At 39.3% G+C, this 126623-nt stretch overlaps 4 protein-coding genes across 12 annotated transcripts; 1 reads left to right on the top strand and 3 right to left on the bottom strand.

Moving 5' to 3' along the window:
- Positions 1–44588: 44588 nt before the first annotated feature.
- LOC135640435 (AT-hook motif nuclear-localized protein 27-like) lies at positions 44589–46651 on the bottom strand. Its single transcript, XM_065154862.1, has one exon. The coding sequence runs from the start codon at positions 45969–45971 to the stop codon at positions 45081–45083; it is 891 nt and encodes a 296-aa protein (XP_065010934.1). The 5' UTR covers positions 45972–46651; the 3' UTR covers positions 44589–45080.
- Positions 46652–56768: 10117 nt separating this feature from the next.
- On the bottom strand, positions 56769–61731 carry LOC135641785 (3-hydroxy-3-methylglutaryl-coenzyme A reductase 3-like). The gene is made up of 4 exons (XM_065157494.1): positions 60652–61731; positions 59652–59833; positions 58332–58678; positions 56769–57324 (listed from the first exon to the last, which is right to left on the bottom strand). Exons 1-4 carry the CDS (start codon positions 61605–61607, stop codon positions 57082–57084), a joined length of 1728 nt encoding a protein of 575 aa, XP_065013566.1. The 5' UTR covers positions 61608–61731; the 3' UTR covers positions 56769–57081.
- Positions 61732–69527: 7796 nt separating this feature from the next.
- Positions 69528–79822, top strand: LOC135581536 (uncharacterized). 4 transcript variants are annotated; one of them, XM_065157428.1, is made up of 8 exons: positions 69528–70179; positions 70342–70468; positions 72914–73091; positions 74468–74504; positions 74643–74880; positions 75444–75582; positions 75666–75760; positions 79305–79822. In XM_065157428.1, exons 1-6 carry the CDS (start codon positions 69940–69942, stop codon positions 75554–75556), a joined length of 933 nt encoding a protein of 310 aa, XP_065013500.1. In that variant the 5' UTR covers positions 69528–69939; the 3' UTR covers positions 75557–75582; positions 75666–75760; positions 79305–79822. The 4 variants fall into 4 exon arrangements, with proteins under 4 accessions (XP_065013500.1, XP_065013501.1, XP_065013502.1 ...); XM_065157429.1 differs by having other exon boundaries at positions 69539–70179; positions 75459–75582; XM_065157430.1 differs by having other exon boundaries at positions 69546–70179; positions 72962–73091.
- Positions 79823–80396: 574 nt separating this feature from the next.
- LOC103973858 (cation-chloride cotransporter 1) lies at positions 80397–108413 on the bottom strand. Of its 6 annotated transcripts, XM_009388526.3 has the most exons (14): positions 108212–108413; positions 106327–106501; positions 104584–104733; positions 104132–104210; positions 95526–95617; positions 92552–92666; positions 91932–92032; positions 89446–89507; positions 86679–86930; positions 86399–86513; positions 85928–86122; positions 84609–85009; positions 82579–82740; positions 80397–81605 (listed from the first exon to the last, which is right to left on the bottom strand). In XM_009388526.3, the coding sequence occupies exons 2-14, from the start codon at positions 106467–106469 to the stop codon at positions 80515–80517; spliced, it is 2958 nt and encodes a 985-aa protein (XP_009386801.1). In that variant the 5' UTR covers positions 106470–106501; positions 108212–108413; the 3' UTR covers positions 80397–80514. The 6 variants fall into 6 exon arrangements, with proteins under 6 accessions (XP_009386801.1, XP_009386802.1, XP_065012242.1 ...); XM_009388527.3 differs by lacking the exon at positions 86679–86930; XM_065156170.1 differs by lacking the exons at positions 106327–106501; positions 108212–108413 and having other exon boundaries at positions 104132–104202; positions 104584–104621.
- Between the last annotated feature and the right edge of the window lie 18210 nt (positions 108414–126623).

The following is a 126623-nucleotide window of genomic DNA, read 5'->3' as shown; positions in this document are numbered from 1 at the left end:
AGTTCATTGATACTAAACATCAACTAGCTGATATCTTTACAAAACCTCTAAGTGAAGAACAATTTGATTTCATTCGAAGAGAATTAGGAATGTTGATGTGTCCGAATACTTAAACTAGTTAATATTATTTTTCGGACTATATTGAATGATCAAATCACTTGATTGCCATGTTTCCATCTGCAACAAAATCTTGTCCGAATGCATCTTATTTATTCGAATGCTATACACCAAATTTTCTCGTACACTTTCATGAAAAATAAGTTTCTGAAATAAATTTGATGAAGTGATTCATGTGTATGTATTCCATCCTGCAAAATCTTTACATTGACAATGGATTATAACAAAAAGGGGAAGAAGTATTTAAAGCAATCTATGTAAAATTCCTCTATAAGCTTGCTATTATTATTTTCCTGGTATCATAATTACTATGCTTTTTGTTGATGACAAATGGGGAGATATATGAATTGATACACACTGCCATGATTAGAAATACTATGAGTGATGCTATAAACACTGCTATGATTATGCCATCCTTGCATCACCAAGAGATATATGAACATGTGCTAAAGTTTGCATTATGCCCTAAGTTGATATCTTATCATGTGAAGAAAATGCAAAACTTGCTAATGTGTGCATCATGTAATAGTGCTTCACAGCTTTATATGATAATGTTCAAACTACATGATGAATAGTTACAAACACAATCATACAAACTTGATGATGTATGTCAAGCCTTGACATCATCTTTGAAGAGATACATCATGATGAGTATCATGATGGGAGTATTGATAAGTTTAACTGATCTAACTTATCAATACGTCACTTGAATTCTTAGGTCTTGAATTCAAGGTTGACTTATCTCAACTATGGCATATAGACAGGGGGAGTTAAGGGTAACTCCATTATCAATTGATTGTCATCATCAAAAAGGGGGAGATTGTTGAATCTCGGATATTGATGATGAAATCAATTGTCATTTGTTGTCTAATCTATGTGTTGAGATAAGTGTGCAGGATTAACTACGATAAAAGTTAGACAAGCAGCAGGAGTTGCGCCGGAGTCAAGTTCATGATCACGTTGGGAGTTCGAGAGTTCGACGGAAGTTCGGACGGTCGTCGGAGGTTTTGCGAGAACAGATCCGAGAAGTCCAGAAGCTTGCCAAGCGAAGCTCGTCGGAACTTGCCAAGTGGATCGTCGCAAAGTCCAGGAGTTTGCCAGAAGTCCGCAGGAGCATCACCGAGGGTTCATCGGATGATCGACGGAAGTTCGCCGGAAACTCGCCGGAAGGAGCGATTGACGCACTGAAGCAAAACTGCAGAAATTGTCTTAGATCTAATCGTAGTTAGCACGTTGATTAAGTTGGAAAATGGGAGGTGATCCCATTAGCTTAATCTTGGGGCAATTGGGCCCCTGAAAGACTGAAATTGGGCCGAATGGAGCTAACCATTCGGACCCAGATTGCACCAGGAGGTGCAACCGCCTAGGCCAGGAGGTGGCACCGCCTGGGCTAAGCCTCCCAGCGAGACTGGGCGGTGCAACCTCCCCAGCCGGGAGGTGGCACTGCCTGAGCTCAGTCTTCGAGCAAGACTGGGCGGTGCAACCTCCCTGATAGAGAGGTGGCACCGCCTGAGCTCAGTCTTCGAGCAAGACTGGGCGGTGCAACCTCCCTGACAGAGAGGTGGCACCGCCTGAGCTTAGTCTTCGAGCTCTGCCAGGCGGTGCAACCTCTCAAGTCAAGAGGTGCAACCGCCTGATCCCGGAATTCCGGGATTTGATCGTTTTGAGCTCCAAATTTGAATTGGGTTGGGGCCTATAAATACCCCACCCATTCAGCACTGAAAAGATACAGACCAACACCGAAATCTTGATCTTTTCTGTGATTCTAAGAGCTCAAAAGTGTTGTAAAGCCTTTAAGTCTCCTCCTTCTGTTCTTCAAGTTTTTGAGTTGTAAAGTGAGGAGAGAAAGGTCTGTAAAGGTTGTCTCCTGAGCCTGTCAAAAGGAGAGAAACTGTAAAAGGGCAGTTGGCCTTCGCCTATTGAAGGAAGGCCTCTAGTTGACGTCGGTGACCTCGTCGGTGGAGGAAGCCAAAAGTGGAGTAGGTCAAGACTGACCGAACCTCTAAATCTCTGGTTTGCATTTATTTTGAGCACTTTATCATTACTGCAAATCTCCTTCATAACTACTGCTCTCTGCGCTTTTACGAACAAGTTCTAAGTGCTGTTCTTTCCGAATCTGCATTCAGACGCAAATCGGTGTTTTCGTACATTACAGTTTACGTTTACGTTTTAATTCTGCAAAACTGTCTTCTACGCCTTCACGAACAAGTTTTTAAGTGCTAATCTGTCTGAATCTGCTTTCAGACGTAAACCAGCGTTTTCGTACGATATTTACATCGCAGTTTACGTTTACGCCTTGATTCTGCAAAACTGTCTTCTGCGCTTTTATGAGTTTCTAAAGTTCAGATCCCTTTGAAACTGCGTCTAGACGTAAAATTACGTTTAGACGTAAAACTGCTCAAACTGTGTAAAGATGTTTTAGACGTAAACTGAGTTTAGACGTAAATCTGCGTTTAGACGTAAAACTACGTTTAGACGTAAAACTGCGTTTAGACATAAATCTGAGTTTAGACGTAAATCTGCGTTTAGACGTAAAACTGCGTTTAGACGTAAATCTGCGTTTAGACGTAAAACTGCATTTAGACGTAAATCTGCGTTTAGACGTAAACTGCGCTTAGACGCAATCTGCGCTTAGACGCAAACTGTGTTTAGACGCAATCTGCGCTTAGACGCAAACTGCACTTAGATACAAACTGAGAATTAGCTTTTGCATCATAATAGTTTTTATTGAACGAACGCAGCTTTTGGTTTTAATCGCTGTAAGATTTTCGCTGCACTAATTCACCCCCCCCCCCCTCTTAGTGCTCTCGATCCTAACACTACGGACGTACTAGGCCACTACGCCGTAGTCCCCAGACGATACAGGGTAATCCAATCCATTGGACCTGTTTGTCCTCAGTTACCGTGTACCTATAGTCCCTCATCCATCTAATATCCCATAGACCGTATATCGAGCATGGTGCTGTCAGACCCATACGGTTTCTACTCGAGTCTCGCTCTAATCGGATTCTCCCGGAGAACTCTTTCTCTCTCAACCCGAATGACCCTGGCCAGGGATTTGTCTGAGCAAGAACACATAGGATATTCCTCTCATGACGCCGAGAGTGGATGATCCTCTATTGACACTCAATAGCCCTCGTAAGGTCGACTACCACTCCCAATGACCAGCTGTACTAGATCTGGGGACAGCCAAACCTATAAGTCTGGTATCAAAGAGTGGAGCACTCATACAGGACATCCTTGGTGTCTCAAGTCTAAGGACCAGATACACCACTAGGACTACGGAATCGCTGTCTGACAATAAGGCATCATCAACCATCCAGCATTCCGTAAGCGGATCAATCAGTGAACTCATTCTCCAATGAGCACCTGTACTGTATCCCTAGTGTCCCTACAGGAGCAGCTATGAGACCAGCTGCATCCATCATATGGACGGGTATACAGCACACCAGTCTATCCGGTTATCATGATGTCCCTCTCGAGTAACCTATGACCGGGATTATTTAGGATATGTGTTTAAAGGTGAATCGATCTCATTATCGTGATCTCATCACGATCCGATTCCTATTGCACAAATCCAAGGACATCACAATATATATATATGCATTTATGCAATAGTTATAAAATGATATACGCCAAAATATAATAAGCAAAAAGATTATGTATCAAGTCACACGTGCCATCACTCACGTGATTGGCTTGCTGGGCACCTATGACTAGCATTCTCCATGAAGGACTTAGGGGAAGCATCCTATATCTTGGGGATTAGAATCTATAGAGATAGATCCAAGAGGATGCTTGGCTTGTCCCAGTCCAAGTACATAGAAACCATTGTCAAAAGGTTTGGCATGGAAAATTCAAAGAGAGGTCTCATACCGATGAGACATGGGATATCGCTTTCTACGAGTATGTCCCCAAAGACTCCTGAAGAAAGGGCGAACATGGATATGATACCTTATGCCTCAGCAATAGGGTCTATCATATATGCCATGCTATGTACTAGGCCTGATATAGCGCATGCTCTGAGTGTCACGAGCAGGTATTAGGCGAATCCAGGCTTGGAGCACTGGAAAGCAGTAAAGTGTATCCTTAAGTACTTGAGAAGGACTAAGGATCTTTTACTAGTATATAGAGGTAATAGCCTTAAGGTTGAAGGCTACACGGACTCAAGTTTTCAGTCTGATGTCGATGATAGCAAGTCAAATTCAGGGTATATGTACACCTTAAATGGAGAAGCAGTGTGCTAGAAGAGTTCCAAGCAAGATACTACTGTTGACTCGACCACAGAGGTGGAGTACATTGCTGCATCAGATGTAGCAAAGGAGGGAGTCTGGGTGAAGAAGTTCATCACAGATTTGGGAGTCATGCCGGGTAGCGAGGAGCTGATCTCCTTATATTGCGACAACAATGGGGCGATTGCTTAAGCGAAGGAACCCAGGTCTCATCAGAAATCTAAGCATGTTCTGAGGAGGTTCCACCTTATCAGAGAGATCGTAACCCGAGGAGATGTAGCAGTGGAAAGAGTTCCATCCGAAGATAACATTGTAGATCCACTGACAAAGTCGTTGTCTCAGATTGTCTTTGAGCGTCATAAGAGTCTGATGGGGATCAGACACATAGGTGATTGGCTTTAGGTCAAGTGGGAGATTGCTAGTCATAGGTGTCCAGTAAGCCAATCACGTGAGTGATGGCACGTGTGACTTGATACAGAATCTTTTTTGCTTATTATATTTTAGCATATATCACTTTATAACTATTGTATATATGCACATGTATATTGTGATGTCCTTGGATTTGTGTAATGAGAATCGGATCGTGATGAGATCACGAAAATGAGATTGATTCATCTTTAAACACATATCCTAAATAATCCCGATCATAGGTTACTCGAGAGGGACATCGTGATAACCAGACAGACTTGTGTGCTGTATACCCGTCCATATGATGGATGCAGCTGGTCTCATAGGTGCTCATGTAGCGACACTAGGGATACAGTATAGGTGCTCATTGGAGAATGAGTTCATCGATTAATCCGCTTACGGAATGCTAGATGGTTGATGATGCCTTATTGTCAGACAGGGATTCCGTAGTCCTAGTGGTATATCTAGTCCTTAGACTTGAGACACCAAGGATGTCCTGTATGAGTGCTCCACTCTTTGATACCAGACTTATAGGTTTGGCTGTCCAAGATCTAGTACAGTTGGTCATTGGGAGTGGTAGTCGACCTTATAAGGGCTATTGAGTGTCGATAGAGGATCATCCACTCTCGGCGTCATGAGAGGAATATCTCATGTGTTCTTGCTCAGACAAATCCCTGGCCATGGTCATTCGGGTTGAGAGAGAAAGAGTTCTTCGGGAGAATCCGATTAGAGCGAGACTCGAGTAGAAACCGTATAGGTCTGACAGCACCATGCTTGATATACGGTCTCTGGGATATTAGATGGATGAGGAACTATAGGTATACGATAACTGAGGATAGATAGGTCCAATGGATTGGATTCTCCTATATTGTCTAGGGACTACGGCGTAGTGGCCTAGTATGTCCGTAGTCGATGAGTCGAGTGAATTATTACAGAGATAATAATTCACTGAGTTAGAAGGAGTTCTGACAGGTATGACTCACGGCCAGCTCAATATTGGGCCTAGAGGGTCACACACATATGGTAGGCATTACGATGAGTAGAGGTTCGAATATGAGATATCCGACAGAGCCCTTGTCTTATTGGATATCCAATAAGCCCCTGAATTATTGGATCCCATGGACGAGATTCAATAAGAGCTCATGAGAGATTATTGGATAGAGATCCACTAATCTAAAAAGGCTTGGGTTATTGGATGCAGATCCAATACCCACTAGAGGATGATCCATTAGGGTTTAACAGGGGACCTCTATAAATAGGAGGGATTCGGAGCCTTATAGGCTAGAGCCTTTGCTTGCCTCTCCTATTCTCCTTCCCTTCTCCACCTTAGAGCAGGGTTGGAGTTTTGAGGAGCGTCGTCGCAGCCTTGCTGTGTGGATCACCGTTAGAGAGGAGGACGCTTGACCTCCTTCACCCTCTCCTAAAGATCTGCAAGGAAACAGGGATATACGATCTCCCTAGGTAACACAATCTACTCTATACGCAGTTTTTCAGTTTCGCAGATTTTGTGCACCAATCTTCGCACGACGATGAACATCTCTTTGGGAATCGGAGATTTTGTTTTCTTGTTCTTCCGCTGCGCATGTGATGTCGCCCCCAAAATTTCCCAACACCAAGTGTTCACCAACACTAGAGGAGGAACCTTCATGTTGTTTTATATAAACTTCTTCCTCTAGATCTCCATTAAGAAATATTATTTTCACATCCATTTGTTGCAACTCAAGGTCAAAATGAGTAACTAATATCTAAATGATACGAAGAGAATCTTTCTTAGATATAGGAGAAAACGTCTCCGTATAATCGATTCCCTCTTTTTGAGTAAATCCCTTTGCAACAAGTCTTGCCTTGTATCTCTCAATATTGCCTAACAAATCTTTCTTAGTTTTAAAGACTCACTTGCAACCAATAGCCTTTGCTTCATTAGGTAACTTTATAATATCCCAAACTTCATTGCTCATCATAGAATTCATCTCTTCTTTTATGGCATCATGCCACAAATTTGATTCATTGCAACTAATGGCTTGTGAAAAGGTTTCTGGATCATTTTTTGCTCCAATATTATAGTCAGATTCTTATAGATATACAACATAATCACTAGGAATTGCTGATCTTTTATTTCTAGTAGATCTTCTTAATATTATACCAATGTTTCTCTAAGGAACTTGTAGTTCAACTAGTTGTTCAGAAGCTTGTTGTAATTCCTGAACTGCTTGATCTATTAGAATTTTGTCAGCAACATGTGGAATTTCAATGATTGGTTGTTCAACACCAGTTTATCCTTGAGGAGTGCTATGAACTATAACCAATCTATCATTTGATGTAGAAAGTTGAGATTTTATATGATCATGTGCACAAACTATGTTCCTAAAATGATCGCTCCCACTAATCATGTCATTCTTAAGAAATTTAGCATTTCTTGATTCGACAATCCTAGTTGTGTGATATAGACAATAGAACCTATAACCTTTGGACTTTTCGACATATGCAATTAAATACCCACTAATAGTCCTCGAGTCCAATTTCTTCTCTTATGGATTATATATCCTGATCTCAAACGGACATCCTCAAATGTGCATATGTCGCAAACTCGATTTCCAACCTTTCTATAATTCAAATAGTGTATTTTGGATAGCCTTAGTTGGAACTCAGTTTAATATATACGCAGCCGTTTTTAGTGCTTCAATCCACAAGAACTTATGAAGATTGGAGTTGCTAAGCATACTCCGCACCATGTCTAATTCGGTTTTTTCTTTCTGTAACACCATTCTGGTTTGGAGAACCAGGCATAGTGTATTAGGCAACAATCCCATGTTCTTAAAGAAACTTAGCAAAAGGACTAGGTGCTTGTCTATTTTTAGTATATCTACCATAATATTCTCTACCTCTGATCTCATAATTTTAATTTGCTTACTACATTAGTTCTTAACTTCAGCCTTAAAGACTTTGAAAGTATTTAATGCTTCATTTTTGTTATGAAGCAAATAGATATACATATATCATAAGTAATCATCTATAAAGGAGATTGTTAGAACCCTTGCAGATTCTAAACTTAGGGTTGATCTCTTTAGGGGATCGGCCTCCTTGGAACTCTATAGGGGTTCCTCCCTCCAAGTTGCTGCTCAAAGGCTGCAGAAAAGATTCATCTATTGCTTATAAAAAGAGGTGGAATACATGACTATTTATAGGGCTTCTAAACCCTAAGTCCTAATAGGACTCTTACTTAAGACTCCTACTTCTAACCAACTCCTAATATGACTCCTAATCAAGACTCCTACTTCTAACCAACTCCTAATAGGACTCCTACTCAAGACTCCTATTCCTTTACAACTCCTTATTCTTCTCTAAGAAATAACCTCCTAACCCTAGCCGGCCACTTCACCTCTTTAATAGGGGTCGGCTTAGGTAGGTTTTACATGAATGTCCCTCTCAATTACGACTCTCCTAGCTAGAGTCCTAATAAACCCGCCCTCTTCAAATCAGCCTTGTCCTCGAGGCTGACGATTCATGAATTTTGGGAATTTGATCTTCAAGTCATCATAGTTCTCCCAAGTGGCATCTTTTGTTAGTAGGTTTACCCACTGTATTAGCAATTTAGTAGTGGATCGTCGTCGTCGAGTCACGATCCGTCGATCAATAATGACACTTGGCTTAGTCTGAAGTTCTCTTTGGGTAGTCATATTTGGTGGGTGGATTTGGGCTGACTCCAAGCACCTATTTACAACTTCCGTCTGGCCGTCGGTTTGTGGGTGATATGCCATACTCCTTTTCAATTTAGTACCCTGCATATGGAATAACTTTGTCCAAAATCTGCTCGTGAAGATGCAAGTAGAATTTATCATAAGCACAATGCGTCTCTTATAGTGTAATTCTTTTGAGTCCCAATTGTAATGAGCCATGGGGCTTGGTGCTTCCTCCAATTTTTTTATAATCTTACTAGTCTCTGAATCTTCCTGCCATTCCATCTTAATATCCTTAAGGAAGTCGCTGGTCGGAAGTGAAACGGTCGAAACTTCAACTTGATCGGGTAGCTGCGAAAGAGCATCTGCAAGAACATTCTCTTTCCCCTTTTTGTAAGTTATTTCATAATCAAATCCAAGAAGTTTTGTTACCCATTTTTTTCGCTCAAGGGATGATATCTTTCGCTCCAAAAAGTACTTAAGGCTTTTATGGTCGGTTTTAATTTGAAATCGTCGACCAATCAAGTAGGGTCTCCACCTCGTTGCTGCGCGCACAATGGCGAGCATCTCCTTATTGTATGTTGACTTATTTTGATGGGAGGGAGATAATGCCTTGCTAGTGTATATGAGTGGTCGACCATCTTGTATGAGAATGGCTCCAATTCTGACTCCAGATGCGTCGGCCTCAATAATGAAGGGTCGGTTGAAATCTGGTAGTGTTAGCACCGGCGTCGTCGTCATGGCTACCTTAAGTTTGTTGAAGGCAGCGGAGGCTCTGTCCGACCATTGGAAGACATCTTTTTTCAGTAAGGAAGTAAGTGGTGCACTGATCTCTCCATAATTTTTCACGAACTTGCAGTAGTAGCCTTTTAAACCCCGAAAGCCATGTATCAATTTTATGTTCCTCGGGGTCAGCCAGTTTTGCATTGCTCCAATTTTGAAGGGGTCTACTGCCACACCTTCCTCTGATATGATATACCCAAGATATTCCACCTTCTTTTGAAGAAAGCAAAAATTCATAGTGGTTGTTGTGTGTTCAAAAGGTGGTTTTTGGTATGTCTTCTTCGCATACTCATATTTGATGATACCCGGATCGAAGATCCAGCTTTGTGAAGATTTGTGCTCCTTTTCATCTAGCAACTCATCTACTACTGGTATAGGGTATTTATCCTTGATGGTTATGCCATTGAGAGCTCGGTAATCAACACATAATCGCCATATTTTGTCCTTCTTTCGTATGAGGAGCACCGGTGAAGAGTAGGGGCTGCAACATGGCCGAATAACTCCTGTTTCGAGCATCTCTTTTACAATCCTTTCTATTTCATCCTTCTGGAGATGTGGATACTGATATGGCTGAGCATTTGCTGGAGATTTGCCTGAAAGAATCGTTATACAATGATCATGCCGACGGGTAAGAGGTAGGTTGCGCGGTTCGTCAAATATATCTGAAAATTCAGCAAGAAAAGGAAGTAGATTTGGATCTTCAAATTTTGTTAGCTCTCCTTTAGTTTGCTGCTCAAGTTGTACCAAAAAGCTGCTGCATGCTTTATGCAAAACCTTCTCCATTTGTTGTGTGCAAATCATTGTTATGTCGCCCCCACATTTCCCGTTCAGTATCACCTGTTTCTCCTTACTGTAAAATTTCATAATTAGTTGCATAAAATTCTAAGAAATATCACCTAATGTCATCAACCATTTAATTCTGAGCATGGCCTCATGATCATCAAGAGGGAGAAGGAAGAAATATGCAATTATCTCTTGGTAAGGCCTCATGATCAGCAACAGTTTCACTTGCAGGCGCCTACGATCATACTTCAAAATCCATCCATCGGCGACCTTAACGTCAAACCTGTTGCAATTCTTGATAGGTAAGGCCATCTGGATAGTAACCTTACTCTTTAGAAAGTTATTAGTACTACCCATGTCGATGAGAACAGTGATCGGTTGTTGTTTGAGAAGGCCTCCAACTTTCATCGTTTGCGGGTTTGAGCAGCCGGCTAGTGTATGTACCGTAACTTCGGTCGATTGTGGCTCTTCTTCTGCATCTTCTTCTTTATATTCAATGCTCTCTTCTGGATGTTCAATGACCTCTTCTTCTATTGGTTCAATCATAAGAAGTCTCCCTTTACTACAGCGATGCTCACGGCTCCACGGCTCGTCACAATGCCAACATAACCCCTTCGCATATCGCTCCCGAAGCTCTTCTCTTATTAACCTCTTTGGTGTAGGGACTTGGTCGATAGTAGGGGGGGCTGAGGGCTTCAATATTACTGGTTGAGGAGCGACCCTAGTCCTATGAGCTTCATGGTTCAATTGCTCCTCTTGATGTCATGCGAAAGAGATGGCTGCCATAAGCGTATATGGTTGTCGCGCTTTAACTTCTCCTCGGATCTCCAGCTTAAAGCCCTCAATGAAGGTCCTCAATAGCTGTTTTTGAGACCAATCATGAGTTTGATTAGATAACCTTTCAAACCTGGTTTGGTACTCCTGAATGGTAGAGGTTTGTCGGATCTTTGCTAGTTGTCCGTCAATATTCTCGTAATCGGTTGGTTTGAAGCGGATCAGCACTCCTTCTTTGAATTGTTACCATGAAAGGACTCCATAAGTATGTTCAAACTAGTCAAACCACTGTATAGCATCCCCTTCAAGATGTATAGCTGCAATTTTCACCATAGATGCATCCACGGTTTTATGGTACCGAAAATGTCGCTCCGCGCGCGAGATCCAACCAATCGGGTCTCCTTCTTCCCATCTAGGGAAATCCACTCTCATGCAAGGATAGTTGGGGTTGGTCATAGAGCTTCCCCTCTCTTGGAAGTCATATCTTTGGGCTTGGTGCGATTGGGCAAAGCTCTCTCCTTGATGTGATTTCTTCGGGCTTAGTGGTCGGCCCAATCTGAGTTCGGTAAAGAGCGTCTGAAACTTATCCTCCATTCGCGCCTCAAAGGCTTCGAATTTAGCATTGATTACCTCCTCAGATGCCATAGTATATGCTGCCAAATCTGTGATGTTAAGATCTCTCTTTTATTGTCGGGTTAAAGGCATGTATTGGTTGAGAGAGGTGATGGTCGAAAGGGTTGGTAGATCGGTGGATGTCGGCTACGGTTTAGGCTTGTTTTGTGGCTATTTTGGGTGCAGTTTGAGGGTGTGGTTTGGTGGAGTTTTAGGGCTGTAGATGAAAGTTTTGGATCTGTGGTAGATGGTAGCAAAGGTTTGATAGAAATAAGTGGAAGTTTGTTAGGACTCTAGCTTGGAGAGTCCTAATTGAGAGGGACATTCATGTAAAACTATTAGGACTCTAGCTACGAGAGTCCTAATTGAGAGGGACATTCTGTTAGGACTCTAGCTAGGAGAGTCCTAATTGAGAGGGGCATTCATGTATGAGGTGTTTTCTTAAAGAAGAATTAGGAGTTGTAAGGGAATAGGAGTCTTGACTAGGAGTCCTATTAGGAGTTGGTTAGAAGTAAGAGTCTTAAGTAGGAGTTTTATTAGGAGTTAGGGTTTAGAAGCCCTATAAATAGCCATGTATTCCTTCTCTTTTCATAAGCAATAGATGAATCTTTTCTGTAGCCTTTGAGCAGCAACTTGGAGGGAGGAACCCCTATAGAGTTCCAAGGAGATCGATCCCCTAAAGATATCAACCCCAAGTTTAGAATCTGCAAGGGTTCTAACACCTGGTATCAGAGCAGCGTTCTTGGCATCTCGCTGCCCTTCCACAGCTATCCATCAATCCTCCACAACCGCCCAAAGCAATTCCCACAATTACTTAAGAGATCGTTGCCAAATTCCGCCGTCATCTCCACCACCACGGATCATCCTTTGATCTCCCCGTGAATTGCAACAGGTTCTGGTTTTCTACCTTACTGCTGCTGCAATTTAGTTATCCTTATTTGAAAATCCCAGAAAAAATTATTCCTATATTGCTGCATAAACTTTTCGTCATAAAGTTTTCATCTCTAGACGAAATATACATTGCAGAATTCCAACCGTATAGCACCGTCTGTTTGATCTTGCTACTGTGTTTTTTCTATCCAAATCTCTACGAAATTTTTATGACATCTTTGAAATTTCCTAACAGCAGATTTCCTTTGGTTTTAACAAAAAATTCTCAATATAAACCATTGATATTTTACGTCTAATCTGCTATACTTGAAAATCTGCACTGTAAAATTTCAGCCGCATAGCACTGTTTGTTTGATCTTGATACTACGTTGTTTCAATCAAAATCTCTACGAAATTTTTATAATAGCTTTGACACTTCCTAACAGTAGATTTCCCTTTGGTTTCATCAAAAAATTCTCAATACAAACTACTGATCTTTTACGTCCAATCTGCTGTACCTAAAAATCTATGCTGCAGAAAATTTCAGTCGCATATTGTTGCCTTAACCCATCTATTTGCAATCTTTTTTGAATGAAATTTCTTATACACTTCATAGATTATCTTGGCTTCCATCTAAGATTGATCTATTTAGAAATTCATCTCTAAAAACGATTTTGTGTTGCTGCAAATTTTCGTCGTAAACCGCTGAAATTTTTCGATGAGAATTCTACTATCGCAACTTACACCAATTTTCTTGCTGTTATACTGCCGAAATTCTCTTGATTAAATTAGACATCCTTGCTGTCATATAAACTATGATTTTGCTATCAATTCCCTCCTCAATTCTCTCAAGTTTTTGGTAGAAATTACATCGAGGAACCATTGTTTCTTCGACGACAATTCTACTCTTACAAGACAACACATACTTGCTGCAACTTCCACTGATTTCTATCAAACCTTTGCTGCCATCTACCACAGATCCAAAACTTTCATCCACAGCCCAACCCCACTAAACCATACCCTCAAACTGCACCCAAAACCGCCACAAAACAAGCCTAAATCGTAGCCTACATCCACCGATCCACCAACCCTTTCGACCATCACTTCTCTCAACCTATACATGCCTTTAACCTGACAACAAAAGAGAGATCTTAACATCATAGATTTGGAGGCATATACTATGGCATCTAAGGAGGCAATCAATGCTAAATTTGAAGCCTTGGAGGCGCGAATGGAGGATAAGATTCGGACGCTCTTTACCGAACTCAGATTGGGCCGACCATTAAGCTCAAAAAAATCATATCAAGGAGAGAGCTTTGCTCAATCGCACCAGGCCTGAAGAGATGAGTTCCAAGGGAGGGGAGGCTCTATAACTGACCCCAACTATCCATGCATGAGGGTAAATTTTCCTAGATGGGAAGAAGTAGACCTGATTGGTTGGATCTCGCGTGCGGAGCGATATTTTCGGTACCACAAAATCGCAAACGCATCTATGGTGAAAATTACAGCTATACATCTTGAAGGGGATGCCATACAGTGGTTTGATTGGTTTGAACACACTTATGGAGTCCTTTCATGGCGACAATTCAAAGAAGGACTATTGATCCGCTTCAGACCAACGGATTACGAGAATACTGACGAACAACTAGCAAAGATCCGACAAACCTCCACCATTCAGGAGTACCAAACCAGATTTGAAAGGTTATCTAATCAAACTCGTGATTGGTCTCAAAAACAGCTATTGAGGACCTTCGTTGAGGGCTTGAAGCTGGAGATCCGAGGAGAAGTTAAAGCGCGACAACCGTATACGCTTATGGCAGCCATCTCTTTCGCACGACATCAAGAGGAGCAATTGAACCATGAAGCTCGGAGGACTAGGGTCGCTCCTCAACTAGTAATATTGAAGCCCTCAGCCCCCCCTACTATTGACCAAGTCCCTACACCAAAAAGGTTAACAAGAGAAGAGCTTCGGGAGCAATATGCGAAGGGGTTATGTTGGCATTGTGACGAGCCGTGGAGCCGTGAGCATTGCTGTAGTAAAGGGGGACTTCTTATTATTGAACCGATAGAAGAAGAGGTCATTAAACATCCAGAAGAGAGCCTTGAACATGAAGAAGAAGATGCAGAAGAAGAGCCACAACCGACCGAAGTTACGGTACATACACTAGCTGGCTACTCAAACCCGCAAACGATGAAAGTCGGAGGCCTTCTCAAACAATAACCGATCACTGTTCTCATCGACACGGGCAGCACTAATAACTTCCTAAATAGTAAGGTTGCTGTCCATATGAACTTACCTATTGAGAATTGCAGCAGGTTTGTCGTTAAGGTCGCCAACGGATGGATTTTGAAGTGTGATCATAGGTGCCCGCAGGTGAAACTGTTGCTGCAGGACCAAGAGATAATTGCATATTTCTTCCTCCTCCCTCTTGATGATCATGAGGCCATACTCAGAATTAAATGGTTGATGACATTAGGTGATATTTCTTGGAATTTTATGCAACTATTTATAAAATTTTACAGTAAGGAGAAACAGGTGATACTGCATGGGAAACGTGAGGGCGACGTAACGATGATTTGCACACAACAAGTGGAGAAGGTTTTGCATAAAGTATGCAGGGGCTTTTTGGTACAACTTGAGCAGCAAATTAAAGGAGAGCTAATAGAATTTGAAGATCCAAACCTATTTTCTTTGCTTACTGAATTTTCAGATATATTTGATGAGCTGCACAACCTACCTCTTACTCGTCGGCATGATCATTGTATAATGATTTTTCCAGTCAAATCTCCAGCAAATACTCAGCCATATCGGTATCCACATCTCTAGAAGGATGAAATAGAAAGGATTTTAAAAGAGATGCTTGAAACAGGAGTTATTCGGCCAAGTTACAACCTCTACTTTTCACCGGTGCTACTTGTACGCAAGAAGGACGGAACATGGCGAATATGCGTTGATTATCGAGCTCTCAATGGCATAACCATCAAGAACAAATACCTTATTCCAATAGCAGATGAATTGCTAGATGAAAGTGATAGAACCCTTGCAGATTCTAAACTTGGGGTTGATCTCTTTAGGGGATCGGCCTCCTTGGAACTCTATAGGGGTTCCTCCCTCCAAGTTGCTGCTCAAAGGCTACAGAAAAGATTCATCTATTGCTTATGAAAAGAGAAGGAATACATGGTTATTTATAGGGCTTCTAAACCCTAACTCCTAATAGGACTCCTACTTAGGACTCTTACTTCTAACCAACTCCTAATATGACTCATACTCAAGACTCCTATTCCCTTACAACTCCTCATTCTTCTCTAAGAAAAAATCTCCTAACAGAATGTCCCTCTCAATTAGGACTCTCCTAGTTAGAGTCCTAACAGAGTGTCCCTCTCAATTAGGACTCTCCTAGCTAGAGTCCTAACAGAATATCCCTCTCAATTAGGACTCTCCTAGCTAGAGTCCTAACAGACCCGCCCTCTTCAAATCAGCCTTGTCCTCAAGGCTGAGATTCCATGAACTCAGGGAACCGGGTCTTCAGCTCCTCATATGGTTCCCATGTGGCGTCTTCAAGTGGTAGATTATTCCAATGCACTAGTACTTCAGTAGAGGGATGTCGGCGACGCATCACGATCCTGCGATCGAGGATGGCCTGTGATTGGGCTTGAATAACTCCATCCTCAGTTGTGTTGGGCAGTTGGATCTGGGGTGACTCGTGTTCTCCCAACTTGGGCTTTAGGCATGATACGTGGAAGACAGGGTGAATTTTGGCATCTTCAGGTAATTTAAGTCTGTATGCCACGGCTCCAATACGCTCTGTGATCTGATAGGGCCCATAAAAACGTGGGGATAGCTTCATGGAGGCTCGAGTGTTGATAGAGAGTTGTTTGTACGGTTGTAGGCGAAGATAAACCCAATCTCCCACTGAAAATTCTCTTTCACTTCGTCGTGTGTCGGCTTGCTGCTTCATTCTGGCTTGAGCGGTAGAGAGATTATCTTTTAACAGTTGTAAGAGTTTGTCCCTATCAATCAATTCTTGGTCAACCTGATCTACCTTGGCCGAGCCAATTACATACTTTGGAATCACAGGTGCTGGTCGACCATACAATGCTTCATAAGGGGCACATTTTGTAGATGAATGATATGTAGTATTATACCACCATTCGGCCCAAGGAAGCCATTTCGCCCACTCTTTTGGTCGGTCGCTAGCGAAACACCGGAGGTACGTCTCTAAGCACCTATTTACCACCTCTGTTTGGCCGTCAGTTTGTGGATGATATGCTGTGCTCATCTTGAGTTTGGTGCCTTGTAACTGAAATAACTCGGTCCAAAATTTACTAGTGAAGATCCTGTCACGATCACTTACGATGGACCTTGGCATCCCATGCAGTTTAACAATATTTTCTATGAAAATCTGAGCAATACTAGCAGCAGTGTAGGGATTTCTCACAGCACAAAAATGAGCATATTTCGTAAGTCGATCAACCACCACGAGAATCGTGCTTTTACCTTTGGAAGATGGCAGCCCTTCAATGAAGTCCATGGAGATGTCAGTCCACACTGAGTCTGGTATGGGTAGTGGTTGTAGCTTCCCTGGATTTGCCACAGTTTCACCCTTGTGCTGTTGACATACATCACATTGTGCCACATATTCAGCAATAATTTTTTTCATCCCTCTCCAATAAAAATTTTGCTTCACTCTTTTGTAGGTTCTTAGGAATCCAGAGTGCCCTGCTGAAGGTATAGAGTGCATTTCATGCAAGATGATTGCGATGCAAGGGGAGTCAGGTATAAGCACAATGCGACCTTTGTAGCGTAAATTCCTCGAATCCCAAGTGTAGTGGGCTATTGCACTTGGATCCTCCTCCAATTTTTTTATGATCTTACTGATCTCTGGATCCTTCTTCCATTCTTCCCTAATGTCCTCGAGGAGACCGGTGGTAGGAAGGGAGATGGCTGAAACCTTAGCTTGTTCAGGTAGCCGTGAGAGTGCATCTGCAACAACGTTTTCTTTCCCCTTTTTGTAAATAATTTCATAATCAAATCCAAGAAGTTTGGTTACCCATTTTTGCTGCTCAGGGGATGATATCTTTTGCTCCAAAAAGTACTTGAGGCTTTTATGGTCAGTTTTAATTTGAAATCGCCGGCCGATCAGGTAGGGTCTCCACCTCGTTACTGCGTGTACAATGGCAAGCATCTCCTTATCATATACTGACATATTTTGATGGGAGGGAGATAATGCCTTGCTAGTGTATGCGAGTGGTCGACCATTTTGCATGAGAACAGCTCCAATTCCGACTCCAGATGCGTCGGCCTCAATGATGAAGGGTATATTGAAATCTGGTAGCGCAAGCACCGGCGTCGTTGTCATGGCTGCTTTAAGTTTGTCGAAGGCAGCAGAGGCTTTGTCCGACCATTGGAAAGCATCTTTTTTCAGTAAAGAAGTGAGTGGTGCACTGATCTTCCCATAGTCCTTAACAAATTTTCGGTAGTAACCCGTTAGTCCAAGGAACCCCCGCAGTAATTTCACGTTTGTAGGTTTCGGCCAGCCTTGCATTGCCTCAATTTTTGTTGGGTCTACCGCCACTCCTTCTTCTGATATTATATGCCCAAGGTACTCTACTTTTTGCTGGAGAAAGCTGCACTTTGGTTGCTTAACAAAAAGAGTATTCTCCCGAAGGATCGTCAAAACAATCCGTAAATGCTGAAAGTGAGTCTCGAGAGAAGGGCTGTAAACGAGAATATCATCGAAAAATACCAGCACAAATTTACGAAGAAAGCTCCGAAATATATCATTCATGAGACTTTGAAAGGTTGAAGGAGCATTAGTGAGTCCAAAAGGCATTACCAAGAATTCATAATGGCCATCATGTGTGCGAAATGCAGTTTTTGGAATGTCATCGTTACATACCCGAATTTGGTGGTAACCGGATCGGAGGTCCAACTTCGTGAAGACTCGAGCTCCTTTCAATTCATCAAGAAGTTCATCCACCACTGGTATTGGGTATTTGTCCTTGACGGTGATGCCATTTAAAGCTCGGTAGTCGATGCACATCCGCCAAGTTCCGTCCTTCTTGCGTACAAGTAGCACCGGTGAGGAATAGGGGCTGCAACTTGGCCGAATCACCCCTGTTTCAAGCATCTCCTTTACGATCTTTTCAATTTCATCTTTCTGGAGGTGAGGATATCGGTACGGTCGAGTGTTCGCTGGTGGCTTGCCCGGAAGGATTGGAATTCGATGGTCATGTTGCCGAGAAGGAGGAAGACCGCGCGGTTCAGCAAATATGTCGGCAAATTCAGTAAGCAATTGGGCAAGATTTTGATCTTCAATTTCTATTTTCTTCCCCTCTGGTTGCTGCTGGAGGTGCATCAAAAAGCCACCATTTACCTTGTGTAAAACTTTCTCCATTCGTTGGGTCGAAACAGTGGTAACGTTGCTTCCGCGCTTCCCGCGTAGGATGATCTGTTTGCCCTTACAGTAGAATTTCATAATTAATTTAGAAAAGTTCCAAGAGACATCACCTAGTGTAGTCAGCCATTCTATACCAAGCACTGCCTCATAGTCATCGATTGGTAGGAGGAAGAAATCGGTGATAATTTCTTGGTCTTGTAGTAATAGTTTCACCTGCGGGCATCTTTGGTCGCACTTTAGGATTCTGCCGTCGGCAACCTTTACATCGAACATGCTGCAACCTTCAATATGCAGTGCCATCCGAGCAGCAACCTTACTATTCAGGAAGTTATTAGTGCTACCCGTGTCGATGAGAACAGTGATCGGCTGTTGTTTGAGAAGGCCTCCAACTTTCATCGTTTGCGGATTTGAGTAACCGGCTAGTGCATGTACCATAATGTCGGTCGGCTGTGACTCTTCTTCCATATCTTCTTCTTCATGTTCAAGGCTCTCTTCTAAATGTTCAAAGACCTCTTCTTCTACTGGTTCAATCATAATAAGTCTACCTTTTTTACAGCGATGCTCGCGGCTCCACGGCTCGTCGCAATGCCAACATAACCCCTTCGCAGATCGCTCCCGAAGTTCTTCTCTTGTTAACCTTTTCGGTGCAGGGACTCGGTTGATAGTAGGGGGGGCTGAGGGCTTTAGTATTGTAGGTTGTGGAGTGATCCTAGTCCTCCGGGCTTCATGGTTCAATCGCTTTTCTTGAAGTCGTGCGAAAGAGATGGCTGCCATAAGCGTGTATGGTTGTCGTGCCTTAACTTCTCCCCGGATCTCCGGCTTTAAACCCTCAATAAAAGTACCCAATAACTGTTTTTCAAACCAATCACGAGTTTGATTAGATAACCTTTCAAACCTGGTTTGGTACTCCTGAATGGTGGAGGTTTGTCGGATCTTTGCTAGTTGTCCGTCAATGTTCTCGTAATAAGTTGGTCCGAAGCGGATCAGTAGTCCTTCTTTGAATTGTCGCCATGAAAGGGCTCCATAAGTGTGTTCAAACCAGTCAAACCATTGTATGGCATCCCCTTCAAGATGTATAGCTGCAATTTCCACCATGGATGCATCTGCAGTTTTATGGTACCGAAAATATCGCTCCGCGCGCGAGATCCAACCAATTGGGTCTCCTTCTTCCCATCTAGGGAAGTCCACTCTCATGCGCGAATAGTTGGGGTCGGTCATAGAACCTCCCCTCTCTTGGAAGTCATCTCTTTGGGCATGATTTGATTGATTAGAGCTCTCTCCTTGATGTGATTTCTTCGGGCTTGGTGGTCGGCCCAAACTGAATTCGGTAAGGAGAGTCCGAATCTTATCCTCCATTCGTGCCTCAAAGGCTTCAAATTTAGCATTGATTGCGTCCTCAGATGCCATAGTATATGACTCCAAATCTGTGATGTTAAGATTTCTCTTTTGTTGACGGGTTAAAGGCATGTATAGGTTTGATAGAAATCAGTGAAAGTTTGCTGCAGAATTGTGTTGTCTTGTAAGAGCAGAATTAACGTCGAAGAAACAGCGGTTTCTCGATGAAATCTCCACAAAAAATTTGAGAGATTTGAGGAGGGAATTGACAGCAATATCTCAGTTTATATGACAGCAAGGATGTCCAATTTAATCAAGAAAATTTCGGCAGTAACAGCAAGAAAATTGGTGTAAGTTGCGATAGCAGAATTCTCGTCGAAAAATTTCAGCAACTTACGATGAAATTTGCAGCAATATAGGAACGAATTTTTTTTTTTTTTTTTTTTTGGATTTTCGAATATGGATAACTAAATTGCAGCAGCAGTAAGGTAGGAAACCAGAACCTGTTGCAATTCACAGGGAGATCAAAGGATGATCTGCGGTGGTGGAGATGATGGGGGAATTTGGCAATGATCTCTTAAGCAATTATGGGAATTGCTTTGGGCGATTGTCGAGGGTTGATGGATGGCAGTGGAAGGGCAGCGAGATGCCAAGAACGCTGCTCTGATACCAGGTGATAGAACCCTTGCAGATTCTAAACTTGGGGTTGATCTCTTTAGGGGATCGGCCTCCTTGGAACTCTATAGCGGTTCCTCCCTCCAAGTTGCTGCTCAAAGGCTGCAGAAAAGATTCATCTATTGCTTATGAAAAGAGAAGGAATACATGGTTATTTATAGGGCTTCTAAACCCTAACTCCTAATAGGACTCTTACTTCTAACCAACTCCTAATATGACTCATACTCAAGACTCCTATTCCCTTACAACTCCTCATTCTTCTCTAAGAAAAAATCTCCTAACAGAATGTCCCTCTCAATTAGGACTCTCCTAGTTAGAGTCCTAACAGAGTGTCCCTCTCAATTAGGACTCTCCTAGCTAGAGTCCTAACAGAATATCCCTCTCAATTAGGACTCTCCTAGCTAGAGTCCTAACAGAAAGGGAGCACAAATCTTCACAAAGTTGGACCTTCGATCCGGGTATTATCAAATACGAGTGTATGAAGAAGTTATACCGAAAATCGCCTTTCGAACACACAACGGCCACTACGAATTTTTACTTTCTTCAACTAAAGGTGAAATATCTTGGGCATATCATATCAGAGGAAGGTGTGACAGTGGACCCTTTCAAAATTGGAGCAATGCAAAACTGGCTGACCCCGAGGAACATAAAATTGCTGCATGGCTTTCTGGGTTTAACAGGCTACTACTGCAAGTTCATGAAAAACTATGGAGAGATCAGTGCACCACTTACTTCCTTACTAAAAAAATATGTCTTCCAATGGTCGGACAGAGCCTCCGCTGCCTTCGACAAACTTAAGGCAGCCATGACGACGACGCCAGTGCTAGCGCTACTAGATTTCAACCGACCCTTCATCATTAAGGCTGATGCATCTGGAGACAGAATGGGAGACATTCTTATGCAAGATGGTCGACCACTCACATACATTAGCAAGACATTGTCTCCCCCCTATCAAAACATATTAACATATGATAAGGAGATGCTTGCCATTGTGCACGCAGCAACGAGGTGGAGATCGTACTTGATCAGGCGATACTTTCAAATCAAGACCGACCATAAAAGCCTAAAATATCTCTTAGAGTAGAAGATATCTTCCCCTGAGCAGCAAAAATGGGTAACAAAACTTCTTGGATTTAATTATGAAATAACTTACAAAATGTGGAAAGAGAATGTTGTTGCAGATGCGCTTTCGCAACTACCTGAGCAAGCTGAATTTTCGGTCGTTTTACTTCAAACCAGCGACTTCCTTGAGGATATTAAGATGGAATGGTAGGAAGATTCGGAGACCAATAAGATCAAAAAAAAAAAATTAGAGGAAGCACCAAGCTCCGTGGCTCATTACAATCGGGACTCAAAAGAATTATGCTATAAGGGACGCATTGTGCTTGTGATAAATACTACTTGCATCTTCAAGAGCAGATTTTGGATAAGGTTATTCCATATGCAGGGTACTAAATTGAAATGGAGTACGATATATCACCCACAAACCAACAGCCAGACGGAAGTTTTAAATAGGTACTTGGAGACAGCCCAAAGCCACCCACCAAATATTGTTGAATCTCGTATTTTGATGATGAAACCACTTGATATATGTTTATGATTTAATCTGTGTTTTGAGTAACGCAGGATACTTCGATCAAGATGAGACAATTAAAGCAGGAAAATCATGTTGTGCTGGAGGAACATGTCAGAAGATTGGACGTCGGTCCGGTGGATCGGTCGACGTATCAACAGAAGGCTTCGGGTCGTGGACTCGGGCATCGTACTAAGAAGAGCGGGTATTGTGCCAAGGATATCAGAGTTGCGGAGTCAACTAGCCGATTGGGCAATAGGCTGCAGGAGAGGACGATGCGCCGAAGAATCGGACGAAGCGTCGAGGGACCAATGACATACCGGACAACTTGGTTAATTGCTTAGGCTTAATTGTCTCGATCGAAGTGTTTGTTTTCATTGTGCAGGATTAACTTGATAGAACCCTTGCAGATTCTAAACTTGGGGTTGATCTCTTTAGGGGATCGGCCTCCTTGGAACTCTATAGGGGTCCCTCCCTCCAAGTTGCTGCTCAAAGGCTGCAGAAAAGATTCATCTATTGCTTAAGAAAAGAGAAGGAATACATAGCTATTTATAGGGCTTCTAAACCCTAACTCCTAATAGGACTCCTACTTAAGACTCTTACTTCTAACCAACTCCTAATATGACTCATACTCAAGACTCCTATTCCCTTACAACTCCTAATTCTTCTATAAGAAAAACCTCCTAACAGAATGTCTCTCTCTCAATTAGGACTCTCCTAGTTAGAGTCCTAACAGAGTGTCTCTCTCAATTAGGACTCTCCTAGTTAGAGTCCAAACAGAGTGTCCCTCTCAATTAGGACTCTCCTAGCTAGAGTCCTAACAGAATGTCCCTCTCAATTAGGACTCTCCTAGCTAGAGTCCTAACAGACCCGCCCTCTTCAAATCAGCCTTGTCCTCAAGGCTGAGATTCCATGAACTCAGGGAACCGAGTCTTCAGCTCCTCATATGGTTCCCATGTGGCGTCTTCAAGTGGTAGATTATTCCAGTGCACTAGTACTTCAGTAGAGGGATGTCGGCGACGCATCACGATCCTGCGATCGAGGATGGCCTGTGGTTGGGCTTGAATAACTCCAACCTCAGTTGTATTGGGCAGTTGGATCTGGGGTGACTCGTGTTCTCCCAATTTGGGCTTTAGGCATGATACGTGGAAGACAGGGTGAATTTTGGCATCCTCAGGTAATTTAAGTCTGTATGCCACGGCTCCAATACGCTCTGTGATCTGATATGGCCCATAAAAACGTGGGGATAGCTTCATGGAGGCTCGAGTGTTGATAGAGAGTTGCTTGTATGGTTGTAGGCGAAGATAAACCCAATCTCCCACTGAAAATTCTCTTTCACTTCGTCGTGTGTCGGCTTGCTGCTTCATTCTGGCTTGAGCGGTAGAGAGATTATCTTTTAACAATTGTAAGAGTTTGTCCCTATCAATTAATTCTTGATCAACCTGATCTACCTTGGCCGAGCCAATTACATACTTTGGAATCACAGGTGCTGGTCGACCATACAATGCTTCATAAGGGGCACATTTTGTAGATGAATGATATGTAGTATTATACCACCATTCGGCCCAGGGAAGCCATTTTGCCCACTCTTTTGGTCGGTCGCTAGCGAAACACCGGAGGTACGTCTCTAAGCACCTATTTACCACCTCTGTTTGGCCGTCAGTTTGTGGATGATATGCTGTGCTCATCTTGAGTTTGGTGCCTTGTAACTGAAATAACTCGGTCCAAAATTTACTAGTGAAGATCCTATCACGATCACTTACGATGGACCTTGGCATCCCATGCAGTTTAACAATATTTTCTATGAAAATCTGGGCAATACTAGCAGTAGTGTAGGGATTTCTCACAGCACAAAAATGAGCATATTTCGTAAGTCGATCAACCACCACGAGAATCGTGCTTTTACCTTTGGAAGATGGCAGCCCTTCAATGAAGTCCATGGAGATGTCAGTCCACACTGAGTCTGGTATGGGTAGTGGTTGTAGCTTCCCTGGATTTGCCACAGTTTCACCCTTGTTCTGTTGACATACATCACATTGTGCCACATATTCAGCAATAATTTTTTTCATCCCTCTCCAATAAAAATTTTGCTTCACTCTTTTGTAGGTTCTTAGGAATCCAGAGTGTCCTGCTGAAGGTATAGAGTGCATTTCATGCAAGATGATTGCGATGCAAGGGGAGTCAGGTATAAGCACAATGCGACCTTTGTAGCGTAAATCCCTCGAATCCCAGGTGTAGTGGGCTATTGCAGTTGGATCCTCCTCCAATTTTTTTATGATCTTGTTGATCTCTGGATCCTTCTTCCATTCTTCCCTAATGTCCTCGAGGAGACTGGTGGTAGGAAGGGAGATGGCTGAAACCTTAGCTTGTTCAGGAAGCCGTGAGAGTGCATCTGCAACAACGTTTTCTTTCCCCTTTTTGTAAATAATTTCATAATCAAATCCAAGAAGTTTGGTTACCCATTTTTGCTGCTCAGGGGATGATATCTTTTGCTCCAAAAAGTACTTGAGGCTTTTATGGTCAGTTTTAATTTGAAATCGTCGGCCGATCAAGTAGGGTCTCCACCTCGTTACTGCGTGTACAATGGCAAGCATCTCCTTATCATATACTGACATGTTTTGATGGGAGGGAGATAATGCCTTGCTAGTGTATGCGAGTGGTCGACCATTTTGCATGAGAACGGCTCCAATTCCGACTCCAGATGCGTCGGCCTCAATGATGAAGGGTCTATTGAAATCTGGTAGCGCAAGCACCGGCGTCGTTGTCATGGCTGCTTTAAGTTTGTCGAAAGCAGCAGAGGCTTTGTCCGACCATTGGAAAGCATCTTTTTTCAGTAAAGAAGTGAGTGGTGCACTGATCTTCCCATAGTCCTTAACAAATTTTCGGTAGTAGCCCGTTAGTCCAAGGAACCCCCGTAGTAATTTCACGTTTGTAGGTTTCGGCCAGCCTTGCATTGCCTCAATTTTTGTTGGGTCTACCGCCACTCCTTCTTCTGATATTATATGCCCAAGGTACTCTACTTTTTGCTGGAGAAAGCTGCACTTTGGTTGCTTAACAAAAAGAGTATTCTCCCGAAGGATCGTCAAAACAATCCGTAAATGCTGAAAGTGAGTCTCAAGAGAAGGGCTGTAAACGAGAATATCATCGAAAAATACCAGCACAAATTTACGAAGAAAGCTCTGAAATATATCATTCATGAGACTTTGAAAGGTTGAAGGAGCATTAGTGAGTCCAAAAGGCATTACCAAGAATTCATAATGGCCATCATGTGTGCGAAATGCGGTTTTTGGAATGTCATCATCACATACCCGAATTTGGTGGTAACCGGACCGGAGGTCCAACTTCGTGAAGACTCGAGCTCCTTTCAATTCATCAAGAAGTTCATCCACCACTGGTATTGGGTATTTGTCCTTGACGGTGATGCCATTTAAAGCTCGGTAGTCGATGCACATCCGCCAAGTTCCGTCCTTCTTGCGTACAAGTAGCACCGGTGAGGAATAGGGGCTGCAACTTGGCCGAATCACCCCTGTTTCAAGCATCTCCTTTACGATCTTTTCAATTTCATCTTTCTGGAGGTGAGGATATCGATACGGTCGAGTGTTCGCTGGTGGCTTGCCCGGAAGGATTGGAATTCGATGGTCATGTTGCCGAGAAGGAGGAAGACCGCGCGGTTCAGCAAATATGTCGGCAAATTCAGTAAGCAATTGGGCAAGATTTTCATCTTCAATTTCTATTTTCTTCCCCTCTGGTTGCTGCTGGAGGTGCATCAAAAAGGCACCATTTACCTTGTGTAAAACTTTCTCCATTCGTTGGGTCGAAACAGTGGTAACGTTGCTTCCGCGCTTCCCGCGTAGGATGATCTGTTTGCCCTTACAGTAGAATTTCATAATTAATTTAGAAAAGTTCCAAGAGACATCACCTAGTGTAGTCAGCCATTCGATACCAAGCACTGCCTCATAGTCATCGATTGGTAGGAGGAAGAAATCGGTGATAATTTCTTGGTCTTGCAGTAATAGTTTCACCTGCGGGCATCTTTGGTCGCACTTTAGGATTCTGCCGTCGGCAACCTTTACATCGAACTTGCTGCAACCTTCAATATGCAGTGCCATCCGAGCAGCAACCTTACTATTCAGGAAGTTATTAGTGCTACCCGTGTCGATGAGAACAGTGATCGGCTGTTGTTTGAGAAGGCCTCCAACTTTCATCGTTTGCGGATTTGAGTAGCCAGCTAGTGCGTGTACCGTAATGTCGGTCGGCTGTGGCTCTTCTTCCATATCTTCTTCTTCATGTTCAAGGCTCTCTTCTAGATATTCAATGGCCTCTTCTTCTACTGGTTCAATCATAAGAAGTCTACCTTTTTTACAGCGATGCTCACGGCTCCACGGCTCATCGCAGTGCCAACATAACCCCTTCGCAGATCGCTCCCGAAGTTCTTCTCTTGTTAACCTTTTCGGTGCAGGGACTCGGTTGATAGTAGGGGGGGCTGAGGGCTTTAGTATTGTAGGTCGTGGAGTGATCCTTGTCCTCCGGGCTTCATGGTTCAATCGCTCCTCTTGAAGTCGTGCGAAAGAGATGGCTGCCATAAGCGTGTATGGTTGTTGCGCCTTAACTTCTCCCCGGATCTCCGGCTTTAAGCCCTCAATAAAAGTCCCCAATAACTGTTTTTCAGACCAATCACGAGTTTGATTAGATAACCTTTCAAACCTGGTTTGGTACTCCTGAATGGTGGAGGTTTGTCGGATCTTTGCTAGTTGTCCGTCAATGTTCTCGTAATAAGTTGGTCCGAAGCGGATCAGTAGTCCTTCTTTGAATTGTCGCCATGAAAGGGCTCCATAAGTGTGTTCAAACCAGTCAAACCATTGTATGGCATCCCCTTCAAGATGTATAGCTGCAATTTCTACCATGGATGCATCCGCAGTTTTATGGTACCGAAAATATCGCTCCGCGCGTGAGATCCAACCAATTGGGTCTCCTTCTTCCCATCTAGGGAAGTCCACTCTCATGCGCGAATAGTTGGGGTCGGTCATAGAACCTCCCCTCTCTTGGAAGTCATCTCTTTGGGCATGATTTGATTGATTAGAGCTCTCTCCTTGATGTGATTTCTTCGGGCTTGGTGGTCGGCCCAAACTGAATTCGGTAAGGAGAGTCCGAATCTTATCCTCCATTCGTGCCTCAAAGGCTTCAAACTTAGAATTGATTGCGTCCTCAGATGCCATAGTATATGACTCCAAATCTGTGATGTTAAGATCTCTCTTTTGTTGACGGGTTAAAGGCATGTATAGGTTTGATAGAAATCAGTGAAAGTTTGCTGCAGAATTTTGTTGTCTTGTAAGAGCAGAATTAACGTCGAAGAAACAGCGGTTTCTCGACGAAATCTCTACAAAAATTTGAGAGATTTGAGGAGGGAATTGACAGCAATATCTCAGTTTATATGACAGCAAGGATGTCTAATTTAATCAAGAAAAATTCAGCAGTAACAGCAAGAAAATTGGTGTAAGTTGCGATAGCAGAATTCTCGTCGAAAAATTTCAGCAACTTACGATGAAATTTGCAGCAATATAGGAACAAAATTTTTTTTTTTTTTTGGATTTTCGAATATGGATAACTAAATTGCAGCAGCAGTAAGGTAGGAAACCAGAACCTGTTGCAATTCAGGGGGAGATCAAAGGATGATCTGCGGTGGTGGAGATGACGGTGGAATTTGGCGAAGATCTTTTAAGCAATTGTGGGAATTGCTTTGGGTGGTTGTGGAGGGTTGATGGATGGCTGTGGAAGGGCAGCGAGATGCCAAGAACGCTGCTCTGATACCAAGTGATAGAACCCTTGCAGATTCTAAACTTGGGGTTGATCTCTTTAGGGGATCGGCCTCCTTGGAACTCTATAGGGGTCCCTCCCTCCAAGTTGCTGCTCAAAGGCTGCAGAAAAGATTCATCTATTGCTTAAGAAAAGAGAAGGAATACATGGCTATTTATAGGGCTTCTAAACCCTAACTCCTAATAGGACTCCTACTTAAGACTCTTACTTCTAACCAACTCCTAATATGACTCATACTCAAGACTCCTATTCCCTTACAACTCCTAATTCTTCTATAAGAAAAACCTCCTAACAGAATGTCTCTCTCTCAATTAGGACTCTCCTAGTTAGAGTCCTAACAGAGTGTCTCTCTCAATTAGGACTCTCCTAGTTAGAGTCCAAACAGAGTGTCCCTCTCAATTAGGACTCTCCTAGCTAGAGTCCTAACAGAATGTCCCTCTCAATTAGGACTCTCCTAGCTAGAGTCCTAACATAACTACGATGGAAGAAAGACATGCAGCAGGAGTTGCGCCGGAGTCAAGACTATGATCACGTTGGGAGTTCGAGAGTTTGACGGAAGTTCGGACGATCGTCAGAGGTTTTGCGGGAACAAATCCAAGAAGTCGAGAAGCTTGCCAAAGAAGCTCGTCGGAACTCACCAAGATCAAATCGTGAAGTCTAGGAGCTTGCCGGGAGTCCGCAGAATGGTTTCCGAGAGTTTATTGGAAGACCGCCGGAAGTTCACCGGAAGCTCACCGGAAGAAGTCTTGACTTGCGGACTTTGTAATAGCTTAAGAAATGTCTTTAAATTTGTAGTTAGCAAGTTAATTAGGGTTAGGATTAGGTGTTAATCTTATAACCCAGTTAGGGTCCAATTGGGCCCGAATTCGGACTAGTTTGGGCCAAGTTTGGAGCCCAACCAGTGATCTGAAATAGTGCCAAGAGGTGCAACCGCCTAGGCCAGGAGGTAGCACCGCCTGGGCTAAGTCTCCCAACGAGACTGGGCAGTGCAACCACCCCAGCCAGGAGGTGGCACCGCCTGGGCTCAGTCTCCAAGTGAGACTAGGCGGTGCAACCTCTCCTGACAGGAGGTGGCACCGCCTGAGCTCAGTCTTCGAGCTCTGCCAAGCGGTGCAACCGCTCCAGTCAGGAGGTACAACCGCCTGAGCTCGGTCTTTGAGCTCTGGCATAGAGGTGCAACCGCCCCTGACAAAGGTGGCACCGCCCAGAGGCTCAGTCTTCGAGCTCTGCCAGGCGGTGCAACTGCCCCAGTCAGGAGGTACAACCGCCTGATCCCGGAATTCCGGGAATTGACAGTTTTGAGCTCCAAATTTGAACTAGGTTGGGGCCTATAAATATCCCACCCATTCAGCACTGAAAGAAAAAGAACTTACCCGAAATCTTGATCTTTTTCAGTGATTTTTAGAGCTCAAAATTGTTGTAAAGGCCAAAAGTTCTCCTCCCTTTTTTCTTCCAAGTTCTGAGTTGTAAAGAGAGGAGAGAAATTTCTGTAAGGGTTGTCTCCTAAGCCCGTCAAAAGGAGTGAAACTGTAAAAGGGTGGTTGGCCTTCGCCTATTGAAGGAAGGCCTCTAGTTGACGTCGGTGACCTTGTCGGTGGAGGAAGCCAAAAGTGGAGTAGGTCAAGTTTGACCAAACCACTCTAAATCTCGGTTTGCATTTACTTTGAGCATTTTATCTTTACTGCAAACCTCCTTAATAGCTTACTGCCCTCTGCGCTCTTAACGAACGAGTTTCTAAGTTCAGAGCTTTCCGAATCTGCGTTTAGACGTAAATCGACTTTTTCGTACGAGCATCATATTTCAGTTTACGTTTACGTTTAGACTTCAATCATAACTGCAAACTGCCTTCTGCGCATTTATAAAACATATCTCAAAGTTTAGTATCTTCAGAATTGGCATTTAGACGTAAACTGGTTTTATCGTACGAACATCGCATTTCAGTTTGCGCTTGCATTCTGATTTCCATCATAAACTGCAAACTGCCTTCATAGATCTACGTTAACGTCATCTCGCTTAATTTTAAGTTAAAGTAATCTTAGAATCGGCTTTTACATCGAAATCGTTTTTATCGAACGAACGCAGCTTTCGAAGTTTTAATCGTCGAAAGATTTTCGCTGCACTAATTCACCCCCCCCCCCCCCCCCCCCCCCCTCTTAGTGCTCTTGATCCTAACAAATATGACTGCCCAAAGAGAACTCCAAACCCAGCCAAGTGCCATTATTGATCGACGGATCGTGACTCAACAACGATGACCCACTAATGAAGTGCTAATACAGTGGGCGAACCTACCAATAGAAGATGCCACTTGGGAGAACTATGACGACTTGAAGATCAAATTCCCAGAATTCACGAATCATCAGCCTCGAGGACAAGGCTGATTTGAATCGGACGGGTCTGTTAGGACTCTAGCTTGGAGAGTCCTAATTGAGAGGGACATTCATGTAAAACTATTAGGACTCTAGCTAGGAGAGTCCTAATTGAGAGGGACATTCTGTTAGGACTCTAGCTAGGAGAGTCCTAATTGAGAGGGGCATTCATGTAGGAGGTATTTTCTTAGAGAAGAATTAGGAGTTGTAAGGGAATAGGAGTCTTGACTAGGAGTCCTATTAGGAGTTGGTTAGAAGTAAGAGTCTTAAGTAGGAGTCCTATTAGGAGTTAGGGTTTAGAAGCCCTATAAATAGCCATGTATTCCTTCTCTTTTCATAAGCAATAGATGAATCTTTTCTGCAGCCTTTGAGCAGCAACTTGGAGGGAGGAACCCCTATAGAGTTTCAAGGAGGCCGATCCCCTAAAGAGATCAACCCCAAGTTTAGAATCTGCAAGGGTTCTAACAAAGTTGCAGCAAGTATGTGTTGTCTTGTAAGAGTAGAATTGTCGTCGAAGAAACAATGGTTCCTCGATGTAATTTCTACCAAAAACTTGAGAGAATTGAGGAGGGAATTGATAGCAAAATCATAGTTTATATGACAGCAAGGATGTCTAATTTAATCAAGAGAATTTCGGCAGTATAACAGCAAGAAAATTGGTGCAAGTTGCGATAGTAGAATTCTCATCGAAAAATTTCAGCGGTTTACGACGAAAATTTGCAGCAACACAAAATCGTTTTTAGAGATGAATTTCTAAATAGATCAATCTTAGATGGAAGCCAAGATAATCTATGAAGTGTATAAGAAATTTCATTCAAAAAAGATTGCAAATAGATGGGTTAAGGCAACAATATGTGACTGAAATTTTCTGCAGCATAGATTTTTAGGTACAGCAGATTGGACGTAAAAGATCAGTAGTTTGTATTGAGAATTTTTTGATGAAACCAAAGGGAAATCTACTGTTAGGAAGTGTCAAAGCTATTATAAAAATTTCGTAGAGATTTTGATTGAAACAACGTAGTATCAAGATCAAACAAACAGTGCTATGCGGCTGAAATTTTACAGTGCAGATTTTCAAGTATAGCAGATTAGACGTAAAATATCAATGGTTTATATTGAGAATTTTTTAACATAACCAAAGGAAATCTGCTGTTAGGAAATGTCAAAGATGTCATAAAAATTTCGTAGAGATTTGGATAGAAAAAACATAGTAGCAAGATCAAACAGACGGTGCTATACGGTTGGAATTCTGCAATGTATCTTTCGTCGTAGAGATGAAAACTTTATGACGAAAAGTTTATGCAGCAATATAGGAATAATTTTTTTGGGATTTTCAAATAAGGATAACTAAATTACAGCAGCAGTAAGGTAGAAAATCAGAACCTGTTGCAATTCACGGGGAGATCAAAGGATGATCCGTGGTGGTGGAGATGACGGCGGAATTTGGCAATGATCTCTTAAGCAATTGTGGGAATTGCTTTGGGCGGTTATGGAGGGTTGATGGATGGCTGTGGAAGGGCAGCGAGACGCCAAAAACGCTGCTCTGATAACAGGTGTTAGAACCCTTGCAGATTCTAAACTTGGGGTTGATCTCTTTAGGGGATCGGCCTCCTTGGAACTCTATAGGGGTTCCTCCCTCCAAGTTGCTGCTCAAAAGCTGCAGAAAAGATTCATCTATTGCTTATGAAAAGAGGTGGAATACATGACTATTTATAGGGCTTCTAAACCCTAACTCCTAATAGGACTCTTACTTAAGACTCCTACTTCTAACCAACTCCTAATAGGACTCCTAATCAAGACTCCTACTTCTAACCAACTCCTAATAGGACTCCTACTCAGGACTCCTATTCCTTTACAACTCCTTATTCTTCCTTAAGAAATAACCTCCTAACCTTAGCCGGCCGCTTCACCTCTTTAATAGGGGTCGGCTTAGGTAGGTTTTACATGAACGTCCCTCTCAATTAGGACTCTCCTAGCTAGAGTCCTAACATAGATGAAGTATTTATGACCATGTGTGTCCATGTCTAAACAATATATATCAATATGTATGATCTCTAATATGCCTGAATTTCTATTGGCACCCTTTTTGGACTTATTGGTCTGCTTTTCCTTAATACAGTTCACACAAGTCTTAAAATTAGTAAAATCAAGAGTACTAAGTACTCCATCATTAACTAATCTCTTAATTCTCCCTATGGAGATATGTCCTAATCTCCGATGCCATAATATAGAGGACTCCTCATTAATATTTCACCTTTTAGTGCTAGCGTGAAAATACATTGAACTTTGAGTATCATCATTTTGTAATAAAATACGATAAAGACTATCAGACAAAATACCTTTCCCAACACAATCAGATTTATATAATAAATGAAATGATGGGTCTTTAAAATTAAAGGAATACCTAAATGGTACGTGTCTAGAAACAAAAATTAAGTTTTGTGATAAACTTGGTACATAAAAGGTCCTTTATAATTTTAAAACAAAACCACTACTTAAAGTTAAAATACATGTTCCAATTGCCTCTATATGTGAGCCCATCTTATTTCCTGATAAGATGCTTTGCTCACTTCCCACTAGCTTCCTTAGGTTTTGCATGCCCTACAAAGAGTTTGCAATATGGATTGTTGATCCAGAGTCAATCCACCATGTGTTAATATTAACATTAACCATATTAGATTCATAGCATACAAACAAGGTTGGTTTACCTTTTTTTTCAAGCTATTGTTAGAATTTCGTACGTTCCATCTTCATGTGTCCCTTCCTTTTACAAAAGAAACACTTTGCTTCTTTCTTGATATTAGCTTGGGGTGATATTTTACCTTTTCACTACTGATGAGCATTCTAATTGGCTTGATTTTTATCAGTTTTATTTTTCCCGCGAGTGGTTACCACTAATGCACTCTCACCTAGTTCCATCACTAGCCTCTCTTCTTCTTGAACACACATGGTCAATAATTCATTGATTAATTATTTATTTTTATGCGTATTGTATGAAATCTTAAAAGGCCCGTATTGATGTGGAAGGGTGATCAGAATATAGTGCACTAGGAAAGATTCTAACATATTAACCTCGAGTTTCTTAAGTTGAGCTGCAATATCTCACATTTGTATTATATGCTCATGCACACCATTTATGTTGGTGAGTCTAAGGGATGAAATTTTCATTATTATGGTACTTGCTAATGCCTTTTCCGAAGTGACGAATTGCTCATTGATAGCTTATAGCAAGTCTCGGACTTTTTCATGTTGGTCAACAGAACCATATATGCAAGCAGTTATCTTAGTTTTGATAAACATCAATTGGAGTACTGGTATTAGTGATTATACGTGGTTCGTCTTTCCTAATAGCATAATCAATATCCATCCATCCTAAATGGAGGAGAACCCTCTCTTTCCATATTTTATAGTTATCACCCCTAAGTTCGAGAATTTCACATTGAATATCAGAGAAATTAACAGTTTGAGAAACTACATAAAATCAAACATGCGTATGTCAAAATTTGAAACTTAATAGTTTAAATTGCATGTTTTACCAATGTGAAACAGTCAAAAAAATATGAATCTCATGACATAAAAATTGCTTGTGAGCTAAATTCTTAATTCAAATATATTCAAATAGTCTTTATGATAAAACTATCAAATTATATTCTAATTTATAATCCCTATAGGTAAATTATGAAAATAATCTGATCTTTTATCCTGATTAATTATATTGAATATAATAAAAGATTATGTGGGATAATAATTATTATATTAAATATAATTAGTCACATTACTTATGTGATCCTTACTTTAACTTTATATATGTTAGGATCAAGAGCACTAAGAGGGGGGGGGGTGAATTAGTGCAGCGGAAATTTTTCAGCGATTAAAACCGAAAGCTGCGTTCGTTTGACAAAAAACGATTTCAATGTAAAAGCCGATTCTAAGATTACTTAAGATTAAGCGAGATGACGTTAAAGTAAATCTACAAAGCCAGTTTCCAGCTTATGATGAAAATCAGAATGCAAGCGCAAATTGAAATGCGACGTTCGTACGATAAAACCAGTTTACATCTAAATGACAATTTTGAAGATACTGAACTTTGAGATATGTTTTATACATGCGCAGAAGGCAGTTTGCAGTTATGATTGAAATCAAGACGTAAACGTAAACTGAAATGTAATGATCGTACAAAAAAGCCGATTTACGTCTAAACGCAGATTCAGAAAGTTCTGAACTTAGAAATTCGTTCGTAAAAGCACAGAAGGTAGTAGCTATTTAGGAGGTTTGCAGTAAAGTTAAAAATGCTCAAAGTAAATGCAAACCGAGATTTAGAGTGGTTCGGTCAATCTTGACCTACTCCACTTTTGGCTTCCTCCACCGACGAGGTCACCAACGTCAACTAGAGGCCTTCCTTCAATAGGCGAAGGCCAACCACTCTTTTACAGTTTCACTCCTTTTGACGAGCTTAGGAGACAACCCTTACAGAAATTTTCTCTCCTCTCTTTACAACTCAAAACTTTGAAGAACAGAGGGAGGAGAACTTTTGGCCTTTACAACAATTTTGAGCTCTAAGAATCACAGAAAGATATCAAGATTTCGAGTGTAGGTTACTACCTTTTAGTGCTGAATGGGTGGGGTATTTATAGGCCCCAACCCAGTTCAAATTTGGAGCTCAAAACTGTCAATTCCCGGAATTCCGGAATCAGGCGGTTGCACCTCCTGACTGGGGCGGTTGCACCGCCTGGCAGAGCTCAAAGACTGAGCCTCTGGGCGGTGCCACCTCTGTCAGGGGCGGTTGCACCTCTCTGCTAGAGCTCGAAGACCGAGCTTAGGCGGTTGCACCTCCTGACTGGGGCGGTTGCACCACCTGCCAGAGCTCGAAGACCGAGCTCAGGCGGTGCTACCTCCTGTCAGGAGAGGTTGCACCGCCTAGTCTCACTTGGAGACTGAGCCCAGGCGGTTGCACCTCCTGGCTGGGGCGGTTGCACCGCCCAGTCTCCCTGGGAGACTTAGCCCAAGCAGTGCTACCTCCTGGCTTGGGCGATTGCACCTCCCACAGCAATCAGGGTCCGAATGGGTAGATCCATTCAGCCCAATTTGAGTTTTTCAGGGGCCCAATTGCCCCAAGATTAAGCTAATGGGATCACCTCCCATTACCAACTTAATCATTGTGCTAACTACGATAAATCCTAAGACAATTTCTGCAGCTTGCTCTAGTGCGTCAATCGCTTCTTCCGGCGAGTTTCCGGTGAACTTCCGTCGATCATCTGATGAACCCTCGGTGATTCTCCTACGGACTTCCGGCAAACTCCTGGACTTGCGACGATCCACTTGGTGAGTTCCGACGAACTTCTTTGGCAAGCTTATGGACTTCTCGGATTTGTTCCCGCAGAACCTCCGACGACTGTCCGAACTTCCGTCGAGCTCTCGAACTCCCAACGTATTGTCATGACTCCGGCGCAACTCCTGCTGCATGTCTTACTTTCATCGTAGTTAATCCTGCACACTTATCTCAACATATAGGTTAGACAACAAATGACAATTGACTTCATCATTAAAATCCGAGATTCAACAATATATAATTTTAATTAATTAAAAATACTGTGACTAATTTCTAATTAATTAAGATTATATGAACTATTAGATATTTTAGACATATAAAATGGACTCACAAGCATATATAACCAAATATGCATAAGCATTTTACTAACTTCATGTATTTAAAAGTTATATTCTCATGATTTGCAACATGAAATATATCAAAAAGTTTCAAAAATAAACCAAAATAAAGTCATATTCATGGGATAAAAATAAAAACTTTTTCATATCAACGCAGAGGTCAAAGGGCTCTGATATCAAATGTTAGAAATGTTTTATACCAAAATATGTTTCTAAATCATTATAATAGAAACACAATAAAACTAATGCGGAAACGAAATAGTATACCTCCAACCATTGTTGTCAAGAATTTCAGCAACAATTTCTTCTTGATAATTTCTTCTTGAACTTTGGCACTTCTCGGCTCAGAACTCTCGCTTTAGATGGTGTAGGAAATTCTTTTGACTTCAAAGAGATGTTGAGCCCGAGGACCAAAATCCTCGTTTATATAGATGTTCTCTCGTAAGAACATTTATTATCATTAACTTATAACGGTCAAGAATTAATTCAAATTTATAATATTTAAACCATAACGAAGAATTTTAATGATATTAAATATTTAATAATAATGATTCATTTAGAATGAAAAATCAAAATATTTAAACCACAATGAATGATGAAATTGATTATGAACTTAATGAGAATGATTACATTATTATTAAATAAAATATTTAATAATAACGGTTACAAATAATATATATATTATCTTAAAACTGTTCATATATAAGAAAATAAGATAGCACAACACTAATTTCACATCAATTAGGGAGTTTGAGAAACAAGATATTATAATAACACTCGAGCCTTCTCTTTTCGAGGCACCGACGTTTTGTTGAGGAGTTGTTCATTGGACTTATTATTACACTATATACTTAATTCGCTCAACACGGTTTGTAAACCATATGAAGAATTATACAATCAATCTTTTCTCAACAAGATTTTACCCATAACTTAATCAACTCAATTGTGATATGATTTGACGGACTATCAAACTCAAAACAAATTAGTCCAAAAGTGACATATTTAACACGCCCAGTTTGATTACTAGTCACCAAGCCCAACTTAAAATTGAATTGCGCTGTGTTGGGCCAGGTCAAATCCAAGTCAACCCATGTCCAAGGTTAGTGGAATTGTTATCTGACCCATATAACAAAAGTGTGGGTAGTTCCATTATTCTTTACTAGTGTGCAATGGAAAAGGATTCGTAATCACTTCCTTAGATTATACAATCAAAGTAACTTCCTTCTGTGATTAATTAGCATGATGTTGATGATAAATCATACAACCACAATGACATTCTTTTAGTCCTTGGTCTGATTTTAAATGAGTGGCAATTATATTTTTGGAGAGATTTTAATATTTCAGTCAAGTTTTTGATTCTTTGTGTTATGAATAATTCCCGCACTATCGATCACAATGTAAGTTAGTGATTCTAGCAGGTTGAGTCCTTTTTCTCGGGGATGAACTGTTAATACTAGTTCTACATTTTGTCTTTCCTCAACGGTTAATATTTGTCCGCTAAATAAGAGGATAGAGGTATATAGTCAGTCAAGCAACGTAGAAGTCCTTTACATGCAAAATAGATATTTCTTTCTTGATTCCATTATCTCTATTACCAAAATACTATTGGTCATACGTGGGCTTCGACAAATTGGATCGTTTGAGTCCAATTCAAAGAAATTAAAGAGAGAGAGAGAGAAAGGGCAAAATGTGTGACGGCAGCGTGCGTGCGTAGGTGTGCATGTAGCGTGCGGCCGCATGCAGAAAAAAAAAAGGAGAGAGAAAGATTAGGTTTCTGAGTTTTCTATTTGACGATCGGTGGTCAAACGTTGCCAGTTTCGGCCCAAATTTTATGTGGAGAATCCTTACAACAAACTCTACAATCCTAATGGTGTTGATCTACAGTTTACCCTCTCTAAGGTACTTTCCTACTATATCTACTCTGTGAGACATAGAATTCTCTTTTGAGGAGATCCATCCTATATGATGATATGCTAGAGTCAAGATCTATGTTCTTGATGTTATTCTGATCCTCTAGTTATTCTAGAGAAGACCTACTATAAACCTATTATCATTATTATTGATAGTGGAAGTTTGAAGTGGACTACGGTCCCGTGGTTTTTCTCACATTGGATTTTTCACGTTAAAAGATTTGGTCTCACTGTGTGATTGAAGTTTTGCTCTATTATTTATGCTGTGCTAGTTGATATTTTCATTTGGATATCAAGTTGGTATTTTGATGAGGAACCCATTTTGATACACAAAGAGGGAAAAGAATATTTCGCTTTAATAGGTTTTTCCCAATAAGTGGTATCAGAGCAGTAGGTTATTTGGTGCTAGTTTTCTTGTGTGATTGAAATGGAGCAGTCGGATGGTATGATTAAATTGAACTCATCAAATTATTCAACTTGGAGGCGTATGATGGAAGATTTACTTTATTGCAAAGATTTGTATAAGCCTATCAAGGTTAAAGATAAACATTCTACTATGGACGATGAAGAATGGGAAGTTCAACATAGAAAAGCTATTGCCTATATTAGAAGATGGATGGATATAAACTTGCATGAGCATATTTCAAATGAAACCAGAGCTGATGTTATTTGGCAAAGGTTAGAAAACCTCTTTGCGAAAAAGATAGTGGGAAATAAAATTTCTCTCCTTAGAAGGCTTGTAAATTTGAAGTATAAAGATGGTGGTAACATTGTTGAGCACATAAGCCTATTTCAAAGTCTTACAAATAAGTTGGTTGCTATGAAAATGAATATAGATGATAAGATGCAGGGATTATTACTTCTCAGCTCTTTACCAGAAAGTTGGGAAACATATGTGGTGACAATTTGTAACTCCACGCCAGAGGGGACTCTAACTATAGATATGGTTAAAGACAGTTTGCTAAATGAAGATGCTAGAAGGAAAGAACAGGGTGAATATTCTTCTGGGGCATTTGTTACTGAAAAACAAGAAAGACGTGGAAGAAGTCAGAAATCCATATGGTTATAGAGGAAGATCCAAGTCTAGAAGAGATATTAAATATTTTCACTGTAATAGGCCAGGTCACATGAAGAAAGAGTGTAGGTTTTGGAAGCAAGAACAGAATGAAATGAAGAAAAATGAGAAAGAGACCAATACAGTTGCTGCTGAAGGTAATATCACTATTGTCTGTGGTGAAGGTTGTGTTAGTCTTGTAGCTCAGGACAGTAATTGGGTAATTGACTCTGGTGCTTCATTTCATGTTACTTCTCATGGTGATTTCTTTAGATCTTACACTGTTGGTGACTTTGGTAATGTCAGAATGGGAAATAGTGGTACATCTAAGATTGTGGATATTGAAGATATTTGCTTGGAGACCAGTATTGGGAGCAAATTGATACTCAAAGATATAAGACATGTTCCAGATATTTGTCTTAACTTGATATCTGCAAGTAGACTTGATGATGAGGGCTTTGCACACTATTTTGGTGAAAGCAAATGGAAACTCACTAAAGGTTCTCTGATTATGGCAAGAGGAAAGAAACTAAACTCTTTTTATGTCATGGAAGCTAAGCTACACAAAGGAGAGATTAATGCAATTCAAAAAGGTGAAAGTATAGATCTTTGGCATAAGAGGCTTAAACATATAAGCGAGAAGAGACTTCAAACTCTTGTTAGAAAGCAGTTCTTACTAGAGTTGCAAGGTACATCTCTTAAATCTTGTGATCATTGCTTAGTTGGAAAAATAAATAGAGTTATATTTCAGACATATCCATCATCTAGAAGATCAGATGTTATTGATTTAGTTCATACTGATGTTTGTACTATGTAAACTAGAACTCTTGGAGGTGCTCTTTATTTTGTTACTTTTATTGATGATCATTCTAGAAAAGTGTGGGCTTTTACTTTGAAATCTAAAGACCAGGTACTCGATGTTTTCAAGGAGTTTCATGTCAGTGTTGAAAGAGAAACTGGCAGAAAACTAAAATGTGTTCGATCAGATAATGGTAGCGAGTACAGGGGTCCTTTTGAGAATTATTGTAGGTTCCATGGTATCAAGCTTGAGAAAACAGTTCCTAAACTCCTCAACAGAACGGTGTGGCAGAAAGGATGAACAGAACCATTGAAGAAAGGATTAGGTGTATGCTTTCCCACGCCAAGTTATCAAAGTCATTTTGGGGGGAGGCTATGAGAACTACAATTGATCTGATAAATCTTTCTCCATCAGTTCCTCTAAAAGGTGATGTTCCAGAGAGAGTATGGAGAGGAAAAGATATATCTTATAATCACTTAAGAGTCTTTGGGTGTAAAGCATTTGTTCATATTCCCAAAGATGAGAGGTCCAAGCTTAATAATAAGGCAAAAGCATGTATCTTCTTGGGATATGGTCATGAAGAGTTTGGGTACAGATTATGGGATCCAGTGAACAAGAAGATTATTAGAAGCAGAGATGTTATGTTTCTTGAAGACCAATTGTTTGATGATGGTGATAATATTGAGAAGCCAGATACCTCTATTTATACTCCTTGGAGTTTGGGTCCAGTTCCTTCACCTGTAGTTCATGATGATCATGGGGGAGATGAACAAGATGATTGTGGTGAGAATACCAGTGATGATACACCTACAGTTGATGATACTGAACCAACTGAACAAGCACCTCCACCACCAGTTGAGATTCCACTGAGAAGATCCACTAGAGAGCGACAACAATCTACCAGATACTCTCCACATGAGTATGTTATGCTTACTGACGGGGGAGAGCCAGAAACTTACCAAGAAGCTATTCTACATAAGAATAAGAATGAGTAGGTTAAAGCCATGCAAGAAGAGATGAGATCCTTGCTTGAGAACCACACCTATAACTTAGTAAAATTGCCTAAAGAGAAGAAAGCTCTCAAGAATAAGTGGGTCTACAAATTGAAGACTGAAAACAATAGCTCACAACAAAGATACAAGGTATGACTAGTTGTGAAAGGATTCAGTCAGAAGAAAGGTATTGACTTTGAAGAAATATTTTCTCCAGTTGTAAAAATGTCCTCTATCCGAGTTGTTCTTGGTTTAGCTGCCCGCTTGAATTTAGAAGTTGAGCAACTTGATGTGAAAACAGCATTTCTTCATGGTGACTTAGAAGAAGAAATTTACATGGAGCAACCAGAAGGTTTCAAAGTCAAGGGAAAAGAAAATATGGTGTGTAAGCTTAGGAAAAGCTTATATGGACTCAAACAGGCACCTAGACAATGGTATAAGAAGTTTGATTCCTTTATGAAGAGCCAAGGGTATGATAGAACCACATTTGATCATTGTGTGTTTATGAAGAAATTTTCAGATGATAATTTTATTAGTTTACTGCTATATGTTGATGATATGCTGATTATTGGCCATGATGTTGGAAAAATTGGAAAGCTTAAAAGAGAGCTAAGTAAGTATTTTGCCATAAAAGACTTGGGATCGGTGAAACAAATACTTGGCATGAAGATTCTTCGTGATAGGAAGAAAAGGAAGATTTGGCTATCTTAGGAGACGTATATTGAAAAAGTTCTTGAAAGATTCAACATGAGTAAAGCCAAAGCAGTTTGTTCTCCACTTGCAGGTCATTTCAAGCTTAGTTTGAAACAATGTCCTACAAGTGAGAAAGAAAAAGAAGAAATGTCTAGAGTGCTTTACTCATCTGCAGTAGGCAGTTTGATGTATGCTATAGTTTGTACTAGGCCAGATATAGCTCATGCAGTTGGAGTTGTCAGTCGATTTCTCTCTAATCCTGGAAAGGAACATTGGACAATAGTGAAATGAATATTAAGATATCTAAGAGGTACTTCCAGATTATGTTTATGTTTTGGCAGTGATGAACTTGTGTTAGAAGGTTACACAAATGCAGACATGGCAGGTGATACTGATTCCAAGAAGTCCACTTCGGGATTCTTGATGACATTTGCAGGAGGAACAGTCTCTTGGCAGTCTAAGTTACAGAAGTGTGTTGCTCTATCAACCACAGAAGCAGAATACATAGTAATTACTGAAGCCTGCAAGGAAGCTTTATGGATGAAAAAGTTTCTACAGGAATTGGGCTTGAAACAGGAAGGATATACTGTTTACTATGACAGTCAGAGCGCTATTCACCTCTTCAAGAATTCAACATACCATTCTAGATCCAAGCATATTGATGCGAGATATTACTGGATTCGTGATGTGCTTGAGTTGAAAAAATTACAGTTGGAAAAAATGCATACTAATGAGAATGGATCAGATATGTTGACAAAGTCTTTGCCTAAAGAGAAGCTTGAAGCATGTAGGCGAAGAGCGGGCTTGGTACAGCCCACCATATGAGCTGGAGGGGGAGAATTGTTGGGTCCAGCCCATATGTGGGCTTTGACAAATTGGGTCGTTTGAGCCCAAATCAAAGAAATTAAAGAGAGAGAGAGAGAGAGAGAGAGAGAGAGAGAGAAAGGGAAAAATGTGTGATGGTAGCGTGCATAGGTGTCCGTGTAGCGTGCGGCGGCGTGCAAAGAAAAGAGGAGAGAGAAATAGAGAGAGAAATAGAGAGAGAAAGATTAGGTTTTTGAGTTTTCTGTTTGACGATCGGTGGCCAAACGTTATCAGTTTCGGTCCAAATTTTATGTGGAGAATCCTTGCAGCAAACTCTACAAGTTTACCCTCTCTAAGGTATTTTTCTACTATATCCACTCTGTGAGACCTAGAATTCTCTTTTGAAGAGATCTATTTTATATGATGATATGCTAGAGCCAAGATCTATGTTCTTGATGTTATTCTGATCCTCTAGTTATTCTAGAGAAGACTTACTGTAAACCTGTTATCATTATTATTGATAGTGGAAGTTTGAGATGGACTACGGTCCCGTGATTTTTTTCACATTGGGTTTTTCACGTTAAAAGATTTGGTCTCACTGTGTGATTGAAGTTTTGCTCTATTATTTATGTTGTGCTGGTTGATATTTTCATTTGGATATCAAGTTGATATTCTGATGAAGAACCCATTTTGATACACAAAGAGAGAAAAAAATATTCCACTTTAACAGATTTTTCTCAACAAATACTTTTAACCATTATATGGTAGAAAATTTTAACTGTTTCCGAACAAGTAGAAAAGACGATTTGTTTCCGGAAAGCCCTTGTTCTATAGTAGTATAAATATTTTTTTTTTTTCTGGTATCAAAATAGGCATTATGTCATTCACACAGTATGAATTCAAATTTGCTAGCATGCATTAATGACACGTTCCTGATGCAAACCAGTTCTTGTTGCTCATTTTGTCAGCCCTATACCAAACTACACAACGTCAGTATCATAGTCCATTGATTATGAACCATTGTTCAGAATTTTGTTTAAAAACTAGTATTTGATATTTCAAGTTTGGATCTGTTCTCAATGCAGCATTTTTAAACTTTAGGCCTCAGAAAGCTAGTGTTCTACATACAAGGCATGGACCCTTTTTATATTCTATAGCCTATTGGCTTGCAGATAATCTGGCTTGTTCTTCTAGAAGAACACCTAGATTCGATCTCAGGAGCTTAAACACCCAATCAAAAGATAGTTTTCATGGGTAGCAGAGGATGTATACATACTGAACTTTAATAGCCCCTCTTATATGCAATTAACATTTAAGTGCCCACAATCTGCCATCCGTTCTAATACCATCAGAAAAGTTCTGATTGGGTGATCAATAATCTCAAGAGCATTAGGAAACAGCTAAATTGATGTTAGATTATAACGTACATAAAGGTAATAAGTTGTCGACAACAATGAGCAGGAAGATCTCAAAGCAAACACTTGTAGGTGCAAAAGCCTCTCAAACTAGAAAATCCACGAGAGAGAGAGAGAGAGAGAGAGTGTGTGTGTGTGTGTGTGTCCCCATGCATGCATGGCGGACGCTAGCAAACAAGAGGTGTACATGAAGAGTTATCACATGAACTTAGAGGAGTAATTGTTCGGCCAGCAAAGCCTATGACTCTTTAATGCAACTGTGTCAGCAGACAGCTCCACAATGAAGAAAACACGACCACAGTGGAGCATATACCATATTTTTCCTTCGAGTTCATGGAACCAATAAGAACTATGATGGAAGTACACTTCGTAAACAGGAGTTACCACATGTAAATAGGTAGTCTGTCAAGGTAACTATGGTGTTTGTCTTTAGTCAATTTCAGACCTACTCATCCTTGAGACTACCAAAAAGAATACCATATGTTTTTTAAGTGATGGTAAAGATGAAAGCAGATGATGGGTATCTGTCAGCCTGCAATCAACATTTCGATGGAGTTTGTCTTTCATGCACAACGACAACACTGCATCACCATCTCTCTCTCTCTCTCTCTCTCTCTCTCTCTCTTCATCAAGGCCCTCTCTGGTCTCTCCTATCGCATTGACCAGTAACTGGAAACAGTCCAGGGTTTAACATCTGTCTGCTTAGTGTGTACTAGTTAACTGGCAAATCAAGAGAGCACAAAAGGATGTCCACATGCATGTAAAGCGTGGTCCAGTGCTTGGGAGCTGAGCCTCTTCTTCAAGACTTCCATGGTCGCATGATGTAAACACCACTGAATCGGTACTTGAGAATGCAATGCTGATGCACTTATGGTACACATTGGAGTCATTGTGTTATGGAAGACAGGAAATCTCTGCAACTCAATATCAGAATACAGTTGCTGCATATCTCATAACATTGGACGAAGGAAGAGACAAGATGTGAAAACAAGAGAGACAAGATAACGAGTCACGAGACTGGAAATAGCATGCAGGCATGGATTTCAAATCCACTCACCTTGGAAACCTCTGTGCCTTCTCATTGTCTTCAACTTCTCTGTGATATTATCTTCTTCTTCTCCATTGCCATCATGCATCTGATAGTTTGATATTTCTGTGTCTCAATATCTCATCTATTTTTGAGACAGCAGAAGAGATGCAATGACTTCATCTATTTAGCATTTCCATTTCTCCAGCCAAACATAGATCAACAAGAAGAGTCAATCTTCTTTCTCTGACACCGATGGATATGAATCGGCAGAACAATGAAGTCTCAGCTATGAAGGATTAGAAAGGTGGCCTAATCCCACCACCACCCCATCCAAAAGCATCGCTTGGGAACTGGTAACTCCCCATGTTACCACTCAAGTTATAGAAGGGAACACCGCCGGCGCCGCTAGCACTACCGCCGTCTCCGCCGCCTCCGCCGCCTCCGGAAACGCCCGAAGACTGCGACACTGCCGGCTGCTGGCTCTGCGCGGCAGCTGCTTCCTCCTCCTCGCCTTCCAGTGGCAGCCGCTCGTATACCGCATTGGCGAAGGACGCCACCATCAGCATCACCGGACCCGTCGCCACCAGCGGCCCCGCCACGCTGCCTCCCATCACCTGCCCCTGGCCTCCGGCCAAGAACACCGACAACCCGCTGGCGCCAGGAGGCGCCGGCGGCGGGAGGACGGTCCCCGTCAGCGACAGAATCTCGAACCGGCCCCTGAGCGTGGCCACCATGCTCCCCGGCGGCGACGCCCCGGGCTGGCGGAGGGCCACGTTGGTTACCGCGCCGGTGCCGCTGAGGACGGAGACCCCCCGCCCCCGTCGCCGAGAGTACTCGGATACGCACTCGAAGACGTCCGCCCCGCTGGCGACCTCGATCACGTGGGAGCGGAGGGCGTTGGGGCTGTCGCGCGTGACTATGATCGGGGGCTTCGGTTTGTTCTTGGAGCCCGGGGGACGGCCGCGGGGGCGGCGGACAGGGCCCCCGGAAGTGCCCGCCGGGGAGGAGTCAGACGGATGATCGCTGCCGCCACGGTCGGAGGAAAGCTTGGGGCTTTCCTCCGTGGAGGGCTCGGATTCCTGCGGCGGGATTTGGGTCGACGGCTGCGGCGGGCGAAGGAGGTGGTGGAGGTAGCGCGAAGAACTTCCATCGCCGCCGCTTGCACTTCCGGATTCCATCCCGGCCATCGCTGACACATCTACTCTCTCCCACCACTTGTTTGCCAGCTTCTCTTCTCCGCTCTTCTTCACCTCGCTCTCAAAGATTCTCTTCTCTTGCTTTTGAATTCAAAGCTTTAACCTTTTGTCCCTCAAACCAACTCCAAAGATGAGATTTTTCTTCTTCTTCTTCCTTCTTGGATAGACTCCAGGGTGTTTCAGTGCGCTTTACACCGATTAAATCGCTTACAGTAATATTCAGAAACAAAAAACAACTCAGATTCGTACTTCAAAAGAGTCGAGAATTAACCGAGATGAGTTTAATCTCCAGGACCATCAGCAGAGGCCTTCTCTCTTAATTGCACCACTGACCGAGCTATATAACAAACGATCTCTTTTTCCCACAAGACAGATCTCATCTCCAGCGGAAAAATCAATACATCGAGGTAGATCTAGTCCAGCAAAGCCAGGAAATCACCCAAGAGCCAGCGGCTCCTTTCTCCGATCCTTCAAGAACAAACATAAGCCACGAAGAATTCTTTGCAGCAGAACGCATGATGCTGGATCTGCGTTACTGTCCTCCTCCTCAGACAGAAAGGTGGTCTCAGAGCTGAGTTTTGGATGGAGGAAGGTGGGTTCTGAGAGAAGGAAAAGATGGTGGGGTTGTGCACAAAATGTCTGGAAAGCAGATGAAATGGCTTCGAAGAGAGAGAGAGAGAGAGAGAGAGAGAGAGAGTTTACTCACATAGTAACTGTCTATTATATGGACTTAGCCATAAGAGAGAGAGAGAGAGAGAGAGAGAGAGAGTTTTCTCACATAGTAACTATCTATTACATGGACTTAGCCATAACTTCTATAGTGCCTGTAAAAGCATGCATACGGTATACTTAGAGAGAGAGAGAGAGAGAGAGTTTTCTCACATAGTAACTGTCTATTATATGGACTTAGCCATAACTTCTATAGTGCCTGTAAAGCATGCATACAGTATCATTAGAGAGAGAGAGAGAGTTTTCTCACATAGTAACTATCTATTATATGGACTTAGCCATAACTTCTATAGTGCCTGTAAAAGCATGCATACAGTATAATTATATAGGTTAGCCAGTACCTGTATCCTACGATGTCAAGTCAAAAGAACAGATTGAAGGTTGAAGGTGCAATAATCCCAGGGTGCAACAAGGTCATTGTTCTTTTACGGTTTGGCTTCCCATATAGATTTGGGTTGGGTTTGTCTGGCTTCATCTGCTCCTTTTGACCAATCATGCTGGCTACTTTGGCCCCCTGCAATATCAGGGAAATATAGCCCCATCTGCTGCGTCATTGAGAGGAAAAGAAGTACCGACTCATGCAGACTCCAAAATGGAATTCTCAAGCTTGGGACCATGTAGTGGTTGAGACTATTAGTGCCTTTGACCCACAGCAGATAAGCGTATGAACTCAGAGCGGGCTCCCTTGTGATCTCTGCATGAAAGAACCAGATTTAACCTTGTAACTTTGCCCACTTACATGCAGCAGCAGTACTACGTGCAGAAGAAATCAAACCCACAAAAGAAGTTGGTCCTTCTTTTCCTTGTCTATGAAACTTGCATCACTGAGGAAGGTGAACTCGCCGAGGAGGAAGAAGATGACCGGGAGACAACTGCGGGGTCAAGATGGACGGGGCACGTGCAGTCAGCGGGTCTAAGGGTGGCGCTCCCAGGCGATACAGCTGTCCGACACGTGGAGGTCGGTCGGGCATTGGAACTTGGTCAACCTTATCTGTTGCAGTGTGTCGCCTGCGTCTGCGTGCCAACGGCAGAACCTCCACCTTGGGGGTGCCCATTAATTGGCTGAGACCGGGGCCCCGGTCTGTGGCCCCACCATCTCCAGCCTGGAGCCAGTTCATTCACCATGGTGCTTTATATGCTAAATTACCAGATTTACCCCTATAAATATATATGTGTATTAATATTACATGTATTTATGTGTATCGCTGTCAAAATTTTGAAATTTATGTGTGTAAATATAAAACTTCGGTTCATATAATATATTTAAATTAACTATTATTAATTATAATTATATTAAAATTAAAATAAATAAATACCTTATTATCTGATCAATTATTTGTTCTTTCATGTTTTTTTAATATTTTTATGTTAAAGTATTTAAAAAATAAAACTGTCATATGGAAGTATGCCCACTTGGGATATTCAACAAATTGCAACTTAGTTTTATTTTTAATTTTTTTGTCTATTTTGATATATTCCTTAATTTTAGGGTTCATGGGCACCTAAATTTTTATAGGACCCATGGTCTCTTTTATGTTTATTGTCGATCAATCATAGACCTCTATACCTTCGATTTTTATAGCACGGGTTATCTTAAATATAATAAATATTTTTTTATAATAAATATTTTTGAAGGATATATTAATATTAAATTTAAATTATAAATATCGTTATCAACTGACTAGAATTAACCGTAATATGTATTTTAATGTGGATGGGGGTATATATGGTCAGCTAATAGATCAAACATAAACAAACAGATCAGGTCAGAGAAGATGCATGCTTTGTCTTAGGTTTCTTCAATCACACAATAGACTCTGTGAAATATAAGTAAGCACAGTAGTACTTGGATATAGTGTCGATGTACGCTTGTGGATGGAACTATTTTGTGTGGTTTCAGATGCTCTCGTTGCTAGATTTGGTTTTAGCTTCAGAATTGAACTTAATGTATTGTATGCATATAAAATGAGAGATTCCTAGTCTAGTTAATATAGTATTATTGTGCAAGTGATAGACAATCTTCTAATTAAAAAAAGAAGAAAAAAAAAAAAAGGTTTCTCACTTAATCCTAATCCTCAATTTATATAATCTAATTTTTAATATTAGAGAATGATTTGATGGGGCATATCTCTTCGAAAGACTCATTTCGCACTTCATCCGAGTCTCAAGTTCACAAATATATTCTAATTTGAACATAAAGATTCCATCCGATGCCATCTCTATTTGCATCGAAAAAATCTTTATTTTGACAATCATTTTGAACCACATTTGTTCCATTTATCCACCTCAATCTATCTCAACATCACATTGTTGTTAGGACTACAAGATTTTCTTGTCGAAGAACTAACTGCAGTAGGACAGATCGAAGAACTCGAACACGCCAAGTAAGTGGAGACTTTAACTTGAAGAGATGGCCATTCCAACCCCTGTGTGTCACATCAACTATTCACTCTGACAACCACCGTGCACACCTGCTACTGAGTTAGCCCAACTCCCAGTTGATATATCCATCCATCTTCACACCAAGTTAATTCTGAGCTCGACTTCTTCGGCAAACCAACCACCTGTTCGACGAAATTACCCGACGCCGTCATGTTGCTGCTCTTCGACTCTCTATGGCGATCGGTGTCGCGACGCAGGTTGACGCAGCTCCAGCACCCACATAAACGACTAATGATCTCATGGACCGAAAGCGTGGGAGCAGATTGGCTTCTTATAATAAATAATTCTCGGCGAGCGGCGCTTTGTCTTTTGTCGGAATCCATGTGCGTGCGTGCGTGCGTGCCAATCGCCCGCCCCATGTCCTGCTCCTCGATCCAACCACACCATCCCACATCTCCACAACTTTAACCCGATGCTTTTTGATCATTGCTTAAGCAAACCCGATCTGAGCTTTGTTTACGAGCTCGAAATGATAGCACATGAGCTGATGTGGGGCTGGTGGAACTCTTTCTCGTGCCCAGACAAACAGTTATGTGGAAGGAGACGTGAGTTGGCCTTCATTTCTCTTTAAATAGAAAAATCGGGGATCCCGGCTACCTGGCGCGAGCCGATTCGGCGGACGCTGCGGCTGGCAGGGGTGGACTGGGTCGGCAAGCACCCACCACGGGGGGGTGATCATGAAATCCGATCGTGATAAGGTCACCCCACCTTGATGAGATTGAGGAGACCGCCTACAAGAAAACCTGCTTCCACGAGTCTGAGTCTGATCTTGAAAACCAGGGGAGGAGCTGAATCGTGATGTGTGAGGTGGAAGGATAGGTAGGTTTCGAGCTTATCGCTTATCCCATGCTGTCTTCACCCACCTCGCCGGTGGAAAGTGATGGTCGTCATTGGTTTGATCCCTGATGATGGGCAATGATACAATGTCTGGGATTTGGATACTTGGGTTTGTTCCACAGTTAACCACACTCGGAAAAAAAAAAAAAAAAAGGAGGAGAAACCACATATGTTATTAGCACACGCTGGATTTGGATACTTGTTTGTTCTACCAGTTAACCACACTCGAAAAAGGAGGAGAAACCACATCTGAATGAACATATGTTATTAGGTCTGAATGGTTTTCACAATCATCACTGGTGCCTACTGTGGAAGAAACAGATGGATAACAAGATGATCACGAGATGTAATGCAATCCCCAGAACTGAAGGCCCCCAGCTATGCACTTGGGCGATTTATTTAGTAAGGCCAACTGTTACGAAAAGAAAGACGATGGAAATAACCAGTTTCACCAACTTGGCAGCTTTAGAATCAGTTTAAAAGTAATCATGTTGTGGAAATCCTGCATCCTTTTGGATGAACACCAATCAAAATAGCAATCAGTAGAGCAAGAGGCTAAACTCATAGCAGCAGATGTAAGCAGAAACTTCACGGGTTTTATCCAATGTGGGGCTCTGCACCACATGTAGCAGCAGATGAGTAGGGACAATTTGCACAAATGAGTACAAAAGAAGGGTTGGCCTGTGACTGTATTTGGTATGTTTTCTTTTCCGGAAAAGATGTTCTAGGATTTGACAGGCATATAAGCATCTCCATCAACGGAGGAGACACATCCATCAACAGAGATCCACAGAGCATGAGATAGAAATCGAGATGCCTCACGAGCAGAAATGCACACATGAAAAGGGAAGAACACCGAGAGGGGTGTTTAATGACTACCAAGAAGTTTCCCTTTATTTCTTGACACAACAACATATATTTTATGAATCTATATGGAGATACTTGTGCAACAATTTTTGTGCCGCTTACCACAAAATAACTTTAAGCTAAGCAAGAAGCAGTCTCCAGAATGTCCTCTTCAAGAAACTATCAGATCTAATTGTCGTCAAACAGGAGCATATACTCTCTAACTAGAAATAAGCAAGTCTGCGGATGAATCGGTTGTCAGATTTCGTGGTTTCCTTTCTCTTGTCATATATCAGACCAGTTTCCTGAGGGTTTCCTTCTTTCAACATAGCGGTGAGGATCTGAAGCTGCGGCTAAAGCAGCCCTTTCCTGAAGCACCAGAAGAGTAAAAACTTTTATTAAAGAAGCAATTAGACTGACACATTCATGCCCATACGGCATGGCCATATAACTTGCAAAACAGATATAGATGCTTTAGACAGGATACCATGCATTAGAAAAGCTAAGATGCCATAATAAAATAAACAAAAGCTTATAACAAAATGTCCTAAACCCATACCCACGTTTTAATTGCTGTGTTGGACTGGTACAAAAAGCAAAAAAACGAAAAATGTTTTCAAGGCAAATAAATATTAGTTAAAGGACATGGATCAAAGATGCAATCATTTTAAGATTATTGTTCCTGGGAGGCACTTGTGAATTTTGACATTGTTACATCTTAGTTGTCTTCTAATATCTGTGAAAACCAGACATCCTCAGAAAAGATCAATTGATAACTTCATTAATTGGAAAGAACCAGGACCACTCAGATAAGCATGTAAATTTGTATATATATATATATATATGTATATATGTATATATATATATATATATATATATATATATGTATGTATGTATATATATTTGTATATATATATATATGTATATATATATATATATATTTGTATATATATATATATATTTAATCATACTATTATGGGGTTGACATATAAATAAATGCAAGCAGAATCAGTGGAAGCAAACATGCCTACACCAGCTAGTCATTTTTTATTATAAAGATAAGAGCATAGTCATCTATTGAGAATTTGCATCAAGCTTCTGCTCACCGAAATCAACTTATTTTGGAAAACCAATTTCTATATGGAGGTCCTATTATGGTGACATGAAAGCATTATCAACATGGAAAAAAAAAAAAAGTAAAGCTTCAGGTTAGGTCAGATTATCCATAGAGTATTCGGTGTATAATTCTAGAGCCTTGGAGAATCAACTCATCTGAGTTAGGAGTGTATATACTAATATGATGTAGCCACCTACGACCAACCTGGCAATGTTACCACTGCTGCAGGATCCTGAAGATCGACATGCTGCCTCTGGAACAAAAGTGTATATGTGATGATGATTAACTCATAGAGGTTGATTCTAGCAAAGGAAAATAGAGATCTGTGGGTTGCCATTCAAATGCAAGAATGTGCAAAAGAAACTTTTAGATAGGCCCGCCACCACCCAGAGGAAGTCTGTCAAGGTGCCCGCCACCACCCACGAGGCTAGGTTGGCTCCGCCTCGGAGGCCGCCCGTCGCGTTCCCTACGAACGTTCTCAGGTTCCCCAGCCTTCTTCGCCAGCTCGCCATCTCCTCTTCCACATATCTCAAGAATGTGCAAAAGAAACTTTTAGATAGGCATGATATCTGAAGTTAAACCCAAAATATTTTTGAAATAAACAATTTATGATGAACTAAGCCTGATAATTAATTTGTAAGAAGCAGACTTTCTCTTCGTAGCAAGAATATTTTGTTCTTGAAATTTGGAACCATAGGGATTAGAAATACTTGAAGTGCAGCTCCTGTAACATGCGGACGAAGATATAATTTAAATATGTAGTCAAAGAATTCCAAAAGTAGAATCTTTGACATATTAGTGGTACCATTCAACAGGAACCGGAAAGCAAAGGAGACAGCTGACAAATCTAGTGGGTTAACTAATATTGTGACATATGAAATGTGTGACCAAATCACTCTCAAATGAGAGAAAAATTCAACGGATGAGAAATCATCTGCGCTTAGTGAACCGAGGTCATAATAATTGAGGACAGATAGGTCCAATGGATTGGATTCCCTTGTATCGTATGGGGACTACGGCGTAGTGGCCTAGTACGTCCGTAGTCGATGAATCGAGTGAATTATTACAGAGATAATAATTCATTGAGTTAGAAGGAGTTCTGACAGGTATGACTCACGGCCAGCTCGATATTGGGTCTAGAGGGTCACACACATATGGTAGGCATTGCAATGAGTAGAGGTTCGGATATGAGATATCTGATAGAGCCCTTGTCTTATTGGATATCTAATAAGCCCCTGAATTATTGGATCCCATGGACGGGATCCAATAAGAGCCCATGAGAGATTATTGGATAGAGATCTACTAATCTAAAAGGCTTGGGTTATTGGATGCAGATTTAATACCCACTAGGTGAGGATCCATTAGGGTTTAATAGGAGACCTCTATAAATAGGAGAGATTCAGAGCCTCAAAGGCTAGAGCCTTTGCTTGCCTCTCCTATTCTCCTTCCCCTCTCCACCTTAGAACAGGCCTGGAGTTTTGAGGAGCGTCATCGCAGCCCTGCTGTGTGAATCACCGCTAGAGAGGAGGACGCTTGACCTCCTTCACCCTCTCCCAAGGATCTGCAAGGAAATAGGGATATATGATCTCCCTAGGTAACGTAATATATTCTATACGTAGTTTTTCCAGTTTCACGGATTTTACGTATCAATTTTCGCATGGCGACGAACATCTCTTTGGGAATCGGGGATTTTGTTTTTCTTGTTCTTCCGCTGCGCATCTGATGTCGCCCCCAAGATTTCCCAACAAAATGTTGAGTTATAAATTTCTGTCAGTGATCTGAAATTTCTTGGAGGGGTTTCATATGAGGAATCAGAATTTGAACTGCTATTGGGTGAGGTTGACGATGAACTTATTGGAGCAGGATCTGTCACTTGATTCTGCGGAGTGTCTAGTTCTACTGGAATCTGCATTTGTGTTCCACCTTTATTGGTCTCCCAATTCCAATTTGCCCTTTCATCAAACATAATATTTTTGTTAATAATAACTTTGCCACTAATAGGGTTATATAATCGATATGCTTTCGATTATAAGGAATAACTAATTAAAATATATTTTTCAGATTTTTCATCAAGCTTATGATGATTTTGTGAATTCACCAAAGCATAAGCAACACAACCAAAAATTCTTAGATATCTAACACTTGGTTTCATACCATACCAAGCCTCAAAAGGAGTTCGATTCATAACAACCTTTGTTGGTGAAATATTCAACAAATAAACTACTGTTGTAATTGCTTCTGCCCAAAATTGATTTGAAAGATATTTTCCTTTAAGCAAACTTCTTGCCATTTCAATGACAGTTCGATTCTTACCAGCTACACCATTTTGCTCCGGTGTATATGGTGTTGTCAATTCTCTGTGAATATCATTTTCTTCACAAAAAGAATTAAACTCATTAGATAAAAATTCACCACCTCTATTTGTCTGAAGTGTTTTTATATATCTACCACTTTGTCTTTCTACAAGTGCCTTGAATATTCAAAAATTATCAAATGTTTCATATTTCAATTTCAAAAAATATACCCATCTCATGCGACTATAATCATCAGTAAACAATAAAAAATATTGACTACCACCAAATGATTTTTTATTTATAGGTCCACATAAGTTAGCATGAATTAATTCAAGACAATTAGATGTTCTCCATGCTTTTCCAATAGAAAATGATTTTTTACTTTGTTTGCCATAAATACATCCTTCACATACATCAAGTGTATTAATCTTGGGCAATACGAAAACCATTCATTTTTGACTTAACAACCTTAAACCTTTAATGTTAAGGTGTTTATATCTTAAATGTCATAAACTAGACTCATTCTTTTAAGTTACGGCAAGTGCATACCTCTCAATATTTGACACATCAAGTGAAAATATCTTGTTTTACATCATGCAAATATTTACTATAATCAAACCAGATTTTTTATCTTTAATAGTGCATGAACCATCATCAAATATTATTGAATATCCAGCATCTATCAATTGTCCAATACTCAATGATAAAATAGGAACAAAAAAAACATTATCAACAAATTATGTGATAAAATAGGAACAAAATATTGATTTTATGCCTGACATATGATTAGAACATCCATTATCTAAAAACTAAATATCATTTGAGATATCATGAACTTATGAATGAGTCATAAACAACTTACTATTTTCTTCATTTTCCTCCATATAGCTTGCTTGCTTTTCTCTTTTCTAGCAATCTACCTTCATTTAACCAAACTTTTTACAGTAGTGACATTTAATTTCACTCTTGTAATTTTTTTTATCATAATTTGATTGCCCTTATTCATCATGCCCATCAAAGTGTCCTCTTCCTCTTCCATTTCCTCTACCACGAAATTCTCCTCTGCCACGTCCTCTTCCTGCTGATTTTTTGTCTTCTTTTGAAGTAGAAGACTCCCCTTTAACCTGAAATGTTTTTTCTTCAAATGACCTGTTCAACCTTACTTCATGTGCTTGCAAGAAAACCATTAGTTCATCAAATGAATATGTAGATAAATCTTTTGACTCCTCAATTGCGGCAACAACATGATCAAATTTCGGAGTTAAACTTCTCAAAACTTTTGCAACAATTATATGATCAGAAAGATGTTCACCATAAGATTTCATTTGACTAACAATTTCAGTCACTCGAGAAAGAAAATCTTGTACCGATTCATTGCTTTTCATGAACAAAATTTCAAACTCATGACGGAGGGTTTGAAGTTTTATCGTAATCACCCTTGATGAGCCTTGAAATTCATTTTGAAGTATCAACCAAGCTTGCTTTGAGGTTGTCGCTGCTACAATTCTTGAGAAGATCGTCTCATGTACAGCTTGTTGAATGAAGAACAATGCATTTGAGTCCTTCTTTCTATTCTCCCTCAGCCTGATTTCGTCATCTGGATCCGCATATCCATTCTCTATCCTTTGAGTCCTTTCTATTCTTCCTCAGCCTGATTTTGTCATCTGGATCCACTTATCCATTCTCTATTAAGTCCCAAAGATCTTGAGACTTGAATAGAGTCTTTATCTTAATACTTCAAAATTCATAGCTTTTGCCCAAGAAGATTGGGATAAGGAGTTGAGACATGTAATTGTCATTAAAAGTCATAATGCCCAGTTCAGATTGAAACTAGGCTCTGATACCACAAATGTTGGGGATGAAGGAGCAAGAAAAAAACAGAATAATACGAGTAAAAAGAATCCTTTTGACTTAAGAAAACTGATGTAGTAGGAGGATTGACAAGAACACTTATAAGATACCAAATGCACACACTCTCTATATTCCTTACTTCATGAACTACGGTCCTATTTAATCATATAACTATTAGATCATGATAACTATCTAGATAGATAACTATGAATCAAATCTCAATAAGAATTTCAATAAGAATTCGAAATTCTATTTAGTCAAGATTGCACTACCATTTAGGATTAGTGAGAAGCTTCCAATATAATATAGAATCAAAGATCATATGGTCTCTGCTAATATTCACTTATGAGGAAGCCACACTAGATATATTGGAATAAGATTATAGATGACATGCTACATATACTTGAATCAATAAGACCTGTCTTGAATCACATAAGACTTGGCTATGTCAAGATGAAATGAAGGATAGTTTTGTTCATTTTCTGAGAACAGGTAAGAGATATAATAACCATGGAACTTTAATTTGATGGAAACCACATATCAAATTTAACAAAAAAGAAAAAAACAAAAGAATCAAGTGATCATTAAGTAATAAAACTTAAGTTTATCATCTCCACATATGTATCATATTTGATAGCAACAATTGGAAATTTTTTTTGTTGAGATTAGACCTTGAAATAATGATAATTATATCAGAGTTAAATACTGTGTTTAGAAACCTTTCCGAGTTCTCACATTATCCAACACAAATAAAAATTACATGCATGACAGAATTGTTAATAAGAAAATGGTACAGCAAAGGGAGTCACTTGAATGCAACAGTAGCCTGCAAAGGCCATCCTAAGGAACAGCTTAGAAGAAATGGAAGAACCCACAAAAACCAAGAGATAACATCCGATAGCTTCTTTTCATCAGATTTTTTTCTTTGCTGTTGTTTCCTTTAAAAACCTTTGTTCATCCTTAGAAAAGCCATTCTAGAAGAATTTCAGCAGGCAGCCTTGGAGAAATCTTTGCTGGATCTGTTGTACTTCATATGACTCATCACAAGTTGGCCAGCTGCAAGAGCTGAGAGGAGAGACAGCTCCCCAGCCAGAACTGCACCGGCCACGACAGTGGCGAGGCGTCTGGCATTTGCACCAGGAGACTCCAAGCTTGCACCCTTCACACCAAGTAGGTCCAAGCAGGCAGCCTGGGAAGCAAGTTGAGTCCCACCTCCAACTGTGCCAACCTGTATAAAAAAGAAAACAGTATGAACTTCTCGTTCACATGATACCAGCTAACCTCTGGATATACCCGTACATTTGAATTAGGTCATTTAACAATGATCACAGAAGAAAGATGAGAAACATGTCTGCAAGATGACGAGTGGTTGTTTGAAAAATGACAAGCAGGACCACACATCAGCTCTACAGCTCATCATGTAAATCAAATTAAGGAAATATGTGGAGTATTTGTTTGAGAACATGGTCTATTGAGTCGTCTTGTGGTCTTATTAATACAGAACCTATCTCCTCATTGCTATAATACATAAATTAAGAAAGAATGATTCCTACAAGCCTGTGGGATTCATATGGCCATCAAAATACCAGAATGGCCTATTAAAGACTTGTCTTAGCAAATTTATGTTTAAAGTTCCATTGTATACAAAGCTAACTGATTGGGGCTACATTGATCTCGCAAGTACCCAAATCTCTGGTAATCAATATGCCTGACAGCCACCTAATAGACAAAATTAAGATGTGAATAGAAGTTTAAGCCAATCTTAAACAACTTGACCAATTAATTTAGTCACTGTAAAGAAAAAGAAAAGGACTCAAAATAAAAGTTAAGAGAGAGAACATGGATCAAGACACAGATCAAAAGTCTATACCCACAACATAAAAAGTGATTATCATAATAGTTTAGCTATGAGAGAGTAAAATATGTAACATAAATCAAGGTAAGCAATTTCGTACCGTACCGGAGTTTCAACGTTCGTTCGGTACGGTACGAAACTGTATACCGAGCAGTATATCGTTCGGTGTATATATATATATATATATATATATAAAGGCGACGTCGCCTTTTCCTTCTCCCACGCAGGGCCACGTGGCGACGTCGCATCGCCTCGTATATATATATATATATATATATATATATATATATATATATATCATGGTGTATGAATAAACAGAAGCGATGTTAAACAAGATAAATCTGCTTAATAAACCAATGAGATTGATATGTCAATATTACCTCAATGGATGGCATGGTCACAGAGATGTGAAGATCCTTTCCATCATTCACAGCTTCCATCATGGTGATACAGTGTGAACTCTCCACATTCTGAGCTGGATCTTGGCCAGTGGCTATGTAGATGGCAGACACAACGTTGCTAGCTTGAGCATTGAAGCCCCCAAGAGATCCAGCTATGGCTGAGCCAGCAAGGTTCTTGATCGTGTTGAGTTCCACTAATGCAGGTATATTGGTCTTCAAAACCTTCCTTACCACCTCCTCCTTGATGATTGCCTCACAGACCACCGATTTACCCCGTCCTTCAATCCAATTCACTGCAGCAGGCTTCTTGTCCGAGCAAAAATTACCTGATCAGTGCCAAGAGAAGCATTACAAAACACAAAGTTTAATATCTCCTACTAAGCAGACAAGCAAGTTCAATTGACACAGGTGAACTAGTCCTCTCTTAACCCAATTTTGCATCAACCATAATTGCTTGAAGTGAATGATACAAACATTGGTAGCTACATGGTTTGGCTTCTCTTAAATCACACCAACATATTTATAATCATGCAGAGTGTTCATGAATGTGCTGGTAATGGCTATTCATGTGACATTCATGGAAGTTACCAAGAAACGAAATGGGACCGACAGGGACCCAAGTCCATCATCGACCGGCTAGACTAGGCAGCATGTCATTTGTGTACATGTTACATGTACATTTTACTCTAATGGTTAGACATGCCACAACCATTCAAAAAAATATTTTTGATCTCAATATGTCAAAGATAGTCCACCATTGAATGACTGATTTTTATATGTTATAAAAAGTCTACTATGGAAAGGTTGATCCCAGTATGACAAATATTCTACCATGGAAAGATCGTGTAAGAATTAAATCCTTGTAATAACTAGCTGAAAGTCGATAGCTAAATTCCAAAGCATGAACCCAACATTTAATTAAGCAGATATGCGATAGTACAATGGCCAATTTTGCAAATGAAGCATTGATCGGCCACATGAGAGTTAGCATCTACTCAGTGGAAGTTCTTGGTAAGGAATGGACATCAACAAACAGAAATGATGGAGACTTCCAATTCACAGCAGAAAAATAACAAAAAAATGGCAACATTTCACAAGGAAACAAGAATCTCAATGGTCAATTCCCAAAAAAAAGGGAAAAAAACAACAGATTAAATGTCTAACAAGTACTTCACTTATGGTTCATCTCATGAACTAAGAACCAGTATAGGGATCTTCATTCATTGATAAATCTATTAGTATTAAATAGGCAAGCTCAAAAGCAATTTCGTTAATCTTAGGCAGTGGCAAAAGTCTTACCTGAGATGCTGATGACGTCCATGTCCTCAAAGTCATTCTGCAGGTAGTCCAAGACATTTTGCACACCTTTGGAGACCATGTTCATCCCCATTGCATCTCCTGTGCTGCAACTGAATCTCATATAGAGGTTCCTCCCAGCGAGGGCACAGTGGATTCCTTGTAACCTGCCAAATCTGCTAGACCTGCAGAAAATTTTACGTTTTAAGTAGATGTGATTTCCATATACTACAAAAACATGCGTCAGTCAAAAACAACACTGTTAAGGAAGTCCAATAACAACTCTGACCATAGTAGGGAAATGGTGAATTTTTTCCCTTGAAACATGACTATCAAAAACATTGAATGCAGAAAAATAACAAAAGCATGGAACATAAAAGAATTGCAACATAAAAAAAGCAAGCGGTTAACAAACACCATGATATGATTGTAACAGAACAAAAGCTCCGCATTTTTTCCCCCACAAGGACTAAAATCCACAACAAGCTCATCGTCGGACTGGCAAAAATAACAATCAGCCGTATTAAACAGAACCGAAATGAACACTTGCAAGTAGGAAAATGGTGAATTTTTTTCCTTGAAACATGACTTTCAAAAACAATGAATGCAGAAAGATAACACAAGCATGGAACAGAAAAGAGTTGCAACACCAAAAATGCAAGAGGTTAACAAACACCATGATATGATTGTTACAGAACAAAAGCTCCTCTTCTTTTTTGTCCCCCCACAAGGACTAAAATCTACAACAAGCGCATCGCCAGACTGGCAAAATAACAATCAACCATATTAAACAGAACCAAAATGAACACTTCCAAGGCCAAAGCTAACTTTTCCATGGATTAGGGAGCTGCAAAAGTAACCGCAAAGCAATATTTAACTTTAACCAAATCAATCTACGGCCATTTGATATAAACGAGATCCTAATGCAGAACAATATTCTCGATACCTTAATCACCATTTCCCCCTCTACAACTAAAACTAGAAAGCGACTAAGAACGAGTACCTGTTGAACACCAAGGCGATGGTCTCGAAGTTGTTGGGATCCTCCAAAAAGGCCTTGAGATCAGCGGCCCTCCTTGCCGTCGGGAGTCTCACGGCAGGTGCCCTAGTCATGCCGTCCCTCAGCACCACGCTCGTGGCCCCTCCGGATTCTGCGATTGCCTTGCAACCCCTGTTGGTGCTGGCCACCAGGCATCCCTCTGTGGTCGCCATCGGCACATGGTATTCCCTTCCGTCAAGTACCAAAGGCCCCGCGATCCCCACCGGCAGTTGAACATACCCCACCGGGAGCTCGCAGCACTGTCCCAAGATCGACGCGTAGTCCAAACCATCGAGCGGCAACCCCTCCAAAGTCCTTCCGGTGATCCTCCTGAGGGCCTCCCGACGGATCCCCGCGGCCCTCCTGCAATCGCCGAGCCTGGACTCGAGGACATAAGATGGGATCTTCCCGGAGACCACGGAGGAGACAATATCCTCGTCATCGGCAGTGATCTCCAGGTTCCTCTGAGAGGAGATGGTTCCATCCGTGGAGAGAAGTGGGCAAATGGGGGCAGGAGAGGGGGCAGAATCGGGGGCGGCGCCGGAGAGGAGGAAGTCGTCCTCCTCGTCGTGGGAGGAGACGATGGACTGGACGAAGGCGATGCCAAAGAAGCTGAGGAGGTAGATGAGGGAGGCGATGAGGCCGACGATGGCGAGGATCTCGGAGAGGCCGAGGAGGTGGAGCGGGGTGGAGCATCGGACCTTCTCGCGCCAACGGCGCATGAGGAAAACGAGAGAGCCGACGAAGAGGGCGGAGAAGAGGAGGTTGGTGTGCCGGATAGGGAGGGGGAGGGCGTCCGACGCCTGGAGCCGGGGGACGGCGGGGGACGAGGAGGGGGGGCGACAGGCTCCTCCGTCGCGAAAGGGGGAGGGGGCGACGACAGAGGGGGGCCGCGATGGTAGCCTCCGGCGGACTTCCATTCTCTCCGGCGACGATGAGTGGGGAGGAGGCGCGAGAGGAGAGGAGAGGAGAGAAGAGCACTGCACCTCGCTCGCACCTTGGAGGAGGAGAAACAATAGCTGGAGCGGGCTGATGCGATCACCAAACGGCAAAGTTGTCTCTTACCATTATTACAATTTTAAATTAAATTAGAAAAAATTAAAAATAATTATAAAAAAAGAAAAAAGTATGTAGCACGAAATTTGGCAAACACGTTGCCTTCACAGTTAAACAGAAGCTTGACGGTCAAAGGTCATTTATCTATTTATTTGAAGACTTCAAATTTATATTATGGATAATCAGAACTTGGAATAAACAACGATCCGAACAAGTCTCGATTTATTGTGTCGTTGGTTGAACCCATAAATCAATTAGTCCAACCGTGGATTTAATATATTTTACATGTATTATATTAAAAAAAAATTATTATAAGAATAATTTTATTAAGCATGACAAAGAGTAATTTCTGATAATCCACATTATTATTACACCATATATGATATTATTGAAAAATAAAAATACATGACAGGCAAATGGTTGGAACGATATATTTCTGTCGACATCCCAAAGATTATAATTCATGTGTGGTTTACCACACATCCCATTTTAACTGCTATATTGCAAGGTTTATTATTGTTTTTTCCTCTTTCAATTTACAAATTATGAGATTTTGAAGAACAACTAACTTTTGTGTGAAAAATAAATAAATACAGATTTTTAGGCCATCTCAAAAATCGCTGGTGCAAAAACATTCTATATTATTGAGAATTGTAGTAAGCTATCACATCAAAAGTATGAAGACAATTGTCAGAATGAAAACACCAAATTTGACAACGTGAAAAATGATATTTTGATTGGCTAAAAGGATTTCGGACAACATTATTGGATTCAAACGCATTTTCAGCATTGAATTGACTCGAATTTCATTGTTATCTAAATAGATAAATATTACTTTCAAAGTCTTTTATGTAAGACAAAGCTCTCTTTTATCGATCTTGCACGTATTTTTTTGATCCATCCATATCAATCATCAGCATGTTTTAGCTTTTTAAAAAGTCATGCATTCCATTACAGTTATTGGTGGACAATTAAATCAGATCTTTATATATATATATATATATATATATATATATATATATATATATATATATATATATATATATTTATATATATATATATATTTATATATATGGTAAAGGACTGACTCACATGCATTGGGCCAATCCATCCATTTTATTATGCCACATAGATAGCGATATTCTTACGAGTGACACTCAATTCAAACTTGAACACAGGGCATGCATTAAAAGCGACACTCCAACCATACAAGGTTGCCAATTTGCCCTCTTCTTCTTCTTCTTCTTTCTTAGAGTTAGGTTTTGTCCACTAGTGTCACCTTTGGTTGCTTGTTGAGACTCAGATGAGAGAGATTGACGGGTTTGCAAGGTAAAAACCAGGAATTTTTTCTCAAACATCATTTTCTTGAGATAGGTTTTCAGATTGGTCATTTTGTTGATGTAATTAATCTCAAGATACTATTTTCTTAAATTATAGAATACCTTTCCGACCTGAGTAGATGAGATAATTAACTTATTCTTATCTCCACAGCTTAACACTAATAAGGAGATTGATTGAAGAAGTTGTTAAGAATTAAACAAAGAAGATAGAAAGATAGAAATCGTAGAAGAAACTATGAAATGTATGAGATGTAATTGCATAGTTCATTTAGATAGTAAGCTCTTGATAGCTATTTATACACATTCATGGAGGATTTTTCTCAACTGCTTATAGATTTCCTTAACTACCTTGAGGAAATCTTATCTGCTTATCATGCCCCTGCCTCCGCAAGATTGAGCTTCCATCAAGGATGTCGATCTTGGACCGATAAGATGAAAATAATTTGTGGGCGAGAGGCTTTGTTAGTAAGTCTGCTAGTTGATCAGCTATATGTACATGAGAAACACGGAGTTGATGTCTGACAACTTGATCTCGCACGAAGTGGAAGTCGATGGTAATGTGTTTCATACGGGAATGAAACACTGGATTGGCACATAAGTAGGTAGCTCCAATATTATCACAATATACTATAGGAATAACCATAGAGTTGACATTGAGTTCCTTAAGCAGATTTGTGACTCAATTGAGTTCAGCAGCGATGGTGGCGATGGCACGGTATTTAGTTTCAGTTGTAGATCGTGCAACCGTCTTTTGTTTTTTAGAACTCCAACTGATTGGAGTAGCTCCAAGAAAGACAATGTACCCTGATGTAGATGTTCTATCATCAAAGTTCCCTGCCCAATCAGCATCAGCAAAGGTATGGAGATGGAGTGAAGTATTTTTGCGAAGAAAAATGTCATGATTAAGAGTCCCTTTAAGATACCGCAAAATTTGTTTGACCGCAGACCGATGCGTAATAGATGGTCGATGCATGAATTGCGATAATTTATTGACGGCAAATGAGATATCTAGCCGGGTGAGAGCTAAGTACTATAAGGAGCCAAGGACTTGTCGATATTGAGTCGAATCTGTAGTAAGACTTTCATCACATAATTTAAGTGATTCACTGGTAGAGAGAGGAGTTGTAACTTCTTTCGCATCCTACATATTTGTCTTTAATAATAAATCTTGAATATACTTTCTTTATGATAGGAAGAGACATGAAGATGTAAATGTTGCTTCCACTCCCAAAAAGTAGCTTAAAGTTCTTAGATCTTTGAGGGAGAATCGATCGACCAAGTGCTTTCAAAATGCTTGAGTCTTCAAAGGATCATTTCCTATGACAATAATATCATCCACATATACTAAAAGATATATTATGCTTCCATTGTGTTGACAAATGAATAATGAGGTATCAAACTTGGAATAGATGAAGCTAATTGAAGTAAAAAACGAGCCAAGCTCAGTATACCAAGCCCTTGGAGTTTGACGAAGTCCATAAATAGCTTTTTGAAGTTTGCAGACATGCCTCGGATACTAAGGATGAACAAAACCAGGAGATTGCTGCATAAAGACATCTTCAGTAAGTGACCCCTGTAAAAAAGAATTGTTAACATCCAATTATCGTATGTGCCAGCCCTTTGAGATGGCCAAACTCAGGATAAGACGGATTGTTGTGGGTTTAACAATGGGACTAAATGTCTTTGTGAAGTCGACACCAGGTCGTTGATGAAACCCTTTGGCGACTAGACATGCTTTATATATGGCAACGAATCCGTCTGGGTTCCGCTTAATTTGAAAGACCCATTTACACCCGATAATATTTTGTGTGTGATGAAAGGGTACTAAAGTCCATGTAGAGTTATGGAGGAGAGCATCATATTAGTCACATATGGCTTTACGTTAGTGAGAAGATTTTTGAGCTTGAGTGATTATAGTAGGTTCACTGGCCTTAGTAGAGGAACTTGTTATAGCATGCAAGTCAAGGACTTGACGTGGTTTGAAAATACCGCTTTTGGAGCGTGTTGTCATTGGATGTCTAGGGGGGATGGAAGTGGTAGATTGTGTTGGTGGTATAGCCGAGGGTGAGTCACTATCATGGACCGGGCCAACCGTCAGCACGACAATGTCACTAGGTCTAGGAGAAGGTAAAGCTAGTGGCAATGTTGCCGATGGTATTACTTCATTAATAGGGGAAACTTGTGAGGAAGGGAGTGGAGAAATAAAGGGAGTGAGAAGCTGTTGAACTAGAGTAATAGTAGTATGTGGATCTTGAGGGTAAGGACTGTATGGTGTCATTGGAGGTTCGTGTAATGAGATCGGAGGGATATTCTAGTGATGTATGTTTATCGGAGTAGCCTGCATAGTATGATTGTTTTGAAAAGGAAAGATAGACTCCTTAAAAATAATATGACGTGATATAAAGACTTTTTTAGTTTGGGGTTCATAGCAATGAAAAGCATATGTTCAAGAGAGTATCCTATAAAAGTACAAGGCTTAGGTCGTGGTGTTAGCTTATGTGAGGCATAGAGACGGAGCCATGGATAACATAAACAGTAAAAAACTTTGAGTTTATGAAGATTTGGAAACTTGTGGAATAATTTTTCAAATGGTAACTGGTATTGTAAAACTGGAGTGAGTATACGATTAATGAGATAAACTGCAGTTTGAAAATCTACTGACAAAAAAGATGGTGGCATGGATGCTTGATGTAGAAGGGAGAGACCAATTTCAACGATATGCTAATGTTTGCGTTCGGCAGAGCAAACCAATTGGGGAGTATGTGGGGGTGACTTGAGGTGTTGTATACCACAAGCGGAGAGATAGGATGTGAGGGCTTGATATTCGCCTCCGTCATGAGAGTAAACTGTTTTAATGGAAGATTGAAAAAAATTCTCGATCAACTTCCGAAAGTTGGTAAATACTATGGAAACATTAGACTTATGGTGGAGAGGATATAACCATGTGTACTTAGTAAAATAGTCTAAAAAATGACATAAAAATGAAACTTGTCAAAAGAAGGAATTGGGGCAGGGCCCCACACGTCGGTATAAATGATTTCAAATGGTTTAGAGCAAGAAATGGAGGTTGTCCTAAAAGACAGTTTATGACTTTTATTGCAAAGAAAAGCATCGCAATGATTGACAATGCTATTGATTTTCAAGGTAGGAAGAGAATAACGAAAAAGTAATTTTTGCTGGATAAAAAGGGAGGGATGACCAAGACAACAATGCCATATATCAACCGGAGCTGCGACTGAAGAGTGAGCAGTAGGTAGGGTAATTTGTGAAGTGGATGGCCACTCATAAATGTTGTCTTTGATCTGGCCCTGGACTAAAGATGCCCCCGTGCTCAAATCCTTGATAAGAAAAAAATTAGGAAAGAATTCAATGGATGTATTATTTTGTTTACAGAATTGAAAAACGAAAATGAGGTTTCTTTTAATGTGAGGTGCACACAAAGCATCATCATCGAGTGTAAAAGTTGTGATAAGTGAACTAAGCGTTGAGGAACCAGAATGAGTAATAGGAATTCTTTTACCGTCACCGATGATGATATCTTCATTTCCATCATAGTTATTGAGAATGGTCAAGTTTTGAAGATCAGAGGTGATGTGATGAGAGGCGCCCGAGTCCACAATCCATTTAGGTTGGGTAGGAGTTGGAGTAGCCATGAAATTCGCCTAAGGCCACTATGATGGAGCAGGGAGTCTGGGGCGAGACCGATAAACTTTCGCGGAGTGTCCGACTTTATCACATAGTTGGCAAACGACTCGTTGGTGGCTTGTGAAGTCAGGATGCGACGGCTGAGGATTATAAAAGTTACCACCTTGATATGGATAAGGGGGGTTTGGTCTGAGCCCCATAGGGCTAGGAGGCAGCTTAGCCAGTTCATTGTTGACGTGCTTATTGTATTGGTTGCTCTTTCTCTTGGATTTTTGATTGACCTGAGCTGTAATAGGTGGTCCGGGCAACTATCATCACACTTCAAGTACGTCTCATAGTCGATCAACTTATCATAAAGTTCTTCGAATGATATTGGTAAGTCGCGTGCCCGAAGTGTTGTTATCAGTTCTTTATACTCACCTCCTAGGCCATTGAGGGTATGTATTAAGACTTCTTCATCACTAAGAGAATGACCTATCAAAGTTAAGTCAGCGATGATAATTTTGATATGTTGTAGATAATCAGCAATAGTACTTCCCTCTTGTTTCGTTTTCATCAGATTGGAGAAAAGTCCAAGCATGCGAGTACACGAGCGATTTGCCAAAGTTGTTTGTAACTTACACCATGCTTCTGCAGTAGTCGTACATAAGGATATCAACGGGACAATGGATCCAGCAACGGAAGCTTTGAATAGCTTGGAGGATGATGTGATCTTGACGTAACCATAGTTTGTGGGCTGGATTTGGTACTGGACTGGGTTCGCCTGGGATGTTGATTATTTTAGGTGGACACTGGAGAGAGCCATCAATGTAACCTAGGAGATCATAGCCAAATAGAAGATTAGAAAGTTGTGCCCTCCAAGATGCATAGTTGCTGCCTTTGGATAATTTGAAGGGAATAAGTGCTACAGCATTGATGGTGATAAGACTTTGAGAAGTGCTCAGAGTCCCTACAGAAATAGGGACAAGAATATCGGAAGAGGAAAATGAAGACATCCTAGATATCTTGTGGTGGTTTAAGTGATCTTTACAGAAGATGTAAAGATATAGGAGGGAGGGAGGAGGAGAAAAGCAGACCGATGCGCTACAAAGGAGGCTGCAGCGATGAACTGCAAAGGAGGTTGTAGCGATGAACTGCAAAGGAGGTTGTAGTGATGCACTGTAGAGGAGGCTGCAACGATGGGCGAGGAAGCTGCAGAGGAGGCTGCAACGATGCAACGATGAGACAATAGCGATATAAACTACTGAAGCTTGCTGTGGCAGTAAAGATTGCTGTGGCAGAGAAATTGCTATGGCAGAGGGAAGCGACTGCAGATGGAAGCTATAAAAATTACAATCGTTCCTGTTGCCGCAAGAAGGCAATGATAGCTATGGTAGGAGGTGATTGCTTTGTTACTTTGGATTAATGTTGCCGAGGTGCACCGAGGTAGAGGAAATGTCAAGCGACTGCCAGGTCAGGTAGGAGAACACTGCGAAATAGGGTAAGTAGTGTCGGCGTCGAGCACCTCGACGAGGTTGAGCGGCAAGGATGGCAGCAACAGCACTTCTCGCTCGAGTGAGATGTGGGAACGAGGAGGAGAGGTCACTGGCCGATGAGTAGTTGCGAGGACGACGACCACCACGATAGTGTAGGCGAGGTTCTTGTGAGGGCAGGAGGTGGCCGAGCAGTCTTTGACTTTGGAACAGGAAGTAACGGCGCCGGAGGAGAGGTAAGCAGCAACATTGCCCTTTCCAATTGAACAGAAAAGATGAGTAGTAGAAGGCTTCGGCAGAGCTGCCTACATCCGCAAGGAAGAACGCTCTGATACCATGTTAAGAATTAAACGAAGAAGATAGAAATATAGAAATTATAGAAGAAACTATGAAATGCACGAGGAAATCTTATCTGCTTATCATAAGTCATAGTTAACGTTAAACAAGTATATTATTTATAAATTTTCAAACTCGTGTTAGATCACATTAAAATCCTCTTATGATATAATCTCTAGCATCTATCTAATACATGATTAAATTCGAACATCACTATCTCTCCCATTTAATATTTAACATCCTCGAGGTCCAATCAGTTATGATATGTCTTTTAACCATACAAATGCTCAATGTTAGATCACATTATTTGTCACCACCTAATCAAATGCGATAGGTGAGGTTTTGTAGTTAACCTCTTTGCATTCAGTGTGGAGCTAAACATCAAGTGTAACACTCAGGTAATGGCATCATATTAGCTGAAATGAGTGTTAGGAAATAATTAATCTAAAAAAATATCATTTTCTTGAAGAGGAGAAGAATGTTTCACAACCGTCGAAGAGAAGAGATCATTCTCCGGCTAATGAGCATCCACGCTAAAATCAAGCTCCATGAGTTCCCAGCCGACTTTTGATTCTACTATTATCAATAGCGGAACCTCATTCTGACGTATATTGAATTAAAAGGCGTACAACACATTACAATCAATCACTGCATAATGTAATTTTGAGACGAGGATTATTAACAAAAGATTTGGCTTCGGTTTCAACATCTTTTACGATTAATTATTAAGGTTCCACAGTTCAAGGGATAATTCATAGAGTACTCTGTGAATTAAGTAGCTGAATACAGGGAGGAGGCACAACCAACTTTTTTAATTAATATACAATTTAAGGTTGAGAATGGGTGAAGCAATTGATGAAAAGAAGGAAGCTTATAACAATAGTGGATGGCTGGCTTCATCACCAAGAAAGTGGAATTGCTAAACACGGTTGGAGATAAGAGAGTAGTTAGCAGAATGGAGTGATCCCAAATCACACCACAAGGATACAAAAGTTAGGGTTTGAAGGATCCAATATCTGTATATAATTTCTGCTGACCTATCCCAATTTCTTTTTCTAATAATAATAATAATAATAATAATATTATTATTATTATTATTAGGAGCAGTAGTAATGATTTGGCACAAGTGTTCTTCGTGGAAGGCCAGCGGTTGCTGCCAGAGTCGGACTCCCATCCCACACCTCCTCTCTGTTTCTTCCATCTTTCCTCGGGATTCCTTCAAATCTTAAGCGAAGATCGCTTTTTTTGATCTGGTCTCTGCTTGGAACCCATAAAGCTAGGGTTTTTACGAGCGCCAGCTAGGGTTTCCACGGTTGATCACCCCACCCACCCCTCTGCCCGATTCTTCCTTCCAATTCTCCTCTTCTTGGCTGCGATTTCGGTTCCTTCTGGGGGTTTGCTCGATGGCTTTTCACCATCCGGGGCCTGGGTCGGCCTCCGGATCGGCCTCGAGCTCCAGCTCCGGGTTCCACTTCCTAAATTCCCCTTTCGGGGACACGACGTTGACGAAGGTCTTCGTCGGGGGCCTCGCGTGGGAGACCAAGAGCGAGACGCTGCGCCGCCACTTCGAGCAGTTCGGAGAGATCCTCGAGGCCGTGGTGATCACGGACAAGAACACCGGGCGGTCCAAAGGTTATGGATTCGTGAGTATTTCATGGTTCTTTAATCGTGTGAAGTGATGAAGATTGCTCCTTTAAAGAATCGAGATCGAGGAAGGATTTTGATCTTTTCAGTTGTTACTTCCGTGTTTGTTGGGGTGACTGCTGAATCGTTGGTTATGGTGTTGACTTGGTCGTTGGCATTAGGTTACTTTTCGACAATCGGAATCTGCAAAGAGGGCATGTGCTGACCCGAGCCCTGTTATCGATGGCCGGCGGGCGAACTGCAACTTGGCTTCACTTGGGCGGCCTCGCCCTGCTCTACAGTTTGGTGGTATTGCCCTATAGTTTCTGATTATGATAGAATCATCAAAAATTGCATCTGAATATTTGGTGGTGCCTCAAATCTGTCGAATTGCTCCTTGTCGTCCATCCAATTCTTTGTTTGTCATCCGTACTGCTGCACTCTAGAACCTTTTCTTTTTCAATTGTCACAATCAGGCTTATCTATCATCTTCAGGAGAGGTCTTCGACCTATCCAATGTGTCAGCCTTATACTTTATTTAATGCTCCTGAAGTTGCAAAGTTCATTGTTGGTTTCCAAGAGTAAGTCGTAGGATCTCTTGGCCACTGTTATTATAAAAGAATTCACTTCAAACTGGAATGCTTTTATAGTGAGATCAGTGCAATAATGAATAGTACATTTGAAACATACAACACAAGTTGCATATGAAAGAATGACAAACCTAAGAACAAATCTGAAGTTCGTCATTGCATGTAATCTTTATGGTACACTGATATTGGAGATTCAGAGTTATCCTTAGCTTATTAATTATGGGCTATGAATTTGAAGATAATTTTTCTTAATATGTTCTACTTTTACAAAGAACCTAGTTTCGTTGTTTCATGGGTTCCTATTGGCATTGTAAAACTAATCCAATGCAAACAAAAACAGTTGAAAGTTACTGTGTTAGTCTTAAAGGCATATCATGGCTGGAATATGTGCCATATATATATATATATATATATATATATATATATATATATATATATATATATATATATATTCTTTTGAGCAATAGCATGTATGGAAAAGGCATTAGAAAGAGAATAAGGAAAAATAAAAGAGGATGAAGTAGAAGAGAGAAACAAAGAGGGAAGGAGAAGACAACTACTGTTGGGCTGCTGCTGTTGTTATGATGTCACTGTTAGTGAGTCACTTCTCTTGCTATATCATCTCTGCTGTTGTATCACAAGCTCATAAAGATCAACCATAGATCCATGACTGCTTGTAGGAAGTTGTAGTTCTTTATTATCTTTTATCATGAGTTAGTAGCTTGATTAATTTGGATGAGTTAATTTCTTAAAAATTGCTAGGAAAAAAAACAACATATAGAATTGTAAAATCCGGAGATAAAAGTACTAGAAGGTAGTAGACACATCACACATGAAGAAAACATCTATATTATGATTGTAATAGAAAAATGTTTGTCGGCTAATATTTATAATATTTATATTATCTCAGGAGGAAGTATTCATAATATACATATATTTTAATTGATGTTTCTGTGTGGTACTTTGTCCTAACATTTTAAGATTGTTGTATCCCTGTTGTGTTGTAACTTGTAACCATAACCCATATCTTTATCCAGTTTCTAAGAGGGCTTCAGACATGATGTGGTCAAGCATGTTATTTTGCAAGTGCCTTAAACTATATCTACCACCTGGTTTTGCAGCTTGTAAAATCATCAACAAACTTTATTGTATCTTTACTTTGTGCCTTAGTCTTAATGGAGTTGCGAAAGGCCTGGACTTTACATAAGCATCAGGTTCTTTTTAATTGTTCGTGTATTGGTTACTCGGACTCGATAGAGACATAAAAATGCAAATAAATTTTTAGGTCGAGTTTATGTTTTGGAAAATGCTAAACCATATCACAGAGATAGGAAAACAATTAAATCAACATCAAATGGTTTAATGCAACACTGGGTAGAAAGTTATATATATTTGATGATGGACAAACAAGAATGTTGAAGTTGTGGGAACTCCTAATTATTTTAGATATCCTTTCTTTCCTTCTGAATTAGGAGGAAGATAGGTCTTCTGTAATGGTGCATTTTGTAATCTATAGGACTATTATATTTTTCTCTTTGCTTTCAGATTTGCCAATTTGGCATCTTTCTTCTTTGCAGAAGTTAGATTAAGTGGATGAATTCAAAATTTCAGTACTTATTACTAATGATGTAATACGAGCAAACCAGGGATTATCATGTTGATCAGCATATGTCGGCACAAGTACTCATGTCACTGACCACCAAGCTTTGGAGCAAACCACGGGTGGTTTCTTTTAGCTTTGCTTTCGCCGCCTGCATTTCTCTGAGCATGCTTGAAATACTAGTTGTCCATATGGGAATCATTTAAATGCTTTTGACTACTTCATTATGGTTGTTTCACTTTTTCATCTACGGCCTTTCCCAATCTATATAGACCTGCTTCTTTTGGTCTATAACAATTGATTTGCCCTCACAAGGAAGTCCTTATGTTTCCTTCCACATAAAATACTTACCAAATAGATACCTGTCTGTGAAACATTCAGAACATTTTTTTGACTTATAGAATGAATTAATTTATTTTTCTAGTCCACCAAATCCTCCCTACAAAAAAAAAGATAATATAAAAGACAAAAATATTGAACTTTAAGAATCTGAAGGAAAATGTATTATATCCATTCTTGATGTTTTTCCTTTTCTATTGTTGCCATGCTGCTACGACATGCTAGCCACTTGTAACATGGACGTCGGTTTGTTTGTCGGGCTTTCTTTTTTAGTGCGCCCAAGGTCAGCAGGCCCCAACATTGGAGGTGTGTTGGTTCCACGAGGGCCATATGTCGGAAGTCCTGCTCATCAATCATCAGTTCCTTTTGGCTACCAACAAGGGTTTCCTTATCCACCATATAGGTTGGTTGATCTTCTGAATCTTTTCAGAACAGTAGTTGGTTGTTGTTAAAAGAAAGTAATTAATATTTCCTTTGATATCTGTCCTGATATCTTATTATGAAGTTGATTAGTTTAAAGAACTAATTACTAGGATGAATAAGTGAAAGAATCACAACTAAAATTGTGGAGAAGAAAAATTTACTGTTAATAATCTCTCTGTTTTTACTTCTGAACCAGCAGTGCTATGATCTTGAACGTGTAAGCTTTTAGAAGAGATTTCGAATGGGAACTCTCTTGTGGTCCCATCTTTCTAACTTAAAAGCATGCCCTACTAGGAACAAAGAATAGCAAGGTATGTTTTAGGTGATATATAGTTGTAAGATAAGGTAGATTGAATTGTAAAGTATTTGGCTAAACCAACTTAATTGTTACCTGACCTTATAATACCATAACTATGTACATGTTCACTTCTATTTGATAGGCATGGAAGCAGGCACTGATATTAATCAAGTGTGCCACCTATATTTTTTCCGTTAAACCTGGAGAAATCTGAACTTTCTGATATAAAGGATTTTTGTTTTACAATTATCTTGAGTCAGATAATAGCTATGTTGTGTAAAATTAATGAGGTTTACTTGCTTTTAGTTATTCTTTGACATATAATATATGATTCTAATAATTAAATAAATGTAAGAGATGGACCTTTTTTTAATTTGTAATCCATGTTCGGAAATATGTGTCTTGATTAGAATTCAATAAGCGGATGCGCCCTTCATTTTGTGGCTTGTAACTGAGGAACAGCCTTTCTGAATCCGGGGTTAAAGATGCATTTAGTTGACCCTTTTCAGATTTGTTAGTGGCAAGAGCTTATGTAGGCTGTGATTTTTAACTAAAATAACATCAATATATATATATATATATATATATATATTCAAGGAAATTCAAACATTAAATTCTCTCTATCTGTATTAGTGAAAACAGTACAATACTCATGCACTGATATATATTTTGGCAATTCCATTGAAGGCAACTGATGAAGTTAAAGAATAATTATCTTTCAGTTGTTAGTATTATGGTTTGATATTAGCCAATTGCAAATAAGGATGATGGGATATTAGTTTATTATCCACTTGCAGAGAGTTTAGGGGGAAATTAAGATGGGGAAACATAAGCTCCAAGTTGACATGGCTATGGTGACACTGCTTGCACACCCTAGGAATAGGGAGAAGGTAGTAAGACTCTGTAGTCTCTGGTTGTCATGATGTTAGGAATTTGTGCTTATCACATCTATGCTTAAGGTCCTTCAAATATTTATTGTGGTTTATGATTATTGTGAATGTGTTAGTGGAGTATCAATCAAGTGCCTTTATTGATTACTATAAAAATTCCTTTTGCAGTTACAATCCATATGGGCCGGAGTACATCTTTCCACAGGTTCAGTACCCAGAATTATGTCAATCTTTTTTTCTGAATCTGGAAGTTGATTTTAGACTGTTGCTATTAGCAGTGGCAGTTGTGATTATATTTCTTTCTTTTGCAGAATGTATACAATCCTCTTTCTTTCTTTTGTAGAATATATACAACCCTTACATGGGGCACCATTACTTTCAAGTTTATGGGTTTCCAGGAGCTGTAAATACAGCTGTTTACCCATTTGGTCAATTTGGTCAACCTATGTCTGGTGGGCCTGGTTATATGGCAGTTCAGAGCTACACAATGCCATCTAATCAGATTGTGCAATTGAGTGGACCAAATGTCAATGGAATGGCAAGTGCTCCTCGACCTGTGATTCAAGCACCCTATCCAGCTGGTACATTTTCTCCTAGAAATTTCATTTTCTTTGTTATTTCGTATGTTCAGGTCTTAAGTTACATGTTATATTATATCTAGGTATCTGTATCTCTTTGAGGTGAGCATAGATTGTGGTTGGGACATACAGGACTCTACTGTTGATGAGGTTCAAGAGAAAGGATTGAGTGAATGTTACCTAGTGTTACAAATTCGTGGTTGGCACAAGAATAAATTAATGGTTGACCTTACTAAGCTCAACTTGTAGTATATTGGTGCATTTTTAATTTTGTTTCCTTGATGCAAGATATGACTTAGCGGAGAACATCAGATACTAGTATTCTATTTGCTGTAGTTGGTTTTAATTTGAACTTGTTAAAAATATTCTGTATTTCTTTCTTTAGTTTGGTCATTTTAATTGTGATCCTTGGTCTTTACATTTGACTGTGGTTCTCAACAAATATATCATTTCAAGCTCAAAGGAGTCAGAAAATAACCGTAATGTTCTTGTTTTTTTAACCTTTGTACAAGTGGTTTGCTGCAATTTACTATGTTATTGGCATAGCCTGTAGAAAATAATTTTAGTATTCAACATTACAGGATTAGCAACCCCTGTTCCTGCCCAGCCACACTTCATAGTACCTGCTCATTCACCACAGTTTGTGCAGGGCAGCGGCTCAGATCAAACAACAGTTTGAGGTGATCATCATTATGTCATCTTGAGGTACATTAAATGTCCTACTTTACTCTGTGTTTTGTTGATAGTTCTTTTGTAGTGATTGAGATGGGTATTGCCATTTCAAACAGGTACCCTTAGATTGCAGCAGGACTAAGAAAAGCAGTACTGCTACATTAGTGGCACGCATTCTTGCCTTGCAAGCTATCATCTTTGCATTCTAGAGGTTAGTTCTTTTTGATATTCCACTTATATGTAAATGATTTGAGGAATTTCATATTACGAGGTTCTACCCATGGAGAATTTGATGATAAGGGTATGCCCATATTGCTTATGTTGATTGAGTAGTTCTGTTCCTAATTCACTGTCATGTAACCTCAAGAATTTTGTTATATACCACCTCTATGCCAATCAGCCTTATTCTATCATAATGTGCTATTCTAGGGAACATGCTAATGTGATGCTGTAATGGAACTAGCACACCAGCACACATTGACTTGCATGCATGTGACTGGTTTTAGCTGGTTTTCTCTCTCTAACTTAATCTGAACGCATTGTGGTGTAATTCTAACATTCAATGCTGGTTTAGGCCACAAGGTTATTTTTTATACATGTTTCTCTAACTTAATTCGTGGTGGATTGTAGCTACAAAATAGTTGAAATGTAATTTTTTTTAAATTTGGCATAATTAACCTTATCTAAGCATAAATCGTTTGAAATATACAGAAAACGACTTAACCATGAATTCATGAAAGGTTCAAAATCTTGGTTCCATGCTAATATTGGTAGGCGACCTAACCTCTACAATGACAGTTCTTCACTCAGTACTGGTCAGAATGCTTGGACTAGAGTGAGAGGGGGAAGAGGAGGAGAGACAGCAATGACTATTGAAGGAGGTGGATGCCAAGGTGGAGTGGTGGTTGTGGCTGAACAAAGGGAAAGAGAGAGAAGAGGGAAAGTTTCAACAGCATTGCTGAAAACTACTTTTTAATTTTTTTACCTAATATTTTAATAATTTAGCATCTCAAGTACCTGATGTTGATGGATGTCAACAGCTGTCGATAGCAGATTACACCTGTCTAGACAAAATAAAATACACTGTTTCAAATTGTATTGGTGGTATCTCTCAGTTCACGTATTGGTCATCTAGTGGACTGGTAAATACCAAACCCTATCGGTCAATAGTATGCCCAGTATTTGGAACCTTGAAATCATGCATAGTTTAGAAGAGAGAGATGGATTAAGAGATAAAATACATTTATTTGATGATATGGAAATGTCAAAACTTCATCAAGATTAATGGTAGGCTCGGATGGCTTGACATCTGCCGACACCATTTTAGTGTTACCTACATTTGAGATTTTTTTACTGCTTGTCAAGTCAAATTCTTGGTAATGTTTAAATTTGACTCACATCTTAGTAGTAACCTTTTAAGTGTCGTGTTCTCCATATGTTGCACTAGTTCATGATGCACATGGACAATCTACGCTAGCCCATAATGGGCCTATTTATGAAAATATAACTTTTTTTAGTTCTATAATTTTTTTTGTCTTCTTTATATTAATGTCATTTTCTATTGCTATTCTATTATAAACTTGAGTACGAAGATAATTCTTAGAAACTAAAGGTTTTAGATTAAGTATGATTAAAACTGAATATATGAAATAAAATTTTAGTAATATTAGGAATATGCAAGAGAATATAGTTAAGTTGGATGAGTAAGAAGTTCCTTTAAGTATAAGTTTTATATATCTTGGATCAATTATTTAACGAGATGGAGGGATTGATAAAGATATTATTTATAGAGTAAAAACAAGATGATTAAAATGGTGAGGGATATTAGTAGTCTTATATAATTATCGGATACCTTAGAGATTAAAAAAAATATTATAAGACAGTTGTGAGATCAACAATGCTTTATTGTTTCGAGTGTTGGAAGTTAAGAAATAACATATACAAAAAGCTTTTGTTGCCGAGATAAAAATGCAAAAATGAATGTGTGGAGTTGCTAGGAAAGATAGAATAAAAATTATTTTTATTTGTAAACAACTAGGTATCATTTTGATAGAGGATAAGATGAGAGAGAATCGTTTAAGATGGTATGAGCATGTGCTTATGAGACCTACGAATATGGTCGTTAGAAAAGATAAAATGATTTTAATAGAAACTAAAAAGAGGATGATCCAAAAATTTTTAATAGAAACTATAAATAAAGATTTAAATCTTCTAAACTTAATTAAACATATGGTTTTTTATAGATCTCAATGGCAATAAAAGATCCATGTAGTTGACCTAAATTGTAACACCTCGATTAGTCTCACATCGGAAGTGGGCATGACTAAAGATTGACTTATAAGGGTCTGATGAGTATATTATTATTAACTTCAGCTTAAGTATTTTGACCAGTGGTTTGGGCCAACCAAAGTTGATAAACCAGCTAACTCATTAGGCCTGGGTCGTGATAATTGGTATTAGAGCCGACCTTATTTAGACATGGTGAGGGGGCTCGAGTAGGAAAGGGATACCCATATATAGATTTATAGGACTTGTCACGACGTGAAGCCACCACCAAGCTATGCCTCAAATGGACCATGCTATAACACCTTGATTAGTCCCACATCGGAAGTGGGCAAGACTAAATATTGGCTTATAATGGTTTGATGAGTGTACTACTATCAACTTCAACTTAAGTATTTTGGCTAATTGTTTGTGCCAAACGAAGTTGGTAAGCCAACTAGCTTATTAGGCCCGGGTTGTGACAATACGTTAAAGATTATTAACAACCACTAGAAAAGTTATGCAGAAGGAAGAATGAAGAAGTTAGCCAAAGGACATTTGAGATCTTAGAGAAGGTTGGACTTGTGGCATACAGATTGGCATTGTCTTCAACTTTTGTTGGCAATTAAGAGATACTACCATTTTTGTAGAGTAGCCAATCTAGATCTTGAAAAGAAAAGAGTATGTTCTGAGGAATAGAGTTATATATTTGGTAAAGATTTGTTGGTAGCACCATTCAAACCAAATTAAGAATATCATTAGTTCTTCGATGACATCTATGCTTTAAAGTGTAAGGACTTTGTGTTGATCTTACCATGCTTCAATCATTCAATTGCTTACTGTTACATGTATTTCAAACCATTCTTACTAATATTTCTTGATTTTTAATCCTATGTACTCAATTTATGATTTAACTAATATTTTGTTCATCTTTGAGTTGGCATTTATACTGTGCAGCATTTTTTCTGCTTGAGTTACCTTTCAAAATATTTAGATGCATTCAAAAGGATGATTAATTATTTCATCTGGAGATTCCCTGCAGATGTTGCATAATTGATTATTTGTGACGAGTCAAAGGCCTATCAATGAGGAGGTTATTGTAAATTTTGCAGAATGTTCAGAATTATTTTCAAGTTGTTGATCATGTCATTGTAGCAAAAACAAGTCCTATTTCATAATCTCTTCAGGCTTGCTTACATGTCATTGTTGGAGTTCACGCATCTAAAATTCACATCTTAAGATACCGAGAGAACCTGCCTGATCTATTTCATAGTTTACACAAAGGAGCATGTGGATTCTCTGTTCTATCTTTTGCTTTAGTTTTAACATCAGCACTTGTTCCAGTGTTCTCACATTTAGATCATATTTGCTCCAAAAAGGAATGGATATATATATATGTATATATATATATGTATATATATGTATATGTTTATGTATATGTCATCGTCTTTGATGGTAGGAAGGCTGGAATAACAAATGATCTTGTTCTGCAGGTCATCCTTGTCATGGTCAGTCGCAGAAGAAGTCATCAAGTTGCTCCGACGGAGGGAGCTGGAAGCACAAGAGCGTGGACTGCTCTTTGTTGCACTGTTTGTAAATTATCTTGCCCTGCTGGAAGTTGTGATGGCAAGTAGAGGAAGAACAGGTGGATGCCTGGACCAAGCATCCAACATTAGGTGATGGATCTCGGGGTTGGAGTCAGAGTTGGAGTCTGATGATCCAAGAGGGAAGCCTTGGTGTGTCGAGGGATCCAAGTGATTCAAAGACGAATCTAGGTGGTAGAAATCGCTGTTCCCATGTCATGTGAGAGATTCATCTTCTTTGGTGTAATGAATAGTGCACTTGTAGATTCATAACACCAGTTCCTTATGGAGTCTTTCATTAGGTAGATCTAATGCCATTAAACGAGATGGCCACGTCAACAAACAGTCTCGGAGGTGGCATGGAGACCATCCCTTTATTTTCGTGTTAACATTCATGATTGTATCAGAGTGGATTCTGTAGTGCTTCACTGAGTTCTTGTGCGGTTGGAAGGCTTTAACAGGAACTTTCTGCAACCTGGGACTCAAAACACAACTGGTATCAGATTTCCACGAACCGAATCAGGAAGGTGAGTTCATGGCTTACTGCAAATACGTAGTGTTGTGATGGGTTTTTGTGGGGTTGGGTGTACATCTTGGTGAAGTTTTTAATCACTAACTCAAGCGTGTGTGCGTGTGTGTATATATATATATATATATATATATATATATATATATAGCAACACACATATATATATGTATATAGGGCCAATGGAGGTCGATCACTTGACACCTGTGGAATCATCTTTGCACTCATCATCCACAGTGAGTATGTTGTGTAGAATTCATGATTAGCCACCCTAACTTCGCACTACAAACGAGTTTTATTCGTCCACTATCAACAGGCCGTTTTTTTTTTTGGCTCATCAATAGCTAATATATATATGGTGAACAGCAGCTTTGTTGATCTCAACATAGACTGACAACCAACTGCTATTCCATTATCCTTCGTAGGTCGTTGTATCACCAAAAACCACAACCGATTCAAGTAGCAGATGACTCACCTGAACAGGTAAAAAAATGACTATAAAGAATAAATATCAGATGAGTAAACAAAACCAACCCACAGGCATAAGTCAATTACAACAAGGTCGTGTGACCAGAAAAGTCGGTACGTATACAATTACGTGAACAAAGTGACAACATCTCTCCTATACCCCCTAACTATCAACATCCTCGGCACATTTTCAACTAAGAGATCCATATACTCCATGTAAAAGTACGCTGGGTGGTTTAGAGGTGGTGGTGGGAGGCTGACAAGCACGACCGCAGACATCCGTGAGTATCTCAGAATGGTCGAGTTCAACTTCAGGGTCGTGTAAAGGAACTTGTCAACCTGCTGCTCATTCACCACCACTGGCTTACCATCGGCCATTAGTGGTTTCCCTTCATTCCTAGCAGTCTCCTTCATCTCAGCTAGGTAGGAAGCAATTCGACGTTGTGCACCCGTGAATGCCTCCGCCGATTCATCCTGCTGGTCCCCCGCGTCAACATGTGCCTCCCATGACTTCATTGTTATAACAATCACCTCAGCCTGCATGCGGAGGTCATAAAGGAACTTCTTAACATCAGCCTTCAGCTCTTCAGCCTCTGTGTCCTCTTCGGCAATGCAGAACACCTGAATCTTGCAGCTCTCAAAACTCTCTTTTGTTAGAAGGAGCTGAGATAGGAGAAGCATAAGGCCCCCATCTCTCACAATCCAGTATAGGTCAATTGTTCCGTATTGTCTCTGATATTCGCCGGGCCATTCATCAAGGCCCTTGACAATCACGACTGCCTTGTTGGCAATAATGCAATCATTGATAATGCTGACAAAGGTGGATGGAATCTGGGTGAGGTTTTCACGACGCCAAATCTCAGGATATCGCATAACCACAATATTGGGCTTAAGGTTGCCTAGCCCCATTGTCTGGACAATACCACGAAACCCATCAGACATTGTGGGAGCAACTATGATCTCAGCTACTCCTTCACAGCGCTTGTAGTCTATGTAAGTGCTCATCTGACGACAAGCTGTCTTTGCATCCTCAGCTAATTCATGATAGTCACCATCGATAATCGAGACAAAGATTGACATCCCGCGACCTTTCTTCTTCATGCAATTAGCAAAATCTGCAAGCTTTGGATGACATGGAACATTTTCTGGCAGCTTTCCCCATGGCCGACAGAAGATGAGGGGAATAGGGTACCAGTTTTTAGGGTGTACCTGGTTTGCTTCAAGATAAGACAAACATAATAAGTTAATCATGTAATAAAGATAAATTCTAAGAAGACTCGTAAACAAATTCATGCATTTTATGGTAAGTGGAGACTTGACAATTCTTTAATAGATAAATACAAGGAGGGCATCAAGTTGCCAATATCACAATATGAAATTCAGAGACAGTTGTGATAAAAAATGGCATGTTTCATGCAAAATTTGGCAATTCAGTTTCCGTGACAGAACAGGTGAAAACATGGTGTCACTATGAAGAGAAATGTTGTAATATCTTTGGTTAGTTTCAACCAGACCAAGTTATGTAGACAACTATCATTTGCAAGTTTGTGCTTCCCGAGGCCTTTGTATATTTGCAAAATGGCACATAGATACAGAGGACATAAGAAGGTCAGAAAACGTAGCAAACAATCTCATTCATGAAGCAATGATGATATTGATAACATATCTCTCGTGAATGAATGGAGCATGTGACATATTTGTAAATTGATAGTTGACAATAAACTTGAAGGTTAAACAAATCAGATGAATGATTATGAAATTATATGCATTTTAACATGCTGCAGATGTGCTGTATTGCCATTGTACAGTGCAGGGTCAAATCTTCAGACACATTCCTCTGAACCATACAATAGTGAACAGAAAAATTTCTTAGTCCAATTATCTTGCTTATCTTTTCCAGGGTCTTATCTCTCTGGAGATGTACTTTAAACTCTCTTTTATTGTAATTACAGATCGAGTGAGAGAGGTTGTTGGGTTGATCCCTCAAAGGACACATTCCCTCCATCTAAAGATAACTTTTATTATGGTATACTTCACAAATTCAGAATGCAGTATTTGACGCTGATGTTAATGGTACACACACTAAGTACTGTCATTGCTATATAATACCATTTCATGGTGCACTGAGCAATCAGTGATAGAACATTTTTTCTCAAATCATCATGAAAGCAGAATAACATGTAGGCATACCTCCCAGTGATCGAAGACTGCGAAGGGCCAGTTGAAAATAGGCACTCTTGAATCCATCTCCCCAATCTCCAGCTTTCCCTTTTATGCTCACATAATAATAAATGAGGCTAGCAAGGGCCAGAGACACCACAGTGAATGACCAGGAGATAAGGAACATGATCACTGGATAAATAAAAAAAATCTTAGATATGAATCAGTTTATTGGACAAAAATAATTCATCCATGCATATCCTACATTTCAACTTTCCAACTTTAAAAGACATAGATTTTATATTTTTATTGGTTCTTTTAATATCCCCAAGAAAAAGTTACTGCATGAAGAAAGAAACAGCTAAGGAATCTATACATTTTTTACTTAATGCCACTTGCCATGTAGTGTTTTTTTTTTTTTTTCATACGGTAAGTTGTGCAGGCAGGATTCTATCCCAGGATTTAGCTAAAAGTATTTGTTTTACTATTTCCATTTTAAAAATTTGTCAAATGTATTCTGACATTATTAATGTTTAACCATTCAAATCAGACCATTAATATGACTTAAGTTCTCTTTGTGGCAAATTCTTCTTTCATAGTGTAATGATACGTTCACACAACAGCTTACAACCTGATGAAGAAAATATGTACTTCAGCGTTTGAAACACAAACAAACAATTGAAGGAAACATCAGACGATATCAATGGTCATATATAAGCTTATATAAAATACTCTAATATTTTATTTCAAGTATGCCACGAACGCAAGAAAGCAAATGCTTCAACCAGTTAATTGATCCACAATAAATCACCAATCAATCTTAGACAATCTATAGTCAACTTATGGATTGTCATCATCAATTGCTCTTGGATCTCAGTCATTACAATTTTCACGCTTTGGATCCTGTCTTCCTTTTCTTAGTAACTCTTCTGATACATATTATCATTTTATCCTGATTTTATGCCTTGCCATGCTACCATTAATATAATCATTGGCACAATAACCTGGAGCTTGTAACATTTTGCATGTCTATCCTGCTAAAGCTCATTTTTAGCTGAAATTCGAAAACAAGAAACCGTGCTACCCTTCTTGCACCATAAAAATCTCCAAAAGCATATTGGCTATTTTTGACTCAAAGTTGCCTAAGCAAGAAGACAACCTACCTTTTTTACCTAAGCAGCACACAACCATAATCATTCTTAAACAAACCATAAGCCAACTCATAGATTATGAAAATAAAATGAGATCTACGTACTAACCTGATTTTTATTAATTTAAAGTAATTATTCCAACATCAACATCATTATAGTACAGTTGCTATAGCCATTCAATTGAAAGCAGTCTTGGTTAGAAATCAATAAAATGTTTTTAGGTGCATAACTATAACATTTAACTGGTCACATAATGAGAAATGGCATATTAAATAGATCTAAGAGGAGGCTTTAAATGGTCAAGTCCTTAAGATCAAGCAAATCTTAATAACTCGGAAGCGGTAGCAGGTCACCGGTTAGTTGAGGAAGATAATACTTGATGATGAGTAAGCACTATCATGAACCATCATTGTAAATCATGCCACCAATTTTCTATAACACATACTTGAAACCTCTAAAGGGTATTTGGCTATTACTAGTTTCTACATGCCAAGTATCTCTTGTTATGACAAACCAGATGCTTGGAAATGTGTCTATAACTAAATTATCAGTTCACTTCCATATAATACTGCAGCTAACAAAAAAAACAAACTGCTATCTTATAAATGACATAATTACCATCCAAAGATTTCCATCACAATCCTAAAATATTTGTCACATTTTTATCTTGTCATATCCACAAGAAAATTTTCCACATTGCTTTTCCGTGATTCTATGGCCAACCAGCAGTACTAGTGGCCCTAAACTTGCCTACTTCTTTCTGTACACTATAACTTGATCTAACATAGCTACTTCCATTATGCTACAGTTGGCATAGCTTATACAAGTTTATTCCTGGGACACGTATCAACATCTAGCTCGCCAGATGGTAGAGATGATAAAGAAATATCCCGAACTTATGTAACATACCAATGCACATCAATGCTCCAAGAAGTGAGAGGCTCCAGTGATGAAACTTCCATCTAGGGCGCCAGCTAGGAGCATCAAGCAGGTCAAGAAGGAAGCAAGACAAATTAACTCCCGCATAACATAGAAGGAAGAACATAGTTATAGTAGGTGTGATCAGATCCAGGTTCCCAATCACAACACAGCAAATACAAATAAAGGCTGTAAAGAGCGTTGCCAAATGAGGTTCTCCCCCTTCTGTGACCTTGAAATAATTAAGAACAGGGAGAATGTCATCATTTGCTATTGCTGCAAGCAGGCGTGGGGCACCTGTCAAACTCTGAAGCGCTGCACCTAAAGTGGAGAGAACAATCCCAACATATATAATTGCTGGAAGGGGCCAAGCAATCTCTGCAGTCAGAAGCCTGCACAAAGTTCCATATTAGAAATTCAAGCAAAGAAATAAGACACAAGTAACTTCAAACAGATATATGCTTTTAACTTCAAAGGTTAGAGAGCCAATGGCATATTAGCATTAGCCAAAACCATAATGTTAAATTGGTATGCAACAAAAACCAACTAAAATATAAGATTTCAGAGAAGAAAGCCAAAATCCTATGATCCATTGAATACAAGGTGGTCCATGATCAAATGTGCGCAACTACAACAATACTCATTTAGAGGGTATATTCGTTACTACTTTGAGTAGTTTGACGATTGAGAATCATTTTTTTTGTAGAGATTCAATTGGATTAATAATTTAGTTAATAAGACAAGTGTTGAGAGTTCTAGATGTTTTTCCTTATAAGAAAAAGATCTTCTCCCATATGTTTAACTAACGATCTTAACCTAATAAAATGCTAAAAAGGTTTTTGGCATGGAAAGAATTGTTGATAAATTTATGATAAAATTAATCACAAATACATCAATATTTCTCTTGTTTCTCTCTATTTATGTAATGCTTTAGTTCATCAACAGTCAGTAGAACAGCATATACCTACCAATCATCAGAATATTCTACAATAGCTGTTTCTCCCAACAGCAAATCTATATTTATAATTAGGTACATCATAATGACTTATATCATATATGCATCATATATAAGATCCTAACCATCACCCTGGCATTCCATGTAAGTTATCGTTCCAATCCTGATCCATCACCAATCTAATGCTCTGAAAAAAAATTAGCAGGGTGAAATGGTGGTGGTGCCAAACTAAGGTTCACATAAATTTCAGATCAAATGAAAAGTGGATACACAGGCAAAAGACCACAGAACTTCATAGTTTTTGTGTCAAATATTGTCATTCAAGACCAAAACAGCACTAGGAAAAATGTGGTACCGGTTTGTCAGTAGCTCTTCTCTAGTGGCCAATGATCCAAAGAGTAATACTGATATCAAATATAAAAAGGAGGTGGTAAGTGTTGCAGCCAATGTTCCAACTGGTATAGAACGCTGTGTATCCTTCAACGATGCAGATCGATTTGAGCCAGCCATAATTCCTGTTACAGCTGGAAAAAATAGGCCTACCAATGCACTACAAAAAGGATAGAGAATTTCAGAATGCCTATACGAAAAAAGTTAAAACTATAATATATATCAAGGAATTAGAAGGCGTCATAGTTACATGCCAAGATGTATATCAACATTTGTTACAGTCACATTTCCCCAAAGTAAACAAAATCAACTAGTAAATCTAATATCTAACATTTTAAAATTGAATAAATTATGGCGTCACCTGATTTAACATTCACTAATAAAACCTCTGAAAACTTAGAAAAAAACCGAACATATATATGCAGTAAAGGCTTACTTGAAGCTCCAATAGACAGGTCCATCTGGTTCAGGTATTCCAGCATTTGTAGTACGCTGATAAGCAGAACTCCAATTGTCTTTCAATGTTTGTGATCTTAACCCTGTTATGCCACCTGTGCCCAATTCCAAAGAGAGCAACATAGGCATGAGATACCATAAAAGAATTGCAAGTTCATGTACATCACTTCATGCAAAGTGAAGTCTGAAAAAGACTGAACTTTGAAGTAGTAACTAAGATAACCATATGCATAAAGAAGTATTTAATAAAGGGATCTTACTTGAAGCATTACTCCTTGGAGCTGTGAAGGTTCCAACAAATATGCAGAAAAGTGAAAAAAGGACAGGAATCAAGAAAGCCGGTGCTACCCTATTTATAATCTTGACACCACCAAATACGATGAAGCAGAGAAGTATAACCACAATAACTCCATAAACTTGCAGGTCATGCAAGCTTGGAGTAGATACAGTTGTTACTACCTCAGATATTGTGCCATTAGCTGCAGTGGTATTGCTGACGACTGTCACAGACTCTGAAAAAAAAAGAGGGGACAATCCAAAAAACAATTTAACAAGACTATGCAGACAATTAAGTATATTTATCAATGATTTTCAAGTACATAACATAATTCAAGATCCTAGTTAAATATTAAAACATGACTAAAAACCCAATCAAAGCATCTCTTGAATTGTTATTGGAGCTTCTCATAGTTCACGAAAACTGATCCATAAAAAAACACTCTCAATCCCTTTTCTTCACTAAATGCACTTCCCCAAGCAATATTGTTTTATTATAAAAAGAAGCAATTTCATGTGCACCCTCTAAATGTCAAAACATCTTTATCAATGACATTCAAGGAAATATCTGTTTTGAAAACCAAAAAAAGTTCAAAATACCATCAAATATGCCCATGCATTAGCTTCCTTCAAATGACTTGGTTAGCTATGATCAGGTTGTGAGTTAGATCAAGGATCCACATGAAGTGGCTATTGGCACATGCCATGCTAATGCTATGCCAAGTGCCTATATAGGCCTGCTGCTGACACAAAATAGAACCCAGAACAAAGGAGAAACAATAGATAACCAGAGAAAGAAATATATATACCTCAAACAGAGGGGCATCACTATTAAAAAAGTTCAGCCCAATACACAAGTATCCATCAAATCAGGGCTTGACATTAATTCTAGAAACCCAAAAAAAAAATCAAAAGACCTTTGGATAAGGCAAACATGGTGTGTTCCGCAGGGGGTTATTAAAACAAATAGCATGTTGGCACAACATGTTCAAATTTACACAAGTTAAAATTACCACCTTGGCAATCCATTTAAGCCACCATTTAAGCCTTTGACTTCTGACCAGCACATGTAGTATACATGTGTCTAAGGCAAACATGGCAAGGTCCGCAGGGGGTTATTATACATGTAGGATACATGTGTAGTATACATTTTGTCTGAGGCAAACATGGTAAGGTCTGCAGGGGGTTATTAACACAAATAGAATGTTGGCACAGGATGTTCAAGTTTACACAGTTGAAATTACCTCCTTGGCAATCCTTTATATGCCACCATTTAAGCCTTTGACATCTGACCAACACATGTAGCATACAGGTGATTAATCTCTGATAGCTTGTCATCTGGGCTTGGCCAATCTTGATCCTAGCATGTGCTAACTTGAATGGTCTCATCATGTTGGAAAAGGAAGATAGAGAAAAAAGCAAGAGAAAGAAAGAAGGTAAGCATTAGATTGGTGGACATCAAGAGCAGTGAAGAAAAAAAGCAGAGGTGGTAGGAAATGCGAGAGGGAGAATAAGTGAGGACAACTATTGAGCAAATGGCTCATAATCAATTAGATACAAATGAATGGGAGATGTGAATGATTCTTAGCGAAACTTATCATGTGTATTGGTAATCATTGTATTTAAAACATGAAGATACAATTATTTAAGGTGGTAGACAGAAAAATTTTTTTTTAAACAAATGACCTCTATATTATTTATATCTAAATGTTTTGACAATCATTGTGGGTGCCCAAGCCAAAACACGCTCTAGAAGCTAGGCACCTACCCAACACCAAATCATAGAGGGCCCCAAGGGCTTCAGATTACTTGGCTGCCTATTAAACTTCATGATGGCATAGCTACACTTCTTGCCAGCATTTCATAGTTGCCACATTTCAAAATCTGTGATTATTCAGGAAAAACTGACACATTGTGGATCTTGACTAAGCAAGGATATGTAAAGCATGAGGAGCAAGAGCTCCCAAAAGATTGCTTATTGGAGATTTATAAATTAGTTCCAAAGAGCAAAGAGCTAACAATGATATTATTAAACATCAGATATGCTAACAGCTGAAAAAAATCCAATAAATTACTCATTGAAAATGTCAAGGACAGTCATGTGGATGGCAAAAACAGAGTACCTTCTTGTGCTAACTAAGAGCCCACAAATTTGAAAATTGATATCCCTAAAAGGTTTTATGCTTAGTGATCCTTTACTTTGTGATACCTTCAGTTATAGCCAGCTGAAAGTCTAATTGACTTTCCATCTATACTAGTTTCTGCATAAATTCTGTTGGAATAGTGTATAATTCTATCACTTCCAATATATGACAGTAATTCATTAAAGGTGAGTTTGGTATTTTAAAGCTGATTGTATTTAGAAGATGCTCTTATGCTAATCTAAAATCAAATATACATATATTATTTAAAATTTAGCAATCAAGTATCAGAAAGAAAAAAAAAATCACATATCTTGCATGTTTTGGCCATTACCTTAGTTACACTACCTTCCAAAATTGTTGACATCCTACTAAATGTCAAATAAGTACATTTTCATATTCAAAACCATTGTTTCTTACTATGTAACTGCCATTTTTCTATGAATTCTCCATGACAAACTTATCAGATAATCTGGTTAGATTAGCATCTAACCAGTCAACTCCCATATCCAATATGGTGATCTGTGGTATGAGCACTGAATTTCTATACTACAAGCTTTTTTCAAAGCAAAAGCTTAATCCAATTTCCACAACCATCATAGTGGTTTACCTCTAAAGAATCCAGCACCTGGCACAGCACCCAAGAAGGTCTCCACAGCTCCCAAAACATACCTGAAACAATAACAAAGTTAAAATAACTAGATTCCAGAACTAGGAAACTAAGTTACCATAATTAAACAATCTAAAAACACTACTTGCATCAAATATCCAAACTTAAAGGCAATATGTATGCGTTGGTTACTCATTAAAAAAGAAAACTAAGGAGAGCTTAGGCCTAGTTGTTCTCATGGCACCTATAAGTTGAATTTGTTCATCTCTCCTCAATGTATGTAGTTCATATTCTTTAAAGATTTCTTATTGGTCTTCATCTTAATCACAGAAACTGCCACTTACAACTTGCCAGCAACATAATCTTTTTTTTTTAATATCATATTCATAAATGTCAGATTCAGAATCCTATTCTCAGCAGTATTAACTTTCTGTGATGTTTTCTTTCTAATTGTCCTATTTGGCTCCTTAAAACATAAATAGTCTGATAATTTCCTTGACAAATCTTCCTTTTTTACTTTAAGCATCCTTCTCTTATTTAATGTGACACTCTCTTTTTATCTCTTCTTGAATAGTGCACTCCAGTAATTGAAAAGTTCTAAATTTTGGCATTTCTTGAGAATCTATTATTTATGTTTCATTTGTTAATTACAATTTGAGAGTAATCTTTGAACCACATTAAGATTGCTCCTCTTAGCAAGTGCAAGCTATCACCAACAGAGATAACATAGCTGAACTATAGATACTGTTAAAGGAGAAGAAAGATAACAACTTGAATTAAGCCACAAGGCCTTATAATCACTCATGTATGTAAGACTTGTCAAAGAGAAGTTTCTGTTTTCGATACAACTTATACTAATTAGATGACTCATACATGGGTCAAGAAGTAATGGTGTATCCAACTCTATAAGGAGAAGTTCAACTTAATACTACTTGGAATAGTAGAGGACGGATACATTCCCAACCCACTTGTTATAAAATTTAAAAGGAGGAAGCAGAAAAGGCTCCTCACCCACTTGTACTGGTAATAGAATATGATTCGATTTCTTTTTGATAGATTTTTTTTGTTACTATTGTTTCATTAAAATTTTACATTAGTATTTTACTATTTTGTAAAAGTATGGCATTATTTTTTGTTACTCGTACTGGTAATAGTTTAAGGTCTCCAGAGTCCTACTATGTAATAAAGGTATGAAATTTATTTTTTTATTAGGATTTGTATTGGACAGTCTAAAGTTTTTATTTTTGGTGGAACTTTTAAAGATGATAAAACTTCCAAAATCAGAACTTTTTCTCCCATAACTCACATATATTAGTGATTATATGCCTTGAAGGCAGAGAAGAAAGATATTTAAACTTTAATCTCTTAGAGGTTCCTCTCTCCCTGAAAAAAGTGAAACTCCAGGCAAGAAGGGCAACACCTAGCTCAAAGCTATCATCTGACCGTTTTTTATATGTTCATTTCTGACAATGACATATCTCAATTCTTGATATTCCTACATTTTTCATAAGCTTAATATCATGATTTTTAGGCATCAGCTGCTTCATGGACCTCTATCATTAACTTCCTTTACAACTCAGACATCTACATAGACTCCCCAAGCAATTATTCTTTTAATTCTCAGAAAGCAAGAAAATATGCATGCATATTTCACCATGAATTTGTAAGGCATATGTACCAAGGCATGTAAGCTGACAACAGCTTCACGCACAGTATGTGCCAGTAAATAATATCTAAGCACCATAATTGCTTATGAAACACATGGAAAAAATGTGTAATAGAACAGATCAATGTGTGCATGTGGCTCCTTGATCTTGTACCTTTCCATTTTAGCTTTCAATAATATAAGATTCCAGAATTAATTCATCTTAATATCCAAAACAAAGGCATTAATCAATTTACTATGTCAATTAGCACAGCGAGTTCATTCTCATTTCACTTGGTGCACATTTAAAAGGAAAAAAGGTTAACTCTAATTTCATGTCAATATCATTAAAAAAATTTCATTAGTTTAATTTAAGGACAAATATAAGCCAAGAAACCGTCAGCCCAAATTTAAGTAGAACTGTCAAGGCAATCCATTTCTGAATGGCACCAAGTTCCCACCCTAGGTAAGTTTGCCGAACTAATAAAAATGAACAAGAGGGCTGTCTGCCATTGCAGGTTAAGCTCTCATCTATGGGGAACCAGGAGTTCAAACTTATGTTTAGACTTTGTTAAAGTCAACATGAATGGAAAATAATGTTTTATTCGTTCTGATCTCTAAGTAATCTATGTCAAATAATCAAATGACAAGCTTTCCACCATAAATAGTCTTATTTGCAACATGTTGATACCCATTTGAACTAAAGCATCAATTCTTGCAAAAAGGGGCACAAGTCACTCAGATGTTGTCATCTAAGACATGATTGGGCAGACAGATCTGAAAGTGCAAAACAAAAGACAGAAATACAGAAATATAAGAAGTTAACCCAAGGCAGACTTACATAGCACCAGCAACTGCGTTACCAAGGAAGAAGCATAATCCAATACTCACTCCAACTTCTGGACCCAGAGCCCGACCGATTAGATAATATGGGCCACCACCCTGAATGATCATAGTAAATGAGAAGAAAATCTAATCCAAAATTGATATGCTAGAAAGGTAACAAGGATAATTTTGATCAGCAGATACTATAAATTACAAAAAAATAAGCCCATAAAGAAGATGCAACTGATTATCTAAGGAATAGCATATTCTGTTAGATGTTTAAGTTGGTATTCATGATTCGGCAAGTTATCAAGACCAGATTAATTTGACAGTTCCCAACCTTGATTAACTGTCAAAAGTTGTTCAACTTGGTGTACAATTTGTTATAACCAGACAAGAAGAATCTCTAAGCACCCAAAAAAGAGGTTTAGCTATATTATTAGACTTTTCCCAACTGTTACTTTCATGCATCATGGAAAATGCCCATTCCAGATAATACCAGGTCTACAAACTCTCCAAGCCACAGCAATATGTAATAAACCTAAATCCGAAACTAAAGAACCACAGATCTTTAAAACAAGACAAATAAACATTTCTCAACCAACAAAATTCATAAACAATGAAGATAAAGTTTACCTTCATTGCCCCATTTGTTGCAATTGCACTTAATGATATACCCGTTAAAAAAGTGCAACATCCGCAGAATGCAACCAGTAAAAATGCCTCACCAATGCCAGCCATACCCACAATCCTACAGAAACAATAACCAAATATTGTCAGCTTACTAAGTTCAAATGCAAATGAAGAGAATGAAAATGTTAAAACTGAATGCTAGAATTATGCTAATTATCAACTTATAATCAATATTACTTAAAAATTTATGATAGTGATAACAGATATATAGTCAACAACATAATATGTTTAGTCAGAGGTGTATATTAAAATCATTGGCATGTAAGTAAGGAAAAATGAATAATAATCCACTCAAAACTGAGCTCAATGCTCAAAGGGCACAACTTCCACATTGTCACAGGAGGCAGCCTATTCAGGTAGGAAGTCAATGCCTACATTTTAGCGAACACCATCTAGGCATCAGGTCAGGTGATCCGACAAGCAGCTAGATGGGGTTTGAGTGGCCACCTAAATCCTTAAAGTACACCTTTTCCCCTTTACCATAATTATTACATAAGTAAAGAGTAATATAATTTCATCCAAAAAATACTATCATGATAATGAATGTATTCTTTGCTCAATTACACATGCTTTCAAAACATAATGTATGAATTAATAGAATTATTAATTCCATTTCTGATTGGTTCTACTCAAATTTATGTTAGTACTTTAATTGCTCTCACAAACCTAGGACTATGATAAGAATACTCACATGACCTATACAAAATACTTAATGCAAGACGACTAGTATGATAAGAATACTCAAATTTATGTTAGTATGTTTTACTAACTTACAGATTATCAGAAGTATTGACATTATTTTTAGCCTTTAAGCCACAGTAAAGTTGCTCCTCCTTTTGCAACCCAGGTGACCAAAACTTGAATCACGAAAAGAACCTTACTGCTTGCAAGGTAACGCTACATATAGTGATCCTCCTCAAACCAACAATGGCACAAGCCTCATGCTCTAGGCAGCCCATCCATATAGAACTTTATGTATCTTTTATGGCAATGTTTCTGTGCACCCACCTGCATACCATTGGCAGGACACTCATGCAGTGCACTAACCTTTTCTATACCAAATCTATATAATTCTCAAGGAAATTTTTTATGCATTATCATGTGCACCCTGGCCTCCTGCCTATGCATTTAAAGGGTTAAGGCCTACTAATTACACTTAGTAATTCAAACTGAGAAGAGAATAAGGTGCTAACAAACAAAGTCTCCATTATTTGATGAGATTTACAGAAAGGGGACTTAATACTAACTGCAGACAATGATGACCCGGCCTCCTGTCTATGCATTTAAAGGGTTAAGGCCTACGAATTACACTCAGTAATTCAAATTGAGAAAAGAATAAGGTGTTAAAAAACAAAATCTCCATTATTTGATGAGATTTACAGAAAGGGGACTTAATACTAACTGCAGACAATGATATGATGCTATGTTGCTCAAACTTGGATACAGCGTCATGTACGGAAATGATCATAGCATCTGACATGGTCATCCTATTAACTAAAGATAGAGGGATACAGTAGAAAAAGAATCAATTTAAAATAAGATATAGGGATAAGAGACCAAATCAAAAAATATTAAAATATTATATAACATATTTCAATTATAATATTAAAATGATCTAAAGTTAACAAAAACATAACTAAACATAACTTTTCTTTCCTTCCTTTTCTTTTTTCTCTCTTCTCTGTTCTATTCTTATTTTTCTTCTTCTTTTTATCCTATCTTTATTTTCCTCCTTTGATCAATGGATGGCCAAGATGCTGTAGGCTGATTTTCTGTAAGGCCTTGGAATAGATTAGATGTTACTGAATCTTAAGTTCCATCATCTGTGACATCACCTCTGTCTCTCTCTCTCTCTCTCTCTCTCTCTCTTGCTTTTTGTGAGTGCACACGTGCATTCAACAGTGTACAGTAGCATGTTGGCTATGAGAACATCAATGGTAATAACTGCAGAGAAACTATGGCAGCAGCAAAGGAGGGTCAACCATCTCCTCCTACTCATCCACCAATTTCCATTCTTTGCTGACAAAGGATCAGCAAGAATCTGCTGATATTGACTTAAGTTTGATAACTCTAGCTGATTTTTGGCCAAGTTGGGTCAATTCCCAGCTGAGTCTCAGTTCAATTGTTTCCAGTCAAATCTGAGTCAAAGAGCATACCAGCACTAGTAGCATGTTACATCAACATTGATTTCAAGGGCATAGATGCCAAATCTGAGCATCATATATGTAATGTATCAGAAAATTGATGAAGTCATAAGTAACATCTTAACAAATGGAAACAGAAAACAAGGTATTCCCACCAAGACACCACAAAATGAAATTTATCAAAATTTAAATAGTATATTGTGTAACAGGTAAAGAGGCTTCATCAAGTAGCCTCAGCACAATGATTGCACTTCATACTTAATAACAGCAGATTTTGTCATGTATGGTAGCCATTTCTTTTCAACTGCAATGGATAATAATTGGTCTTGGTTTCAATAACATGTAATATTATTGCTATAATAAAAAATACTCTTTACTTGTGAGTTGTGCCTATGCTCAGTGAAGTTCATTTTGCCCACTATTTGTTAAAAAACCAAGTAAATCAACACAAGAGGTAAAATATGAGTGTCCGCTACACTTCATCATTGTATCATAAAGATAGGAAATTTTTGAGATCATCTGATCATTGTTGCCTCAAGTCTCTCCATCACAATTGTATCTTAGCCAAAGGGGAGACCAGTATAAGGAAATAATCATCAAATTAGCAAGATAAAATCACTCCAATACTTAAATTGACAAGTTATATTCTAGAAGAACCCTTAATGTCAATGTTGTGATCATTTACTTACGAGAAGCTTCATGAAAAAAAAAACCTACAGCGTTCATGCTAAAATCAACATTCGACAGGGAAGTGAAAGTATAATGCACTTCACCAGGAAAAACGGATATAGTATATGATTCCCAAGATGTTCTGCAAACAAGGTATAAACACACCCATCATAGTCCCCAACTTGGGGCCAGCAACCTGCAGAACAGAATTAAGTCCAACTAATATGCTAAACATAAATATATTTGAAGTTATGTGCAACTACAGTAATCATCTTAAGATTTGGCACAAAAAGATTATTGTACTGCAGAAACATAACAATAGAAGGGCAAAAGGACAAGGACAAGCTACTAATAGGAGACTTCATATAGTTTAAGTACAAGGTATGCAATACCGTACCATACCGGTGTTTCGAGGTTGGCTCGGTATGGTACGGTACCAGCATACCGAGCGGTACACCAGTGTGTACCGAGCGGTACACCAGGGTGTACTGAACAATTTTATATATTTTCTTCTTTACTGTAGCACTATAGCACGTTCCGTCCGGTACCGGTCAGTCCGCGTACCGGCATGCTATCGGACCGGTAGGTACCACCCATACCTAGCACATACATAGTTATTGATTAGAACAATATGCTTTGACACTATAAATAAGTGTCGAGCTTGGCTACATACATAGTTAAAAAATACTATGGCCTTCTTCATTCCAAGGTTTTAACTTTTAAGTACAAACTGGACCAGTATATACAGATTGGTATATATGATCCAATCAAGTACCAATACTGTAACAAATGTGTTCACATATGGATATATACCATTTACTTATTTTCTTAATTATTTTATTCAATAGTAGGAGTCTTGTATATTCACCTTTTTATATACCTAGCAGTATAGGTCAGGATACCTCCTGACATTGAACTGGTTTCTAAATCTTTGCTCCATACCAAATTCTACTATCTCAATTCTAATGTATTAGTGTATCCATAACTTGTCAAAAAAGTATCCAGCATGCATAAGCATGCTAGTGCATATTGCATAGTATAATGCTTAGTTAGCAGTAAACAGAAAATAAAAAACACAATACATTAACTTAATGAATCTAGTTCACATTTAGACATCCAGCATTGTGTAATATCTAACAGCAGAACTTTTATTTCATGTAAAATTGAAAAAAAAAAAAAAGAAGGCTTTGTAGCTGTTGAAATATTAACATGGACATTGAATGAAAAGTAATTGACTTAAACTGGTTAATGGATCATATTTGTCAATCATTCCTTTGATAGGCTTCTAATGATGTTGCTGCAAATAATAGATACTTTCTCACAACATTTAACCCAGGTTACCTTTAACCTTTTCCTCCTCTTCCATAATTATTGGAAACCCTAAAAGCTCCTTAAGCAAGAAACCTCAGAACTTCCATGTTACATGGCCAATTAGTCATAACCATAATTGATTGCTTCCTTCATTTATTGGTCTTTGAATAAACTAAAACCTACACCTCTTAATATGGTGCTTACTCATGTGTCCTTCCTATTCACCACACATCAACCTGAACATGCTTTGTGCGTGAGTAGAAATTTCTCCAGGCTTGCAATGCTTTTCTAGTTCATCCTGCTCTACTTTCATTAGACTATTTGTGACCAGAAAATTAAATATTGGTACCAATACAATGCTGGAATGTGGTTGGACCAGCATGTGATGGTTGTTATGGTGTTGAAATATACCCAAAGATTATATAATGTCATAATTTGGCTAAAATTAACACCATCATACCAATACCCAGTCAGACCAGTATGTACCAGGTGAAATGACAACACACAAATTTCAATTTAGATATTGCTTGTTCAAAGACCAAACAAAGACCAAAACCTAAAAACATATTTGCAATGAAGTAAGGCCATGGTAAAAAAATGGTGCACGAGGATCCCACCAGGTATAGGATGGGTCTGTCAATATAGGCAACCTTATCCATACATGTAGAAAGACTATTACCGTGAGAACCTAGATACAAGTGAAAGAAGTTTGCTTTATTGTATTGATCAAAATCCTCCAGTTACCATTTCATTATGCAGAACTTGTAACCATTTCCTGCGAAGCTCCTAGCATTGTTCTTAGATCTGAATCAATCATGTTTTGTCATTACACTATGTTAATGATAAAAACAATTTTGTTTTCTTACAGCTGTTTGTACTTCTTGCAGCTTCCATATCTATTATACAATAATGAATAATGTTCTCAATTTTTTTGTCTGGATGCAATTTACTAGCTTCTGATCCGTAATGTTCTTTCATTATGTAAATCAAGGTATGCAATACCGTACCGTACCGGTGTTTCGAGGTTGGCTCGATACGGTACGGTACCATGTACCGAGCAGTACGCTAGGGCGTACTGAGCGGCACACCTAATTTAGGTGTAAAACTCTCCGAAAATACCTGAAAATAAAAAAAAAGAAGTTAGGATAGAATTTTTAAGTTAGAAATAAATATAGTAATAGCATAAGTTTAGCAAAATCAATGTAAATTAAGTAAGAATAGTATCACATATCTTTTTCGAGCTTTGAAGAATATTTTGTGCAAGGTTCGTATTTCAGTCCATTATGAATTGTCCTTATGTAAACATACCTGTTGATTAGAAAGTTCTTCCTTTTAATCTTCCCAAATTAGCCTTGATTCAATTCACAAATCGTTGTTTTGTAGAGTTTAGGAGTGCACAAATATGAGAAAAAAAGAGTTTGAAATAGTTTAAGAGAGTATGAGAATGTAATGAAGTGAAATAGGGAAGAAGAAGGATTTAAATACTATGAGAAAGGGCTCCAACGGTCAATTTGACCGTTGGAGCACTGTATCATTGTTACCGAGCGGTTTTAAATATTTCTTCCTCTTACTGGAGCACTGTAGCATGTTCCGTCCGGTAGCGGACGGTCCGTGTACCGGTATACCATCGAACCGGTACGTACCGCCCGTATCGGGTGGTACTATTCGAAATTGCATACCTTGATGTAAATTGCATAAGCTAATATGTTGTAATCATGCTCTACCAAGGTATGCAATTTCTAATGGTACCGTCCGGTACGGGCGATACATACCGATCCGACGACATACCTGTACACAGACTACCCACTATCGGGTGGAATGTTTAAAAGCGTCCCGTATCGGACGATACGGGATAATATCGGGCGGTAACGGTCGAAATTTCGACCGTTACCGCCTGGCACAGCTCGGTAACAGTCGAAATCGACCGTTACTGCTCGATAACAGTGCTATAGTGCTCCAACGGTTAAATTGACCGTTGGAGCCCTTTCTCATAGTATACCTTATTCTCCTCTATTTCACTCCATTACATTCTTATACTCTTTTAAACTATCTCAAACTCTTTTTTTCTCACATTTGTGCTCTCTTAAACTCTACAAAACAATGATTGAATTGAATGGAGGTTAATTTGGAAAGATTAAGAGGAAGAACTTTCTAATCAAGAGGTATGCATTCTCTCTCTTTAATTAAAGAGTAATTAAGAGCTTTAATATTATGATTAGTGTGTTTAATATTGATTAATTCAAAATTAGATACTTAATAGGTCAAATATTTATATTTAATATATATTAAATATTAAAAAATATTTATGATAATAAAATAAGTTTAATTAGATTTTATTAAAGTTATTGAATGCTGCGATTAGTGATTTTAATGATGATTTAATCGAAATTTATTCGATTTTATATCAATTCAATGTGTTTAATACCTATTAGGGTATTTGCCATGTTTATAGTATTGAAAGAGAAGTAATTAGTGATAAATTAACTAAGTTAATCATGTAATTAGTGTATCTAATGATGATTTCATCATAATTTGAACTATATTGGATCAAAATTATATATTTAATACTTTTTTTATGTGTTTGACATATATATGATGGTAAAATAAGTTTAATTAGGTTTTATTAAAGTTATTTAATGCTACGATTAGTCATCTTAATAATGATTTAATCAAAATTTGATTAATTTTATATCAACTTAATGTCTTTAATACCTATTAGGGTGTTTGACATTTTTATAATATTGAAAGAGAAGTAATTAATGAGTAATTAACTATGTTAATTAGATGATTAATGTATCTAATGATGATTTTATCATAATTTGAACCAGATCAAAATTATGTATTTAATGCTTCTTTTATGTATGTAACATATTTATGATGATAAAATATAATTAGTTATGTTTTAATAAAATTATTTAATACTGCGATTAGTGATTTTTTTATCGATATTTGATCAATTCAATATGTTTATATTTTATAGTTTATTTGATTTAAATTTGGTAAGATCATGACACCAAAGGAACCGCCACATGATGATGCATGGGTTCATGCCCGCAAGATAGATGGGAACTGTCATCATTGGCAATGTATTTATTGTGACTACATTGGCAAGGGTGGAGGAATAACTTAGGTGAAAATTGATCTGGTTGGCGGGTATCCTGATGTTGCAAAATGCAAGAACATTCCGACGGAGATCCGTAAATTATTTCAAAACAAGTTACAATAAGCAAAGGAAGATACATTAAAAAAGAAAGCAAGCGTTGAAGAAGAATATTATAAGGCTACACAGGAACTAGTTTATGATCAATATGAGAGTTGCGACGATCAAGTCGACCCGGATCTCACAATTGGGATTCGTGAATCATTGGAGCATCAGTATACGGTCGATGAAGCAATGAGACATCGACGACCTGACTCACAATTGGAGCATGGCAGTGGTAGTGGAATCCAGAGGTTGGCCAACATGAGGCAGCCAACTGCTCCTTCTCAGTTAGGTCGAACTAGTAGTATGAGGTATAGTGGACTCCGTGGTTTTATGAGAGGTCTTGGCAGGAGGTCCGCACCAGATATTGTTGATATTGATCCACAAGCTTATCCCCCACAAACAGCGAAACAAATACGGATTGACGATGCATACAAAAAAAAAAAGAAGGGATATTAGGAAGGCAATCTTAAAATGGTTCAACTTCCATAGGATTCCAGTCAACACAACCCAAAGTCCATATTATCAGAGCATGGTCTCTTCTATTCAAAAGTTTGGCACGGGGATCCAACCTCCAACATCAAAAGAGATTTACGGCGTGTACTTAAATGAGGAGGTAGCAGAACTAAAGGATTTGATCAAATCCTTCAAGAGGCAATGGGACGAATATGGGGTGACACTGATGTGTAACAGTTGGACAGGACCAACAAGAATGAGTATCATTAACTTTCTTGTTTATTGCAATAGAAAAGTGGTGTTTTATAAGTTCGTTAATGCTTCTGAAAAGATCCAAGATGCAAACTACATTGAGAGCTTGATGGACACTTTAGTAGAGGAGATTAGACCACAGTATGTTGTCCAAATAATAATAACCGACAATAGAGTGAATTTCAAGAAGGCCAGTTTGTAATTGATGGAAAAAAAATATTATTTTAGACTCCATGTGCAGCTCATTACATAGATCTAATGCTGAAGGATATTGGTGAGCTAGATGCAGTCAAGAATTGTGTAGCTCGAGCACAATCAATTACAAAGTTTATATATAATCATCATTTAGTCCATGCTTTAATGCAAAAGTATGTAAACGGTGAGATACTCCGACCTGGAATTACTCGATTTGCTATCAATTTTATTGCATTAAAGTCATTACAACAAAAAAAACATAGCTTGAAGGCAATGGTCACCTCACAAGAGTGGTCTGATTCTATATATTCGAGATTGAGCGATAGAAAGAAGATAGAAAAGTCCATTCTTTCCTCTAGATTTTAGGAGACTACAGTAGAAATCATAAAAGGTATGGAACCACTTTATATTGTCCTTTGTAAGGTCGATATGGACAAGCGTCCACAGATGTCGTATCTTAAATATATGTTGATTTCAGCAAGAGAGAAGGTCAGGAAAGCATTCAAAGATGATTTTAAGGCCGACCAATACGTACGGATCATTGATCGTCGGATTGAAGTTCATATGGATCAAGATATCCATAATACAGGTAAATTCATATTCATAATAATTTAATTTATTATTTTTTAAATAATAAAAAATCATACTAACAAAATTATGTCTTGTAGCGTATTATCTAAACCCGACAATTCAATATCGATATACTCTCGGAATACAAAATAATTTACTAACAACACTACGAAATGTTATATATCGACTCTTGTCAAACACTACTGATGCAGTCGATGCTCCTATGGAGGGTCGATTATTTCGAGAAACAGTTGGTTCATTCTCCGACGTTGTAGCTGTATCGTGTCGTTACACTATAGATCCTGGTGAGGAAAAGTTACACATATTGATTATCAATTATATTTAATGTTAATTATTTATTATACTAATAAAATCTTATTTATATCTTTTTGCAGTCGAGTGGTGGCTACAATTTAGAGGGGATGTACCACATTTAAGGAAGGTTGTCGTTCATGTATTTTCACAAACGACAACATCTAGTGGTTGTGGACGTAATTGGTCAACGTTTGCATTGATTCACACGAAGGTCCGCAACAAACTCTCCTACAAACGATTAGAGAAACTAGTATATGTCCATTATAGCATACAACATGCTGAGCTAGATAAGGAGATAGAGGAACCATATATTGATCCCATTGACCTCCAATTCTACACCGAAGATTCAGAGCCGATGTTAGATTGGGTTGAAGCAGCAGAGAACCAAGAGGATCCTCTACTTGATGAGGTGGGAGATCCTCAGCGTCTTTCACATTTTATCACCGAGGCAATAGAAGAAAAAGAAGCACAACCCCAACAGGTGGGAAATCCCCCTCGATCACAACGTGGTAGGAGTCCAACAACATCGAGTCAAACTGCTCGAGGAACTACAGACACCCAACGATCACAATCGTCCGCCCAACGTGCAAAGGCAAAGGGGAAGGCAGTAGCATCAGTTGCATCGTTGGAAAGAATCGAGTCGGGTGACGAGACACCTTCACAATCACATTCAGCAACTCGCTCGGTCCAGAGACATGATAGCAGCACGGACAACAGTGCCTCGACGGATGATGGCGGTGATGTCGGACAGTCGTTGGTCTCGTCTACACAACTTGAGGGTGGTGCATGGACCGAGGAGCAATATTTTACACATGCCACCCAAAATTCAGATCATGGAACTCGACAAGGTACTGGTCAAGTTTATGCGTGGAAAGGGAAGGGGAAGGCAGTGGAAGAATTTGAGCAAATATGACAGAGCCTACATGATGTAGACATAGAAAGAAGCTCATCGTATTCACACTCATCGTATTATGGAGAATCATACGGGTAAAAGTAGTATGGTGATAGTTGGTCATCCTTCTCTGAGCAACAGTATGATACAGAGCAGTAGATCAATAGCGAAAGTAGAAGCTCTAACATTCACCAATATATGCCTCGAGAGCTGCCTCGGACAAATGTGATTTATGACGATCAGCCTACGATCAACACCGCATTGATGCATCAATAGCATACGGTATATCAATACATTATATCATGGGATCAATTTCATGATTGGGTCCAACAAACATATCATATTGATATGCAGATGTATAGGATCGAGGACCCCGATCCACCACCCGTGGAGGCCCATCGTTCGTTTTGGTGGTAGAATCAACAATCAAGTATATCTACATATGTGATTATTTAATTCATTTAAATTTTAGAGTTTATATTGTAATAAAATAGTCTAACAATTCAAATGATTTTTCTGTAGATATTTCAATATTTACATAAAGACAATCCGTAATGGACTGTCCGAAAAAGATATGTGATATTATTCTTACCTAATTTACATTGATTTTGCTAAACTTATACTATTACTATATTTATTTCTAACTTAAAAATCCTATCATAACTTTGTTTTTATTTTCAGGTATTTTCAGAGGGTTTTACACCTAAATTAGGTGTACCGCTCGATACACGGTACCGTACCGTACCGAGCCAACCTCGAAACACCGGTACGGTACGGTATTTCAATCCTTGCTCTACCATTCTCCTCATAAATTATGTGCTTTGTTAATACAAATTGAATAATGTGGAGCACAAGTCCAGATCAACTTTTAAGTGAGGGTAGGGCACATAAAAGCATCCCAAGTAACCAACAAATGCATTGTGAAACTGTTCTAGTCTATCTAGCAAGGACATTCAATGTCTTCTGAACAGGCAACATTCTTGGGTAATTAACTTACCATGACAAAAAGAATAAGACGAAAAACAGAGAATAAAATATGACAAAAGATAGGAGAAAAGATAAACAGGGAGCAGTGAGCAAAAAAAGGAGAAACAGAAAGCAGTTAGCCTCTTTTAAAATCAGCCTTGCAATAAAAGTTTATTCTTTTTCCATCTCAAGATTGGAAGCAAGATAATGATCATCATCAAATTAGGTCCTTTTAGGCAAAGGAGCAAAGAGACAATCTTATTTCATTAAGATCATGAAATTAGTAGAAAGAAAGAGAAACAAAAGAAAAGAGGATAAAAAAATATATAAAAAGTTTTCCAACCTCTGGTTCACAAAACAAACAGAAAGAGATAAACTATATAAGGTTAGGAAACCTCCTTCCCAATCAGTCAGTAAATCCACCAACAGGTGATATATTTCATGCGCGAATTTAGAAAAATATAATATAACTTGTGCAAGAAAACCTACAAACTTTTTCAACAAACAAAAGCAAATACAAAGTAGCTGTAAGCAAAAGGTAGCAAATGTACCTTTGGGCCCCCAAGAGTAATGGATACATCCTCACCATCTCTGGGACTTGACGGTGTTGGAATTTGTTCCCCTGTCATACTGTAATGACTTAATCAATTAAAAAATTAAAGAAAACAAATATCCATATACCTAATGACTAACCCAAGGTGTAAAATTGCACATTATACCAATGATATTATACTAGTCAAACAGGGTAGTGGTACACCAGTATCATGGAATACCATCCATATACCAGATTTGAACTATTTCTTAATATCTTTTGGGTCTTTTTTGGTAAAATACTGATACGTGCAGATCCAACCAAAAATTTAAACCTTGACTCAAACCAAAATACCAAACATGCAACTATTGTTATGAACTTTTTATGAGCATGAATGCTTACATCAACCGGAGAAAAAAAAAAACTGAATGCAAATATTAAAGAAAGAAAGATGGCGACAGTATCACGTACCTTTTGAGTCCCAATTTGTTCACAAGAGAATCAAAACCAAATAGTTCCAACTTTGATTCCCTCTGGGAGTTGTTGGATCCATCATGACCATGGGAAGGTCCCTCCGTTGCATTAGGACCATTCTCTGATTGTGATGACATCCTAATATTCCTAAAATAAATATGAATAAAATTTATTACTTTGTTAGCAATCCACAGGCAAAATATTGTAACAAAAAAGTAGTTGTAGAAAAATAAACAATAAAAGAACAAAATATATTAGAGAATACAAAAAACAAAAATATTGTAGAATATATATTCTCTAGAATATCCACAACACAAAATTTAAGGCTAATATGTCTGAAATAGTAAGCGAAAAGACTGTGTTTGACCAAAGCAAGATCTAAGACAAGCAATACTAATTACCATGGTTTACCTTACCGATCTGTACCAATGTACGGACCAGCTGCCAGTATGGTACATAACGAGCTGTACCGAGTAATATCAAGCATACCAACACATAGTACATGAAGGCGTACCGATGTACCGGTCCCCTTTCGGACCGGTATGTACCGCCCATACCGAGCAGTATGTCACGGTATGATGAACCTTGCTAATAACTAACTTGAGACAAGGAATATAAACTTCAGAGAGATACACATAACGCACAAATAACCATGAACTCATCAGAAACGTACCCTATTACTTCTGAAAAGATCTCAATTGCATTCACTTAATTCGTAGAAACAGGAGATTAAGAAGGCCAGTCACATATCACTATACAAGTTATAAGCTAAGCCTAATGGAGCTTTATATTGAGGTTTCACGAAAAATAAAGAATTCTGTTCTAATTGGATGCCAACCTAGTCTTGACCTTACTGATCATATTCATCTTCGAGCATAAATGCAGCCTGCAGATGTTGATAGTATGGGCAGAACCCAGAGAGTCAGCAGCTCAGATTCAGCTAAAAATTTGACAAATTGATATCTTATGCGTTAACAAAAATGAAACTAAATCACTGTTAAAATGTATATGAGAATTTACTCCGATCATTTGAGTTAGGCTCAACTAAGCTTGTCTCAAGAGACTAATCTATTGCAACAAATAAATTATCTATTAAGGTGCAGAGCTAAAGCATAACCAGCACAAAACATAATATCTGAAAAACATGGATTAATTCTACTGTCATCCTTTTTGTGCCTTGCCAAAAAGAGAATTAGTTTTCAAGAACCTTGAGAAGTGAAACTGCAGAAGAATTTGATCAATAGGGGAAGCCAGTTCATCAAGCACTTTTGAGCAATCTAGAGTATGCTGTTGATAAAATAATAATTAATGGATCCATATATGCACTCCCATCGTGACAGACTGAAGATAATCATCTCCAGGAACATTATATATGTAGCATTATCATTAAAATTTTCTTAGTATAAAATTGTTACGAGGTTTCAGTTAATGAAGATAGTTGCAGCTGACATGCATTGCGCTTATCCTATTGCATCAAAATGACCATAAATCTTGCTGCTCCCATAATAACATGCAATTGATTGTGCTTTAATCATAAGTAGGTAAGAACTGATAAAATAGAACACTTTAAGCTAAAATTTCTTTAAAGAAAAAAAGAAAGGTTAAGTTTGCAGATCAAGTATACTCTGGATAAAAATGAGAATAAAACATAACCAACTGAAACAAAATATCTTGCAAAGTAATTCCTACAAGATAAAAGTTGCATGAATAATTACTAAAAAGTTCAAATAAGGAAATCACTTTAGTTGTATCTCTGTAAGAGGACCAGAATCCATGGAAGTCATTTGGACAACAGGTGGATCATGGGAAACCACCGGTCTGTACTGCCGTCCACTACGTGAAGTAATTTCCTCATCTGCACTCTCAATTTCACCATTCTCCATGATCAACTATCTGATTGACAGTTTAGCAACACCTGTAGCACATCAACAGAATTAGGAATAGAAACCTACTCATACATATGAAACTGATAGACAAAGAGAGAGGATGGTTGCAAGAGTGGGGAAGGAAAATAAAGCTTGCCCTGTTGAAAGTTCAATTGAGGTTTAGGCGGGGGCCTGGCTGCCGATGCCTCAACTAAGGCATTCACCTAGGGGATGCCGTGTCTCGCCTAGGGCCTCTCGATGCACTCTAGTCTCACCTAACCTCGTCAGTTCACTTTAGCAAATGCCCAAGTGTCTCTATTACCCATTTTTTCTAGTTAGCAGTTATTATTCTTTATTCTTTATTTTTCTTTTTTTGTCTTTTCCCTTTCTTCTGCTCCTGTCACTCAATGTGGTTACCTGCCACACTTTTTTTTTTATATCCAGGAAGCCACCTTTCACAAACTCACATTCCAAAGAGTTCTATTATTTATTTAGCAGGAGTGATGTCAAGGGACTCTGGGTTTGTTTAATGAAATTGAATTATTATTTTAGTTATATTCAATATTTTATTAAACTTGATTCTGACATATTGATTAGGTGTACTTGAATCGAGTTATAGTTAATTAAGTTGGACCATTATAAATTAATTAATTACATGCTTCCTTATTGGCCATTTCTGGTGGAACTTCATTTCAGAAGGTCACTTCCTTTGAAACAACAGCTGTTCGATGTCCATAAAAGTAATAACTAGATAGGCAACCAAAGACCAAATGTTTAGCAAGTGTGCACCGAATCATATCTCCCTTGACATGAACAATAGTTGTCATGGAAATGAAGGAAATAGGAGTAATACAAAGTTTTCGATCATGTCATACTTTTGCTTTTTCAATGAAATATTGACATCAATATCGACCACAAAAAGGTATTATTTGCAATCTTAATTACTGATAACCTCGACTATACGTTGGAATGGACCTCCTCTTACATCATTTATTAAATATATTTTTATCTCTATTCTATTATTCTAAATATCCCAATCTTGTGCATATGTCACACTTGCATGATTGATTATACTTCATTAACTCAACTTCCCTATAACCATTATCTTCTATCTATCAACCATAATCATCAAAAAATCTTCAGGAGATTTCTTGATTGAGAATCAAATCTTTGAAAATACAAACAGCTATCTAAAGGTGAACAAGCAAAATTATGGAATCATTACACAGAATAAATCCATGAAGCATGGACCGAAACATTTTAGATTTACAAGAAATACACAGGAGGTACAAAAGAATATCACCTCGATCAGTGGAATTTTAACAAGGATATCCTAGAGAGGGTATTCTTCACAAATTAAATAATTATTTCATAGATCTCTTCTATCAGATATCCAATAACTTGTCATTTGTGTTATGTGTTTACTACATCACCCATGCGTTAGATGTTATCAACGTTTGTTAAATTTCCTTCATGAGACGCATGGAATTCTCATCAGCATCCTACTTTGAACAGCTCCGTGTTCGTGCATATTTTCGACAATGGTCGATAGATCTTACATCCTTCAGGCTTGAGTCAAGATCGGATCATAAATCATCCGATCCGGGTTGGTTTCCGCAGCCGACAACATGAGATTTCTTTTATACACAAGAAAGGAGGAAAGAAAGAAATGAGGATCACGTGGTATCTTCATTTATTTCATTGCGGAAGAAGAAGAACCAAGAGAGAAAGAAAGAATCGAGAGGAGAAAGAAGACTCACAGTAGGAACCACCGGAAGATCGCTGCCGATCCTCCCTCGGCCTTTGAATTCCTCGCCGTATCTACGCTCCGACTAGCAGGCACGCCTGCCTTCCGGCTTCTTCCCCGTCGTTGAGATTCCACGAGCCCCAGCGCTGCTGCCTCCCGCTTCGTCGGCGACAAGGACGGAGCCCCTTGGCGTGGAATTGGAATTATAGAGATACATAACCGCATCATTAAAAGACTCCCTCAACGACGCGATCTTGATCTGATCTTGACCTGACTTGTGGGTCGGCCATGTCATGTCGGGTTCGAGCGAACGACGTCGGATGCGAGGGTCTCTTAATTGTGGCGGCTCTCTTAATTGGAGATTGAGCTCCAGTTAATAATTCTATTATTAAATAGGCCAAGTTTGACCCTTCCTCCATATTTGACGCGTTGACCAGATTAATAATAAAGCTAATAACAAACCACTTCTTTGCGAATTAAATAATTAGAATTTCATCAATAAAAACGGGAGTAAAATTAAGCGTATTTAAAGTTTAATCAATCAGATAATAGGAGATAAAATTTGATAACATTAGGTACGTTCAGCTGTTTAATATACTATATATATTGCAGCTCAGTATTCATATGAAGTACATCTTTTAATGGTTAAAAGAGTAGTGTATCAATAATGGTCTTACCCGTGATATATTTTCTTAAAAATAAAGCTTTTTCCCTTTTTTAATTTGACAAATTCTCAAAAAATTTATATTTATTAAAATTTCTCACAAAACGTTGTTACTTTGAAAAATTCTTAAATAATGCTACAACTTTACTCTTTTAACCCTTAGATAACAGCTAATCTACTATTTTCCCGCTCACAACAGTGGCTTTTTCATTTCTATTCTTTTTCTGTCTTTTATCTGTTTGAGCGTTAAGTTAAGAAAAAAAATATATTATATAAATACATTGTTGTCTTTGTTACTGTTTAATCATTTAATTTAATAGTTATTTAGACATGATACGATGTATGTAGGGCTTAGAATATTTAAAACGCTTTCTTTAATAAATAAATAGATTGGTATTTCAATCCTTCACATTAAAATGAGGATTAAATATAAAAATTATAATAACCAATTTTACCATGTAAAAGATAATGCAAGGAAACTATTATATTTTAGTGGAAATGTGAAAAAATGAAGAAAAAAAAAGATGTTGAATAATCCTTAAAAAAATGAAAAAAAAATATTTAAAATAGAAATTTATCATAAGTATCCATCTGGGTGCAATGCAAAACTTTCAGCAAAACTTCACAACATTTTGACCATTCTTGATATTCAATATATTATTTAAAAAAAAAAAAAAGCTTTAAAATACTGTATCATATTTCCATCTTGGTTTTTGTAGCTCAAACTTTTACTATGGGATTATCAATCATAAAAAAATAAATTAAAAAAATATAATAGATGTTCATCTGAGTACAATGTATCAGAAAAATTTTTAAATGATTTAGACCTATCCTTATATGTGATATTCTGTTTTTGATTTGACTCCAAAACAGTATATCCTTCGTATACTAGAAAATGAGTTTCTTGGACCAAATTTTTACCGTTGGTTATCCACCTTTTCTGGGTAGAAATAAAAAATAAAGAAAATAGAAAAATAACAAACTATTCAAATTCTGAATAAATCTGAAAAATATTAAAATAATTATTTAAATCAGAAAAAGTTTGGTGCAATGCAAAACTTTTATGAAAATTTCAAATGATTTGAACTAATTGTTATATGCGATACACTATTTTTTTATTTGACCTCAAAAATAATATATCATACTGCAAGACTTCAATTTTGTGGACCAAATTTTTAGCATGTATTGTCTACCCATTTAAGATCCCAAATATTTAAAAAACATTGAATAGATCCATGCCATTTTGGTGAAAATGAAAAAAATATTAGAGAAAATAATAAATAATAAATTATTTAGAAGCTAAATAAAAAAAATAAAAATAAATATCTAAATTAGAAAAAAAAATATATGATAGATGATATGTACATATGGGTTCAATGGAAAGTTTTCATAAAAAAATTAAATGATTTAAACCAGCCCTTATATGTGATACATTATTTTTTATTTGACAAAAAATAGTGCATTATATACCAAGACTTTAATTATTTAGATAAATTTTTACCATGGGTTGTTCACTTATTTAGAAGACCAAATGTTAAAAAACATTACACAGATCTATCATATTTTGATGAAATTAAACAAATAAAAAAATAAAAAAATTGATAAAATGTTGAGATGTCAAATAAATCATAAAAAAATTTGAATAAATTCTCTAAATTTCAAAATGTGTAATAGATATCCATTCGGGTGCAATGCAAAGCTTTTATGAATTTTTTAAATGATTTGCACTAGTCCTTGAACGTGATACATTATTTTTTTTTTATTCTAAAAATAGTATATCATATATCAGGACTTTAGTTTTGATTTTTACCATTGGTTATATATCTATGTAGAAGATAAAATGTCGAATGTGGATCAATCTATTTTGATGGAAATGGAAAATATAGTTTGGGTGTCATTCATTTATGAAATCATGGTCTCGTTATAGCGACGATCCACTTTTTGATAAAGTCTTTTTTGTTCTTGATAATATTGATAGTTAGAGATTAGGTGAAATATTATCTTTGGGTGAAATTTAATTACTAAATAGCTCGACATTTGTACCATAAGGAAAATTAGGGGCGATATCACATGTGCAACGAAAAGAATATAAAATAAAAATCTCAAAATTTTCAAATGGTGTTTATCGTCGTACGAAGATTAGTACATAAAATCTATGAAATTGAAAACCACGTATGAGATAGTTGTCTAGAGAGATTGTATATCCCTGAATTCCTACAGATTTGTAGGAGAGGATGAAGGAGGTCAAGAGTCCTCCTTTCTAGTTGTGATCCACATGGTAGGGGCTTCGAAGACGCTCCTCAAATCGCTACTTAAATCTCCACACCTACTATTTGAAGAGGAGAAGGGAGAGGAGGATAGAGATGGCAACCTCCTATGACTATTTGATTCTCTCCTATTTATAAAGGCTCTCTATCAACTTAACCCTAATGGATCCTGCCCTATTGGGTATTGGATCTCCATCCAACTACCCAAGCCTCTTAGATTAGTAGATCTCTATCCAATAATCTCTATTGATGTTAAATCTCGGATTTTGATTATGAAGTCAATTGTCATTTGTTATCTAATCTATATGTTGAGATAAGTGTGCAGGATTAACTACGATGAAAGTAAGATATGCAACAAGAGTTACGCCGGAGTCAAGACAATGATCACGTTGGGAGTTCGAGAGTTCGACGGAAGTTCGGACAGTTGTCGGAGGTTCTGCGGGAACAAATCCGAGAAGTCCATGAGCTTGCCAAAGAAGCTCGTCGGAACTCGCCAAGTGGATTGTCGCAAGTCTAGGAGTTTGCCGGAAGTCCGCAGGAGCATCACCGAGGGTTCATCGGATGATCAACGGAAGTTCGCCGGAAGAAGCGATTGACGCACCGGAGCAAGTTGCAGTAAATGTCTTAGGAAATATCGTAGTTAGCACAATGATTAAGTTTGAAATGGGAGGTGATCCCATTAACTTAATCTTGGGGCAATTGGGCCCTTGAAAATCCCAAATTGGGCCGAATGGATCAACCCATTCGGACCCTGATTTCTGCCAGGCAGTGGCACCGCCTGGGCTCAGTCTCCGAGCGAGACTGGGCGATGCAACCGCCCCTGACAGGAGGTGGCACCGCCTGAGCTCGGTCTTCGAGCTCTGGCAGGAGGTGCAACCGCCTCAGTTAGGCGGTGGCACCGCCTGAGCTCGGTCTTCGAGCTTTGGCAGGAGGTGCAACCGCCCCTGACAGGAGGTGGCACCGCCCAGAGGCTCAGTCTTCGAGCTCTGCCAGGCGGTGCAACAGCCTTAGTCAGGCGGTGCAACCGTTAGATCCCGGAATTCCGGGAATTGACAGTTTTGAGCTCGGAATTCAAACTGTGTTGGGGCCTATAAATACCCCACCCTTTTAGCACTGAAAGGGCACTCAAACACACCGAAATCTTGATCTTATTCTGTGATTTTTAGAGCTCAAAATTGTTGTAAAGGCCAAAAGTTCTTCTCCCTCTTTTCTTCCAAGTTCTGATCTTTAAAGAGAGGAGAGAAAATTCTGTAAGGGTTGTCTCCTAAACCCGTCAAAAGGAGTGAAACTGTAAAAGGGTGGTTGGCCTTCGCCTATTGAAGGAAGGCCTCTAGTGGACGTCGGTGACCTCGTCGGTGGAGGAAGCCAAAAGTGGATGTAGGTCAAGATTGACCCAACCACTCTAAATCTCGATTTGCATTTACTTTGAGCATATTATCTTTACTGCAAACCTCCTTAAAAGCTTACTGCTTTCTGCACATATACGATTGGGTTTCAAGCTTTGCACTTTCCGAATCGGCGTTTAGACATAAATCAGTTTTATCGTACGATCATCATATTTCAGTTTGCGTTTACGTTTTTGATTTCTATCATAATTGCAAACTACCTTTATATCCTTGCTTTAACTGCATCTCGCTTAATCAAGTGATTTACGAATTAGCATTTAGACGTAAATCAATTTTTTCGTACGAATATCATATTTCAGTTTGCGCCTACTATCTGATTTGAACCATAACTGCAAACTGCATTTATATCTTTGTTGCATCTCGCTTAATCAAAAGTTAAAGTGATTTACGAATTGGATTTCTTACTGAAATCACTTTTATCGAACGAACGTAGTTTTTTTTTAATCGTAGAAGGTTTTCCGCTGCACTAATTCACCCCCCCCCCCCCCCCCCCCCCCTCTTAGTGCTCTTGATCCTAACAATTGGTATCAGAGCGGGGTTAACTCTCAAACGGATGGCATACGCCGGAAACCAAGAGGGTCATTCTATTACACGTCCACCCATGTTCAATGGGACGGACTACACCTATTGGAAGACCCGAATGAGGATCTTTCTTATCTCTATGGATTTTGAACTATGGAATCTTGTCGAAAATGGATTTTCGACGTCTTCTCTTCCAATGATCGATTGGAATGAATTGGAGAAAAAGGCTTTCGCTCTTAATGCAAAGGCTATGAATGCCTTATTTTGTGCACTTGATAAAAACGAGTTCAACCGTGTTTCGATTTATGAAACCGCATTTGATATTTGGCACACACTCGAAGTGACTCATGAAGGCACAAGTAGAGTGAAAGAGTCAAAAATCAATCTTTTGATACATTCTTTCGAACTTTTCCGGATGAAACCGAGTGAGACTATTGGCGACATGTTTACCCGTTTCACGGATGTCGTCAATGGTCATGTTTCAGAAATGAATGCATCTAAATTGCTAGTTGGAGAAGGGATTTCATTTAAATTCAAAGTATCAAAATTAACATCATCATCAAAATCATTTTTTTTAATTTCAGAAATCTCATTAAAAATAACATGAATGGATTCTTCTATAATTAAAGTTCTTTTATTGAAGATACAAAATGCTTTAGAAATCGAAGAATAGCCAAGAAAAATTCCTTCAACGGATTTAGCATCAAATTTTCCTAAGGCATCTTTTTCATTCAAGATAAAGCACTTACACCCAAAAACTTTAAAATATGAAACATTGGGTTTTTTATTGTTCCACAACTCATAAGGAGTTTTGGTGAGTAAGGGTCTTACTAGAACTCTATTCATGACATAGCATGTCGTGTTTACGGCTTCGGCCCAAAAATATTTGGGTAGGCTATGTTCATTCAACATGGTTCTTACTATTTCTTGTAAATTTCTATTCTTTCTTTCTACTACTTCATTTTGTTGAAGATTTCTTGGAGTAGAGAAGTTGTGGTTGTATCCATTGGATTCACAAAATTCTTAAAAATCACGGTTTTAAAATTCACCACCGTGATCACTTCGAATTGACGAAATCATAGAACCCTTTTTATTTTGAACAAGTTTACAAAACTTGGTGAAATATCTAAAGCATTCCCTTTTATGTGTCAAGAAATAAGTCCATGTGAATCTACTATAATTATCTACAATGACAAAAGCGTATTTGCTACCTCCTAGGCTTGATATAGAAATTGGTCCGAATAAGTCTATATGGATCAATTGCAAAGGTCTAGAGGTGCTTATTTGATTCTTAGGTTTGAAGCTATCTTTTATTTGTTTTCCTAATTGACAAGCATCACACACATCATCTTTGACAAACTTGATATGAGGAAGTCCTCTTACAAGTTCTTTGGATGAAATTTGGATGATTAGTTTCATGTTAGCATGACCTAATCTCCTATGCCAAAAGCCAAGCATCGTCATTCAAAATCGAAAAACATATTTCATTACAAAGATCATTGATGTCAATAGTGTATACGTTATTTTGTTTTAATGCAATCATAGATGTGTTTTTGTGTGGTTTTTCAATAATGCAAGCATTAGATTCGAATTTAACAATATATCCTTTATCACACAATTAACTAATGCTCAAGAGGTTATGTTTTAAACCATCAACTAACAAAACATCTTCAATAAAAAAGTTGGATTTGTTACCTATGATTCCTTTGCCAATGGTTTTACCCTTGTTGTTGTCTCCGAAGGTGGCATATCCTTCGTCTATGCTAGTGAGCTTAGAGAATTGAGATGGATCTCCGGTCATATGCCTTGAGTATCCACTATCAAGGTACCATCTATTGTTCCTAGCTTGTGATGGTATACGTTTCTACAAAAGATGATGATTTTTAGGTACCCATTTGATCTTGGGTGCCTCAAAAACCGATCTAAATTGCTTATCATGTTGCATGGAGTTCTTTATAGTTCCTTTAGGAACCCAAATCAATTTGCTTGGACTAACCTTCTTGAATGGACAATGATAAGCTCTATGTCCATGTTTGCAACAAAAGTTAAATTTGTTTTGGTGCGAAATATGCAAGATAGGGCCTTTAATAAAGGTGATTGGATTTTAGTGAGAGATTCTCACAAATCCTATTCCACTTTTTTATATGAACGTGACCCTTATTGGTAAGGATCATGTTCAAGGACTTGCTACCAATCTCGAATTTCTTCAAGGTATCCTTGAGTAGCAAGTTCTCCTTTTGAATTATTTCTAAATCATAGCATTTCGTACATAGAGCTAAACTATCATTATGCTCAATTTTTAATTTATCAAAATTATTAACAAGAGAATCATGCTCCTTTTCTAACAATTTATATTTTCTACTAATTATTTTACATTCATCAAATAAATTCTGGAAAGTATTTAATAATTCATCAAATGATAAATTTGCATCAATTGAACTTGATACCTCCTCTCCTATGGCCATTAGTGCATAATGAGCAACTTGCTCGAAGTTGGGCTCCTCTTCCTCGGATGCGCTTGAGTCATCCCATGTTGCTTCGAGCACCTTCTTCTTTGGTGTTCTCTTCTTGGCTTGGGGACATTCACTGTTGTAGTGTCACGGCTTCTTGCATTCGTAACAAATTACTTGATCCTTTTTAGGTTCAAATTTATTTTTAGTGTCATTTTTAAATTTATTTCTTTTAATGAATTTTTTGAATTTTTTTGTTAAAAGTGTCAAGTCATCGTCAAAGTCCTCATCACTTAGTTTTCTCTCAAGTGGTCTTCTTGAGTTCTAAGTGTCATATCCTTCCTGTTCTTTGGAAGGGTGTCCTCATGCTCTTCATGAGCTTTGCATGTCATTTCGTAGGTCATTAGTGACCCAATTAATTCTTCAAAAGGAAAGTTGTTTAAATCTTTAGCATCTTGAATGGCTGTGACTTTAGGGTCCCAACTCTTTGGAAGAGATTTTAAAACTTTATTAACGAGCTCCAATTCCAAAAAACCTTTACCGAGTTTTAGACCATTGACGACATCCGTAAAATGGGTGTACATGTCTCCTATGGTCTCACTCGGTTTCATTCGAAATAGTTCATAAGAATGTACTAAAAGGTTGATTTTTGACTCTTTCACTCTACTCGTGCCTTCGTGAGTCACTTCGAGTGTGTGCCAAATATCAAAAGCAGTTTCACAAATCGAAACACGATTGAACTCATTTTTATCTAGTGCACAAAATAAGACATTCATAGCCTTTGCATTTAGAGCGAAAGTCTTCTTCTCCAATTCATTCCAATCTATCATTGGAAGAGAATACTTTTGAAATCCATTTTCTACAATATTCCAAAGCTCAAAATCCATAGAAATAAGGAAGATCCTCATTCGAGTCTTCCAATAGGTGTAATCCGTCCCATTAAACATGGGCGGATGTGTAATTGAGTGACCCTCTTGGTTCCCGACAAATATCATCTCTCTTGGGTTTTAATCCAACTGAGAGTGAACCTTGCTCTGAAACCAATTGATAGGATTAAGAGCGCACTAAGAGGGGGGGGGTGAATTAGTGCAGCGGAAAACTATCACGATTTCAAAAACCTTGTTTCGATTAAAGCCGATTCAACTCAATTCGTTTCGGAAGGAATTTGAGCTTGAAGTCTTAAGTGAAAATGCAAGAGAAGACTAAGGCGATTTGCAGTAGTGTAAATCACAAAAACGTAGATTTCGTAAAGTCTTCGTAGAAAGCCGATCTCGGAAGATATTTTACGTCAAAGCGAATGTAGACGTATTTAAAGCACTGTGAGGAGGAGAGGTCGTTTACTATAAAGGAAAAAAGCTCAAAGTAAATGCAAACCGAGATTTTAGAGTGGTTCGGTCAACGTGACCTACATCCACTATCGGCTTCCTCCTCCGATGAGGTCACCGGCATCCACTATAGGCCTTCCTTCAATAGGCGAAGGCCAACCACCCTTTTACAGCTTTTCTCCTTTTGTCGGGCTTAGGAGACAACCCTTACAAGTTTCGCTCCTCTATTGAATGATCTCAACACTTAAAAGAAAGAAGGAGGAGAACTCTAGCTTTTACAACATTTTTAAGGCCTCAAAGACTCGAGATAATGTCAAGTTTTCGTTTTACTTCCATGCAGGAAAAGATGGGATTTATATAGGCCCCAATGAGTTTGAAAATGGAGCCTAAAAGTGTTAATTCCCGAATTTCCGAGATCCTGGCGGTACCACCACCATTATTGGGCGGTACTACCGCCTGTCATTTGTCACTAAGCGGTACTACTGCTCATTCTGGGCGGTACTACCGCTTGACAACGCTCGAATACCGAGCTCAAGCGGTACCATCACTTGACAGGGGCGGTACCACCGCTGGTAGCAATAACTGCCGGTGGTACCATCGCCTGATAGGGGTGGTACTACTGCCCAGAATCCTTGGGAGACCGAGTCTCCTGGGCAGTGCCACCGTCGGCCAGGAATTCTGGGTCTGAATAGGCTGTTCCATTCGGCCCAATTTGGGTCTATTAAGGACCCAATTGGCCCCTGATTAAGTTAGTGTGATCACCTCCTAATCCTAACTTAATCTATACTCTAACTACGATAATTAAGACATCATTACTGCAATTCGTGTTCCGGTGCATTAATCGCTTCTTCCGACGAGCTTCCGACGACTTCTCGGTGATGCTCCGGTGGACTCCCGGCAAGCTCCTGGACTTCGCGACGATCTTCTTGGTGAGTTCCGACAAGCTTCTTTGGCAAGCTCCTGGACTTCTCGGATGGTTCCCGTAGAACTTCCGACGAATGTCCGGACTTCCGATGAACTCTCGAACTCCCAACATGATCTTGGTCTTGACTCCAGCTCAACACCTGCTGCATGTCTTACTATCATCGTAGTTAATCCTGCACACTTTTCTTAACATATAGATTAGATCAATAATTGACAATTGACTTCATCATCAAAATCTAATATTCAATAGTTACTGATAATAGTCAAGATCTCCCGTGATAACAGCCTTAACAACAGCTAAGATCTCTCCAACTACATGATGAAATATCATAAATCTATTGAGAAAAATTCTCCTTTCTAACATGTATAAATAGGGATTATTGTTTCAAACTCGATGTAATCTTCTTCTTTGTATTTCATTTCTATCGTATCAGAGCCCTAATCCCGCAGTTATCGTTGCTGCTGCCACCCTTCCTCCGCTGTATCTTCCTTCCCTTTCGAAAATATCTAGGGAGAACGACGACGAGGACCAAAAAGATCCTTTGTTGCTCCTTTGCTCCAAAATGTTGCAGCTGACTGACTCTGCAACTCCAGTCATTTTGGAAGCCACTATTAAATGATCAGAATCACAGGTCACATGACATTTGTTCCTAACTCCGACGAGAACAAGACAACTCCAACTCAGTGTCCTCTGCTGCTCCTTCTCTGCTGATCTGCCGCCAGCCGACGGACTTCAAGCCACCACAGCCGCCCATCCAAACTCCCCTTCCGGCCCTTCTTTCCCTTTCGCCAGCCTCAATCTCACCCGTGGCCGTATAGAAATCCGTCGACCGAAAATCATTGTCGATCGGCCGCTCTACGCCCGCAGCATTGTCAGCTTCTCCCAAAGTGGGACTGAGCCTGCAGCATCGACGGCTTCTCCCAAAGTGGGACTGGTTCCAGTGACTGGTTCCGGCTTACCTCCCTCCTCATCTTTGCCATGCACGCGATTGGTTCCGGGAGTATGCCAAGTGGGACCCTATTGACCACCACTTCCTCGCGTCCACCTTCCTAGGTAGCGGCGTTGTCCAGATTCCCGCAGGTGACACTGCCTCTCGCTGAGGAATGCCATCCTCCGGTTGGAAAGGGCAGCGCCTCTAACAATGTGCTCACCGCACCGGCGTTGCTTCTCCTCCTCCGGCACTATGCTTCTCCTTCGGCGCACAACAAATCTAGTCAATCTGGCGAAGCGCCCTCTACCTCCGCCCCAAGCACCCCACCTGTGGAAGAACGCGGCTACGTCTGCCTCGATAGTCCCGTTCTTCCCCACCTGTGGAAAAGCACAGCCCACCTCTACCTCGAGCACCCACTTCTTTCTCACTAGCAAAGGTCCCTCTGCCCCAGCCCCGAGCGCACCTTAAGCCTACTACCTCGGAGTTTAAGAAAAAGGGCATTGTGTCACTATGCCCCTTCTTCAGCCTTCAGCACTCCGGCCACCAAAACTTGACTACAAGTTAGATCGCAGCCTATCTAATTCATTGAGTCATAAGGAGTTCTGATATGTATGACTTACAGCCAGCTCGATATTGGGCCTAGAAGGTCACATGCATATGGTAGTGTTATGATGAGTAGAGGTTCAAATATGAGATATTCGCTAGAACCCCTATCTTATTAGATATCCAATAAGCTCATATATTATTGGATCCTATGGATGAGATCCAATAAGAGCCAATAAGTGATTATTGTTAGGAAAAGAGTCGGCACTAAGAGGAGGAAATTACGTCGGTTCAAAACTTCATTGCGATTAAATCCGTTTCCAACAAAAAAATCATTTCGTAAAGGTATTAACTTTGAAAGCGTACGGAAGAGCATAGTGGATGTAAAGCAAGTAAAGTGGTTTGCAATAAAGTAAATTACACAAGAGAAACGAAACCAGATTTTTATAGTGGTTCGGTCGTCGTGACCTACATCCACTCCGCTGATTCCTCTTCCGTTGAGGCCACTGACATCCACTATCGGTCTTCTTCAATAGGCAAAGACCAACCACTTTTTACAACTCGATTCTCCTTTTACCGAGTTTAGGAGATAACCCTTACACCCCACTTACTCCTCTCTCAACCTATTCTAACACTTAGAACTTTAAGAGGAGTTTCAAACACAATTACAATAGAGTTTTCTTTCCTTTTTGCTCTAGGTTGTGTATATATTAACCAGGGATGAGAGGGGTATTTATATGCCTTAAGTTGATTCAAACTTGGAGCCTAAAAACATCTCATCCCGGGTTTCCTGGGTTCGGGCGGTACCACCGCCAATGTCAGTCTGACACTAACACTGCCTTAGGCAGTACCACCGCCCAGTCTAGCGGTACCATCGCCTGGGAGGCTGTGCTGGGCGGTACCACCGCTTGCAGCCTCTCGGAGGATGTGTCTGGGTGGTACCACCGCCTGACATAATCTCGAGACTGTGCCACGACAGTGTCACATCTTGGGGCATTGTTTGGGCCTTTTCATTGGGCCCAACATAGTTCTTACATAGGCCCAACTGGCCCCTAATTGGGTTGACCCAATTCCAATCTCAATTATGTGCTAACTACGAATTCTAAAACATTTTCTAAGCTAAACAAGTTCGTAAGTCTAGTTTCTTCCGGCAAGCTTCCAGCGATCTTCCGGCGAACTTCCGACAATCTCTCGGCAATGTTCCAACGGACTCCCGGCAAGCTCCTAGACTTCACGACGATCTTCTTGGCAAGTTCCGACAAGCTTCTTTGGTAAGCTCCTGGACTTCTCGGTTAGTTTCGGCAGAACTTCCGACGAACTCTCGAACTCCCAATGAAATCGTGTTCTTGACTCCGGGACTTCATTTTGCTTTATTCCTTGCTATCGTAGTTAATCCTGCACATGTAAAAATACACTTCGATCTAGACAATTATTACTAAGCTTGAATCATGTTGTCCGACATGTCATTGGTTCATCGACGCTTCGTCCGATTCTTCGGCGCATCAATCTCTCTTGTGGCCTATTGCCCAATCGACCAGTTGACTCCGCAACTCCGATATCCTTGGCGCAATATCCGCTCTTCTTGGCCTGATGCCCGAATCCATGGCCCGAAGCCTTCTATCGATACGTCTACTAGTCATAGGTGTCCAGCAAGCCAATCACGTGAGTGACGGCACGTGTGACTTGATACAGAATCTTTTTGCTTATTATATTTTGGCGTATATCACTTTATAACTATTGCATAAATGCATACATACATTGTGATGTCCTTAGATTTGTGCAATGGGAATCGGATCGTGATGAGATCACGATAATGAGATCGATTCACTTTTAAACACATATCCTAAATAATCCCGGTCATAGGTTACTCGAGAGGGACATCGTGATAACCGGATAGACTGGTGTGTTGTATACCCGTCCATATGATGGATGCAGTTGGTCTCATAGCTGCTTGTGTAGGGACACTAAGGATACAGTACAGGTGCTCATTGGAGAATGAGTTCACTGATTGATCCGCTTACGGAATGCTGGATGGTTAATGATGCCTTATTGTCAGACAGCGATTCCGTAGTCCTAGTGGTGTATCTGGTCCTTAGACTTGAGACACCAAGGATGTCCTGTATGAGTGCTCCACTCTTTGATACCAGACTTATAGGTTTGGCTGTCCTAGATCTAGTACAACTGGTCATTGGGAGTGGTAGTCGACCTTACGAGGGCTATTGAGTGTCGATAGAGGATCATCCACTCTCGGCGTCATGAGAGGAATATCCCATGTGTTCTTGCTCAGACAAATCCCTGGCTAGGGTCATTCGGGTTGAGAGAGAAAGAGTTCTCCGGGAGAATCCGATTAGAGCGAGACTCGAGTAGAAACCGTATGGGTCTGACAGCACCATGCTCAATATACGGTCTCTAGGATATTAGATGGATGAGGGACTATAGGTACACGGTAATTGAGGACAGACAGGTCCAATGGATTGGATTCCCCTGTATCGTCTGGGGACTACGGCGTAGTGGCCTAGTACGTCCGTAGTCGATGAGTCAAGTGAATTATTACAGAGATAATAATTCACTGAGTTATAAGGAGTTCTGATAGGTATGACTCACGGCCAGCTCGATATTGGGCCTAGAGGGTCACACACATATGGTAGGTATTGCGATGAGTAGAGGTTCGGATATGAGATATCCGACGGAGCCCTTGTCTTATTGGATGCAGATCCAATACCCACTAGGGGAGGACCCATTAGGGTTTGACAGGGGACCTCTATAAATAGGAGGGATTTAGAGCCTCGTAGGCCTAGAGTTCTGAGGAGCGTCATCGCAACCGTGCTGTGTGGATCACCGCTAGAGAGGAGGACGCTTGACCTCCTTCACCCTCTCCTAAGGATCTGCAAGGAAACAGGGATATACGATCTCCCTAGGTAACACAATCTACTCTATACGCAGTTTCATGTTTCGCGGATTTTTGCGTACCAATCTTCGCACGACGACGAACATCTCTTTGGGAATCGGAGATTTTATTTTTTTTGTTCTTCCGCTGCACATGTGATGTCGCCCCCTCAAGATTTCCCAACAAGTGGTATCAGAGCCAGGTTGTTCGTGCGAATGATTGGTTTTGAACTGCGTGTGTTGTGTTTACGAAGAATATTGACGTCAAAATCGTTGACGCAAAAGCGAGAAAGGGCAGCAACAGTTGCTGCCCTCGATCTACGTGCGTGAAGCGCAACCGAAGGCGGGCAGCACAGGGGCTGCGTCTGCAGCAGCAGGCTTGCGTCCGGCGGGGCTGGCAGCCCGCGGGCAGAGGCGCCTGCGGCCGCTTCTCCCGCGGGGTGAGACGCCGCAGGGCAGTGGCGCCTGCCGCCGCTGCTCCCGCGGGCGAAACCCCCCCCCACAGGGGCGGCCTCCCGGCGGGACAGCATCGCCTGCAAGCGTTGCCCCGCCGGCAGAACCGCCCGCGGAGGCGGCGGCGCCCGTTGGGGCGCCCACCTGCAGCGGCAGCGCCGCCAGCGGGCGTGCCGCCTGCAGGCGAGGGCAGCGCCCTCGCCCCGCCGCACAGGCCGCCGCCAGCATGGTGGCGGCGGCGGCAGCAGTAAGAGGGAATTAGGGTTTTGGGCAAAAAGACAGTTTTGCCCCTATGAATTGAGAAATTCTATTTTCTGTCTTTTGTCCAAATTACGGAAATACACTTAGAAATTGAGAAATTCCCTACATGTCCCTGATTTCAGAAAATATTAATTAATTAAAAGGTTTAGTTGATTATTATTTTTATTATTATCTAGTAGTCCTACATGATGATGATTATTTATACATGTGATGTATGATGTGTGGACGGATGATCATGGACCGTGTGATGTGTGTACTTGTGATTATTATTATTGAGGTATGGAGCCTCTATTATATTTCTCGATTATTATCGGGCCTGCGTGCCTATGATTAAGTTGTAATCACATGAGGAGACGCAGCGGGAGCGTGGATGCGATAGCGGGACCCACGAGGCGGACGATCGTGATGCATGAAGATGCATCAAGATATCAACGGAACTGACGAGGACGAGATGGACGATCATAGGGCATGAAGATGCACCGTTGCACACATAGATCTTGATGTGAGTGATTAGGCCAACTGGCTCGGGCCTAATCATATTAGGTTGTGGTCCATGATCATCTGGTGTGATTGCTTATACACATACTAGATATGTATATATATTTGCATGCGATGTAGATATATATTAAATATGTATATGTGTGACATGTCATATTAGGAGACCAAAGCATAGAAACATCTCTCGATAATATTAAGTCGGTAAACGTGAGACAATTAGATTGACCCACGTGGCCTTCCATCGTTATGAGTAGGAACCGATTCCCGGTGTAGGTTGAGTTGGTCGAGTCCCTCGAGACTCACCTATATCGCGATTCGCTATCTTACTTACGACATAGAGATGTCACCGGTGACCTGAGGGCATGGTATACTTGGTCGAGTCGCTCGAGGGTATATCATCAAATCAGACTCATCTTGTAACGAAGGTGTTGACTTAACCGAGCATCATGGTTGGTCGAGTCCCTCGAGGCCATGGTGATTCGGAGGCCGAACAGGACGGGAATCACAAGGAGTTGTGATCGGCAAGAGTTGCTTACCTTTTAGGCTTAGTGTGATTGGTCGAGTCCCTCGAGGTTACACTAAGACGCTGATTGGATCCTGATCCCCACTAGAAGTCTGTCGGAGACTTCCGTTTCATGTGCTGAGGGTGTCGCGTGACTCGTCAGTAAAATAGGGGGAGCATATTAAGATAGAAGTTCATATCTTGATAGTTTATTTCTTGTAAAATCTGCATGTTATTCATTTCTGCTGCATCTTTATTTTCAGAAAATGTCGCTTTCAAATCCCTTACGTGGCATACTTGATGTCAACCGCCTCACTGGTCCAAATTATACGGATTGGCTCCGTAACTTGAGAATTGTTCTCACAGCGGAGAAAATCGTGTACGTCCTTAATATAGTGATGCCTACGCCTGAAGAAGGGGCAAGCGAGGATGAGATCACTCGCTACGTGAAGTACATTGATGACTCCACTCTTGCTCAGTGCTATATGTTGGGCTCTATGACTCCTGAGTTACAGAGACAACATGAAAAGATGGATGCCAGATCCATTCTCCTACATATCCGTAAATTGTTTGAGGAACAGGGAAGGACTCAGCGATATGAGATATCTAAGAGCCTCTTCCTCGCTAGGATGACTGAGGGGACACTGGTTCAGAACCATGTCTTAAAGATGATTGAGTGGATAGAGAAACTCACAGGTCTAGGAATGGTCCTAGAGGATAACTTGTGTGTGGACATTGTACTTCAGTCCCTACCAGATTCCTTTTCATAGTTCATAATGGATTTTAATATGAACAAGCTTGAGGTGACTCTCCCAGAGCTCCTCAATATGTTGAGGGAGGCAAAGAGTACTATTAAGAAAGAGAAGCCAGTTCTCTACACTGGTGAGACAAAAAAGAAAAGGAAAGTAGAAAGGTCCCTTAAGAAGGGAAAGGGTAAGGGCAGACTAAGTAAAGCAAAGGTTGCTAAGAAAGACCCAGCAAAGGACAAAGGCCAGTGCTTCCACTGTGGTAAAGATGGGCACTGGAAGAGAAACTGCAAAGAGTACCTTGCAGAAAGGGCGAAACAAGAAGCTTGGTGAAGCTTCAGGTACATTTATGATCAATCTCCAATTGTTAGATTTTTGTGATAGTGCATTGGTATTGGATACCAATATTGCTTATCACATCTACAATTTATTGTAAATTCTAGCAAAGCTAAGGGGAGATTGACGAGAGGAATATTGCATAAAGGTTTGTTTATGCAAGACACTACTCCACATATCATGAATGTAAGTGTCTAAGAGGAAACGAGAGGAGGTGAACAGTGTATACCTATGGCATTGTAGGCTAGGTTATATCTATGAGGGAATGATTCAAAAGTTGCTAAATGATGGATATCTAGATCCATTTGATTATGTGTCATATGCAACTTGTGAGCGTTGCCTTCATGGAAAACGGACCAACTCTCCATTTAGTGGAACTAGAGAGAGAGCCACTCAGCTGTTGGAACTCATACATAGTGATGTATGTGGACCCATGTCAACTCATGCCATTGGAGGTTACTCCTACTTCATTACATTTACTGATGATTTCTTAAGGTATGGATATGTGTACTTAATGAAGTACAAGTCCGAGGCCTTTGAGAAATTCAGAGAGTATAAAAATGAGGTGGAGAACCAGACTGGAAAGAGTATCAAAACTCTTCGATCAGATCGAGGAGGTGAGTACTTAAGTACAGAGTTTACTCAGTTCCTCAAGGACCATGAGATATTATCCCAATGGACACCTCCTTATACACCTCAGCTCAATGGTGTCTTTGGAAGGAGGAATCATACGCTATTAGATATGGTACGGTCCATGATGAGTTTCGCTGACCTACCCATCTTATTCTAGGGATATGCCCTAGAGACCGCAGCTTACCTTCTGAACAGAGTTCCAACTAAGTCGGTAGTGTCTACACCATATGAGATATGGAAAGGGAAGAAGCCTGATCTTAAGGTTGTTAAGATTTGGGGCTGCCCTACCCACATTAAAAGACACAATCCCGATAAGTTAGAATCAAGGACAGAGCGATGCAAATTTGTGGGACACCCCAAGGAAACTTGTGGGTATTATTTCTATCATCTCGAGGACCAAAAGGTCTTTGTAGCTAAGAGAGCAGTGTTCCTTGAGAAGGAACACATTCTTGGTGGAGACAGTGGGAGAATGATAGAGTTGAGCGAGGTTGGAGAACCAAGCTCAAGCACCACTCTACAGCCCAAGTCTGTTCAGGTACCTAATACACAAGTTTCAACTTCACGCAAGTCTGATATCACATCCTCTTGAGAGATATGTGGGATATATTAGAGGAGAGGATGTTGAGGATATTGATCCTCAGACCTACGAGGATGCTATTATGAGTATAGAATCCAGGAGGTGGCAAGAAGCCATGAATTCTGAGATGGATTCTATGTACTCCAATAAGGTTTGGAACCTAGTTGATGCGCCCGAAGGTATTGTACCCATCGGTTGCAAATGGATGTTTAAGAAAAAAATCGGAGTAGATGGAAAGGTAGAGACCTATAAAGCAAGGCTAGTGGCTAAGGGGTATCGTCAAAGGCAAGGTGTTGACTACGATGAAACCTTCTCACCCGTAGCAATGCTAAAATCCATCAGAATTCTATTGGCTATTGCAGCACACTATGATTATGAGATCTGGTAGATGGATGTGAAAACTGCATTCCTCAACGGGAACCTCGACGAGGAGGTGTATATGATATAACCTGAGGGATTCATGTCCAAGAACTGCCCAAATAAGGTGTGTAGGTTGCTTA

Source organism: Musa acuminata, chromosome BXJ3-6 (genome assembly GCF_036884655.1).
Source record: "Musa acuminata AAA Group cultivar baxijiao chromosome BXJ3-6, Cavendish_Baxijiao_AAA, whole genome shotgun sequence".
Classification (NCBI taxonomy): domain Eukaryota; kingdom Viridiplantae; phylum Streptophyta; class Magnoliopsida; order Zingiberales; family Musaceae; genus Musa; species Musa acuminata.
The sequence above is the reverse complement of the archived record's forward strand: the minus strand, read 5'-3'. Positions and strand labels throughout refer to the sequence as shown.

Coding starts and splice junctions, on each gene's coding strand:
- LOC135640435 (XM_065154862.1), bottom strand. CDS start 45,971: ATGGCCGGGATGGAATCCGGAAGTGCAAGCGGCGGCGATGGAAGTTCT.
- LOC135641785 (XM_065157494.1), bottom strand. CDS start 61,607: ATGGAAGTCCGCCGGAGGCTACCATCGCGGCCCCCCTCTGTCGTCGCC. Junction 59,834..60,651: donor ATCGCCTTGGTGTTCAACAG/GTACTCGTTCTT, acceptor AATTTTCTGCAG/GTCTAGCAGATTTGGCAGGT. Junction 58,679..59,651: donor GGACGTCATCAGCATCTCAG/GTAAGACTTTTG, acceptor GGCACTGATCAG/GTAATTTTTGCTCGGACAAG.
- LOC135581536 (XM_065157428.1), top strand. CDS start 69,940: ATGGCTTTTCACCATCCGGGGCCTGGGTCGGCCTCCGGATCGGCCTCG. Junction 70,180..70,341: donor GGTCCAAAGGTTATGGATTC/GTGAGTATTTCA, acceptor CGTTGGCATTAG/GTTACTTTTCGACAATCGGA. Junction 70,469..72,913: donor CCCTGCTCTACAGTTTGGTG/GTATTGCCCTAT, acceptor ACGACATGCTAG/CCACTTGTAACATGGACGTC.
- LOC103973858 (XM_009388526.3), bottom strand. CDS start 106,469: ATGGAGAATGGTGAAATTGAGAGTGCAGATGAGGAAATTACTTCACGT. Junction 89,508..91,931: donor AACGCAGTTGCTGGTGCTAT/GTAAGTCTGCCT, acceptor TTATTGTTTCAG/GTATGTTTTGGGAGCTGTGG. Junction 85,010..85,927: donor GAAGAGCTACTGACAAACCG/GTACCACATTTT, acceptor AACTTTGTGCAG/GCTTCTGACTGCAGAGATTG.